This window comes from Macaca mulatta, chromosome 10, assembly GCF_049350105.2.
Source record: "Macaca mulatta isolate MMU2019108-1 chromosome 10, T2T-MMU8v2.0, whole genome shotgun sequence".
NCBI classification, from domain to species: domain Eukaryota; kingdom Metazoa; phylum Chordata; class Mammalia; order Primates; family Cercopithecidae; genus Macaca; species Macaca mulatta.
In genome coordinates, this window is record NC_133415.1 from 115,007,857 (window position 1) to 115,142,908 (window position 135,052).

The 135,052-nt window shown below is 56.7% G+C and overlaps 5 protein-coding genes and 3 long non-coding RNA genes across 21 annotated transcripts in view; 4 read left to right on the plus strand and 4 right to left on the minus strand.

Moving 5' to 3' along the window:
- Positions 1-628: 628 nt before the first annotated feature.
- On the minus strand, positions 629-4,893 carry HRH3 (histamine receptor H3). The gene is made up of 3 exons (NM_001032898.1): positions 4,523-4,893; positions 3,305-3,471; positions 629-1,690 (listed from the first exon to the last, which is right to left on the minus strand). Exons 1-3 carry the CDS (start codon positions 4,770-4,772, stop codon positions 770-772), a joined length of 1,338 nt encoding a protein of 445 aa, NP_001028070.1. The 5' UTR covers positions 4,773-4,893; the 3' UTR covers positions 629-769.
- An 11,833-nt stretch (positions 4,894-16,726) lies between these two features.
- Positions 16,727-18,130, plus strand: LOC100430696 (putative uncharacterized protein FLJ44790). The gene is made up of 3 exons (XR_013398763.1): positions 16,727-16,943; positions 17,128-17,280; positions 17,497-18,130. It is a non-coding gene; the product is annotated as a putative uncharacterized protein FLJ44790 (long non-coding RNA).
- A 1,784-nt stretch (positions 18,131-19,914) lies between these two features.
- LOC114670560 (uncharacterized) lies at positions 19,915-23,282 on the minus strand. Its single transcript, XR_003720244.2, has 3 exons — positions 23,250-23,282; positions 22,442-22,593; positions 19,915-21,309 (listed from the first exon to the last, which is right to left on the minus strand). It is a non-coding gene; the product is annotated as an uncharacterized LOC114670560 (long non-coding RNA).
- Positions 23,283-23,543: 261 nt separating this feature from the next.
- On the plus strand, positions 23,544-82,457 carry OSBPL2 (oxysterol binding protein like 2). Of its 6 annotated transcripts, none has more exons than XM_015148652.3 (14): positions 23,544-24,089; positions 42,508-42,672; positions 46,419-46,563; positions 50,334-50,409; positions 58,632-58,766; positions 59,819-59,916; positions 65,563-65,745; positions 67,384-67,491; positions 68,158-68,247; positions 70,382-70,505; positions 72,989-73,117; positions 75,381-75,504; positions 77,826-77,916; positions 79,963-82,457. In XM_015148652.3, exons 2-14 carry the CDS (start codon positions 42,636-42,638, stop codon positions 80,063-80,065), a joined length of 1,443 nt encoding a protein of 480 aa, XP_015004138.1. In that variant the 5' UTR covers positions 23,544-24,089; positions 42,508-42,635; the 3' UTR covers positions 80,066-82,457. The 6 variants fall into 6 exon arrangements, with proteins under 6 accessions (XP_015004138.1, XP_077808259.1, XP_015004137.1 ...); XM_077952133.1 differs by having other exon boundaries at positions 46,455-46,563; XM_015148651.3 differs by having other exon boundaries at positions 23,544-23,634.
- Positions 59,923-61,738, plus strand: LOC144332217 (uncharacterized). Its single transcript, XM_077952142.1, has one exon. The coding sequence runs from the start codon at positions 61,050-61,052 to the stop codon at positions 61,524-61,526; it is 477 nt and encodes a 158-aa protein (XP_077808268.1). The 5' UTR covers positions 59,923-61,049; the 3' UTR covers positions 61,527-61,738.
- Positions 82,458-89,837: 7,380 nt separating the features above from the next.
- Positions 89,838-95,848, plus strand: ADRM1 (ADRM1 26S proteasome ubiquitin receptor). 8 transcript variants are annotated; one of them, NM_001260529.1, is given in 10 exon segments: positions 89,838-89,925; positions 90,456-90,669; positions 91,279-91,395; positions 93,041-93,164; positions 93,593-93,679; positions 94,360-94,441; positions 94,591-94,823; positions 95,013-95,170; positions 95,360-95,462; positions 95,646-95,809. In NM_001260529.1, coding segments are annotated over 9 exon segments (1,224 nt in total). In that variant the 5' UTR covers positions 89,838-89,925; position 90,456; the 3' UTR covers positions 95,753-95,809.
- On the minus strand, positions 92,224-93,709 carry LOC107000340 (uncharacterized). The gene is made up of 2 exons (XR_003720248.2): positions 93,421-93,709; positions 92,224-93,034 (listed from the first exon to the last, which is right to left on the minus strand). It is a non-coding gene; the product is annotated as an uncharacterized LOC107000340 (long non-coding RNA).
- A 271-nt stretch (positions 95,849-96,119) lies between the features above and the next one.
- Positions 96,120-135,052, minus strand: part of LAMA5 (laminin subunit alpha 5) — a 58,642-nt gene continuing 19,709 nt past the window's right edge. The window contains exons 7-81 of one of the 2 annotated variants that reach the window (XM_077952131.1): positions 133,835-133,950; positions 133,604-133,722; positions 133,428-133,518; positions 133,006-133,140; positions 132,744-132,803; positions 125,477-125,617; positions 125,241-125,378; positions 125,025-125,159; positions 124,813-124,947; positions 124,600-124,737; positions 123,384-123,436; positions 122,985-123,090; positions 122,440-122,492; positions 122,244-122,349; positions 121,753-121,852; positions 121,417-121,573; positions 121,133-121,271; positions 120,766-120,908; positions 120,553-120,659; positions 120,280-120,433; positions 119,752-119,912; positions 119,567-119,675; positions 118,321-118,418; positions 118,044-118,245; positions 117,789-117,915; positions 117,081-117,220; positions 116,442-116,557; positions 116,148-116,359; positions 115,542-115,746; positions 115,167-115,311; positions 114,772-114,912; positions 114,476-114,649; positions 114,113-114,214; positions 113,919-114,002; positions 112,244-112,474; positions 111,356-111,469; positions 110,994-111,118; positions 110,722-110,802; positions 110,395-110,609; positions 109,725-109,825; positions 109,334-109,514; positions 109,084-109,233; positions 107,960-108,111; positions 107,780-107,890; positions 106,916-107,027; positions 106,108-106,278; positions 105,719-105,915; positions 104,227-104,343; positions 103,907-104,061; positions 103,426-103,567; positions 103,215-103,317; positions 102,508-102,618; positions 101,595-101,774; positions 101,359-101,507; positions 101,115-101,285; positions 100,878-101,014; positions 100,588-100,741; positions 100,266-100,399; positions 100,032-100,194; positions 99,832-99,954; positions 99,577-99,725; positions 99,315-99,447; positions 99,088-99,231; positions 98,835-98,965; positions 98,564-98,731; positions 98,352-98,487; positions 98,228-98,258; positions 98,083-98,197; positions 97,823-98,015; positions 97,589-97,753; positions 97,339-97,492; positions 97,099-97,232; positions 96,910-97,003; positions 96,631-96,750; positions 96,120-96,440 (exon numbers count right to left, since the gene is read on the minus strand). In XM_077952131.1, coding sequence (XP_077808257.1) covers positions 96,301-96,440; positions 96,631-96,750; positions 96,910-97,003; positions 97,099-97,232; positions 97,339-97,492; positions 97,589-97,753; positions 97,823-98,015; positions 98,083-98,197; positions 98,228-98,258; positions 98,352-98,487; positions 98,564-98,731; positions 98,835-98,965; positions 99,088-99,231; positions 99,315-99,447; positions 99,577-99,725; positions 99,832-99,954; positions 100,032-100,194; positions 100,266-100,399; positions 100,588-100,741; positions 100,878-101,014; positions 101,115-101,285; positions 101,359-101,507; positions 101,595-101,774; positions 102,508-102,618; positions 103,215-103,317; positions 103,426-103,567; positions 103,907-104,061; positions 104,227-104,343; positions 105,719-105,915; positions 106,108-106,278; positions 106,916-107,027; positions 107,780-107,890; positions 107,960-108,111; positions 109,084-109,233; positions 109,334-109,514; positions 109,725-109,825; positions 110,395-110,609; positions 110,722-110,802; positions 110,994-111,118; positions 111,356-111,469; positions 112,244-112,474; positions 113,919-114,002; positions 114,113-114,214; positions 114,476-114,649; positions 114,772-114,912; positions 115,167-115,311; positions 115,542-115,746; positions 116,148-116,359; positions 116,442-116,557; positions 117,081-117,220; positions 117,789-117,915; positions 118,044-118,245; positions 118,321-118,418; positions 119,567-119,675; positions 119,752-119,912; positions 120,280-120,433; positions 120,553-120,659; positions 120,766-120,908; positions 121,133-121,271; positions 121,417-121,573; positions 121,753-121,852; positions 122,244-122,349; positions 122,440-122,492; positions 122,985-123,090; positions 123,384-123,436; positions 124,600-124,737; positions 124,813-124,947; positions 125,025-125,159; positions 125,241-125,378; positions 125,477-125,617; positions 132,744-132,803; positions 133,006-133,140; positions 133,428-133,518; positions 133,604-133,722; positions 133,835-133,950 — 10,129 coding nt within the window. In that variant the 3' untranslated portion in view covers positions 96,120-96,300. Of the gene's footprint in view, positions 96,441-96,630; positions 96,751-96,909; positions 97,004-97,098; positions 97,233-97,338; positions 97,493-97,588; positions 97,754-97,822; positions 98,016-98,082; positions 98,259-98,351; positions 98,488-98,563; positions 98,732-98,834; positions 98,966-99,087; positions 99,232-99,314; positions 99,448-99,576; positions 99,726-99,831; positions 99,955-100,031; positions 100,195-100,265; positions 100,400-100,587; positions 100,742-100,877; positions 101,015-101,114; positions 101,286-101,358; positions 101,508-101,594; positions 101,775-102,507; positions 102,619-103,214; positions 103,318-103,425; positions 103,568-103,906; positions 104,062-104,226; positions 104,344-105,718; positions 105,916-106,107; positions 106,279-106,915; positions 107,028-107,779; positions 107,891-107,959; positions 108,112-109,083; positions 109,234-109,333; positions 109,515-109,724; positions 109,826-110,394; positions 110,610-110,721; positions 110,803-110,993; positions 111,119-111,355; positions 111,470-112,243; positions 112,475-113,918; positions 114,003-114,112; positions 114,215-114,475; positions 114,650-114,771; positions 114,913-115,166; positions 115,312-115,541; positions 115,747-116,147; positions 116,360-116,441; positions 116,558-117,080; positions 117,221-117,788; positions 117,916-118,043; positions 118,246-118,320; positions 118,419-119,566; positions 119,676-119,751; positions 119,913-120,279; positions 120,434-120,552; positions 120,660-120,765; positions 120,909-121,132; positions 121,272-121,416; positions 121,574-121,752; positions 121,853-122,243; positions 122,350-122,439; positions 122,493-122,984; positions 123,091-123,383; positions 123,437-124,599; positions 124,738-124,812; positions 124,948-125,024; positions 125,160-125,240; positions 125,379-125,476; positions 125,618-132,743; positions 132,804-133,005; positions 133,141-133,427; positions 133,519-133,603; positions 133,723-133,834; positions 133,951-135,052 lie in introns of both variants that reach the window. The other variant, XM_028828680.2, reaches the window with a different exon arrangement.

Below are 135,052 nucleotides of genomic sequence, written 5' to 3' on the forward strand. Positions count from 1 at the left end.
AGCCCAAAGGCGGGGTGGGCAGAAGCAGCTGGCACAGCTCAGCCGGAAGCCTTAGCAGCGGGAGGAGGGCGTGGGAGCCCACACCTGCCAATCCAGCCCTGAGCTCCTCAGCAATTTTGTCTCTCTTGATTAAACATCCCAGGAACATCAAGTTCACAGACATGTTTTCTTCTTCATCTTTCTGAAAACACCCAGAATGGAAAAGCAGAGAACAGCTTCAAGGTTCCTAGGGCCCCTTGACACTTTGGGGGCAGAGAGAGTCGGTGGGAAGACAGGTGAAAGGGCCAGGGCCGAGGCTTATGCAGGAGACAGAAGGCAGCAAAGGCAGTGTCCTGGGCTTGTCTGGGGAGAGGGACGGTGTGCAGGTGTGTGCACGTGCAGAGCGAACTGCTAGGGCAGGAGGCCTGGAGCACACCCAGGCGCTTGCTTCGGGAAGAACACCAGTAACTGCGAAGGGTGGACACCGGCGGGGGGTGGGCAGCATGTCTGAGACCTCCAGACTGTCCCTCCCAGTGGAGCCAGAGTGTTGGGGGCAGGGCCGGCCACCCAGCCTCCAGTCCAGCCAGTGAGGGGCCCTCTGGCCAATCCAGGAAGGTGCCTCCATGGCGGGGCGGGTGGCCCAAGAGAGGCTGCCGTGGCATTAAGAGAGGGCCACAGACACGGCGGGGCCCACCCCTGGGGGAACGAGCCAGGTGGGGGGCAGCGGGGCCAGCTGCCCAGGAGACCTGGGCTGAGAGGGGCGTGGCTGAGGGAGGCTCTGGCAGGCCGCTCACTTCCAGCACTGCTCCAGGGAGCTGTGGGGCTGGATTTTGAGCTTCTGGGGGCAGAGCAGCTTGGTGAAGGCTCGGCGGAAGCTGTGGTGGCACAGCGGGTAGAGGACAGGGTTGACTGCCGAGTTGGCCCACAGGAGCCAGAAGGAGGTTTCGTACCAGTAGTCAGGGACGCAGTGGCCGTGGCAGGCGGCCCGGATGATCATCAGCAGCGTGTACGGGGCCCAGCAGAGCCCAAAGATGCTCACGATGACGGCCAGTGACTTGGCCACTTTCCTGTCTCGAGACAGCCGGAAGCGCTGGGTGAAGCTCTGGGACACCATCTTCATGCGCTTCTCCAGCGAGGCCGAGGATGCCGAAGGCTTGGAGCCCCTCTTGAGTGAGCGCGGCCTCTCAGTGCCCCTCGAGGAGCTGCCGGAGCTGGAGGTGGGTGAGGCCGCGGAGCCACCCCCACCGCCACCCCCGAGGGCTGTCTCCCCAGCCTCAGCGCCCGCGGCCGCCTCACCCACCCCGTACCGATGCAGCGGCATGGCCTCCCCGTGCCCCTTCTGCCAGCAGCCCCAGCAGCCAGGCGGTGGGGGTGGCGAGGGCTGGGCCTCGGGCGGGGGCTCGGGGCCACCTGCCTCTCGAGCCCCATCCAGCCGGAGGCGGGTGCGCCTCTGGATGTTCAGGTAGATGCTGAGATTGAAGAAGGTGACGCTGAGGAAGGGCGTGAAGAACTCCAGGGTGGAGGCCGTGATGAGGAAGTACCAGTTGTAGAAGAACTCAGCGTAGCAGTGGCCCTCGGGGATGGAGCTGCCCCCGGACAGGTACTCCCAGCTCAGGATGGCCGGCCCGTACAGCAGGAAGGCCAGCACCCACACCAGCAGCATCTTCCGCACCGCCCGCCGCGTGTTGCCCTGCTGGGCCCGGTATGAGACCTACAGACAGGCAGGCTGGTCAGGGGCGGGGCGGAAGGAGTATTGGACTGGGTGTGCCCCTGCAGCCTGTGGGACCCTGTGTGGGCCATTCCCTCAGCAGGATGCTCCTCCCTTCCGCTCCTGTCCTCCCTCCCTCCCTCTTTCCCCTCTCTTCCCCTAACCCTCCCCACTGGGGTCCCAGGCTAGTGCCCTGCCACACTCAGTGAGAGTCTCAGAAGCTCCCTGGGACCAACCCAAATCCTCACTCTCTGTAGGCTGCCTGTTTACCACCCCCCTACGAGCTGTGAGCTCCCTGAGGGTCCTGTCCTTGGCCCCTGCACCCCTGGGACCAGACTCAGCATGGGCCCCAGACCACACGCGCACACAGCTGTTTCTGACATGATGCATCCTGATCCTGCAAAGGCCCGAGCCATCTCCAGAGGTTGGGGTGGGAGGTCCAGCCCCACTCCTGCGCAGGTGCTCGCACCCCTGGGAGCTGGAAGTGCAGGAATGAAGCCACAAGCTGGCCCACTGCTGGGAGACATCCCCCGCCCCGCCACAGAACAAAGCATCCCAGATCGACATCAGGGCCTCTGGGACAGAACAGGGAGGGAGGGCAGGGCCCTCCCCAGGGCAGAGAGCAACCAGCTGGTGGGGGCAGGGGGCAGGAGGGCCAAGGGATCCCATTGAGGGGTCCCAGGTAGGACAGCTGGAGGAGGAGGACCTGAGAACCCTGCCACCCTCCCCCACAAGCCTGATGGCATTTACCTTGGTGAGAGCGGGAGCAATGTTTACAGCTATTGCTAATGAGAGGTGGGCAGAGCACCCCCATGCCAGGCTCTCTGCTTGGCCGCTTTACCCTTCGTGGCAGCTCTCCTTGTGCCCCATGCCTGGTGGCTCCAGGAAAGGAGGGAGAGACCACAGGGGGATGGGCTCAAGAGGACCCCAAATGCATGCTCTTTGCACCCTGTCTCTTGGCCTTTCTAGTCTAGAACGAAACAGCCTGCCCTCAGTCCTGCAGAGGCCCCATAAAGCCCTGTGGAGGTGAGCTGCCAAGGAGATGAGAAGGGGAAGGAGTGACTTCAGCAGCGGCTCCATGGGCTGCATGGCCCTGATACAGGAGCCCGGGTGGGGCAGAGTCCCTGACTCAGGTGGCCGCTCCCACAAAGGGAAATCTGTGGAGCCAGGATCTGCCGCCTGCCTTCCCGGGGCCTGTGTGTGTGTGCACGCTTGCACACACACGCATGTGTGAGGGATGTCACCCAGGGCCTCTGGCCCCAGATCCTCCCTTAACTCTGGAGACTGTGGTCACCCAGGGCCTCTGGCCCCAGATCCTCCCGTAACTCTGGGGACTGTGGACCTGCCCCAGGGCGGGGGCTGCAGTGACAGCCCTGCCTTCAGGAACATCTGCATCCAGATTCCCTGCCTCCTGCCTGGGCCAGGACAGTCTGGCTGCAGCCATGGCCCGGAGTGGGCAGCTGGCCATCGAGTGGCCCATGTGTCCGCAGCAAAATCAGTGGGACCAAGCCCACTTCTGCCCACAACTCAGAAGCAGCCGTCCCCACCCTGATGCCTCCCATGGGCGTCCCGACTGTCCCTCAGGAGTGAGCAGGGGCTCCGCAGCCCGGGACTCACGGCTCGGGTGACCGACAGGAAGCGGTCGTAGCTGATGAGCACGATGTTGAAGGCGGAGGAGGTGCACAGCAGGTAGTCCACCACCAGCCACAGCTTGCAGAGGCCCCGGCCGAAGGTCCAGCGGCCGGTCAGCACATAGGGCACATACAGTGGGATGCAGAAGGCGCCTGTGGGGAGTAGGGCCACAGTGGGACCATGCAGCCAGGGGACAGGGGACAGACCCACCTAAGCACAGACACCACGGAACCTGGGCTGCTTTTCTGGGACCAGCCATCCTCATCTTACCGCCCCCTCCACCTGGTGTCAGCCACAAACTCTGCCCTGCCACCAGCCTTCACCCCCACATAGCTCCCAGCACCTCCGGTGTCCCCTGGGCCTGGGAGCAGGAGAGACGATCCGGCATGGGGAACTCTGGCCACCACAAGACCCCAAGAGCCTGGAGTCGGGACTCCCTGGACTTCTGTCCAGCCCTCCCAGCCCTCAAAGGAGGAAAGAAGACAATTTCCTTCTCCCCTCCCCCCGCTGGACTCCAGCCCTACCTTGGCGTTGGGCAGCCCTCCCTCTCAGCTTAGACAGCAGGAAAGGCTTTCCCGGCTGAAAGGGCACTTGGTTGCCGCCGCCAGCAGCCAGCCGCCACTACTACTGCCAAGCGGGCTTGGAGCGTCTGGGAGACGCACCTCACAGCCCCAACAGGTGTCTGGCACTCCAGCCCCCTCCGCGTGCCCCGCCCCCCCAGCCGGCAGCAGAGCCTGGACACGTGAGAGCGCGCTCCTTCCAGCGTCTACCCCAACCCCCACCTTCCCCACGGTCCCCTCCCCCAACACAGCTCTAAAAATCCCCCTTCCATGTCCCCTCCCCCAGACCTTCTCTAAACCTCCCCACTGCGCCCTCCGCGCGCGTCCTAAGTCCGCAGCAGCCTTTGTTTGGCTACAGCGCAGGAACCAGGGCTGCACCCGCTGCCTTTGCGCCTTGCGCCTCGCCCAGTGCCTGTGTCCCTTCCCAGGGACAGCTCTCTCCAGCCCCTGTCCCGAGGCCTGAGTGGCAAGGAACTTCGCCTGTGCCCCCCACACCGTGGGCTCCGGACACCCCCTTCCCAGGCCGGGTCCCCTGGTGGGGCGTGTGCCTGCGGGAGCCACCCAGGTCCGTGCTCCAGTCCCCGCTGGCCCGGCCACGCTGGGCGCCCCTGGGTCCCACGGCGGCCGGGGGCTGGGGATTTACCCACGAGGAAGTCGGAGATGGCAAGGTTGAGCAGGAAGAAGTTGTTCTGAGTGCGGAGGCTCGAGTCGGCCACGAAGGCGAGCATGACCAGCGCGTTGCCCAGCACCGTGGCCACGATGAGCAGCGCCATGAGCGCGGCCAGCACCGCGGTCCAGGCTGCCGAGAAGCCGCGCGCCCCGCCCGCCGCCGCTGCCTCGCCCGCCAGCGCCCCCGAAGCGTTCAGCGGTCCGTCGGGCGGCGCGCGCTCCATGGCCCCGCAGGCTCACGCGGCTCCGGGACGCGGGGCAGGGCGCCAGTCGAGAGGTGGGCGGCCGGAGGGGCCCCGGCCCGGGAGCCTCGTCTTTGCGGGCCCTTGGCCGGGTGGGGTTCCCCGGGAGGCGCCCAGCGCATGGTCCGGGGGGCTGGGGCCAGGGCCAGGGCGGGCGGTGCCGAGGGGGCCGGGGCCAGATCAGAGCCTAGTGGGGCCAGCAGCGCTGCTGCTGCAGCGGGAGAGAAGCCGGAGCCTGAGCCGCTGCCGGCGCGACCGAGCACTCGGAGCGCAACGCGCAGCCGAGTGCGCCCCGCGCCCAGCCCACCGCCCCGCGCGCCCCGCGCAGCGCCCCCGCCATTGGCTGCCGCCCTCGCCCCGCCCCCGCCCCGCCCCCGCCCCGCCCGGCGCCGGCAGCACCACGGACAGCGCCGCGTGCCCGCCAGGCAAGCTGGAACCCAGCCCCTGCGCTCACGGCAGCTGGCTGGGAGCCCGGCCGGGACTTGACCGGGTCTGGGGGCTCGCCTGCGGTCAGCCAGCCCGCGCACTCGGAGCCGGGGTCTGGGTTGCTCGGCCTTTCCCGTGCCCTCGGCCCTGGGGACCCCTACCCAGTCATCATGGGGAGCCCTGGCGCCTGTGGGGACCCGGGGTGGGGGTGGGAGAAACGCCTGCACCCGCGCTCCGGGGAACTTGCCCTGTGGGGCATTTCCTCGGTGCATGTTTTGGGAATGTGGGTCTCCGGCGGAAGGAACGTCTGGAGAAGGGATGGGGAGGAGGGGGTCTTGGAAAGCCGGTGCCCAGACCAGGGGTCCGCTCCACCTCCCGTTTGCACGGACTAGGGGTGCCAGCCTCCCTGTGGACAGGGCCCAGTGCAGGGTCCAGGGTGACCTGCAAGGCGCAGGCAGATGTGGAGTTACATAAGGGAAGATGAGGCGCCGCGCGGACCCAGCCGGAGGGGAGCGCGTCTAGCCCGGGTTCCGGCAGCCTCAGGCTGAGGAGGGAGCAGCAAGCCGCTTGGAGCCCAGCCACGGACCCCCGTGGACAGAGGGGCAGTCGCCACTGCAGCGGACAGACGAGGTCACTGCGCTCAGGGCGCAGGTGGTGGCTGTGTCAGCGCCTGTGGGAAGTGATGGGGGAGGAGAGGAGAGGTGGCAGGAGGGAGCGCCCCCACTACCAGACACATGCGCTCAAATACACCGGGTCAAGGACAGATTCCGCCTGAAACACTCAGGGCAGACAGACAGACAAGCCCACACTCAGATACACAGACACCCACAAGCCAGGGAAGCAGCCACCAGAGCCAGGCTGGAGACCCACCAACAGTAAGACACACATCAGACAGCAGGCAGGGAGGGAGCTGAGCCCCAGGAGAGGGAAGCAGCAACTCTGCTCTGTCGCCAGCCGAAGGCAACCCTGGTGCCTCAAAGATGGCAGAGTGCGCGTGTCTGGGGGAGGGGCTTCAGAGGGGACCCCAGGCACTGACGTGCACCGTCAATCCCCTACTTATAGCAGCTTCCCCATCCTGTGGGGACCTACCCCTTCCCCTCACCCCAAGTGGCGCTTCACAAACTTTGGGGAGAGAGGGGCTGGGATTCCTCTGTTGCCACCTCCGGGCTGACTGCAGAGAGGAACCCCCAGACCAGTGGCCCCAGCCAGCCCACTATTCCATGGCTTCTAGGAGTCTGCTCTGAGGGGAGGGGTTCGGCTTCCCTCTCTGACTACTCGATTGTACTCATCCCACTCCACCTGCAAACCCTCTCCTCATATTGGTTCCCCCAGGTTCCCTGCACCTCACCCTAACTCACCCAGTGAGGAGGGGCTGTGCCTGGACCAGGGAAAAGTTTTCAAAGGGAAAAGTTCATGGAACTGGGCAGCAAGGGGCTGTGGGGCCATCAGAGCTGCCACCCAGCCCTGCTGCAGCCCTTGACTCACTGTCCCCACCCAAACCAGCAACTTCTTGTTGAGTGAACTCCTCCCCAAGCCCTTCTCCTCCCCAAGTACCCACTGAGGCTGCAGGAGATGGCATTGGGTGGGGGTTAAGAGGGGGCCCTGGCTCTCTCCTTCCCTGGCTGGAGCCTCAGTGTCCCCATCTTGGAATGGGGAATATAAATTGGAGCCCCAAACAGAACCAAGGATGAAGGGGTCTGGAGGCCGGCCCAGTCATTCTCCCTCCCCACCCCTCCTCCCCTGTCATCCACAGCTGCCCAGGCTTCCCCGTGAACTGACCAGCCCTGGAGAGCCTGGGCAGTGCCAGCCTGGGCCAGACGACCCAGACAGAAGGGGCTTTCATGGTGTTTTCTCTGCCCCACAGCCTCAGGGGGGACAGCTCAGCCCACACCTGCCCTACAGCTGTTCTGAAACCCCTGCAGAGGCTGCACCAAGACCCAGGGGCCCATGGAATCTGGACCCACAGGCGGGGAATCCCACACAGCATGGCATCGGCCAGGAGACCCATTTCTGCAGCCCATCACCACAGTGGTGACACATATCCATCACATGCCTGTGGGTCACCTCAGGGCACCCTCGTGGGAAGTCAGAAGGAGGCCCCGGGGTTCAACTCCTGGCAGTGGGGACCCAGCTGTGTGACCCCGGGTGAGTTACCAAACTTCTCTGAGCTGCTGTAAATGGAGGCTGCCTGGAGAGGAGAGGGCCTGGCTTGGCCCCGAGGTCTGATCATGACCGTGGCTGGCGGCCGTGGACGCCCCCTATCGACCAGACTCGGTGGGAGTGCTTGGTATCTGACCTCACCAGCCCCTGCAAGGCCATAAAGTTGGGCAGGACTTGCCGCCCTGCAGCGCTGGTGAGCCCCTTGCCCGAGGTCACCCAGGCCCACCCCCTCCCATGGCCACATGTCCAGCCCAACCTGAGGTCAGCAAGCGCACCAGGGTGACCAGCAGCCATACGAGAGGCCCATGTCCTTGCCCAAACAGGAGGGCAGTGTCCTCTGGGCTGGAGCCTGATGCGGCCACAGCAATGCAGAGTGTATGTGCTGGTCCCTGTGTAGCCTGTCTAGCCCTGGGAGGCTCTGTCCCAGGGAGTGGCTATGTTGTGTACCTTGTGATGAAAAAAGAAAGTGGCCAGGGGAGACCATCCCTGGATTCATGGGCAGAGGCCAATGTCCCGTCAGGCTGGTCCCGGCAGGGGAGAAAAAGGACTAGAGATGGAGACAGGAGCTCTGGGTCAGAGCCATGTGGATGGCCAAGTGACTATGGGCCTAGCTTGTTGGTTTCGTATCACAAGCAAACACCCACCAGAAGCCATCCACCCTGAAGACATGACATTAGCAAGCCGCTGTCATTGGCCACCCTCGAACTGGGATGTTCGAGGTGAGTGCAGTGAGGCCCCATTGAGTGCAGTGGCCACCCTGGAGGCTATGTGTGGGCCGAAGGGCACCGACCCCCACCTCCCAAGGCCCATCTGCTGCTGCTGCCTCTGAATGTCTGACCGCCAACAAGTGTTCAACACCCAGCCCCAAGTAGGGGACATTCTCTGAGGACAGCAAATAGCTGCTGGCGAGCTGGCTCCATGGGTCCCCTTCCCCTAGTCCTCATGGGCCACAGACCTGCTCTAGGTGTGGCCTCTCTTGCCTGTTGAGCCTACACTGCAATCCAGGGGCCTATGGACTCCAGATCCACAGGCAGAGACTCCTACAGTGTGGCATCTGGCCAGGGGACCCTCTTCCCATGAAGTCGGAGCCAGCATGGCCCCCTGGCCATGGGCCCACCAGGGTCTGGCCTGCCACACCACCCAGAAGCAGCCTCCGGAGGCACACCAGCCCGGGGCACTCACCTTTGAGGCTGGCGCTGCCCTGCAGACAAGGATGACAGAGCAGAGACCTTTCCATGGTGCCGCGTCTACCAACAAGAAGACTATAGGCCTTCAGGACCAGGGAAGGAGCAGGAGGGGCTCCGTCTGGCATCCATCAGGGGAATCCGTGCTTTCCAGACTCTGGGCTCTGCAGGGCTCAAGCTTCTCCTCTCTGAGGGACACTGGGGATACACTGGGGATGGCTCACTGGGGATGGACCTGCTCACTGGGGATACAGCTGTGGATGGCTCCCAGGCACTTTGAGCTCCTGAGCTCTAGCAGACAAGACAAGGAGCCACCTTTCTGTCAGGGTGAGTGGCCCTGATCAGCAGGAGGAGGTGGGGACGCTGTTTTCAGAAGAGGAGGGTGGGAGGGGCTGAGTGTGAGACTCAGGGCCCTCTTGGGCGCCATGGCACCCCCGGCCCAATTGTTTCTGTGCATGGACAAATGCGGCCACCCCAGCCTGAGAAAGTCCAGTGGCCAGGGCGTAGGGAAGGAGCGTGAGCCTCCAGGACCTGCAGTGGCCACAGCCGAGGTGGGAGAGTGCAGGAGGGAGGGAGGGAACGCATGCCAGGTGGGGCCCCAGCTCAGCTGCCCCTGTGCCCTGACCCCCGATCCTTCACAGGCCTCACCCCAACACATCTCTCTACCTCCCGTGCTGTCTCAGCATCTGCTTCCTGGAGGACCCACCTTGACACGGCCCAGGTTCCAATTTTGAAAGGGTGGCCAGGGAGCTTCCACTGAGGAGACACATGAGCAAAGGGGGAAGAGAGGGAGGTGGATATTGGAGGGAGCAGAGTTCCAGGAAGGGGAACAGCAGGAGTGAAGGGCAAGGGGTGGACCACGTTCGTGTTCCAGGGACAACGAGGAAGCTCATGCGGCTGGAGCTCAGGCGGGGGCATGGGAAGTGCGTTCCAGGGGCAGGTCTTGTAGCCCCTTGAGCTGCTGCAAGGATGCTGGTGTTTTCTTGGACAGGTGCTCCAGGAGGGCCTGGGGAACACTTTTACGGGACCCCCTGACTGCATTGGAGAGTGGTCTCTAGGTGGATGAGGGCAGAGAGACCACAGGGGAGGCGTTGCAAGACTCCAGGTGAGAGGCGATGGTGGCGGTGGCAGTGGGGGCAGGCAGACCTGGGCGGATTGTGACGTGGGTTGGCATGTGAGGTATGAGAGGGCAGAGGAGGCGAGGGGCCCAGCCCAACTCCACAATTTGGGCTCAAACGCCTCAAAGGAGGTGCTGACAATGAACCAGAGGGAGAGGTTTGGGGGACGAAGAGGTGCCCTGTTGAGGGTGTCGAGGTTGAACTGCCACGTGGATGTTCAAGAGATGAGACTGGTCAAATGGGCAGTCAGGGGCTGGGATGAGAGGAGCTCTGGGCTGGTGGCCATGCTGGTGTCATAGCAGCGGACAGCAGGATGCTGTCCCATCACCCTGTGCCGTCGGGAGAGCAGCTCTGCCACCAGCATCTCTGGTGCCCAGAAAAGACCCTTCTTTTTGGAGCTGATGGTGTGCCCAGGTGCTGTCCCTGCAGTGCTCTGTCTCTGCTGCATGGGGACACAGCTGCTGGTGAGTAATATGGGGGTGAGGCGCAGGGCCGCCAGGGCCAGTGCAGGACAATTGTCCTGCTGGTTACAGCCAAGGCACCTGTGGGGGTCTGGGGCCAGCACTGTGCCGCCTCTTCCAAGGAACTCATATTTGCTTTCTCTCTTTCTGCAGGAGCTCATTTGAATTTGGGAATGTAAATTTTTCTTTTTTTGTTCCATGCCTTTTTTTCCCCCGTGACATTCTGAGCCAGCTCCGGGTGCATCCTGACGAGCTCAGGGCCTGGGTGTGACAAGAATGGCGTCTGAGGCCACCGACTTGGAATAAAAAGTTGAGTCTGGTTTACCTGCCTTTGCAGACCAGACAGAATTGGGCTCAAGGCTTCGGTGGTGGGAAGGACAGAGAGAACGGGAGAGCCAGATATTAGTTGCTATAGTTTGGTTGAAAGTGACAGAGCCCAACTCCAACGGGCCTAAGGACAAGGAGCATGTGCTGTTTTCTGTGCCCACGAAGTCCAGGGCAGTGAGTTTCAGGCACAGCTGCATCTGGGCTCAAGTACAGCTGCTCCCTCCATGTCATCTTATCCTGTGTGTGCTTCACCCTCAGGCACGGAGTATCTTCCTGAGGTCTCTCCCTGCGGCTCCAAGTGACCCCCCTGTCCCCTCCTCCATCCCCAGGCAGGAGAGGAGGCTGCCTTTCAGTTAACAGAACCCCAGGATCAGTCGCTCTGGCCTGGCATTGGCCTGACTCAGGCAATTGTGATGCCTGAGCTCACAACAGTGGAGTCAAACCCTGGCTGAGGATGCATGAGAAGTGGAGGGGAGCAGTGGTGGTCATCCCTGCAGCTGCCTTGGGGTCCCTGTGAGGAGCCCCTGCTTAATCTCCTAGCAATGCCTCAGGGGTCCAAGCGCCATCCTGCTGGGACAGGGGGCCTGGGCACAGACAGCCTGGCCGTGGTGGGGGTGGTGGGGAAAGTGTGACTGCAGAGATGACCCTCTGTCAGGGCATCTGTGTCTCTTGCTGCCTGGCTCCTGTGAGAAGTGAGGCTGAGAGAGCAGGCAGAGGGGCAGTGATGGGTGATGGCAGCTTGGCAGGTCTCAAGGGGCCCAGGCAGGATGGCTGTAGAGACAGCCGTGGTCCATCCGTAGGAAGAAAGCCTGCAGGCCCCTCGGGGTCTGCTCCCTGCTCACCCAGGGCTGATACAGCCAGCTTAAGGGACAGGGTCACAGGCTGGGCATGGAGGCTCATGCCTGTACTCCCAACACTTCAGGAGGCCAAGGCAGGAGGATTGCTTGAGGCCAGGAGCCCAAGACCAGCCTGGGCAACATAGAGAGACCCCGTCTCTACAAAAAATAAAGAAAGAGGCAGGGTCACACCCACACCACAGGCCAGGACAGCGGCCCCCAGAAAACCAAGCTCCAATCACACCTCAGCTCTTCCTGCTGAGCCCGGGGGCCTGCTGAGCCCCGGAGCCTGGGTCCGAGGGCAGAGGTTGGGGCAGGGAGAGTGAAGAACTGAATGGAGCCTGACCCAGCACTCTTCCCTCCTAAGGATGGCGCCTGGTGGAGACATCAAGCACGAGAGAAGGGGTGATCCTAGGAGGGCTCCCTGGAGGAGGTGGTGCCTGCAGGAGGTCTTGAGGACCCAGGTCTGATCCGAGGGTCAACAGCCCAGTGAGTGCAGAGGCTGCCGGAGAAACTGGAGGAATGAAAAATCTTTGCCTGAGGAAAGGAGCTCCTACCTCCCCAGAAAGTCCCTCCGTGTGAACCAGACTGTTGCTGGCGCGCAGTGTGCACCTCCCAGGGCTGGCTGAGAAGTATTTGCTGAATGAATGGAACAGATTGCATCTGTGCAGCCTCCCTCCGTGGGCTAAGAATGAAGACGTGATAGAGAAAACAGAAAAGAAGACAGAAAGCAGAACGGTCTCCACTGTGCTTTTCCAGAACCCTCCGAAGGACCGAGAGGGCTCCAGGGCATCTGGGACCTGGCCCCAAACCCAAGTCCAGCTGTGGGGGGCCCAGCCACAGCCCGGGAGCCCTCACCCATCCCTAAGAGCATTTGGTGGGACCTCCTGTGGCTATAATCCAGCAGAGCAGCACTGCCTGGGGGTCTCCGAGCCAAACCCAGGCCATGAGCCCCCATCCCTGCCAGTGCCTGGGGGTGAATCAGGCCCTGAACAGTGGTAAGCGTCAAGCCAGGGGGCCGCTGGGCCAGGCCAGAAGTAGGGACAGGCCCTGGGGGAGGGGGATGTCTGGAACCTCAAACTGGTTGGCATCCAGCTCCTCCTGCTTCCCATGCCAGGGTGCCCTGAAACCCTGCGGTGTCTGCCCGGAACACCTTGCCTACCCCCTCAACCTACGTCCCAGCAGTGGGGACCAGGCTTGGTGACCCTGGTCCATCCTGCAGACCCCCAGCCAGGGCGCAAGGCTAGGCAGGCCAGCCAGGGGCCACGTGCTCCCGACTGCTCCACACACGGGCCGGTGGGGCCCTCCCCTCCAGCAGCTGAGGTCAGCACAGGCAGGTGCCTGGTGGATCTAGTGGAGGGCGACAGACAAGAACGTGGGGCGTGTGGCCAGCACACAGTGCCCAGGGCTGCTGGAGGGCTAGCCCCATCTCTGTCCACCCCCTGCCTCCCGCCTGGGTGGGGCAGTCTGTCTGGGGAGGAAGCAAGGATGGCCACGGGGCGGGCACACTGGAGGCCCAAGGTGAGTACTGGGCAGGCCGGCCCCCGTCCAGCTGCTGCCTGGATCCACTCTCGGTGTAAGGCTCTCGGTGTAAGGCTGAGAGGCCGGCTTTACCCTGGAACCTGAAGCCTGGTGGGGAGGTGGCCCCTCCTCCTCCCTCTGTCCCCGCCTCCTGTACCTCCATGCCCCTCCCCAGACACACGCCCCTCAGGCTCCGCCCCACCTGGCACCTGCCCCCGTAGGTGCCTCCTCCCCGAAGCCTTCAGGGTTACTCCAGGTCTTCCCATTGCCTGTGCTGTTCCCGGAGCTGCTGACCGTTGTCCCAGGTAGTGTATGCTCTCACCCCTAGGGCAAACACAGCCCCGACCCCTCCTGGAGCCCTGGGCCCTCTTCCCCTGCAGAAGGTCGGAAAGAGGCGCCCGGTGGAGGGGCTGAGCGGTGCAGGTGGGCTCAGGGAGCCTAGTCCTGGAGGAGGAGTCTGGGCCCTACGAGGACGAGGACGGAGATGGGGACAGGGACGGGACGGCCCTCTCTATTGACTCCCTGGAGTCCTCCAGATCCAGGGCAGCTCCTGGGGAACTGGTGCCTGCTGGAAAAACTAACCCAGATTTGATCAGTGCTGGGGCTGGGATCCAGTGAATGTGGGCACGCCCCTGTGTCCTGGGTGAGGAAGGATGGGGGCTCCCAAGAAGCAGGCAAGGGATGCATGCGTGTGCGTGCGTGGGTCTATGTGCCTGTCAATGTACACGACTGCGTGCATCCGGGTATGTCTGTGCGTGTCTCTCTGGGCTATGTGTGTGTGCACATGCGTCTGTGAGTCTGTGGGTGTGTCTGAGGGTGTTTGGTGCGAGCTGTGAGAGAGGTATTAGGAGGAAACTGACACTGTCCCCTTCCGCCCTGCAAGGGACAGGTCAGGGTGGGAGAAACAGTCCTTCCCTCCACAAAGCCCTGAGCCAGGGCAGGGGTCGAGAATCGCTCTAGAGGCAGACCCCCTTCCCCTGGGTCTGGGCACGAATCACTGTCACTTGCTGCCCGCACGCCTTTCCATACACACTCACTCACACACCCACACTCGCACTCACACACTCAACACTCATCCCACACCCACACACTCATACCACACACACTCAAATACACGCTCATCCCACACACACACTCATCCCACGCACTCAACACTCACACACACACACTCAACACTCACATACACACTCATCCTATGCACACACACACTCATCACACACAAACACAGGCTCATCCCCCCACACTCACACACATCCCACACACACTCAAATACACGCTCATCCCACACACACACTCATCACACACAAACACAGGCTCATCCCCCCACACTCACACACATCCCACACACTCAACACTCACACACTCATCCCACACATACACTCACACAACACTCATCCCACACACATACTCAACGCACACTCAACACACACACTCATCCCACACACACTCACTCACACACTCATCCCACACACACTCATCCCACAAACAAAGACTCACACTCACATTCATACTTCCCTCCATTCCACACACACACACTCACACTCAAACACATACACACTTCCCTTCAATTCTACACACACACTCAAACACATACTTAGACACTTCCCCCTTCCACACACACACACACTCTTCCCCTCAATTTCACACACACATACACACTTCCCCATTCTACACACACACTCACTCTCACACACACACTTCCCCTCAATTCCACACACAAAACACTTCCCCCATTCCACACTCACACACTCACACATACACACTTCCCCCATTCCACACACACACTCTCACACACACTTCCCCCTCAATTCCATACACACAAACACATACACACTGCCCCATTCCACACTCACACACTCACAAACACGTACACATTTCCCCCATTCCACACACACACACCTCCCCCTCAGTTCCACATACACACACACACTGCCCCATTCCACACTCACACAATCACAAACACGTACACACTTCCCCATTACACACACACACCCCTCCCCCTCAATTCCACAAACACATACACACTCACACTCAAACAGTACACACTTCCCCCATTCCACACACACACTCAAACATGTACACACTTCCCTCATTCCACACACACACTCTCAAACACACTTCCTCCTCAATTCCACACTCTTCCACTCACACACTCACACATACATACAAACTCACTTCCACACTCACACTCTCACACCCATACGCACACACACTCCCAATTCCACACATACTCTTCCACTCACACACTCACACTCATTCACTTCCATACACATGCACACACTCCCCCAATTCCACACACACTCTCACACACATTTCCACTCACACGCACGAACACTTCCACACTTACACTCTCATACACACACTTCCAATTCCACACTCTTCCATTCATACACATATTCATTCACACTTCCACACACACTCCCACAATTCCACACACACACTACACATTCACATTCACACTCTCACCCACACACACTCTGCCATACACACTTCTACTCACACACAAAACCAGAAAACAAGGGAACAAGCTGTCCCGCCTGGGCTGTCCCCTGGGGAGCAGGGGAGAGTGCCTGGGACCGAAAAGCTTTGTAGGGCCTCATGTCACTTTCCTTGGAACCCACCAATGTGGCATGGGTGCCTACCGGCTGCAGCTGGGAATCCGAGGTCCCTGGCCAGACCAAGGGCATGAGCAGGGGGCAGCTGGATGCCCGGGCCAGACCAAGGGCATGAGCAGAGGGCAGCTGGATGCCTGGGCCAGACCAAGGGCATGAGCAGGGGGCAGCAGGGGCCAGACCCGGGCCTTGATGGAGGACGATGGAGGCGCAGCTCCTAGACCCAGGCCAGAGGCTGCCTTTGCAGGACATGGTGGAGCCAGCTGGGCTCTCCCCATGGCCCTGGGGGAAGGGCTGTCCACGTCCCCGGGGCGCTTGTTACCCTGGTGCGTCCCCCTGCCCCCTGCCCTCTGCCCTACACTGGCCAACCTCACCTGGATCTGCCTCTTCCAGGTGTCACATCATCCTCTCACTTTTTCTGAAGTTGCTTAACTGATCCAAGCAGAGATGGGAGTGCCCAAGGGATGTGCGGTGAGGTCACCGGACAACTCCTCCGTCCCCTGGGCTCTGTGTCCCACCTGAGCAGCACTGGACGAGCCAGTGGCACAAAGACCCTGGTGGAAACATCTGGGGCTCCCTGGTGTGCATCTTGAGTGCCCCCCTGTGTGCTCTTCTGAAGGGTGACCCCAGCCCGGAATGCCCTGATGAGGAGAGGAGGGAGTCAGAGGCCGGTTGGGACAGGTGGCCGTCCTCTCCCTGTGCGGCGAGGTGGGCAGAGAGCTCAGGGTGCTTCATTTACCAGGACGGAAACCTTGCCTGCATCTGAGAGTACACTGGTGGTGCCATCTCCTTCAGGCATGGCTGGATCCAGGAGCCCGATGGCTACCATCAGAACTGGTGTCCCCACCCTGGGCTCAGCCTGCCGTCCTCTCAGGCAGCACTTACCCTTGGCATGGCACCTCCAGGCTGACATCCCAGCTCAGACCTGGGGTCCATGAAGGGCCCAAGTATGATCTGACTGATTATGGCCAGGCGATGAGTGATGCCCAGGCGATGAGTGATGCCCAGGTCCCAGTCACATGCCCTATCTGGGGCAAGAGATGGGCTCAGCCTAGTACCAACCTATGGGTAGTTCCCAAAGGAGGATTCAGGGCTGTTCCTAGGATATGTGGTGGATGCTGGGCAGAGCCCTGGCAATGCTCGCACGCCCTCCAAACAGCTTTCCCTTGCTCTGCCTCCTCTGAGCCTCACCAAGCCCCCAGGAAGTTGAGGCTTGAGTGCCTCTGTGGCCTGCTTAGGACCTCCATCAGCACCTAGGACCTCCATCAGCAAAGGCTGGGTATAGACCCCTATGGGCTCCAGGTACCACCCCAACTCCCAGCCATCTGCCCAGACTGACCCACACCCACCTCCTGCAGATGCCCTGGGCATTACTGAACCCCTATTTCCTGAAGCCAGCCAGCAGGTGGGAGCATCGGCCAGCATGGTCCTCCCTGGCCCCAGGGATCTCCCAGCCCTGGAGCATGGGACTCCTGGGCAGACTGCCTTCCCCCAGCTTGTGCAGGCTGGCACCAGGCACAGGAGCCCAGCACAGGGCATCTTATCAGCCCCTCCATCTCTTCCCCAGAACAGGCCCAGCCTGCTCGCCCGGCCTGTCACCATGCCTGGCAGGGATGGCATCACCTGGCTGACTGCATGCAACTGCTGAAACCCCATGGGCCCTGCTTCCAGTGCCGCACCCTCCTCGCCCAGGACGGCTGCAGAATTTACCAGGTACCCCACGGACCCTGCTTCCTGGGCCGCACCCTCCTCGCCCAGGATGGCTGCAGGATTCACCAGGTCCTCCGCACAGTGAAAATGTGAGCTCCTTGCCCCAAGATGATGAAGAATTTCAAGATGGGAATGGTAGAGTGGTAAATTAACCTCAGGTGCCATGGGACAGCACAGGTTGGGTGCTGTGAGCCCTGCATGAAGCTCCCGGTGGGTATAGCTCCACCTCATGGGTCACCCCTCTCTACCATGACCATGAGGACTGGGCTGGGCATGCAGTGCCCTGCTGTGACCCCTGACGCATAGACCGCCAGCCATCTCCTCCACCCACTCCCTGACCTCCTCTCCCAGGGGTGCAACTGGGGGAGTACACCCATCCCCAGAAGAACCCCAAATCTCTGGCTGGCTGTCTCTTACCCAACTCCCATCCCCAGCTCCAGCTGAGGGCAAGCGTGCTGCTGGGCTCTCCCGAGGAAAACCCATGGTGCCGCCCTCAGGCCCCCGGCAGCTCCTCAACCTGGGCCCCATCTCTGCCCCCATCTTGGCTCCCCAGGCATATTTAAACTTTGCCCCTCCCACCCCCATGCCTGGCGGATCCCCTGGCACTGAGGCCCAGCCAGTGGCTCCAGCCAACGCACTTGGCTCCCGCAGCAAGTTAAATCTAACCTAGCCCAGCTGTCTCTCCTCCGGCTCCCACCTGCCCCTCCCATTCCCTGCAGGGATGTGCCCACACCCTGCCCACCCTACACAGGCCCTCAGGAAGGGTGCAGAGGTTCCCTAGGGTCCCCCACTTTCCCACGCTAGGAAAGCCCTTTGCCTAGCAGCCTCTGGGGTGAGTGTCCTGCTTCTGGAGGCACCCCAGCGCCCAGGGTGAGGCCAGCAGAGTGCAGCAGGTTTTCAACAGGTATTTCGAGAAGGAGCAGGAACCCACTTCCCATCAGTCAGGGCGCAGCCAGGAAGAGGGAAACTCCAGGGCCAACACTGAAGTGGCCACTGCAGCACCACGCTGGGGCATGGGGTCGGAGCACAGCGCTCGTGCCACAGGCATGCCAGGGAATGTGTACCAGGTGCTCTGTCTTGCATCCGCGGCTGTCGGTTCTTCTGAGGCAGGGCAGCTATGGGTCACTTCCGGAGATGTCCACATTTCTGGGCCTGGGATGGTCTAGGCCTGGCTGTGAGGCCATCTCTAACCTGCTCCCTGTAGCCCCATGTTTTGTTTAGGCTGGCAATGCACTTAGCTAAAATGCTGCTATCCTACCAAAAGTGGCATAGGATGGAGCTCTGGCCAGTGAGATGTGACACACCCAGAAGTGCTGGGTGTGTCTTCAGGGACAGATCCTCAAAGGGAGCTGACTCATCTAGGGGGCAGCACTTTTGCTCTTCCTCTTTTCCTTCCTCCTTTCTGGTCAGCTGTGCTTGTGATGGCTGGAGCACCAGCAGCTGTTTTGGGCCAGAAGGTGACACTGAGGCTGGAAGCCAGCACTAGGAGAGTAATACAGTAAGGTAGGAGCTGTGTCCCTGAGGATGCATGATACCCTGCCAGCCGGACAGCCTAGGCCTGTGTCACCTGAGAGAAAAGTACATTTCTACCCTGTCAAAGCCTCTGTTATTCTGAGCTTTCTCATGAATGCAGCTCTAACCAGTCCTAAAGGGCAGGCAGCCATGTTGGCTCAAATGCTTCCCCCAGCAAGGCAGGAAGCCACTCCAGTGTCCTGCAAGAAACTTCATAGAGCCGGGCGCGGTGCCTCAAGCCTGTAATCCCAGCACTTTGGGAGGCCGAGACGGGCGGATCACGAGGTCAGGAGATCGAGACCATCCTGGCTAATACGGTGAAACCCCGTCTCTACTAAAAATACAAAAAACTAGCCGGGCGAGGTGGTGGACGCCTGTAGTCCCAGCTACTCGGGAGGCTGAGGCAGGAGAATGGCGTGAACCCGGGAGGCGGAGCTTGCAGTGAGCCGAGATGGCGCCACTGCACTCCAGCCTGGGTGACAGAGCGAGACTCTGTCTCAAAAAAAAAAAAACAACAACAAAAAAAGAAACTTCATAGAAAAAGGGCTTCCATCCTCATATGCCGGGGGTCTGCATCAGGCCCTTCCTGGGCCCTGGAGCCTCCATGTGCCCCTGAGTGGGGCGGGCTCTGGTTCCTGGGCCCTGGAGCCGCCATGTGCTCCTGAGTGGGGCGGGCGCTGGTTCCTGGGCCCTGGAGCCGCCATGTGCTCCTGAGTGGGGCGGGCTCTGGTTCCTGGGCCCTGGAGCCTCCAAGTGCCCCTGAGTGGTGCGAGCGCTGGGAAGCCTAAGGCTGGGGAGGGCCCCTGTTCACTTTGTTTAGTTTTCTCCACTTGACTGAGGAACCCCTTCCTCCAGAAACAAGGAATTACAGCCGGAAAGACCTCTGGGAAGGCCGCCTTCTCCGCCCTTCACTGTGGGGTGGGGCGTGTCCCTGAGCTGCTGCACTCAGAGGAGCTGGGCCTGGCCCTGGGCATGCAGCAAGCACTCAGGAGAGGCTGCGGCTGCTGCCAGCTCTGTGATCGGGAAACTGGGGGCCTTCTCCCCTCTCCCCAGCTCCTCATTCCACCTGCTCTGGAGCTGTGGCCTGAGCCCCACGCTGGCCCTCTGCTCAGGTGGGCCTGTTCCCGGGCAGGTCTCAGTGCCCAGGAGTGGAGAGGGGGGCTGTGGAGACAGGTGGGGTCACCCCAGGAAGAGTGGGTTTGCAAAGCTGCAGCAGCAAGGAAGCTGTGGGGTAAAAAGTTTATAAGAGGAACACTATTTTTTTCTTTTGGCAGAATTTAATGGGTGCAGATTGTTCAGGTCCCAAAGATATGGGGAAAAAAAAAAGAGAAAGAAAAAGCCCTTTGCTGCTGCTATTGATAACTTGTCTCGCTTCACGTGGTGGGTTCAAAACTAAAAATACTTCCTCCCAACGGTAGAGAAGCCAGGGCTGTCACGTTGCAGAGGAGACTGGAGAGCTGCGGTGGGGAGGGGTCAGCTGCGGCCACGTGAGGGCCAGGGCCAGGCCTCAGTGGCCACCCCTCTCTGGCTGCCCAGGCTGCATCCACACAGAAGATTCCATGGCTTTCCATAAAAGAGAGTGGGAGAATGTCCTCTCTAAAGGCCTGGGGAGTGCCTGGGGAGAGGAGACAGCCTCACCCGGGGCTCACCAACCAGCAGCTGCCAGCCAGGCCAGCAATGCCAAGGCACCCGGCGTTCCTGGAAGCCAACCCCTGTTTGATCTAATGGGGCAGCTGTGGGTGCAGACCTAGATAAAGAGATAAACCCAGACCCAGAAACCTGGGGGAGGAGGTAAGAGTGGAGCGGGGGAAAGGGCGGTGGGTCGTGGGCGGGACTGGTGCTGCCAGGCCCTGGGCAAGCTGCTTCTGTGCTCTAAGCCTCAGTTTCCCCATCCAAAAGGTGGGAGCAACAACCTCTCTTCCGCCTCCTTCACAGTGAGGGGAAAGGAAGCGGGATGACATAGATGTGGCTGGGACTGCTGGACCCCGCACGCCAGCCCTGGGAGGCATGTGGGTCATGAAATCCTCCCACTGGTGACCTGCCCCGTGGTGAGGGAGGGAGAGAGCTTCTCCCCTCCTCGGCTAAGAGGACGGAGGGAGGATCCTAGAAATTCTGTCAGGAAGCAGAAATTTGGTCTGAGAGCAGTGCAGGTGGGAGCAGACCCCCCCAAATCACCTGCAGGATGAGCATTTCTCAGGCTCTGGAGAGCATGTGTGGGGGTGCAGCAGCCACAGCCATGGGAACTCCTGGGCCTGTTCATGTGTGGATCCCGGTCCGGGAGCCTGGGTGGAGCTCTGCCTTGTGGACAAGCTCCTGGCCAGGCCTGGTCCACCAGACCTCCCCATGCCTGGAGTGCCTCCTTGTGCCTGGAGCTGTGCTGGGCCCTTTCTCATTGCAGGGCTGGGGGAGTCCCTTAACCTGTCTGGGGCTCAGTCTGCTCATCTGTAAAGTGGGAATGATAGCACCTGGTACCCACTTGATTGGCTGCTGCAAACATTAAACCACATGGGCCTGTAAATCACAGGGCACTCGGCCGCCATCATCATCATCATCGTCTTCATCATCATGGCCCCAGCTCGTCCATCTTTGTTGTCTTCTCCACTCCCATCTTTCATCCTTGCAGAACTGTGCCTCTCGAATTGGCCTCGTGACCTAGCAAATATCATGATGAAGATGCCTAAGTTGGTCTCAAGGAACCCTCCTTATTACCCACCAACCGAGGGAGGATTCTCGCCTAGTCCCAGCAACTGGCCCCAGGGAGGAAGTGCCCTTCCCAGTCGTGGAACGTCTCCAGCGCTGGCTGATGGCAGACTACCCTTGGAACTCAGTTACTGCATCTGTCAAGAGGGGTGAAACCTCTGTTCCAGCCCAGAGGCCATCTGAGATCACATCCCCCACCGCCAAGGCCAGGGTGGATCTCCCTGCTTGGCCCTGGGGTGGTCCCTGGGCAGATGAGAGGGTCCTTCTACCTGAGTCTCTGAGGCTGCCCTCACTGGAGAGCTCATGGTCAAGGGGTGGGCAGGCAGGTTGGAGTCCCTCAAGGGCACAGGGGTTAGAGTCTTATAGACTTAGGGTGAGGGGCATGGAGAGTGGTGGGCTTCTGGGACCCTGCGCTGGCCCTGGCCAGGCCCACAGGGGAAACTGTGCAGTGCGGTCATCTCCGTGGCAACTGGCCTCATCGTCCTTGTCCTGGCTTGGGGGCCGAATGCCTTCCCTTCCCTTTCACCGGCTGGAGTCGCTTTCTTCAGAGGTAACCATGGCAACCCCTTTGTTTCTGAGGCCTGCCCGCCCTCCTCCCCGTTTTCTCTTCAGGAGAGGCTCATCCAGCTCCTTCCTAGTCCTGGCACGTCTCTAGTGGCGCCGGCTGACAGTGGCCCACCAGTGAGTGGGGCCAGTCCCTGGGGTGGGGGAGAATGGCCCTGCTGGGCCCAGAGATGTGGTCTGGACCCCGCCCCTGCCACAGGGGCCGCGTTCATTGGCTCACTCATGCCCTGACATTGATAGAGAGTACCCGCGTCTGCCACGGGGCCACAGATGGGGCAAAGGCCTGTCCCTGCCCCCACGGTCCTGCTAGGGGCAGCCTGGAAGTGGGGGGACAAGGCCTGAGGAGGGGGTGCAGAGGCCCAACGGGGGCTGGCTCTGCTGCAGAACGCGCTGTGGGGTCATGGGTCATTCGCCAGGGCTCTCAAGGCCACAGGGAGCCCAGGACTCTTGGCTCTACCTCAAACGGGCTGAAGCAGAAACAAGCATGTGGTTCACATAACTGAAAAGTCAAGGCAGGCACCTGCTGAGGTGCAGCAGGGTCCACGTGACCTGGCCGTGGTTGCTTCGGCTTTCCTCTGGGCTGGCTTCATTCTCGCGCAGCCCTGTTCTCTGGTGGTGGGATGTGGAAGAGTGGCCCCTTCGCTGTCTCACCTAACCCAGCTCTGGAGAGGTCTGTGGGCAGATGGGAGAGTCATTTGACTTCAGCTTCCCCTCTGGTCTGAACTCCGACCCTACAGCAAAAGTCCCAGGACTGAGCCTCTTTGGCTAGAACTGGGTCACAGGCTGACCCCTAAACCAACTGCTGGGACTCTAGGTAGCCAGCCTGGTTCATGCCACTCCACTCACCTCAAACCAGACCATGACTTAAATGAGATGATGACAGGGGAACCCTGGTTTGCAAATGAAACTCCGGGTGCACACAGACTCAGAGAGGTTAATTAATTTGTCCAAATCCACACAGCTGGTAAAGAATGCAAGCTCCAGGTCTGATTCCAGAACTTCTGGGCTTAACCATGGAGCCACTGTAGGTCAGTGAGAGTCCAAAGGGCTTTAAGTATGGTAGTGAAACGATCAGGGATGCAGCTGGAGGGCTAAATTGGCGCTGGATTTTGGTTGGCGGTAAATGGCATGCAAAGGAGGCGGATATTCAGGATTTGGTAGGAGAGTGGGAGCAGCTACGAGCCAGTTATCACAAGGTCCCCAGCATTTGTGGGAAAAGGCCCCCCGGGCTTTGGGTAGCCGAGAGGTGGGCCTCGCAGGCCCGCATCGCCGCCAGGACGCAATGCACCTGCGGGCGGAGCGCCCACGCCCCGGGCCACCTGACTCACTGTTTGTCAACTCTGCTCTCCGCAGCCACGCCCTTTCCTCCTTCCCTCCCTCCCCTTTTGGCTCAGGGGCTGCATAACCCCGCCTCTCTCCTGCTGTGACTGGCTGTCCTCGCCGTCACTCCGCTACGTGGGCGGGGCACAGGTAGAGGCCCCTCCGCGAAGGGATTAGCATAGTCCCGCCCCCCGGCGCGAGCCTCGGGCCGGGCGCTGATTGGGCGGGCGGCGGCCGACGCGGCGGCGCCGGGCGCAGCCAGTGGCAGGCGCGGGCTGTCAGTCGGCGAGGCGGCGGGCCGCACTTCCGCCTCGGTGTCAGTGGGTCGCGGGCCTGCGGGGCGGGGGCGGGGCGGCAACGAGCTCGGCCGGCAACCGAGGGACCCGCGTCCAGGTGAGTGGCCCCCGCCGCCGCCACGCGAAGGCCCGGGACCCCGGCGAGCTGCGGGACCTGGGCCGCGGGCTGGGGCCGGGGTGGGGAGGGGAGGGCGGGCCGGACAGGACCCGGGTCCGCAGGCCGTCTCCAGCCCCGGCCCCGGCCTCGACCCCCACAGGGAGGCGCGCCCGGCCTAGGCCGCAGCCTGGCGCCCCGGGAAAACTTTGGGAGGAAAGTTGCGACCGGGCCTGGGGCCTGGGCCTGGGTCCCGCGGCCCCCGCACCCCTCCCCCTGCGGTCGCCCGGCAACTGCGGTCCCGGGACCCGCGACCCGGCTCCCCGAGGCCCCCGGCCCCGCTGCTGCCCGGCCGAGCAGGAAGTGGGGACGGACGCACCTGCTGGCCGACTCGCCCTCTCTCACCAGCTCACCGGGAACAGGGAAGGATTTCGTACGCATTTAGGGCGATCCTGTAGGTGAGGAGGGCGAGTTCCGCCGGGAGGAAGGGCAGGGAGACGCAGCCCCACTCCGAGCCTGCTCTTCTTGTCCCGCAGGCCTGTGTCTTCCCAGGGAGGGTGCCCGCGGGCCCTCGTCCATTCCCCTGGGCTCTGTTTTTGGTTTTAATTTATAAACCTTAGCAGACTACACACGGTTGAGAACTTGCTACCTAGCACCTATCTTTGGTAATGTAATTTTAAGAGGTTCCATCTTTCGTCAGTTATATTTTGGTACTCAGAAGAATACGTCTTTAGACTTTCCAAGTTTATAAGCCCAGGCCAAGACTGTTAGGTCGTCACAGCACCTCAGCCTCCCCGCTTCATCGGGGGACCGGCGGCGAGGTGGTGGGTGTCGGGGTGTTGCAGGCTCTCCTGGGGTGAGGGTCACCTCCCAGGGGCGTTTTTATCTGAACCGTCCTCTAGGACAGGCCCTGGCCTGGCTCCGGCAACTTTGGGATGATTGCCCGGGACGCCTGGAGAAGGGGTCCCGTTCGGTTTGGTTGGACAGACGTTTCTCGAATGCCTGCTGCGGGCCTGGCTGGGTGCTGTGCGGCCTTCCCACCCGCTGGATTTGTGGTGAGAACAGCAGAGAGTTGAGCAGCCCGAAACTGGCGCAGGGGCCACATGCTGGGTAGCCATGGCCGTCCCTGCTGCCCTTCCTAACTGGTGCCCAGGGCCCCTTTTCCGGCTGTCAGCCTCAGCTCCTTCGTCGGACACGTAGCACTTTGCTGATAAGAGGAGCAAAGCAGATCATTTTCTTGTTTTATGTTTTGAGATGGAGTCTCGCTCTGTCACCCAGGCTGGTGTGCAGTGGTGCGATCTCAACTCGCTGCAACCTCCGTCTCCCGGCTTGAAGCCATTCTCCTGCCTCAGCCTCCTGAGTAGCTGGGACCACAGGCGCCGGCCACCATGCCTGCCTAATTTTTTTATTTTTAGTAGAGATGGGGTTTCACCAAGTTGGCCAGGCTGTCTCGAACTCCTGATCTCAAGGGATCCACCTGCCTCAGCCTCCCAAAGTGCTGGGATTCCAGGTGTGAGCCTCCGTGCCCTGCCACGAAATCATTTTCTACCTCAGTCCCTGACACCTAGTACATGCCCCGGAATACCAGTTCCCTTCCCCTTGTTGAGGACAGGAACTTCGTCGGAGGCACTTCCTCCCTGCCCAGCCCAGTGCCTGCCACAGTGTTGTCTTTTAGAATGTGGCGAAGAGTGAGGGAGTGACTGAGTCTCCCTCATAGGCTTTACCTTGTTTTCTTCATGTGTCCATCTATTAATGACGGCTCTTACCTGAGCAGACAATAATATTTAATACTGATTGTTCCAGTACTGTTACGAGCATGTTGTATTCTCTTTCTTCGTGTGATCTTCCCACTCGACAGGTGAGCTTCCCACTCGAGTGTGAACAGCCCACTTGACAGGTACTGACATTATCGTTAGGTCATTCATGAGGAAGCTGAGGAACAGAGAGGTTAAGTAACTTGCCCAAACCACACAGCAATAAATTATGAAATACGAATTTGAACCCAGGCTCCAGGGTTCACACTCTTAAACACTACCCTGTACTGCCTTTTAATATCAAGATTTTCATTTAACATTTTTGTTTAGAATATTCTAATCATGCTGCATTACTGTGTGTCAGAATTTTGGTTTTTTGCTACATATAGAACTAACACACTCTCCTTTTTTGTGAAGCTGAGTGTTTACAAAGCCATTTCATTTCTTCTGAAATACGGTAATTTACCGTTTGGCTATTCAGGATTTTGCCAGAATACCTTCCCTGCCACCCACCTCCTTTGTTACTGGCAGATTCAGTGGTGGTCTCTGTGTGAAGAGGGAGGGTTGGGAGGCATGGGTGCTGACAGGTGTGCAGTCCAGAGTCTGAGGTCTCCGTTCTGAGTTCAGTTCCAGTGGACTTCACACACGGCCTTAGAGTACACACGTAGGACATTTTTCTTCCCTGCCTCGAGTGCATTGAGAGGGTCAGACCCTGCTGTGTTCCACATATGAATGAGGGGTCCTGTTTGAATGTGAAAAAATGCCACTTGACTTCCATCCCAGCGTCTCTTCTCCGTGCCCTCCAGGAGGTACCAGCAGATGGGTCTTGGATTTGTCCTTAAAACTTGCTTGGCCGGGCGCAGTGGCTCAAGCCTGTAATCCCAGCACTTTGGGAGGCCAAGGCGGGTGGATCACGAGGTCAGGAGTTCAAGAACAGCTTGGCTAACACGGTGAAACCCTGTCTCTACTAAAAATATAAAAAATTAGCCGGGCGCGGTGGCAGGCGCCTGTGGTCCCAGCTACTCAGGAGGCTGAGGCAGGAGAATGGCCTGGGCCCGGGAGGCGGAGCTTGCAGTGAGCCGAGATTGCGCCACTGCACTCCAGCCTGGGCGACAGAGCGAGACTCCGTCTCAAAAAAAAAAAACTTGCTCGACTTTTAATGGAGTTTTAGTACATTCAACCAATTACAAAAGTGACAATTTGTATAAGAGAACTGTTGACACATTTTAGGTTCTTATGCTGTCTTCACACAGGGAACCTGCCGCCTCCTCAAGGTGATTTCTTTAGTGTCCCCGTGCAAGCCGTGTCTTGTCTGGCCGTGCCTTCCTGAGTCACAGCATCTTTGCGAAGGGTGTGCGCCAGAGCAGGGCTCTGGGGTCCTGTGTGGGTTCCCACTGGCTCCTGCCTTCAGTGTCTTTGCCTGCAAGACGGATTCTTGTGTGGAATCTGTGTGAAAATGTAGCATCGAGTGTCCGATGTGTCGTGGCTGCTTGGGACACCCTTGGTTCCACCACCTGCTGAACCTGGAGCCGCTCAGCAGTGCAGCAGCCACACCCTCAGGTGTCGCAGGGTCTTTTCATAAGTCTGCCCCCCGCTTGAATGGTCACTTCTTCAAGAGCGACTTGTTTCAAACAGAACACAGCTCTGTCAGGCAAGGGTTTTCTCGGCGTCCGTGCTGAGGGGCACCTGTGTGTGTGGTGTCAGTGGCGCCGGGGCCTCTGTGGGCAGTGCGGCTGGGTGTGGGCTGATTTTCTCCTAATCATTGTCATACTTCCTGTTTGGGTGTTGACATTTCGTTTAGTGTTTAGCACTGATTGTCAAGTACAAGGTTTAATTCCAAAATGTAGTACATTTTCAAGTTGATTTATAACCTTATCTACACTGAAAGGAAGTCAGTGTTTGAACATGATTGATTATTAAAAGGGACTTAAGTCCTGAGTTAATATGGTAGGTTCTGGTTTGATGGTTTAAATGTACTTTCCACATATGCTAGTTCATTTGTATCTCTGCTGTCACTTTGCTTTTTCAGAGTGTTCTTGCTGGTAAGTTTCAGGCGTGGTGTCACGGCCTCTCGGGCTGCTGGTTTGGGCTGGGGTCCCACTGTGGAAGTGTGGCAGTGTCCAGGCCCACCCCTGCAGCTCTTGATAAGAAACATCTGTTAAATGGTTCACGGCACTGTTTCCGTGAACTTTTTGGCACTTCTTTCCTTTTCCTTCCAGATTCAGAAAAGAACTTGGGATCATTTAGCAGAATTTCACAGCATCCTCGTTCTTTCAACTGGAGCTTCTGTGGATGCAAATCCCGTGACCTCTGAGTTGAGCTGAGCGGTGGAAGTGAGCTTTTATAAGGGACTGGATCTGAGACTTGTGCCTGATGCGTGTGGCTGTTTCTCTTTGCTTGCCTTCTTTTTTCAGTGAAACACTTGCTTGATTTATTTTGAGAAACAAACTCTGGGGTCAGTCCTGTTGAGCTAGTGGCTGGCTCCATAGTTTGGGGCCTGAAGAGGGTCCTGCACCTCAGGGCCTGTGGCGGTCATCGGGGTCGGGCCTCTCTCCTGGGTGTAAGGTGTGTGCTTCTCACCTGCGCACTGCGGGCCTGGGCGCTGTGGCCCCGACGCTGAGGCAAGTCGGGTGGGAAGGGTCTGAGGGGCTCTTGGCTGAACAGACACTGAGCACATTTCTTTATCAAAGGGGCTGGGACTGTAGCTTTCGGGGTGCGCAGAGAACGCTGTTGTGGGCTGAGACGAGGAGTTCTTGGGCAGCACCAGGCAGGGAGGACTGCAGTGTGTCGGGAGTTGTGTGGAGTTTTGGTTCCAAAAAAGACGGAGGCAACTGTAGAGGAAGGAGGACTGTGGTGTGGAGGTGAGTGCCTGTGCCTTGTACTGAATAAACCTAAGGCTGATCCAAGGCTGAGCATGAGAAAGAGCCTGCTGTAACCTGGGACCTCGTGCCACTGTGCTGGGCCGGACAGCGGCTTCCGTTTTTGCCTTAAAACCAGGGTGACTGTGATTCAGTGACATTTCGGTGACTCCGATAATGATGGCGATAATGATGGCAGGTGTCAGGTGTGTGCGGGGCGTGGGGCTACCCTCTTCTTATGAAAGAGGACATGGGCTGGATTTGTGGTGGTGAGCTCCTGCGAGCGCCCTGGCTCTGGCTTGGCCTCTCTTGATGATATGGCAGAGCCAGGAGTCTCGCTGTAATCATCACCTGTCTTCCAAGTAAGTCTCACCTGTGAGAAATGCTGGAACACCTGAGTGGAAGCAGAGCTGGGGCGGTGCCTGAACTGGGGCCAGGGGAGGGGTCCCAGTGTAGAGGCAGCTGAGGAGCCCCAGCACCTGCCCCACAGCTCCCGTCCGGCAGCTCCGCCTCTGCACTGGTTCAGCCGTCAGGGGAGAAGGCTCCTGGGTTAACATCATGGAGTTTTCACCCCTGCTTCTCATCAGAAAAGCCGGGGGAACTTTTTAAAAGTACGGGTTCGGCCGGGCGCGGTGGCTCACACCTGTAATCCCAGCACTTTGGGAGGCCGAGGCGGGCGGATCACAAGGTCAGGAGATCGAGACCACGGTGAAACCACGTCTCTACTAAAAATACAAAAAATTAGCCGGGCGCGGTGGCGGGCGCCTGTAGTCCCAGCTACTCAGGAGGCTGAGGCAGGAGAATGGCGTAAACCCAGGAGGCGGAGCTTGCAGTGAGCCGAGATCGCGCCACTGCACTCCAGCCTGGGCGACAGAGCGAGACTCCGTCTCAAAAAAAAAAAAAAAAAAAAAGCGCGGGTTCAAGGCCCAGCCCCAGCTTCACTGAGCTTGGGTTTCCCTGGAGGGGCCCAGGAAGACACGTGTTTAACAACCTCAGGGGGTCTGGGGTGGGTCCTCGGCAGGGAGTCCAAGTGCTGGAGGCCCACTGCGGGGTCAGGACCCTTTTTTAGATCAAGGACCCCTTTGAGAACTTCATGAATATGAATAATCTGGGTCATTGTTCTGGGGAAAAAAAATGAACACAAATTTTTTTTCCTGTTTTTTTTTTTTTATTTTTTAATTTTTAAAACATTTTTTATTTTTGCAGAGGTTAGGGGGATTAGAGATTCATGGTTTTCCCTGACCTTGATTTGCAGCCCAGCCTGTAGGTGCTTAGGAAGTATGGTTGGCAGCCGCGTGGGCAGCTCTGATGTTAGGGTGACAGTTTTCTCAGCACAGTGGGACTCGTTAGGGCTGTGCAGAATGAAGATGGGCACGATGGTGAGGAGGGCCTGGAACTGAGGCCACAGAGAAGGAGGCGACCAGCGGGCAAGGAGGCACTCTAGCCAACCAGCCACTCCTTGGCTGGGCAGGTGCTCTGGGGATGGCCAGGAGCCCTGCAGGACAGCATCCTCTCACCCAGCACACTCCCTTCCCTCTGCTGTCTTAATTTTCCTCCCGCTCCCTCACCGAGTCCGCTGCCCGCTGTGGCCCCTGCTGGGATGTGAGATGTGGGTACAAGGCGTCTCCTTCTCCTCTAGCCACAGCCGCAGGCTGAGCTGCTCTCAGGGCCGTTGGTTTTGATCATCAGAGATACACAGTGGTGGCTGGTGGGGAGCTGACCAGCGCTACTGCTGCCCTCGGAGTGCCCGCTCTGCCCTCCAGCGTGGCTTTCTGAGAGCAGGGTATCTGTGAGCTGTGGGGCATGTGCCCTGTCCATTGCCTTCCAGTCTCGTGGAACAGTTTTTTATTGTGTTGCATAAGGAGGAGGTTGATTAAAACAAATGTTTTTGTACAGAAGAGCTTGCATTCATCTTGTGTGTTTGGAAATACGTTGTACTACATTACAAGGTAATGTTCCTCGAGGTGCGTGATGTATTTTCTTTTGTTGATATTCCACAAGAAGCAGTTAAGTCAGCGACAAGACTTGAGGGAGTTGACTGTGGTGAGTGGGGTGCTAGGTGCCACTTCCGGGATGTCGGGCCACATTGGCCACGAGGCCCAGTGGGAAGTATTGCCACTCCCCATCACTGCTTTTTGGGACCAAGCTGGGCTCACCTTTGCCTGCCTCTCAAGGTCGCCCTCTTGGCGTGGAGAATGGTAAACAGTGGGGGTGCTGCTGTCTCACAGTGTGAGAGGTTCACCTACCTTTCCCCAGTGTAGAAACTGTTCCTGCATGAATTGCAGACCGATTCAGAACCTTCAGGTGCGCCTGGCAAGTTTGCCTGGCTGGCACGCTCAGCACAGGGCCTTCCTGAGTCAGCGTTGGGCCATTTGTGTGTACACGCTGGTGTCTTAGGATAAAGGGCTGAAACCTGTTCTTTTTTTTTTTTTTGAGACGGTGTCTTGCTTTGTCACCCAGGCTGGAGTGTAGTGGCACAATCTCGGCTCACTGCAACCTCCGCCTCTCGGGTTCAAGTGATTCTTGTGCCTCAGCCTCCCCGAGTAGCTGGGACTACAGGCGTGTGCCACCTGTAAGTTTTTATATATATATATATATATATATTTTTTTTTTTTTTTTTTTTTTTTTTTGAGACAGAGTCTTGCTCTGTGCCCCAGGCTGGAGTGCAGTGGCGCGATCTCGGCTCACTGCAAGCTCCGCCCCCCAGGTTCACTCCATTCTCCTGCCTCAGCCTCCCGAGTAGCTGGGACTACAGGCGCCCGCCACCTCGCCCGGCTAATTTTCTTGTATTTTTAGTAGAGACGGGGTTTCACCGTGTTAGCCAGGATGGTCTCGATCTCCTGACCTCGTGATCCGCCCATCTCGGCCTCCCAAAGTGCTGGGATTACAGGCTTGAGCCACCGCGCCCGGCTTTTTATATTTTTAGTAGAGATAGGGTTTTGCCGTGTTGCCCAGGCTGGTCTGGAACTCCTGACCTCAAGTGAACCGCCCACCACGGCCTCCCAAAGTGCTGGGACTACAGGTGTGTGCCACCTGTAATTTTTTTGTATTTTTAGTAGAGACAGGGTTTCACCATGTTGCCCAGCTGGTCTCAAACTCCTGACCTCAAGTGATCTACCTGCCTTGGCTTCCCAAAGTGCTAGGATTACAGGCATGACCCACTGCCCCCAGCCTGAAACCTGTTCTTCAGCTAAGAGATGTTACATTCTGTGTGGTGTTAGGTAGCTGATTTTGTGATGAGCCACATATAGCCTGACACTAAGAAAAACCATACAGACCTGAAGAAAGCGGAGAGGTTGTTCAGGTTAAACAGCGCAGACCTAGAGGCAGCTGGTCTGCGCTCAGAACGGCTGTCTCCTGGAGCTTCGGATGCAGTTGGACTTAACCTTATTTGGCTAAAGGATCAAGAACCAGTGTTCAATAAAGGTCACTCTTGATTCCATCCCATTGCCACCAAAACACAGTGCATTTAAGGGCAAAGGCCCGAGCGGCCAGTCGTGTGTGCCTCACTCGTGACGGGCTGCAGATGGTGACGAGGACAGACAGCCATGCACGTCTCCCTTTTTAAGAAAGGTTATTGTTGTGAATGGCATATGACTTGTTTATTTGATTCTAAATTTACACAAAATCTGTAAAAATAACCATTAAGCTTTTACAATGACAGGAATATTAAGACTTGATTTTTTTTCTCAACAATTGGCAGAAAGCGTGTTTCAGTGAGCACAGACGGAGCAATCCAGGGAGGTCTGGGAAGGAGGAATGGGGCCTGGCCTGGCGGCATCCTTGATGGCACTCCATCGTTGTGGGGTTGGTGTTTGAGAGGTAGCTGTGGCACGGGCCGGCTGTCATTCCCGCGTCTCCTCACAGAGGCCTGGACCTGCGCCTGGGACTGGCAAAGCCCCCTGCTCTTGCTGCTGCCGCCGCCTCCATCTTCCTCCACCCTCTGGTGGGGCTGGGCACAGGCAGGGCAGGGTCTCGTGATGGCTGAGCCCCATGGGGCCCCGAGACGTTGTGTCCAGGATGGATGCCACTGCCGTGGGTGGCTGTTGAAGTGAAGTCAATTTAGCTGATTAGCATCGAGCATTCACTTCTCCCTCCCCTCACACCCGCCACATTTCAAGTGTTTGTAGCCACCTGTGGTCTGCGGGGACTACACTGGACAGATGACATTTCCAGTGCCATAGGAGAGTCTGCAACTCAGCTCTGAAGCTGTGAGATGTTGAGTCTTTGTTTTAGTTAAGTTTTGTTTTTTTGCAAAAGAAACGAGATTGTGGCCTGGTGGCCAGCTGGGTGTCAGTGGGCCGAGGGCCTCTAGGCATTCGGGTGGTGTGTGGGCTGAGTTTGCAAAGTGGGTGTGTCAAGGCTGAAATACTAGCTGAGAAGCGTTGCCGACGCAAGGCTTGGACACTCAGGGAGGGATGAGGTGTCAGAGAGGCCCTGATTGGTCGCTCCTGCCCCAGGGCTCAGAAGGCGCTGGGTGAAGAGAGCTGCGCCCCTGCCCCTTAGCCCCTGCCCCTCAGCCCCTGCCCCTCCTCTTCAGTGCCACACGGAGGCGCAGGTGTCTCACACCAGCTTCTCCCTGGGTGTGTTCATGTCACAGCAGGCTTTGTCTTGCCCTCGGTGATTTCATGTTCCCATCCTCCAGCCGTGATCTGGGAGACCTTCTGTTCTTTAATTGCCACAGAGAGCTAATTCTGTCCATTATGTTAAACTTGGTGACTCTGATGCTCGTAGGTGACACTTGTTTCCCTTCCTGGTGCTCTGGCAACCTCGCAGCGTTATGGGAGCATCTTTCCAAGCGTTTGAGTGGCCAGGTTAGGCCCTGCCAGGTCGCCGACTGCTCTGGGGAAGGAGAAGTCCTGCAGGGATGTGACAGTGGCTTTGGTTTGCTCCTTGGCCGATCTCAGCCTGACCTGGTTCTTCTCTGCACTGTAGTTGGGCTCACGTGTCAGCCTTGACCTTGAGCGGATGGCAGGTGCTCTTCAGCACGCGATGCTGCACCGGGAACTTTGCTTGGCCCTGGAAGCTGGTTTGATGTGCACATTGGCTTAAGCGAGTGTCGGGGTGGCCAAGCTTACCTCTTGGCTGAGACACTGAAGATCTTCCTGTGGGTCCTCTGGGGTCGCTTGCTCTGTGGCTGTGCTGGATGTGACCTCTTGTGGGGCAGAACCGGGCCTGTGGAACCCATTCCCTGGGGCTGCCCTGGCACCTTGGCTTATGATTGCTGCCCCCACGCCCCAGCTGCCTCCCTGCGAAGCTCAGCGGGGCCATGGGGACCGAGGGGCTGTAGCTCCCTGGCCGTGCCTGACCACAGTGTGATCCCCACGGGAATGAGTTTGAAAGTTTCTGACACGTGGCTTTGAACTGTGAGGAGGAGGAGCATTCTTTGAAGTGGAAGGTTGGATGGTTTCCTTAGGGTCCTTTCTTTATTTATTTTCTTTGTTTTCTTTCTTTATTGAGCTGGAGTCTCACTCTGTTGCCCAGGCTGGAGTGCAGTGGCGTGATCTCGGCTCACTGCAACCTCCTCCTCCCAGGTTCAAGCTGTTCTCCTGCCTCAGCCTCCCAAGTAGCTGGGACTACAGGCACCTGCCACCACGCCCGGCTAATTTTTTTTTTTTTTTTTTTTTTTTTTGAGACGGAGTCTCGCTGTGTTACCCAGGCTGGACTGCAGTGGCCGGATCTCAGCTCACTGCAACCTCCGCCTCCCGGGTTCACGCCATTCTCCTGCCTCAGCCTCCTGAGTAGCTGGGACTACAGGCGCTCGCCACCTCGCCCGGCTAGATTTTTGTATTTTTTAGTAGAGACGGGGTTTCACCGTGTTAGCCAGGATGGTCTCGATCTCCTGACCTCGTGATCCGCCCGTCTCGGCCTCCCAAAGTGCTGGGATTACAGGCTTGAGCCACCGCGCCCGGCCCCGGCTAATTTTTTGTATTTTTAGTAGAGACGGGGTTTCACTGTGGTCTCGATCTCCTGACCTTGTGATCCGCCCGCCTCGGCCTCCCAAAGTGCTGGGATTACAGGCTTGAGCCACCACGCCCGGCTGATTTTTTTTTTTTTTTTTTTTTTTTTGAGACGGAGTCTCGCTCTGTTACCCAGGCTGGACTGCAGTGGCCGGATCTCAGCTCACTGCAACCTCCGCCTCCCGGGTTCACGCCATTCTCCTGCCTCAGCCTCCTGAGTAGCTGGGACTACAGGCGCTCGCCACCTCGCCCGGCTAGATTTTTGTATTTTTTAGTAGAGACGGGGTTTCACCGTGTTAGCCAGGATGGTCTCGATCTCCTGACCTCGTGATCCGCCCGTCTCGGCCTCCCAAAGTGCTGGGATTACAGGCTTGAGCCACCGCGCCCGGCCCCGGCTAATTTTTTGTATTTTTAGTAGAGACGGGGTTTCACTGTGGTCTCGATCTCCTGACCTTGTGATCCGCCCGCCTCGGCCTCCCAAAGTGCTGGGATTACAGGCTTGAGCCACCACGCCCGGCCTTCTTTTCTTTCTTTCTTTCTTTTTCTTTTTCTTTTTTTTTTTTTTTTGAGACAGGGTCTTGCTCTGTTGCCCAGGCTGGAGTGCAGTGGCTAAATCTTGGCTCATTGCAACCTCTGCCTCCCATGTACAAGTGATTCTCCCGCCTCAGCCTCCTGGGTAGCTGAGATCAAAACGCGTGCCACCATGCCTGGCTACTTTTTGTATTTTTTGGTAGAGACAGGGTTTCACCATGTTGGCCAGGCTGATCTCGAACTCCTGACTTCAGGTGATCTGCCTACCTCGGCCTCCCAAACTGCTGAGATTATAGGCGTGAGCCATCGTGCCCGGGCAGAACTTATATTATTTTCAATAATTTAGAGTTGATATTTAACCTCAGAAGTGATTTTAGAATCTTCATGTGATCAGTGCACTCTGTGTGTCCAGCATATCCGGGGTGCCCTGCCTATTTCTGATGGGCGGAGTAACAACGTGTAATTGAACTTTCAGCAGGTCGCCCGTGGTAGTCAACACCGGATCCCCAGTCTCATTCACCGACTTCCTGAACCTTCAGATCTGCTTTGTTTATTTATTTTTTAAGAGACAGGGTCTTGTTCTGTTGCCCTGCCTGGAGTGCAGTGGTGCAATTGTAGCTCACTGCAGCCTCCAACCCCTGCGGTCAAGTAGTCCTTCTGCCTTAGTCTCCCAAGTAGCTAGAACTACAGGCACGTGCCACTGTGCCCAGCTAATTTACTTTATTTTGTTTTTTGTACAGACAGTATCTCACTGTGTTGCTCAGGCTGGTCTCAAACTCCTAGGCTCAAGCCATCTGCCACCTCGGCTTCCCAAGGTGTTGGGATTATAGTTGTGAGCCACCGCGCAGAGCCCAGATCTGAGAAAAACATAGAGATGGGTTTGTAAGTCTTGAGTCCAAGTCTTCATACCAGTGTTAGGATATTTTGAGATCCTGGTGGGATGGGGACGGCACCTTAAAGAAAGTGTGCTGGGGTCCTTTTCAAGGGACTGGTGGGTCCCCTGGGTTAGGGGAACTGAGACTCGCTGGGGCCTGCAGGGGTGGTGCCCTTGGGGCCGAGGAAGTGCCCCCTCTCCCCGCAAAAAAAAAAAAAAAACTCTTACTGGAGAAGGAGAAAGGGCAAGAGGCCAGCAAAGATGCTCAGCATAGACTCAGGCCCCGAGGTTTTCTCTAGAAGTAAAAAAGGGAGAAGTTGACCAGAAAAGAGCCCATTGAAACAGACAGAAAACCCCAGCAAAGTTTGTTCTTGAAATACTCTCTCTGGGGATTGTTTTCTGAGTGCGAAGTGAGATCTGCGCGTGGAAGAGCATATTCAGGAAATAAACTCTGCCTTCCTAATGCTTTTTTTGTTTTGTTTTGTTTTGTTTTGTTTTAGAGACGGAGTCTCGCTCTGTCACCCAGGCTGGAGTGCGGTGGTGCAATCTTGGCTCACTGCAAGCTCCACCTCCCGGGTTCACGCCATTCTCCTGCCTCAGCCTCCTGAGTAGCTGGGACTACAGCCGCCCGCCACCACGCCTGGCTAATTTTTTGTATTTTTAGTAGAGATGGGATTTCACCGTGTTAGCCAGGATGGTCTCGATCTCCTGATCTCATGATCCACCTGCCTCAGCCTCCCAAAGTGCTGGGATTACAGGCATGAGCTACCGTGCCCAGTCGCTAAACATTTAACTTTCTGTATATTCCTCAACTTTTATAGAGTACTCAATTATGAAGCCTAACTTTTGCTTTTTAGAATTATTTTATTTTACTTTTTAAATTTTTATTTATTTATTAACAAAATAAACAGCCTCTGTTGCCCAGGCTGGAGTTCACTGGAGCGATCTCAGCTCACTGTAACCTCTGCCTCCCGGGTTCAAGCAATTCTCCTGCCTCAGCCTCCCCAGTAGCTGGGATTATGAGCATGGGCCACCACGTCCGGCTAATTTTGTATTTTTAGTAGAGAAGGGGTTTCTCCATGTTGATCAGGCTGGTCTGAACTCCCAACCTCAGGCAATCCACCCGCCTCAGCCTCCCAAAGTGCTGGGATTACAGGCCTGAGCCAGTGTGCCCGGCCCTACCCAGGCCTCTGAGAAGTCCAGAGGTGGGCAGATGGGAGGAGGGACTGAGGTCCTGGCTGGGGCAGGCACTCCTTGACCCCATGGGGCCATCTGTGCTTTCCAGCACGCCCTGGTCCTCCTGTCTTTTCTCCCTGCCCCCAAGGCTCACTCTGAGCTCAGCCCCAGGGTTGCCCCCTTAGAGACTTGCCCAGGAAGGGCTCTCCTGGGAGCACCTTCGTGACTGGCTTCATGAGGGCAGGACCACCACAGTTTCCACTTCAAGGCCTGGCGCCAGGTCAGCTCTCTGTGAATGTGTGTTGAATGAATGAAGAGGATCATCGTTGTCCTGCACTGATCGCCTCTATAGTTGGGTGGTTGTATGGGCTCTGGATAAGGCCTCTTCATTTTTCTGGGCCTTGGTAAATATAGAAGGAGACGCAGGGCATGGTGCCTGTTACCGCAGCTCCTTCAGGAGTGACCTGGAGGCTGTGTTGGAATTCACTGTCGCACGTGCAGATGTGGGGGTCAAGGGCCCTGTGACCTCTGGGTGCTTCTTCGGAGGTTGATGGAAAAGGCCTCCCCAAGGGGGTCTTCGGTCTTGGTTGGGCCACGCAGCGCACACACAGAAACAGGCGATGTTGGTGTCTCGGTTGTCCAGCCAAGCTTGTGTCTGACATCTTGATCCTCATTTTAAAGATTTTCCATAAGCTGTGATTGATTTACCTTTGACATTAGGACTTTTGTTATAGGCAGGGAAGCATTTCAAAAAAGGCAAGCGGGCCGGGTGCGGTGTCTCACACCTGGAGTCCAAGCACCTTGGGAGGCTGATTTGGGAGGATTGCTTGAGTCCAGGAGTTCAGCACTAGTCTGGGCGAAATAGAGAGACCCTGTCCCTACAAGCGGTTTTTTAAACAATCAGCCGGGTGTGATGGTGCGTGTCGTGCGTGCCTGTGGTCCCAGCTACTCGGGAGGTGGGGGTGGAAGGATGGCTTGGGCCCTGGAGGTCGTGGCTGCAGTGAGCTGTGATTGTACCACTGCACACCAGCCTAGATGACAGAGCAAGACCCTGTCTCAAAAAAAAAAAAAAAAAAAAAAAAAGCAAGCAAAAGGGAGAACAAAATGGTTTCTAATTCTAACTTGCTTTCTATTCCGGGAGGCTTTTCACATAGTGCAGAGCAGTGGATTTTTTTTTAGGGTTCTCTCAAAAAGATATTCATACTATCGTGCCTTTTTTTTTTTTTTTTAAAGACAGATTTTCGTTCTTGTTGCCCAGGCTGGAGTGCAATGGTGCAATCTCGGCTCACTGCAACCTCCTCCTCCTGGGTTCGAGCGATTCTCCTGCCTCGGCCTCCCGAAGTGCTGGGATTACAGGCGTGAACCACCACGGCCGGCCTATTGTGACATCTTAAAAATGAGCAGGAATCCTCCTACCATCAGATACTTACTCTATTCAGATTTCCACTGTCTTATAAATGTCTCCATCAAATCTTATCTGCCTATGTGTAGGCCTTGTTTGAATCCTGCTTCAAACATCATTTTAATTGGTCTGCCTTTTTTTTTTTCTGGAGACAGGGTCTCACTCTGTCGCTCAGGCTAGAGTGTAGTGGTGTGACCATGGCTCACTGCAACCTTGATGTCCCAGGCTCAAGTGATCCTTCCACTTCAGCCTCCCATGTAGCTGGGACCATAGGTGGGCGCACCACCACACCCGACTAATTTTTGTGTGTTTTGTGGAGATGGGGTTTTGCCATGTTGCTCAGGCTGATACCCGACCTCTGGGCTCAAGCGATCCACCTGCCTAAGCCTCCCAAAGTGCTGAGATTACGGGCGGGAACCACCGCACCTGGCTGGTATGTCTTTTTTTTAAAGATAGCTTTTTTGAGGTATAATTGGCATATGATAAATTGCTCACGTGTAACATGTATGATAGGTTTTGATACGCATGTGCACCCTTGAAAACATCACCATAATCAAGATGGTGAGAAGCCTTCCCTCTCCCTCTCCCTCTGTCCTTGTAATTGATTTGTTGGAGACTCTGGGCTTGCTCGTGCGTGGGTTTTGCTGATTGCATCCCCACGTTGGCATGTAGTCGAACATGGTGTGCCCACGCCCATGAAGTAGCCACTCGGTCAAGGTCACGAGGTTTCCTTTCTCCTCCTGGACGCCTGCTTTTTCAGTGTGGTTGATTTCCTGCGGAGGCCGGGTCTGCTGGGCGAGGCACCCGCGGTCCAGGTGCTGCTGCCGTGTCCCCGTGGCCTCTGGTCGCTGTGCTTCCCTAAGTTGGGAGGTGTGTTAGGCTGTTCCTGTGTTGCTATAAGGAAATACCTGAGACTGGGAAATTGATAAGGAAAAGTAGTTTAATTAGGTCATGGTTCTGCCATACGGGAAACATGGCGCCGGCATCTGCTCAGCTTCTGGGGAGGCCTCAGGGAGCTTTTACTCATGGTGGAAGGCGAAGTGGGTGCAGGCGCCTCACGTGGCGCGAGGAGGAGTGAGAGAGGGTGTGGGAGGTGCCAGACGTCTTTAAACAAGCAGATCTCATGGGAACTCATCCTTGCCCAGGACCAGGAGGACGGCACCAAGCCGTGAGGGATCCACTCCCGTGACCCAAACACTCCTGTCAGACCCACGTCCAGCACCGGGATCACATCTCAACAGGAGGTTTGGTGGTGGGAACACATCCAGACCACGTTAGTAGATAAAGCTAGAAGCTGGGCAAACCTGGGCTTAGTGTTCCTGGCAAGACTGTTTCAGCAGTGGCAATGTGATCTCTCCCCGGGAGGCACCCGAGGCCGTCTCTTGGGGGTCAATGCCTGGATACATGAATTTCCCAGTGTCATCTAATGATGATGGTCACGAACCTGTGTGCCTTGTTCATCTGTTTGCTGGGGTGCTTCCATAAAGCGCAATTTCCTCACCTGTTAGCTGGCGACAGTGGCACAGCAGTGTGTGTAGGGAAGGCAGGATGCTGTCCCCTTGTTTGCCAGTTTCAAAATAACTTGTGGACTTACTGGCATCATCCAACATGACCAGTTAATCTCCTTTTTAGTATCTTAGGAACTCTGGACTTGAATGTATTCACTGTGTTTCAGCCTCTTCTCGTATACTGGTGCTCAGATTGTCTCCTCTTTCTTGTGGGAGCTTCCGTAGGTTCATCCTGCGTCATTCAACGAGAGCCCCTGGCATAGGCTGTGTTGTGCTGCTACAGCAATGCCACAGGCTGGGCAGTTTAGAATGAGCAGCATTGTGCAGGCGCCTCGTTCTGGAGTCTGGAAGTCCAGTTCAAGGTGCTGGTGTCTGCTGAGGGCTTTCTTGCTGTCATCCCATGGCAGAAGGTGGAAGGGCAAGAGAGGAGGGAAGAGAGGGAGGGAGGGAGAGAGAGAAGAGAAGGAAAGGGAGGGAGAAGGAGGGGGAGGCAGAGGGAGGGAGGAGAGAGCACACAAAAGGGGGCAAAACTCACCCTTTTATTTATTATTTATTTATTTATTTATTTATTTATTTATTTTTGAGATGGAGTTTCGCTCTTGTTGCCCAGGCTGGAGTGCAGTGGTGTGATCTCGGCTCACTGCAACCTCTGCCTCCTGGGTTCAAGCGATTCACCTGCCTCAGCCTCCCAAGTAACTGGGATTACACACGCTTACCACCATGCCCGGCTAATTTTTTTGTATTTTTTTTAGTAGAGACAGGGTTTCATCATGTTGGCCAGGCTGGTCTGGAACTCTTGACCTCAAGTGATCCGCTCACCTTGGCCTCCTGAAGTGCTGGGATTACAGGCGTGAGCCACCACGCACGGCTGACTCACCCTTTTATAACAGACCCTTTTATAAAACAGCATTAAGCCATTCCTGAGGGCAGAGCCCTCACAGTCCCACCACCTCTCAAAGGCCCCACTTCCTAGCCTTGTCACATGGGCAGTCAGATTTCAGCGTGTGTTTGCAGGGATGCACATTCCAACTCTACACCCCAGTCTTCCTGGGCAGCTTCCTTGCTACCATGGCAAGAGGAGCCCAGTCCTGGATTCAGCCACGTCTCCTCAGGGAGCCCTGGCTCCTCCGTGGCTCTGAAGAGGGAAGCACATCGCTGCAGTTGTGAGGGGGACCTGAGTGAGAGACAGCGACTTCTCCTGCCTGCAAAGGCAAGCACACCTTGGCCGTGAGCAGGGCTGTCTGCGCCGGCCTTCAGGGGCTGCCTCAGGCTGGCTGGGAGGGAGAGACGAACTGGGAGACACCGGAGAGTCTCAGGGGAGGTGGTGGCCGTCCTGTTGTCTGGAGAGAAGCAGCTGCTGCTGCCCCGTGCGGCTATGGCAGGGCTGCAGGATGAGCCGCTTGGGGGGTTGCCCAGCACTGGGAGTCGTTCTCGCCCCTGGCACCCTCACCCTCAGAACTGTGCAGAGAGCTCTGGGCTGGTTTTTGTATTTCTGACACAAGTAAGGATGCTGATTTTGGCCTCCTTCTCTTGTCGTTCATCCAACGCTGCTTTTCCCGATGGGAGACACTAATAGGCATGAGTTCTGGAATATTGAGCTAAGGTAGTTGTGAGAAAATGTAAGTTTACTTCAGTTTATCCTGGTAGCAGCTAACTTACATAGCAGTCTCAATTCTCTAGAATTGATGTTGGTTTCAGGTAGATGTGAAATTTTCGACATAATTTTCCGTTTACTTATACAGCCATTTGTTCCAGCCTCTGGTGAATGTTTGCAATGATTTTCAGCAAAACTTCCTGCGCTGTGTTTGAACCTCGGATGCTGAACGCCTCGCTGAAGCTAACCTGCGTTCTGGCTGCCCCCGTGACTTTTTTTTTTTTTTTTTTTTTTGAGATGGAATCTCGCTCTGTTGCCCAGGCTGGAGTACAGTGGCGTGATCTTGGCTCACTGCAAGCTCCGCCTCCCGGGTTCAAGCGTGTCTTCTGCCTCAGCCTCCCGAGTAGCTGGGATTACAGGTGCCTGCCACCATGCCTGGCTGATTTTTGTATTTATAGTAGAGACGGGGTTGCACCATGTTGTCCAGGCTGGTCTCTGAACCCCTGACCTCAAGTGATCCGTCTGCTTTGGCCTCCCAAAATGCTGGGATTACAGGCATGAGCCACCACACCCTGCCTGCTCCCATGACTTTTCCCAAATTAATGTTTTATTGTTTTCTTACGTAACTGTAGATAATGCTTTTAATGTTATTTTTATTTATTTTAATTATTTATTTGTTTATTTTGAGGCAAAGTCTCACTTTGTCACCCAGGCTGGAGTGCAGTGACACAGTCTCAGCTCACTGCAGTCTCCACCTCCTGAGTTGAAGAGAGTCTCCTGCCTTAGCCTCCCAAGTAGCTGGGACCACAGGCGTGCGCCACCACGCTTGGATAATTTTTATATTTTTAGTAGAGACAGGGTTTCACCATATTGGCCAGGTTGGTCCCAAGCTCCTGGCTTCAAGTGATCTGCCCACCTCGGCCTCCCAAAGTGCTGGGAGTACAGGCGTGAGCCACCATGCCCAGCTGATAATGCTTTTTAGAAACAACTCTTCTTATAGGAGTGACTTATTGGTCTGTTATTCATTGATTGATCTTATGTTATAAATGCTTCCTTTCATTTACTTTTTGAAGTCATGTTTGTGATGTGATAATTTATTTTACTAATTTGCTTACATGTAATTTAGATTGAGTTTAGGATGGTGAATGGGTATTTTTAAAATGTTTTTAAACCACGAAACTTCTGGAAGCTAAGTATGCCCACATTTTGTTCCCTTTAGAGCTTCAGTGTCCGTTGGATTTTTCCAAGAGAAAGTTCGTGGAGTTCCTTACACTGTAGATGTGGATCAGATATGATGATTCAGTAGAAGAGCACATGTCAGGGGCAGTGGAGGCTGGCTGCTGAAGGATGAACGGAGAGGAAGAATTCTTTGATGCCGTCACAGGTGAGTTGAAAGAGAACCAACTAGGGACGTACTGGAAGGGTGAGCATCCCTGGATTCAGATGTTGGGCCTGGCATTTGGGGTGTAAAGATGCTCAGTAAAGCAGTGCGTGGAGCATTCAGGATCCCAAATGCGGACTCTTCAACAAAATCTAACGTCCATCCCAGAGGTGGGAAAAGCCTTGCCTTCGGCTGACGGGATTTAAGTCTTCCCAAGAGTGTCCTGGGGTGCAGATAGTTTCATTGGTTTCCTGAGATGGCCATCTTTTTCTCTTATTCCTGCATCATGATGAGAACGTTCTGGATATGATGGCCCTGTCTTGCCTGGCACTGCTTGACGCTCCCATCAGACAGCAAACCCTGGCTCCCTAGCCACACTCATAGCCGCAGAGCACAGTTATTGTTCTCTTTCGCACGATGGTTTAAAGTGGCGGCCTGCAGCCTGTGGTCTGAATGAAATCCTGTGGCTTGATTGAAAAGAATGTATTTTGGCGTCCAGTCACTCTCATGGGCATGTGACAGGCCGGCTAGAGGGAAGGGCGGGCAGGGCTGGCAGCTTGGCCTCCCAGAGCCGCCCCTTCTCCTGGCTCTTCTCCAGGAAGAGCCTGAAACCCTTTGAGCTTGTGTCTGTCAGGTTCTCACGTTCATTCTCCACTCTTCTGTGCCTCAGAGTCGGCATCTGGAATTCCGCTTGTTTTTTCTGGAAAGGACCATTGCGGGTGGGCAGGGGCATCAGGAGATTCCCTTGGATGTTCCCTTGTCCTTAGGTGTCAGGATCAGAAAGGGGAGTGGCTTTAGAAATGCGGCCACAGGCCGGGAATTAGTGACCATCTTTAGAAGCACTTCTGTAGTTACTGCCGCGCAAGGATCTGTCAGGGTCTCTGTGGCCACGCCCCAAGGACAGGTCGATGGCTCCGTTGGCACCTCCAGTCTGTGGCCCTGCTGGAGTGGGTGTGTCAGGAGGGTCTCTGTGGCCACGCCCCAAGGACACGTCGATGGCTCCGTTGGCACCTCCAGTCTGTGGCCCTGCTGGAGTGGGTGTGTCAGGAGGGTCTCTGTGGCCGTGCCCTGAGGACACGTTAATGGCTCTGGTGGCACCTCCGGTCTGGGGCCCTGCTGGAGCGGGCTGAGTGTTCCAAGGCTGTGCTGCTCCCATACCTGCGCTGGCAGCCCAAGATAGTTGACTTACTCTTATTCAAAACCCCAGGAGAAGGGGATGCTGCACTCCTTACCGGCTTCAAAGTCTCAATTTCTAAGTCATTTTCCATGATTTCGTAGCCGGATTATCTGCATCGTGTTTTCCTCAGATGCACTCTCAGAGGAGGGTCTGTGGAGCTTGCACCTCATCCGTGGTCGTTCTGTGTTCTCTGCTGAACCCCACACAGTGGAGGGGTTGTCAGGCACTCACATCCTCAGGTTGCCCTTGAGTGGGGTGCCACGTCTGTCACTGAGAGCGCAGCTTTGAGGTCCCTCCTCTCCTGGGAGTCTCATAGGATGTCCTTTTTGTCTGGGGTCTTGGTGTGACTGATACTTTCGCAAATACCTCTGAACTGTTTTTTTTTTGAGCCAGAGTCTTGCTCTGTCGCCCAGGCTGGAGTGCAGTGGCATGATCTCAGCTCACTGCAACCTCCTCCTCACGGGTTCAAGCAGTTCTCCTGCCTCAGCCTCCCGAGTAGCTGGGATTGCAGGTGCCCACCACCACGCCCGGCTAATTTTTGTATTTTTAGTAGAGACGGGGTTTCACCACGTTGACCAGGCTGGTCTTGAACTCCTGACCTCAGGTGATCCGCCCACCTCGGCCTCCCAAAGTGCTAGGATTACAGGCATTAGCCACCGTTCCTGGTCACCTCTGAGCTTTTTGAGTCAGTTTGCTGTGACTTCCCAGAGGCCCCAGCAGTGTGTGATGTGGTGCTCAGACGGACTGCACTGTTCTCGGAGCCACAGGGCGTACAGGGCTGTGGGGCACTGCTCCTGCACGGCAGGGCCTCTCCATGTGTCCCCAAGCGTGAGATGGAGGGGACAGATATCTAGGTGACAAGAATTTCTCCCCTCAATTCTTGACCTTCAAAACAAATAATGGAAGGAAAAAGCCACTTCATCTCTTAATGCAATGGAATACCTGTGTTAGAGGCAGACTCTTGACTCCTTCACCGCCTATAATATACATCTGACTTTGTAACTCTGATTTCAAAAGTATGTAAACTAAGCAGTTATTAAATGAATGGTCTCGTTAGGCATTTAATTTGTCTTAAGAATCAGTGCCATTCAAAGGAAAGGTTTGGAGGACATGAACAGTGTGTATGGGATTAAGGGCTATGAACGCAGAGGGACTAAAAAAAGCGGGGTTTCCGAGGGAGCCGATGATAGGAGATCTCAGCTTCCTCCTTTGCTCGTCTGTATTTTCTGTTTTTCTACAATAAATGCATGCGGTGTCTTAGAATGTTATTAGGCCATCCGTGTAGTGTTGGCTGAGTCAGAGGCTGCAGTGGCTGCCAGGGATGTGCTGCTTTATTCTTCTGGACAGGGGCAGGTCCCACCCCCCGGAATTCCCTTAAGTAGGGAATGTTTTCAAGATAACTTCAGAGTGAGGAGTTAGAGATGTTGCTTTTGGGACAGAGCGCAGAACATGAGAGGTGGCAGGCTATTTCAGACACCGTGGGCCATTTCAGGATTCCTTTTTAACCCGTTCTCTCAAAATCACGATGTCATCCACCCCAGCACTGCCTTTATGGATGAACTCTGCCGTGTGGAGGGATAGGACACAGCAGCTTTGCTTTGTTCTCGTGGAGCCTGTAGCAGGCTTGTTCGCATGTGGGGTCCGACCGCAGTTGTCTGCCTGACCCTCCTGGGCCTGTGCCCCTTACGTGGAGCCCTCAGCCCCTGGAAGCATTGGGTGGTCGCCGGCTCCTGCAGGCCCAGAGCCCCCACGGAATTGACTCATCGCGGGGCCCCAGCCCCCACTCCACCCGGCTCTGGTGCAGAACTTGGCCCTTCCAGCGACTCAGACTGACAGGGGTTGAAGGGAGACGTTTGTTCCTGTTCCCTAGTCGCCCGTTCTGTCCTGGGGAGGGGCCCACCCCGCCAGGGCAGCGGCCGGCCATTCTTCTCCAGGACTTTTGCTCCAGGAGCACGTGCATGGCTGGATCTCACGCAGATTCTAAAGAGCTCCTTCTCCAGAGTCCCCTTCATCCGGAGTCCACTCCGAGTCCAGCCACGTGTGGCGCTTCCATGACTGTTCCCTGGCTGGGTACGGGTTAGTGGTGCCTTTGCCTGCCACGACGGTCTCCCTCGAAACATTGTCAGCAGGCGTGTTTCAGACCAAGGTGCAGAGCTTGGTCACAAGCCCTGAGCCACAACGGGCACGTTGCAGCCTTGGGGTGGGTTTGAATCCGATAGAAGTGGCCCACCCAGAGCATGTAAGTCACAGATAAAAATGACGAAAGGTTCCTGTGGGAGATGAAACTCGTGGCCTGGAACTGGACCTCAAGTCACAAGTGTGGGAGGAGCCTGGGCGCTGGAGCTCGCTGGGAGTGGCCTTTAGGTGGGAAGCTCCCTGGTGTGCCCTTGTTCTCTCTGCACCCTGTCTACTTCTGTCTACTTCTGGGGAACCAGAGTTAATTCTTCCACATGTGTCCATTCAAACAACTTAGAGCTTTAGTCATCTGCTTGCATAGTCAGAATTCTTGGAGGCAGTCTTTTAAAAAATCTTCCAGGTCCAGCGAAAATTACCATTTTCTTGTCTCGCACAGGCTTTGATTCTGATAACTCTTCTGGGGAATTTTCAGAGGCACATCAGAAAGTCACGGGAATGATTGACTTGGACACCAGCAAAAATAATAGGATTGGGAAAATTGGGGAGAGGCCCTCTCAAGAGAATGGAATTCAGAAACACAGGTATGTTCTCTCACATCTATTGTTTCTAAAATGCGTCTGTAATCACCCCAAAAACACTCTTCAGGGTACCCTCAGCCCTCACGAGCATTGAGCTGGAGCGGCATCCCCACGGCTGCCTGGCCTTCCCGTCCGGACAGCCTCCTGTGTCCGGCCAGCCTCCTGTGTCCGGCCAGCAAGCGTTCTGAGAGACTCCATGCCTCTCTTGGCTCCGGGAATCAGCAGATGGCAATTTTATGAGCAGTACTTTTCCCCATCTAAGAAATGCCGCAAACAGTACATGGCGTTTTGATCATCAGACCCCTTGCTGATTTCCTACAGATACTCCTGTTCTTCCATGGGCAGCCAAATTCATCCTCTGTCTCATCGGAGTTCTATTGCAGTGTGTTCAGCTCTGACCCCTACAGGACGAGAAGGGTTTCATTTGCTTGATGTAGCAAGACCCCATTCCCTTTCCTCCTCCTCCACGTTCGTTTTCATGTAGGTAGAGTCCGATGACAGTGGCCATCATGAGAAGTCTTCAGTCCTTGGCTGGGCGTGGTGGCTCATGCCTGTAATCCCAGCACTTTGGGAGGCTGAGACAGGTGGATCACTCGAGCCCAGGAGTTGGAGACCAGCCTGGGCAGCATGGCAAGACCCCACCACTACAAAAAAATTAAAATAATTAGCTGGGCGTGGTGGTGCACGCCTGTGGTCCCAGCTACTTGGGAGGCTAAGTCAGGAGTATCCCTTGAGCCCAGGAGTTTGAGGCTATGGTGAGCTGAGATGGCGCCACTGCACTCTAGTGTGGGCAACAGAGCAAGACCCTGTCTCAAAGTCTCAAAAAAAAAAAAGCAAAAAACAGGAAGAAGTCTTCAGTCTTTGTTGATAGAAGCACGAGCCGGGCGCGGTGGCTCATGCCTGTAATCCCAGCCCTTTGGGAGGCCGAGGCGGCCGGATCATGAGGTCAGGAGATCGAGACCATCCTGGCTAACATGGAGAAACCCTGTCTCTACTAAAATACAAAAAATTAGCCCGGTGTAGTTGTGCACATCTGTAGTCCTGGCTACTTGGGAAGCTGAGGCAGGGGAATCACTTGAACCCGGGAGGCGGAGGTTGCAGTGAGCTGAGATCACGCCACTGCACTCCAGCCTGGGTGACAGAGTGAGACTCCATCTCAAAAACAAAAAAAAAAGGCCGGGCCCGGTGGCTCAAGCCTGTAATCCCAGCACTTTGGGAGGCCGAGACGGGCGGATCACGAGGTCAGGAGATCGAGACCATCCTGGCTAAAACGGTGAAACCCCGTCTCTACTAAAAAATACAAAAAACTAGCCAGGCGAGGCGGCAGGCACCTGTAGTCCCAGCTACTCGGGAGGCTGAGGCAGGAGAATGGCCTGAACCCGGGAGGCGGAGCTTGCAGTGAGCTGAGATCCGGCCACTGCACTCCAGCCTGGGCAACAGAGCGAGACTCCGTCTCAAAAAAAAAAAAAAAAAAAAAAAACACGAAGTCAGGACAAGTGTCAGGTGGGGCAGGCAGTGGCCCTGGAGCTGGTGGCATTGCGTTGCGGGCTCCAGCCACAGCTGCTGATGTGTGTCTCAGCTCCAGGGAGCTGCTCCAGCCTGGCCTCAGGCTCTCCTTCGAGCTGCAGGCCCACACCCCTGCTTGGTGGGTCCACTCGGGCGCCCACATTTGCTTCTCATCTGTTGTTTGTTCATTCTCTCACCCCACAGATATGGGAGCCCCCACCCCTGCTCCTTCTGCGTCCCTGTTTTCTAGCCCTGACTCTGTGGCCATTTTCAGTGCTGTTGGGTCCTTCAGTTCTTCTGTCTTCTCTGCCACATGCCTGTCTACCCAGCCACCTGTTTCCAGAGTGACCTCTACATCCCTGCCTTTTATTCCAGCTGTTGTGCAGAGGCATTTGTGTATATATGTATTTATTGTTTTTGAGACGGAGTCTCACTCTGTCACCCAGGCTGGAGCAGCTCCAGTGGTGCGACCTCAGCTCACTACAACCTCTGTCTCCCAGATTCAGGTGATTCTCTTGCCTCAGCCTCCCAAGTTGCTGGGATTACAGGCATACATCACCATGCCTGGCTAATTTTTGTATTTTTAGTAGAGACAGTGTTTTGCCATGTTGGCCAGGCTAGTCTCGAGCTCCTCCAGTGATCCACCTGCCTTGGCCTCCCAAAGTATTGTGATTACAGGTGAGAGCCACCATGCCCAGCCCAGAGGCGTTTTTCAAAAGACAGATCTGAACCCCCTACTCCGTCACCCTCTGCCTAAAACTCAGGCAGGATGGCCACATGGCCGGCCTCACACTCCTGGTCCTACAGAGCTGTGAATGGTGCCCTGTTCTACTGGAAGAAATGACCCAGCTTGGACAGTGCACCATGTGGTCACTCACCTCTTAGGGTGAAGGCCAGCACCCTCACCTAGGCCCTCGGGCCCAGGCCTGAGCCCTGTTACCTCCTGCCCCAGCTGCAGGGGCCTCTTTCAGGTCCTCTGGTGCATCAGCTCCCTCTGCTCCCTTGGCCTGGGGCCTCTCTTCTCCTCCTTCATGTCTGTAGCTCCTGTGCATCCCATCTCCATGCAGGGTTATATCCTTGGGGGATGTGACCTGGCCCTCTGCAGAGCCACATTCCCCTCCTGGTAGCACCCCCGAATCACAGAGTATTCCCTGAATGAGTGCATGGATGATGGCAGAGCAGAGCTGGGTGCTGGCTTCCAGCAGCCCAGGCCTGGCACTCAGCAGATGTTCATTTTATTTTCCACCCTGCCTCATAGCTGCCGTGTCCTCTCCCTCCTGCCCCCTGACACCAGTAGTGTGTCCTGACCCAGCTGCCCTGATGTGGCATTCCCGGGGCATAGCTCAGGAGCAGAGCAGGCAAAAGCATGTGCTTTCATCACTCCAGAGGTCAGAGTGTCGGTGTCAAGGTTTTGCTGGGTGCGAGGCAAAACACCCCTCAAAGCAGCTTCCATGAAATGGGAGTTCAGCAGGAGAGCCCTGGGGTGTCCCTGGAGGGCTGTGAGCAGCAGGGAGCCCTGGGCCCCCACTCTGCAGCACCTTCTTTGCACCCTCCTCTGTGGTGTCCTGTGTGGGTTTGGCACGCCTCTCCCCAAATCCAAGTTTATGTCTCCATTCAGGCACTCCCCTCCTAGATGGAGACAGTGTCTCATTCCAGCTCCACGTTCCTGGCGGGGAGTCCAGGGCCCCGGGTCAGTGGTCCCCAGGTCGATCAGCAGTGAGCAGTGGTGGGGGTGAGGGTCTCCTGGTGCAAGCGTGATGGCGTGGGCTCCCCCTTGCAGCCGACTGGAAGATTACCTAGAAAGAAATGCTCCTCAGGAAGGCAAACACGAATCTAAAGGACTGAAAAGCTTTTAGTTCAGGTCACTCTTGGTGCCCTCGTGGCCTGACCTCTGCCTATGGTCTGGCTGCTGCCCCAAGGACCCACCAGGAGCCCCCAGAAGGCTGTGAACTGTGCAGGCAGAGGGACTCCCTGCTGCTGCCCTGTCTCCCAGCTCTGGGAGGAAACAACAGCACGGCCACTGTGGGGCCAAGACTGCAGAGCCAGCCATCTTTGTTGTCATGACCATTCCTGGGAGGTCCTGGGAACATGGGTGTGGAAGGCCTCTCGCAGCAGCCATATCCGTGTGTCCCTAGGCATGCCAGAATGCAGAAATGCCAATGTTTAAGTGTCAGAATTAAAGAGAAATGGTCATTGAGTGCAGCCACCTTGAGTGGTCGGGGTCCTGTGTTGAATTCACCCACACACACCCCTTTCATGCCCCACAGGACGTCACTGCCGGCTCCCATGTTCAGCAGAAGTGATTTCAGCGTGTGGACCATCCTAAAGAAGTGTGTCGGCCTGGTGAGTCCGGGGGCCCATGCTCATGCGTGGGGCTGCACCACTGACTCCTGGGAAGGTATTGCAGTGCTAGTGATTTAAGAAAATGCGCTCTTGCCGGGCACATGCCTGTAATCCCAGCACTTTGGGAAGCTGAGGTGGGTGGATCACCTGAGGTCGGGAGTTTAAGACTGGCCTGGCCAACATGGAGAAACCCCGTCTCTACCAAAAATACAAAATTAGCCGGGCATGGTGGCGCACGCCTGTAATCCCATTTACTTGGGGGGCTGAGGCAGGAGAATTGCTTGAACCTGAGAGACGGAGGTTACAGTGAGCCGAGATTGCGCCATTGTACTCCAGGCTGAGTGACAAGAGTGAGATTCCGTCTCAAAAAAAAAAAAAGAAAAAATGCACTCTCATGTTTATAAACAGTGTGAGATTAAGACAGTAAAACAGGCAGAGAACAAGCACGTCAGGGGAAGAGGCGTTCTGTAGGTGAAACGGGACATGAGAACCATCCTGCAGGTACCCGTCCAGCTCTGTGTCCTGTGTGAGGTGGGTGGGGCTTCCGTGGCACCCCCCACGGCCACATGCTGAGCTGCAGGAGGGGCGTCAGCCTTTGTCAGGGGCTCAGGGTTTGGGACAGAAAAACTAGCTGGGTAATGAGGGCCCAGAAGTTACAGACTTTCCCTTTCATGATCCTTCCTGACTGTGAGAACAAGCGGTGCCTCACGGGGGCGGGGAGTGTCCTGTGCCTTCTGTACCTTACTGGGTCCTGGGCCAGTGCTCAGTGACTGAAAACTCAGATGGCCTGGGGATACACGACGTCACTCTTGCTCAGACCATGTCTTCTAGTGCCGATGATTTTTTGCCCTTATGTTTTAGTCCTTTTTTTTCCAGAGGGAACTTCATTTTTTCTCAACTTTTTATTTTGAAATAATTTTAGACTTAAGGAAAATCACAAGATAGCACAGAGCATTCCTGTAAACCCACCACCCAGCTCCCCTGATGCTGGCATCTCTCGGAGTAACCATAGGTCAGTGACCGAAGCGAGAAATGCATCTTAGCTCCACATGTCACTTGTATTTCCTCAGTGTCCCCAACGTCCTTTCCTGTCCCAGGACCCTCATGGCATTTGGGCTTCTCCACTTGGTGACAGCTGCTCTGGTCTATTACTTAGTGGACTTTTCCTTAATTTGAGTTTGTCTGATGTTTTCTTCTTAGAATGAGGTTCTGTGTTTTTGGCACACACAGAAGTGAGGTACCCTTGCCAGGGCCTGGTCTGAGGGGCTCTGTGATATCCACGTGTCTTGTTAGGGGGACTGTTAACCTGATCACTTGGTTAACCTGATCAAGTGTCTCCACTGCAGAGTTGCTGCATTTCTCTTTGTAATCAGTGTTTTGGGGGAGACACTCGGATTCCGCTTGCTAATTGTGGCATCCATTGGTGGGTTTTATTGAAATCATTCTAATGGGGATTTTCTATTCTCATTCTGTCTTCTACCTTTATTAATTGGTATTGTTCTGTAAAGGAGAGCTGTCCCTTCTCCCCTAATTATATATTTATTCAGTTATTTATTTGTATTAGTATGGACTCATGAGCATGTATTTTCTGTGAGTTGAATTCCAGTATAGTCCTTATTTACGTAATTGCTCAAATTGTTCTACCTTTGGCATTGAGAGTTCTTCCAGGTTGGTTTTCCCGCTTCTGCTGAACCCCCATCCTTTTCTGAACACTTATTTCAGGCACTAAAGGATACTCTAGTTCAGCTTATATTTTCCCTGCCTTAACCCTGGAATCAGCCACTTCCCCAGGGAGCCCATTCACTGGGTAATGGTGTTTAGAAACCACGACCCAGTGCTGGGTGAGCTCATTGCTACTGAGGTATCATTGCCTGCAGACCCTCTCAGCAGATGGCGCTGGAAAATACGAGTGTGCTAATGCTCATGCATACACATCTGTATTTCTGTATATATCTGTATGTTTCTTTTAAAATAAACCATTTGAGATTTTTTTTCTCCTTCAGCAGTGTTTTTTGTACATTTTTGACTATGTGGCTAATTCAGGTCTTGACAAAAATATCTGTCTTGGTATAGATGATGAAAGTCTTTTTGTGAACTTGACAAACCACCTAATTTTGACTCTTTTAAATTCTAAGACAGGCTGGGTGTGGTAGTAGCTCATGCCTGTAATCCTAGTGCTTTGGAAAGCTGAGGGAAGAGAATCGCTTGAGGCCAGGAGTTTGAGACCAGAGCCTGGGCAACACAGTGAGACCCCATCTCTACAAAAAAATTTTTAAAATTAGCCAGGTGTGTTGGCACATGTCTGTAGTCCCAGTTACTCAGGAGGCTGAGACAGGAGGATGGCTTGAGTCTGGGAGTTTGAGGCTGCAGTGAACTGTGATTTCACCACTGTACTCGAGCCTACATAACAGAGGGAAACCTTGTCTCTTAAAAAAAATAAAGATTCTAGGACCAAAAGCATCTTTTCAACAACATGAAATGATGTAAATTGCATTCCCTAGGTGAGGGTTGTGGAGGGATTGAGGTGAAAGTTGCATGTGAGCGTGTAGGACTGGCAGGCGTAGTGGAAAGGTGCTGGGAGGGGCCTTGCGGGGTGGCTCCACCCCTCACACTTCACTTTGAAACACTCCCCTCTGGAGGTTTTGGTGGCATTCCTCTCTTTTTACTACTTCTCAGCTTGTATTGAAAAAACACAAGCACACTTGGCAGCATGGACAGTCCCAACACAGACAGACGTGGACAGATAGTGGCGAGCCCATGTCCCCATAGCTGGATCCTCAGTGATTGGCTGTGGCTCTTTCTGGATCTGTACTGATTGGCTGTGGCTCATTCTGGATCTGCAGTGATTGGCTGTGGCTCGTTCTGGATCCACAGTTATTGGCTGTGGCTCATTGTGTTTGGTCCACACCCCCCTGCTTCTCTCCTCCCTCATATTTTAATTCCAGACATCTTTTTGTTTGTAAATATTTCTTACATATATTTAAAGGATAAGTCACATTTTTAATGTGACTATGATATTATTATACTTTAGAAAATAACTTTAGAAAGTTATTTAATATCATCAGATACTCGCTCTGTATTCAAATGTCCAGTGGTCTCACGTGTTGCTGTCTGCTGTTTGCAGTCCTGTGTGGACCTTGTTTGTGTCCCTCTGTCAGGAAGCCTTTTTGTTGCTCTTTCTCTGAATTTAAAAGCTGTGGGCAGGTCAGGCGTGCGGCGGCTCATGCCTATAATCCCTGTCAGAGGCTGAGGCAAGAGGATCGCTCCAGGCTAGGGGTTCAGAACCAGCTCGGGCAACAAAGTGAGATCCCATCTCTACAAAAAATAATTAGCCGGGCATGGTGGTCCATGCCCAGGCTCCCAGCTACTCGAGTGGCTGATACAGGAGGATCGCTAGAGCCTGAGAGGTTGAGGCTGCAGTGACCAGTGATCACATTACTGTGCCCCAGCCCGGGTGGCAGAGCAAGACCCTGTCTCTAACAAAAACAGCTGTGGCACTCAGAGCCTGGGTCCATTAACTCAGGAGGACATGCTGGTTGGAGCTGTGCCAACGTGATCACCCTTTATTGATTGCCAGGGATATTTCTGTGGTGAGAGGCTCCACTTCCTTTGCTGTAAATGCAGTTTATGTAGGAAAGTCAGGACCAGTGAGCGATTCTTCCTCTTTATTGAAGTTTTCACATAATGTGTTCTTTCACTGGCGTCATCCAGTGTGACTCATGTAACCAGCTAGTTTGTCTTTTGTTTACCTCCTAGCATTTAACTTATTGATGTCTTCCAGTCCACAGATTGTTCCATCTTTGGTCAGTGAGAGTCTATTCAAGGTGGCCTGGAGTCCTTTACAAAAGGAGCTTCAGGCCTCTCCTGTGCATTTACTGTCTGGGGTGTGGAATCAGCTACTTGTCCAGGGAGAGAAGGAGAATTCAGGACCACAGCCAGGCTCTGAGGAGGCCACTGGGGTGGTCTTATTTCGAGGGCTGTTCCTACAGCTAGGAACTGTGTTTTTGTTTGTTTCAGTGATGCTTCCAATTTGGGCCAGCAGGCTCCACCTAACCTCTGCGGCCTCGTGTCTGCATCTCTTTTCTCCCTCACTGACAGTCCCAGTTTTCGGCAGCCCTGGCGAGGATAGATTTAGACCAGCACGTAGTTGTGACTCACTCACTTTGCCCCACATACCTGCGGGACCAGCTCTGCTGCTGACAGTGTCTTTGCTGAGATAGCGCATGTCTGTGGCTCCTGCAGTTGCCAGTTGTCTTTGTCCTCAGGGCGTATCTCAAATGCCCGCTTTTTTTTTTTTTTTTTTTGAGAAAGAGTCTTGCTCTGTCACCTAGGCTGCAGTGCAGTGGTGTGATCTCAGCTCACTGCAACCTCTGCCTCCTGGGTTCAAGTGATTCTCCTGCCTCAGCCTCCCGAGTAGCTGGGACTACAGGCGCCCGCCACCATGGCTGGCTAATTTTTTTTTTTTGTATTTTTAGTAGAGATGGGGTTTCACCTTATTGGCCAGGCTGGTCTCAAACTCCTGACCTTGTGATCCACCCACCTTGGCCTCCCAAAGTGTTGGGATTACAAGCGTGAGCCAACTGCGCCCGGCCAAATGCCTGCATTTCCAAACCACCTGGGTGCTTCTTCTCTGGGTGATTGTGCCACCAAGGGAATGATGTAAGTTCATTCGTTTCATTTTTGATATTGAGAGATGACTTTTTTTTTTTTTTGAGACGGTGTCTTGCTCTGTTGCCCAGGCTGGAGTGCAGTGGCACAATCTCGCCTCACTGCAAGCTCCGCCTCCCGGGTTCATGCCATTCTCCTGCCTCAGCCTCCCGAGTAGCTGGGACTACAGGTGCCCGCCACCACGCCCAGCTAATTTTTATATTTTTGGTAGAGTCGGGGTTTCACTGTGTTAGCCAGGATGGTCTCGAACTTCTGACCTGGTGATCTACCCGCCTCGGCCTCCCAAAGTGCTGGGATTACAGGCATGAGCCACCGCACCAGCCCGAGAGATGACTTTTTCAAATTTAATTTTTTTTTTTTTTTTTTTTGAGACGGAGTCTCGCTCTGTCACCCAGGCTGGAGTGCAGTGGCCAGATCTCAGCTCACTTCAAGCTCCGCCTCCCGGGTTCACGCCATTCTCCTGCCTCAGCCTCCCGAGTAGCTGGGACTACAGGCGCCCGCCACCTCGCCCGGCTAGTTTTTTGTATTTTTTAGTAGAGACAGGGTTTCACCGTGTTAGCCAGGATGGTCTCGATCTCCTGACCTCGTGATCCGCCCGTCTCGGCCTCCCAAAGTGCTGGGATTACAGGCTTGAGCCACCGCGCCCGGCTTAATTTTCTTTTTAAATTATGGGTCCTGCGTCAAATTTATCACGTAAGGTGTATTCCAGGAGGGTTGGGTTCCTGTCCCTGTGCCCTCCTGGTGCTCTCTGCTTTCCCCACAGGTGACCAGGAGCCACGTTTAGGGCACATCTTTCATGCATCACACAGCTGATTCTGTGTGTATCTTCTCCCCACTTCTTTATGTAAATGAGAGACTTTCTCCACCTTTTCAAATTTGGTGGTATATCTATAGCAATACGCAGTGACTTCTTAATTAATTAATTAATTATTTCTTTTTGGAGACTGAGTCTTGCTTTGTCACCCAGGCTGGAGTGCAGTGGGAGGATCATGGCTCACTGTAACTTCAATCTCCTGGGCTTAAGTGAACCTCCTACATGAGCCTCTGGAGTAGCTGGGACTACAGGCACCCAACACTATGCCCAGCTACTTTTAAAAAAATTTTTGGCAGTGGCTCACGCCTGTAATCCCAGCACTTCGGGAGGCCGAGGCAGGCGGATCATGAAGTCAGGAGTTCGAGACCAGCCTGGCCAACATAGTAAAACCCCGTCTCTACTAAAAATGCAAAAAATTAGCTGGGTATAGCACTGCATGCCTGTAATCCCAGCTACTCGGGAGGCTGAGGCAGGAGAGTCTCTTGAACCCAGGAGGCAGAGAGGTTGCAGTGAACTGAGATCGCGCCATTGCACTGCTGCCCAGGTGACAGTGCGAGACTCCAACTCAAAAAAAATTTTTTTTTTTTTTTTGTAGAGACAGGGTCTCACTTTGTTGCCCAGGCTGGTCTTAAACTCCTGGCCTCAAGTGGTCCTCCCCGCTTTGGCCTCCAAAAGTGTTGGGATTACAGGCATGAGCCATCTCGCTTAGCTGACTTCTTAATCTTTTAATGGCATGGCGCTCCCTCACATGGCTGCCCCCTAGCTCATTGGACTGGTGCTCTGTTGTTGGACATACGGGTCATTTTTGGTCTTTCATGGATCCAGTCGTGCTGCAGCAGAGAGCCCTGCGTGTGTGTTTGGCCGAGGCTCTGGGGGGTAAAGAGCCCTGCGTGTGTGTTTGGCCGAGGCTCTGGGGGGGTAAAGAGCCCTGCGTGTAGGTTCCTAGAAGTGGGGCTGCTCGGTCAGGGGCAGATACCCGTAGAGTTTGCTGGAAGCGGCCCGGTCTTCTCTGTGGGGCTGCATCACTGTGCATTTCCACAACAGCCAGGGGGCTTTCTCCAGGTGGGAGCTGCACGCAGTTGCAATACCATCTCTCCTGCCTGAGCAAGGCAGCGTCTCCCCAGTGCTCAGGGCCGCCAGCCGCACTTCCTTCCTGGCCTCCCTGGCCCCATCTCTGCCCGCTGTGGACTGTGGCTTCTTCTAGTTCACCAGGTGTTTAGAGCATGGGAGGGCTGTTGACCCTGGTCTGGAATGTAAATTGCAAATGCTCCTCCATCTGTCTGCTTTTCTGCTCATTCTTTCGGGGCTTCTCTCTTTCTCTCCCACGTGCTCCTGCAGTGCTGAGCTCTGATCATGAGGGTCACATCTCTTCCTGCTTTCCTCAGCAGCCACATTCCCTTGTGCAGTCTTGGCCACACCCACGTGCTGGGGCTGCCTCAGTTGGAATCCAGTTCTAGCCCCTCCTAAGCCCACAGTCCCTGTGTGTCCGGTGCCACCTGGGGCCTGCTCGCCCCTGCAGCAGCCTGAGCTGCAGGCTCTGTGTGTCTGCCCTGTACTCTCAGCCTCGGTCCCTGCACTTGTCTTTGACCCAGCGTCTGAGCAGAGCCCCCTCCCAGCACAGACGCTGAGTTTTGGGAACTTGGGTCCTCTCCTTATCCCTCTCCCTCTGCCTCTGCTTTGGCCACCCCAGACCCTGCTCCTTCCTGAAGAGCCTGCCCTGAGGTACACAGTTATGCTTTCCTGGAATGCGTGCTGCCCAGCTGTTGGGATCCCTTTCCTAGAAGCCCAGCAGGAAGAGTGGCCCCTGTGGGCACTTGTCCCCTTGGCACCTTCCCAGCTTCCACCACTAAGCCATGCACCTGCTCTGCGCTGCCCGGGGCCTGGGAGCAGACACCTGAGGCACCTTTGCCAACTTGGAAGGCCTTAGGGGAAAGCTGCATGGAGCCATGTTATAGGAGACCTCATTTGCCAGGTTCAGGCATGTCCGTGGCATCCTGGAGGGGATGGGAAGCCAGGGACTATTTTTAATGGCGTGGGTGGCTCTACTTTGGGACCACTACTTTGTTTTTTGTTTGTTTGTTTGTTTTTGAGACAGAGTCTGGCTCTGTCTCCCAGGCTGGAGTGTAATAGCACAATCTCGGCTCACTGCAACCTTCACCTCCTGGGTTCAAGCGATTTTCCTGCCTCAGCCTCCCGAGTAGCTGGGATTACAGGTGTGCGCCATCATGCATGGCTAATTTTTGTAATTTTAGTATAAACGGGGTTTCACCATGTTGGCCAGGCTGGTGTTGAACTCCTGACCTCAAGGGATCTGCCCACCTCGGCCTCCCAGGATGCTCATATTATAGGCCTGAGCCACCGTGCCCAGCCTGGGCCACTACTCTGGAAGTGGGGTGGAGAAGATGTGGAGTGGGGGAGGGGGCGTGGGTGGGCCCAGGAGCCCCTGTGGCAGTCTGTGTGTTGGGAATGGGGCAGTGGGCTGGGGAGGCAGAGAGGATTCAGGGTGTCACGCCAGAGACCTCTGCAGGCTCAGCGCAGATTGTGAGTTAGGTCTGATGGCAGCGAGGCTCACAGGGCAGGGCTGATGGGGCAGGGAGTGGCTCACCCATGGGGGGTTTGAAGATCCGGTTCAACCCCAGAGTCTGCGGCTCCATAAAGGAATGCTCAGAGTAGGGGCCTGGAGCAGCCCCGCGGTGTCAGGAAGGCAGCAGTAACCAGCGGGTCTTCCCCATCTTTTCAGGAGCTGTCCAAGATCACGATGCCAATCGCCTTCAACGAGCCTCTGAGCTTCCTGCAGCGGATCACAGAGTACATGGAGCACGTGTACCTCATCCACAGGGCCTCCTGCCAGCCCCAGCCCCTGGAGAGGATGCAGGTGGGCCTTAGGAGTGCCAGGCGGGAGTTTGTCACGAAAGTGACACCCCTTGAATGTCTGGCCACACAGTCTTGGGGCCCCGGGCATCTGTGAGAAGGGCTCGCACAGCTCCCCCCAGTGTTCAGTGCCATCCTGCCTGGCAGCCATGGCATTTGTCCAGGTATGTGATGACAGAACTTGCAGGAAATGCCATTGAGCTCTCAGTGGCCCCAGGAGCTCCCTGCTGCCGCCTCCCTCCGGGAGTCTCCGCCTCTTGGAACGGAAGGTGGTGGCGGGCTTTGCCCTCGGGCTCCTCTGGGGTCCTGTTGTACCACCGCGCCCCGTGTGTGTGTATGTGTGTGACTGTGGGCTGGGCACGCACGGTGGCTCACGCCTGTAATCTCAATACTTTGGGAGGCTGAGTGGATGAATCGCTCCTGGAGGTTGAGACCAGACTAGGCAACACAGTGAGACCACATCTCTACAAAATTTTTTTTTAAATTTAGGCAGGTGCAGTGGTGCATGCCTGCAATGCCAGCTACTTGGGAGGCTGATGAGAGAGGATCACTTGTGCCCAGGAGCTAGAGGCTACAGTGAGCTATGATGACGCCACTGCACTCCAGCCTGGGTGATGGAGTGAGACCCTGTGTTTAAAAAATAACAAAATACAAGTGTGTGACTGTGGGCGCACATAGTGCGTGTCCCTGTGCGCGTGTGTGCGCATGCCTCTGTGAATGCGTGCTTGGGGGGTGCGTGTTGAGTGTGTGGCCTTGTGTGTGCATGTGAGACAGAGTGACTGACATTGTTGCAGCGTCTGCCAGGAAGGGCGCGGCCCCGGGGGTGGAAGGCAGCACCCAGTTCCTTCTTTCTGTGCTGTCGACGGAGTGGCGGGTGATGAAGGGCGTTCCCTGGAAGTCCTATAATCTCAGACACACTGCTTGGAGAAAATTGAAAAATCACACGGAACAAATAGTGACAGAAACCAGGTGCCCACCGCCCTCCACGAGAGGCCGTCTTCTCCGGCGCATTTCGTAACTGAAGCTGTTCCTGCCCGTCCTGTGGATTATTTACAGTCTGTGGCTGCTTTTGCTGTTTCGGCCGTGGCTTCCCAGTGGGAGAGGACCGGCAAACCATTTAATCCACTCTTGGGAGAAACGTATGAATTAATCAGGTAAGGGAAAAAGGCCCATCATAAATATCTTGTAAATGGAATTCCTTGGATGACAGATGAGTTTGATTCTTTCACTAGCATTGATTCCACTGCTCTGAGAATAAACTGTTTGAATTAAGAGCTCACTAAAGCGTTTGGATGCTGTAGGCGAGATGTTTCACACACATGGGGTGTTGTGCTAACAGTGCCACGGTGTCTGAGTGAGTGTAAAGCATTGGCAATGAGATATTTTAGTGTGTTCGACTCAAGCGTGGAGACAGCGTGTACCGTAGACGCTTCCGTGTGTGTGCAACGTCTGTGAAATGTGTAGGATTGTTGTGAGCTTCACCGAAAATGGAAATAGGTACTAATGAGCAAAACTAGGCTGTTTTACCAAAGTATTCAGTGAATGCTATTGAAAAAGCAGGTAAATCCGGAGACAGGAATGATTGCAAAGAGGAGTTTCACTCCCAAGGCCACGTTTGCCACCACACAGCCTCCCCAGAGTTTTAGCAATGGTCAGACGGCCCTGGCCAAGGGAGAGTTAACCAGACCATGCCTCATCTCCAGACATCCCTGAAACTTCTTCCTATGGAACTTTCTTCTAGGCAGCGTTGCTGTCCCTTCCTAGAGTCCCCTCAGCTTCCCTCCTGTCTCTGGTGGCCCTCACCTTACAGACCTGAGACTGACTCCAAGTCCCTGAACTCTGACCCCAGAGGTCCAGCCAGGCCCCATATCACGTTGTCTGCGGCTGGGCCTCTGGAAGGACTGGTTGGGGTTCTCTTCACCCACCTGGTTGCCCCGGGGACTGCTGTGGTTATTCACAGAATCATCCTGAGATTCTGCCCCGGTGACAGTGCCTACCCAAACCAACAAAGGAAGTCAGAAGCAGGCCAGACCGCAGCATGAGTGTGGCAGTGTGGTAATTCCTCAGCCATCGAGCAGCCTGGCTGGGGCTCCGGGTGGCTGTGGATGAGAGAATAGATGTGTGTGGCTTCCTTCAGGGCCGTTTGGTGATGTCTAAAATGATTTTTATTCCACTGCCCGTGGACCCCCTCATTCTCTTGTAGATGCATGCGGGTGCCCACGGACAGATGTGTAGGGAGAGTCAGCGGAGCACAGTTGAGCCCCTGTCTCTGTGACAGGGCTAAGCTATGGTACTGAAGGAGGGAGGGGCAGGGCACTCTCAGCTGCACCCTTCACTCCTCCGACTGTCTGGTAGCCCAGCACACAGCTCGCTCCGCCTGCCCGGGGAGAAGGAGCTTGCTGGTGGGACGCCCTTCACTCCTCCGACTGTCGAGGTAGCCCAGCACACAGAGCTCGCTCCGCCTGCCCGGGGAGAAGGAGCTTGCTGGAGGGGCGTGGGTGGTTATCTAGACAAGCCTGCTGTGCAGAATGCAAGCTGTTTGCTACAGGCTGCTGGGCTGCACGCCTCCCTGCCCAGGAACAGAGTGCAGACGGGAGGGAAGGCAGGCTCCTTTATCATCTTGTTTTATTATTTTTCTATGAAAAAGGGAGTTGAGCCAAAACAATTAGCCTCTTATTTGGATTCTGGTTTAGTTGATATTCTGTTGGGTTATTTTATTATGAAGTCTGTTTGTTTTTTAATTATAAGAATGTGCTCTTTATAGAAAATGTGTAACATTGAGAAAGGTAGAAAAGATAAATCAGGCATAATCCCATAAAAGACAATAGCTGACTAGGCTCATGCCTATAATCCCAGCAACCTGGGAGGCCGAGGCAGGAGCATCACTCGAGCCCAGGAGTTCAAAGTTACAGTGATCGTGCCACTGCACTCTAAGCTGGACTACAGAGCCAGACCCTGTCTCTTTAAAAAAATAAAGATAGCTGTCAGCATTTTGTTACTTTCTTTTGTGTGTGTTTCAAAATATGATGTTAATTTGTATCCCTTTTTATTTAACAGTATGTCATAATTTTCCTGTGATATTAAAACTTTTTCTAAATTACAGTGTTTCATGGATTCTAAGACACATTTTTCATGTTGCAGCACTTCAACATGTCAGTTTCGTACTCCTTTTTTTTTTGAGATGGGGTCTTGCTCTGTCCCCCAGGCTGAAGTGCAGTGACATGATCACGGCTCACTGTAGCCTCAACCTCCTGGGCTAAAGTTATCTGCCCACCTCAGCCTCCCAAGTAGCTGGAACTACAGGCATGTGCCACCATGCCCAGCTAATTTTGGTATTTTCTTTTTTTTTTTTTTTGAGATGGAGTCTCGCTCTGTTGCCCAGGCTGGAGTGCAGTGGCAGGATCTCAGCTCACTGCAAGCTCCGCCTCCCGGGTTCATGCCGTTCTCCTGCCTCAGCCTCCCGAGCAGCTGGGACTACAGGCGCCCACCACCTCGCCTGGCTAGTTTTTTTGTATTTTTGTAGTAGAGATGGGGTTTCACCGTGTTAGCCAGAATGGTCTCGATCTCCTGACCTCGTGATCCGCCCATCTCGGCCTCCCAAAGTGCTGGGATTACAGGCTTGAGCCACTGCGCCCGGCCAATTTTGGTATTTTCAATAGAGATAGTGTTTTGCTATGTTGCCCAGGCTAGTCTTGAACTCCTGAGCTCAAGTGATCTGCCTACCTCCGCCTCCCAAAGTGCTAGGATTACAGGTGTGAGCCTCTGCGCCCAGCCCAAGTCATAGTTTCATTTGTAGCATTTTTTTTTTCTTTCATAAAATAATGGTGTGCAGTGCAATTAGTGACATCTTTGGTTCAAAGAAGTGCAGTTCCTTTGAAACTTCAGGTCACTGTATGGGACCCTTTATTGTATTTTATGTGTTATTAATTGAGAATTTTTTTTTTTGAGACGGAGTCTCCATTGGTTGCCCAGGCTGGAAGGCAGTGGCATGATCTCGGCTCGCTGCAGCCTCCGCCTGTGGGTTTAAGCAATTCTCCCTGTTCTCCGCCTCAGCTTCCCGAGTATTTGGGATTACAGGCGTGTGCCCCCATGCCCGGCTAATTCTCTTGTTTTCAGTAGAGACAGGGTTTCACCTTGTTGGCCAGGCTGGTGTTGAACTCCCAACCTCGGGTGATTCGCCCACCTTGGCCTCCCGAAGTGCTGGGATTACAGGCGTGAGCCACCATGCCCGGCCATGGTTGAGATTTTTATCAATAGTGAGCAAGTGGTTGTGGGATTTGGTTTGCTTCAAATGGGCTTTCTTCTGGTGTGTAAAGAGTTTAAAAGTGTGGCCAGGCGCGGTGGCTCAAGCCTGTAATCCCAGCACTTTCGGAGGCCAAGATGGGTGGATCACGAGGTCAGGAGATCGAGACCATCCTGGCTAACCTGGTGAAACCCCATCTCTACTAAAAAAAAATACAAAAATCTAGCTGGGTGAGATGGCAGGCACCTGTAGTCCCAGCTACTCAGGAGGCTGAGGCAGGAGAATGGCGTAAACCCAGGAGGTGGAGCTTGCAGTGAGCTGAGATCCGGCCACTGCACTCCAGCCTGGGCAACAGAGCGAGACTCTGTCTCAAAAAAAAAAAAAAAAGTTTAAAAGTGTGTGCCCATGTTTGTCCTAGAAAGTGTGAGTGTCAGCACTGGCTGTCAGACCATTTGGGGAGGAGCTGTTGTTAGTAATACAGGCTTTCCTGTACTTCTGTATATAAATCACTATGCAGTTTGGAGAAGCAACATAAATGTCACAGCTTCAAATTCTAGTGTTCCTGGCTCATGCTGGCTGGGTCAGCTGCTGGTCCTTACCCACACGCTGCCCATGCGTGAATGCCAACTTTGTGTTTTTCGTCTGATTTAGAAGTTGGCTGGCGCTGGGCAGCCGAGCACCTGTTCTCTAGATGTCATTGCCTTTGAGCAAGCAGGATAGTTTGGACAGAGTGTGGCGTGGTGACAGCAGGGTCCAGCAGGCGACGGTGGGTCTTGGCACACGCTGCAGGGAGCAGTGGGTCTTGGCACACGCTGCAGGGAGCAGTGGGTCTTGGCACACGCTGCAGGGAGCAGTGGGTCTTGGCACACGCTGCAGGGAGCAGCCCTGCTTCTGCTTCTGGGAAAGGGGAGGCTGAGGCCTGGACAAGGGAAAGACTGGCCACGAGAATCACTTGTGCGGGAGTCTTCTGTTCTGAATTCACGCAGAGTGTGCTTCCTTTTCTCGATATTTCTCTTGAGCCTGTTGCTGCTGCCAGCCTTCCCGTCCTCTGGTCAGCGTGCTGTGCCACCGTCGGAGGCATTCACGAGATTGGCTCTTAGAAAATGATTAAAATGTCTTGAAGAAGATAAATCCGGCTGGGCGCGGTGGCTCACGCCTGTAATCCCAGCACTTTGAGAGGCTGAGGTGGGCAGATCGCCTGAGGTTAGGAGTTCGAGACTAGCCTGGCCAACATGGTGACACCTTGTCTCTACTAAAAAATACAAAAAATTAGCCGGGCGTGGTGGCATGCACCTGTCCCATCTACTCAGGAGGCTGAGGCTGGAGAATCGCTTGAACCTGGAGGCAGAGGTTGCCGTGAGCCGAGATTGCGCCACTGTACTCCAGCCTGGGTGGCAGAGATTTTGAGATTCCATCTCAAAAAAAAGAAAAAGATAAATCAGAATAGGAAAGAAGTTCTAGATGATAGAGAAGAAGCCTTGTGAGTGAAAGGAATGCAAGCCGCCTGGGCTGGGTGGAGCGGGGCGTGCCACCAGCAGCCTTCCCCAGGGGCTGCACCCGGGGCTGGAGCTCTTGCTGCACAGCCGGAAGCAAGCTACGCACCTTCTTCACGCCGACACCCCGACACACGTCGTCTGTCACGCATTCACTTCCAGATCGTCCTTGCCAGTGTCTGCCATGTGCTGTGCGTCTGTGAGACCTTGGCAGTCTGTCAGGTTAGGGGCCATGGACGTGAACCAAGTCCTTTCCCAATACCCTGGATCCCTACAGATTCCTTGTTACAGCTAAAAATACACATTCCTTTCTTAGACAAGTATTCATTTTGTAAATTACATACCTTGGTAGTCAACCTTTTAAAATCTAATTTTTCAACTTTCCTTCCTCTGTAATGATTGGAAATTCTGATTCCAGTTAAGTTGGTAATTATGTGGTTTAGCTTTTCTAATTTTTAATGACTACACCTGTAGGTGTATTCACAGTTCCGGAACAATTAAAAGCTGACATTTTGATTGAAAAAGAGAGTATACTAAAAATCCTGTTTCCTGGACAGGAATATTTTGGGGTATAAGCCATTCCATCTCGGAAATTTCAGGGGCCTGGTAGAAAGGTGAGGAAGGGGCACCCTCTTCAGAGAGGGTTTAGTGTCCTGAGTTCCTAGGCAGTGGGGGTCCCTCGGGGTTGAGGGTTTGGAGTCAGGGGTCTGTAAGGGTCACTTATCCACATCTCTGGGCACCTCTGGCGAGACACCGCTGTGGCTCGGGTGGTCCCATGGAGAGCAAGCGGGGCGTTGGGGTGGAGGCCCCCTCCTGCACCATTGCCCTCTCTGGGTGGGTCAGATGTGCTCTGGAAGCCATGTTTATGTGTGTGTCTGTTGCCAATGTTAGGCCGAGTGCGATGTTGGAGAGGCGGTGTTGGGTGTTTCTGCCACATCTTGTGGCACGGAGGGCCCCTGCTTCCCAGCGTCCCGTGAGGGGCTCTGCACGATGTCTGAGCTGCCCTTTCTTTTATTTTGCTGCCATTAATGTGTCTGTTTCTCTTTTTCTTTTCTTGGACCTAGGGAAGATTTAGGATTCAGATTTATATCGGAACAGGTCAGTCACCATCCCCCCATCAGTGCGTTCCACTCAGAAGGCCTCAACCATGACTTCCTGTTCCACGGCTCCATCTACCCCAAGCTCAAGTTCTGGGGCAAAAGCGTGGAGGCGGAGCCCCGAGGCACCATCACACTGGAGCTGCTCAAGTGAGTATTGGTGCGTCCTGCCGAGAGCCGCCTCCTGCAGAAACTGAAATGGGTGCTGGTGATGTGGAGGGAAGCCTTCCTTCCGGAGGAAACCCTGTGATTTTTCTCCTGAGGTGGTGACCTCCCCACAGCAGAAACGTCTTCAGATGAGCTTCCTGACCAGGGTCCCGTGTTGCTGGGGGGCGCCCTCACCTCTGCAGTTGGAATTCGCACCCCTTTCAGTCATCATTCATTGTATTCCTTGTCTTTTACTGCCTAACAGCCCCAAATGTAGCAGCTTCCACACCAGTCTGGCAGGGTTTCTGAGGGCTAGGGACCGTGAGGTTGCGGTGGGGATGAGGGTTGGGTTTCCCATGGTGCCTGTGTCCCGGCTCCCCTTCTTGCCTGCTGGCAGGGCCCCTTCAGGGCTGCTTGCTGCAGGGTCCTGCCTCCCACGGGGGAGAGAGCTGAGAAGGAAGCCAGGGAAGTGGCCCTTTGCACACTCCCCCACCCGTGGCAGGGGTGACTTAGGGTTGGAATTTGAAACAGCATTGGAGGGGGCCCTCCGAGAGGCCGCTCACTGCCGCTCTTCACTCTCAGCCTGAATGCTTCCCAAGCCAGTGTCCACCAAAGACTCCTCAGAGCAAAACACAAGTCTCCAACAAACGCCGGCCCCTAAGACCTGGCAGACACAGACCGGATGCTGGCGTCCTCCTGGGCCACCAGTCCGGAGATGCGAGTCTTGCCAAGCCACTGCCTACAGTCTTGTTGTAGGCACCAGGTCCTAACAATACATACAGAAATAAGTAATAAACAACACCTTGCCTGGTGAAGCATTTGATGTGGGTTTTGCTTCACATTGGCCCTGCCTGGATGGTGGCTAGAAGGTTCCACAAGGACCTGGAGAAGCACCTGAGAGTGTGTCCCGGGGCTGGTGCAGCCTTGTGCCTGTTGTGCAGTGGCCTTGCTTTCTTAGGAAGAGGCGTGCAGAAATGAAAAGTTGCACACGTTGCTGATAAAGTCGCACACCTTGCTGATGAACGCATTTGGGTTCCACCCCCAGGAAGTTCAGAGAATTCCACACGTGTCACACACTGCCCTGCTCTGAGTGGATTTCTGCCTTCACTGTGGCTCCTCCACATAGCCCCTTAGAACATGGGGCTGCTGATGGGCTGCCTCACATTTGTGGGGTGTTTTCTTCTTGGGCGGGGCCATTTGGGAGGATGAGGAATAAAAGAAACAAGTGTGTGGAGTGCGGTGAAAACCCTGCACCCCTCCACAGCCACGTGCCGGCTCCTCAGATAGCCAGGGCCGCGTGCCCAGGACCCTGCGTTACTGCCATGTGTGTTTGGGGAGGTCGCTTTTCTTTTGACGACTTCACAGGAAAGCCATTTCTCTTTGTTCAGTCTTCTTTGATTGCTTATTAACATGTCTTGACATTTAAGTAGAAAGCTTTGTAGATGCTACAAAGGAAAGAAGAAGTACATTTCAAACGCATGCTAAATACACGGCCTCCGTCGCAGGGGCTTCAAAGCAGCATGCTGCTGTCCTGCGGGCGCCAGCTGCTGTGACCCAGCACTGCCTGGTCGTTGCGTCTTAGGTCACGTCGTGTCTTGCCTTTTCTACGCTCTGACCGCTTGTTTTCTGGTGTCTTCACAGACATAACGAAGCCTACACCTGGACCAACCCCACCTGCTGTGTCCACAACGTCATCATCGGGAAGCTGTGGATAGAGCAGTATGGGACAGTGGAGATTTTAAACCACAGGTGACAGCACCCCACTGTTGGGTGAGAGTGCGAGGCTCCGGGTGGGGATGGTGAGCCAGGGAGCGTGAGCGTCCGTGCTCCTGGTGGGCTTTAGCTCAGCCTCAACGAGCTGCTGCCGTGTCCCCACCAGCCCAGGCATAGCAGCTGCCTGGACTTGACTCTGACCGGTGTTGGCCATGGGTACTCCTCGTTCACGGCCTCATTTGTAGTCACGGGGTCGTTACTTGAAGGCTTTGAGCTATGCCGAAGAGCTGTGTCATTGCCAGGTGCAGCGCGGTGGCCGTCCGCAGCCATTGGCCACTGTCCAGGCTCGAATGCCCTGTTCCTGGAAGCTTATGACTGGTGGGCTTTGCCTTTTCACCACTTTAGTGAGGTATAATTGATGCATCATACGATTCACCTGTTCTGAGTGGACACTTAAGTGATTTTTAATAAATTGACCGAATCATGGAGCTATCCCCACAGCCCGTTTCAAACACTTCCATCGCTCCAATTTCCAACATTTCCAGTTTCAAACACTTCCATCGCCCCAAAGGCCCACCGCACCCATTTGCAGTCAGCCCCCGCCTGCTCCAGGGTCCTCCATCGCACTTCTCCCGTTACAGAGTTGCCCTTTCTGCCTGTTTGCTGTCTTGCAGCAGAAACCTGTGTTTGTTTTCCCCACAGAACTGGACATAAGTGTGTGCTTCACTTTAAACCGTGTGGATTATTCGGAAAAGAACTTCACAAGGTGGAAGGACACATCCAAGACAAAAAGTAGGTCCTTGCCAGGTGGTTCATGGGGCACCACTGCAGCCTGTGCGTCCACGTTAGAGGGCTCAGGTGCTCCTGGGCCTGCATGTGCCGACGTGCACGAGACGCGGGTACACCGTGCCATCTGTTCATGGTCCAGAAGTATGACTCCTTTTTGTTTTGGAAAGACATTTTGTTATTGAGCATACAAGGAAATGAAGGGTATTTTTGAATGTAGTTTCTAGGTGGCTTGTTACTGGGGCCATCTTTTGATAACATTGTCTCGAGAAGTCAGCCGTTTTCACTGGGAGATGAGACGAGACTGCGTTTTGCAGCAGAGCTGAGGTGGGAAGTGTGGCCTTACGCTTTCCCTCCCCTGGCAGGGCACCCCGTGCATACTGTCAGGCGAGACTCAAATGTGTTAGCTGGTGGGGTGTCCGTGTCACGTGACCGGTTCACTCCAGTCTGAATCAGGGACTTTCACAAGTTTTTGTGAGCAGAGAAATGGTCAGTACTGTTTTAGCAAATTTTTCAGTTTTTTTTCTCTCCATTTGGGTTAATTACTTTGTAATCTGGGTCTCAATTTTTTTTTTTCCAGTAAGGAATTTGAGCCATAGAATGTCATGAAGTTCCTTCTCGTTCCTAAAATTTAGACATTTCCCGTTAGAAACTAGCCCCCAATGTAAAACAGGGCCAGGTGCAGTGGCTCACGCCTATAATCCCATCACTTTGGGAAGCCATGGTGGGCAGATCACCTGAGGTCAGGAGTTCGAGACCAGCCTGGCCAGCATGGCTGTCTTTACTAAAAATACGTCTCTACTAAAACCTGTCTCTACTAAAAATATGAAAATTAGCCAGGTGTGATGGCGCACATCTGTAATCCCAGCTACTCGGGAGGCTGAGGCACAAGAATTGCTTGAGCCCAGGAGGTGGAGGTTGCAGTGAGCCAAGATCATGCCAGTGCACTCCAGCTTGGGTGGCAGAGCAAGAGGCTGTCTCAAAAAAAAATAAGACAGTTGGTGTTTCTGCTCTGTCCACCCTCTAATATATACCAGAAATGTACCTGTTTCAACAGCCTTTAAATAAAATGGCCAGGCTTATGACTGACCATTTCTCCCATAAAACATGTGAGAATCAACGTGTGGACCTAGAAGGGACAGCAGTCTTACAGTGCCTTGACGCCTCTGCCCCTTGGAACTCAGCCCAGGGAGCAGCTGGCTGTCTGTTTCCAGAAATGGGTGGGCGCGCCAAGGCCAATACTCGCTGACCCTCAGTGAGTGCATGTAGAGCGTGTTTTTCCAGGACTGGGTGGGGGCCCTGAGGCCAGACTCGCTGACCCTCAGTGAGTGCATGTAAAGTGTGTTTTGGTTTTCCGGTTTTCCATCCTAAATTTAAGGGTGCTCTGTCCTTGGAGACAGAGAGTTGTCCCCAGGTTGTCTGCTAGGTGAGGCCTGGCCCAGTTCCCCGTGTCTGTGTGCCGACTCTGCAAGGGCAGAGAGACGCCCTCCCCTCCTGGGTCCTGAGCCTGTCAGAGCTGCACTTCCAGGGGGTCTGTGGTCGCGGTTGACTCTTCCCAGCAAGAGGCGAAAAGAGAAAGAAAATGGAGCCTGGCACTATTTGGCGTCATCCCTTTTGGAATCGAGAGCTCTAGTGGCCACTCTGCGAAGGTCTCTGGGTTGTTATTGATGAAAACAGGCAGGTGGGGAACCAAAGATCAAGCAACATTGACTGCACCGATGGATAGAAAAGGGCTGAAGGACACACACAGCACTTTCAGCATGTTGAAAATGATCAGTGGGTGCCTGCAGCTTTACATTTTAAAACGCTCGCTCTTTTTTTGCCCCTTCCCATCTCCTGTAGCCCCGAGCGCCGGCTCTCCTTTGGGTTTCCATCCCTTCCCGTCTCCTGCAGCCCCGTGGGCTGTCCATCCTTTAGGTTTCTGGCCCTTCATTTTCCTTTCCATGGTGTGTATCAGGGCTCGGAATGGTCCCAGAATGCAGATTTTCATCTTTGCATTTATGTCCAGAGATGTCCCAAAATGCGTAAGAAAGCATGCCTGAGGAGGATTTATTCCAGGGTCAAAATTAAGGTGCTACGTGTTTAGACAAATGGTTTGTAATGACTAAAACTTGGCTTTAAAAATCCCATTTAATTACAGCAAAAAGAAGCTCTTTGTGATCTATGGCAAATGGACGGAATGTTTGTGGGGCATAGATCCCGTTTCATATGAATCCTTCAAGAAGCAGGAGAGGAGAGGTGACCACCTGAGAAAGGCCAAGCTGGTAAGGGCCGGGGCATCCCCGGGCAGAGCTGAGCCCTGGGCGCTGAGGGTTGTCAGGCTGCTGCTGCCTTTAACTCACCTGCCAGGGGCGCAGGGAGCCTTTGGGCCCCAGCAGGAGAGATGAATGTGCAGAATTTGTCCAGTTGAACCACGTGTTGTGGGGTCCAGTATCAGTGGGGGGGGGTTATCTGTATTTCTTTCCGTTTTTTTTTTTTTTTTTTCCCCAAGTCAGGGTCTTCCTCTGTCACCCAGGTTGGAGTGCAGTGGTGTAGTCATAGCTCACTGCAGCCTCCAGTTACCAGGCTCAAGTGGTCCTCCCTCCTTAGCCTCCCAAGTGGCTAGGGCTATAGGCATGCACCACCATGCCTGACTAATTTTTATTTTTTTGTAGAGATGGGGGTCTTGCTATGTTGCTCTTGAACTCCTGGGCTCAAGCAGTCCTCGCACCTCGGCCTCCCAAAGTGCTGGGATTACTAATAGGCATGAACCACAACACCCAGCCGATTTATCTATATTTTGGTTGCACAGAGGCTGCTGCTATAAACTCTGGGCCCCAGTGCCCTAGAGTCATACATAGTCACTGGCCCCCATGGCTGGAAGTATCTGAGGGAACCTCAGGCAAGGCCATTTCTTTTTTTTTTTGAGACGGAGTCTCGCTCTGTCTCCCAGGCTGGAGTGCAGTGGCCGGATCTCAGCTCACTGCAAGCTCCGCCTCCCGGGTCCACGCCATTCTCCTGCCTCAGCCTCCCGAGTAGCTGGGACTACAGGCGCCCGCCACCTCACCCGGCTAGTTTTTTTTGTATTTTTTAGTAGAGACGGGGTTTCACCGTGTTAGCCAGGATGGTCTCGATCTCCTGACCTCATGATCCACCCGTCTCGGCCTCCCAAAGTGCTGGGATTACAGGCTTGAGCCACTGCGCCCGGCCAAGGCCATTTCTTTTCTGGAAACTCCAGGTTCTGGGTCCTTCTTAATAAATCTTCTCGCTTTCTTTGAGTTAGCCTAGACATATTTTTTAGAATCAAGTGAATTTCAATTTTTTGTTTTTAGTTGTGAGTACCAGATAATATATTCAACAGCCAGAAAGTATTGGCAAGGCTTTTCCCCCTAGAGCTTTGGAATACTTATTACCTTAAAACTAGTTGTTCTTGAACTTAAAAATAAAAGCGATAGTTCAAAAGAGGTGTCATATTTTCTACATAATGAATTGGAATGTACCAAGCCTGAAATGTTCGATATTTATTAAACGGAAACGTTCAGCCTCCTCCGGATCCCAAGTATTTTTTATGTTGTAGTATTCATGTACTGTTAGACACCTTTTCTAATCACCCTCTTTTATTTAAAAAGGAAACTTCTGCTTACACACTAGACAGACCTAGAAGGGTAAATCCATTTAGTGATGTTTTTTGATGCTTTCCTACTCCTTGAGGTGACCTAGAAACAGGAGAGTTTTCTGTGAAGGCTTGTCCTTGAGCCGCGGCTCCCCCTCGCCCAGCCTCAGGCCACGGGGCCTACAGCCAGTGTGAATACAGCCCTGCTGGTGCAGGAAGCCCTGGGCTTGGACTCGCTTGTTTTCAGTCATCTCGTTGCACAGCTGCATCTGGAATCATTCTCTCCGTTTTCTAGGACCCATTGATTTTGAGAAGCAATGTGGCAGGTGTTTTCTTTTCATCAGGATGTAGAGAGTCTGAAATCCCCACACAGGAGTCATTTCTTGATGGAGGGCAAAGCTGCGCCATCTAGAAAGCTCTCAGCCCCAGAACCTGCCTTCTGGAGAGGTGCCATGCGTGAGAACGAACATACTGCTTGGAAGCACCGCGGCGTAGTCGCGCTCAGACTCCGTGAAGTGCCGTGTCACGTGTACCGCGTCTCCCGAAGGGGGACACGCCTGGCCACTGACCTCCTGTTGTCTCTGCTTTTGGTATCAGTTAGAACACACAGCACAGCCCCACGAAGGGAGAGTGAGCTGCTTTAGGGACTGGGGTCCAGCTCCTCTCCATACAGTGATGGACAGACAGTGTCATAGACTGGAGAGGAAATTCGATTTTGTCCTTAGTTTAGGAAAAAAAAAAGGCCGGGCGTGGTGGCTCACGCCTGTAATCTCAGTACTTTGGGAGGCCAAGGCAGGTGGATTGCCTGAGGTTAGGAGTTCGAGACCAGCCTGGCCAACATAGTGAAACCCAGTCTGTACTAAAAGTACAAAAAATTAGCTGGGTGTGGTAGTGGGTGCCTGTAATCCCAGCTACTCAGGAGGCTGAGGCAGGAGAATCTCTTGAACTCGGGAGGCGGAGCTTGCAGTAAGCCGAGATCGCACCACTACACTCCAGCCCGGGCAACAGAGTGAGACTCCGTCTAAAAAAAAAAAAAGGCCGCCTGGCTCTGCTCAGGCATGGTGACTGGTCTGAAAGGTGCTCTGAGAATAGCTGTCCTCCTGGCCAAGAGCGGCCTGGCCGTGGGCAGCCACCCAGCAGGGTTCTGTGTTTCAGGATGACAGCTCTGGGAAGGCTGACAGCGATGTGGCTGACGACGTGCCTGTGGCCCAGGAGACCGTGCAGGTCATTCCCGGCAGCAAGCTGCTCTGGAGGATCAACACCCGGCCCCCCAACTCTGCCCAGGTCTGTGTCCTTCTGTTGCCTGACGCCCCTGCTGTGAGGCCAGGCCTTACTGCCTGCCCACATCAGACCTGCCCCTGAGCCCAGCACCTCGGCTCTTCCCTGTCCTTGGGCCCTTGTGTGCCACCTTGCCTCAGCCTGTTGTCCCAGAGCAGACGGAGGGGCCTCTGCCCGTGTTGAATTGGCTTCTGTTGTCCCTGGAGCTGTGTCCCGGCCCTGTGCTTGCCTGCCTTGGGGCCCGCTGTTGGGGCCGGGCACCGCTGCTCCAGGCATACATGCTTGTGCTTCCCCTGGGAACATCAGACAGACGCAGCCATTGCCAGCCAAGGCCCACACCGAGTGCATCTTATCAAAAGAGCCTTCCAGACTTGTTCGGGAGATTGCTTTTCTAACTTGTCAATTTAGATGCTTAAATGCATTGTGATATTTATTTTTGAAAATTTCACTTATAATTTTTATTAAATATAGATAAACTACATGTCTTATGACAAAATGTGATATATGGTTATATGATAAATATCACATGTAATATTTTAGTATCTTTTATAAATTCTTATTTATATATAAAATATATGCAACTTATGCAATTTTTTATGTCCCATAAACAGAGCAGAACGTGTAAAATACAGAAAAGGAAGCAAAACCTTCACTCTAAACACGTTATCTCAACAGTCGCTGTTATCATTTGATTAGAGCATGAACTGCTTTAACAATGCTGTTTTCTTTTTTGATAGAGGCAGAGTCTCGCTCTGTCACCCAGGCTGCAGTGCAGTGGTGTGATCTTGGCTCACTGCAGTCTCCAAGTTCTGGGCTCAAGTGATCCTCCCACCTCAGCCTCCTAAGTAGCAAGGACCACAGGCGTGTGCCACCATGCCAGACTAATTTTCTATTTTTTGTAGAGAGGAGGTCTTGCTATGTTGCCCAGGCTGGTCTCAAACTCCTGGCCTCAAGCAATCTTCCTGCCTTGGCCTCCTGAGTTGCTGGGACCACAGGCATGAGACACTGTGGCCTGCCAATGATACTATTGGTATTTTAAATTTATTATTAGGAAAATTGCTTATGTATTTTTTCAGGGAAGTCTCTTTAACGATAACTTGTGCTTCCAGCTTTTGGCTCAGCATATGTGTTGAGTCCTTCTGCCTGCCAGGCCCTGTGGGCCTGGGCTCTGGGACCAGGCGGATGAGGTCCCAGCAGGGAGGTGGGGCAGGTGGTTGACTCATACCTGAGAGCCAGGTGGTGCCTTGGGTGCTAGGGAGGGCATCTGAGTGCTGTGGCTTCAGTCATGGGGTAGGGGTGGGGGTGTCTAGGGATTGCATTTGGGCGGAGGGGACAGCCAGGGCAGAGCCCCCTGGAGTAGACTAGTGTATGAGGGCTAGAAGGCCCAGGGGGCCATGAGGATGAGGGTGGGGGGAGTGCAGGGGTCTCCAGATGACTTCAGTATTTGTTATGAGTGACATGGGGCACCATGAATCATTTGAACAGGGAATGACGGGTGCGGTTGATGTTTCCTGTGGCCTTTCTGGCTGCTTGTTGATATGCTGTGAGGGCAGCAACAGAAGAGGAGGACACGGGTGGCGGCTGGAGGGCCTGGCTGTGGCAGGAGGACCTGAGTGGAGCCGGGGCCCTGAGGGCTGCAGAGGCCGGGAGGCTGTGGTGCAGAGGCCGGGAGGCTGTGGGTGCAGGGTGCTGCTACAGGCCCGCTCGGGTGTGCTGTCCACGAGACACTGAGCAGACAGCTGCAAGCCAGAAGTCAGGCAGAGCAAGGCTCTGGTTGTCCTAGGCACGGGGGGACTGTCATGCCCTAAGCATTCCGGTTTTTAATGTGACAGATTAACTTGCTCCCAGGGCTGAGGCTTTGGCAGCTGCAGGGGTAAATAGGAGGAATCTGTGGGCAGGTGTGGCTGAGGGCAGGGAAGGAGCAGGTACAAGCTGAGGGTTTAGGAGCGGGAGACAGGTAGCGTGGCCGAAGTGTTTCCAGCAAGCTGGTGACAAATCTGTCAATGAAATTGTGAAGATAGAAAAAGAAATGTGTGTGAGTTTTGCTGTTACACCTCAAAGTGCAAACGTTACAGCCACAGTGCATGATACGCACTTAGTGAAGATGGCAGAGGCATGGAATTTGCGGGTGGAAGACGTGAGTGGAAGTAGGTTCCCATGGTGGCAGTCAGGTAGCACCTGTGGGTTTCAGAGGCCCACTGGGGGTCTTGGAGCATCGTCCATGGTTCAGAGGCCCTGCTGAGGTCGCATCTCTGTGCCTGCTCCACAGATGTATAATTTCACCAGTTTCACTGTGAGCCTCAACGAGCTGGAGACAGGCATGGAGAAGACCCTGCCGCCTACGGACTGCCGCCTGCGCCCTGACATCCGCGGCATGGAGAATGGCAACATGGGTGCGTCCCTGCAGTCAGAGGAGGGAGCTGGGGCCAAGGGCGCCCTGGCTAGGGTGGGAGAGCACAAAGCACTCGGTGGCGGAAGCCAGGCTCTCCCCTAAAAGGGGAGCCTGGTCCCTCTCCCTAAACAAACAGGCAGGCTGCAGGCCTTCCAGCTAGGCTTCTCAGACCATCTGCGGTGATGAGCTTTAAAGATCTCTTGCCTGCCTCAGACCAAACCTTTTGTAAATAAATTAAAATTACATTACTAGAAAATGAAATGAAAAAGAATACATACAAAGTACAAGTCCTAGGCCAGGCGTGGTGGCTCACGCCTGTAATCCCAGCACTTTGGGAGGCCAAGGCTGGTGGATCACCTGAGGTCAGGAGTTCGAAACCAGCCTGGCCAACATGGCGAAACCCTCTCTCTACTAAAAATACAAAAAATTAGGCAGGCACGGTGGTGTCCAACTGTAATCCCAGCTTCTTGGGAGGCTGAGGCACAAGAATCACTTGAACCCAGGAGGTGGAGGTGACAGTGAGCCGAGATTGTGCCACTGCGCTCCAGCCAGGACGACAGAGCGAGACCCTGTCTCATAAACAACAACAAAAAACACAGTAAAAACGAAGTGCAAGTTCCTCATTTTTTATTATTAAACAAAAGTTAAGATTACATTTTGAAAACTGCAGGTGTTCCACCGTGAGGATCCGTGTAGCCCTCAGTGCAGTCACTGGCCCGTGTGTGGCGTATCCTGCAGCCTCACACTCTCCCGGTGGGCTCTGCATGCAGCATTCGTCTGTAACGTGGCTGATGAACAACTGTCTCTCTCACTCATCTCGATGGAATCTGCAGGGAACCTCCTGGCTGAGGAGGCATATCTAAAGTGTCCTGGGTTTTGAGTTAGTGATGTTTCATTTATTTATTTTTAGAGTCGGGATCTCACTCTGTCGCCCAGGCTGGAGTAAGGTGGTGCGATATCGGCTCACTGCAGCCTCAACCTCCCAGGTTCAAGCGATCCTCCTGCCTCAGCCTCCCAAGTAGCTGGGGCTACAAGTGCATGCCACCACACCTGGCTAATTTTTGCAGGTTGTTTTTTAGACAGAGTCTTGCTGTGTCCCCCAGGCTGGAGTGCAGTGGCACGATTTCGGCTCACTGCAAGCTCCGCCTTCTGGGTTCAGGCTGTTCTCCTGCCTAAGCCTCCCGAGTAGCTGGGACTACAGGCACCCACCACCACGCCTGACTGATGTTTTATATATTTTAATAGAGATGGGGTTTCACCGTGTTAGCCAGGATGGTCTCAATCTCCTGACCTCACAATCCACCCGCCTCGGCCTCCCAAAGTGCTGGGATTATAGATGTGAGCCACTTCGCCCGGCCAGGGTTTTTTTTTTTTGTTTTTTTTTTGCTCAGGCTGGAGTGCAATGGTGTGATCTCGGCTCACTGCAACGTCCGCCTCACAGGTTCAAGAGATTCTCCTGCCTCAGCCTCCCGAGTAGCTGGGTTTACAGGTACCTGCTACTACGCCCAGCTAATTTTCGTATTTTTAGTAGAGGCAGGGTTTCACCATGTTGGCCAGCCTGGTTTCAAACTCCTGACCTCAGGTGATCTACCCGCCTTGGCCTCCCAAGGTGCTGGGATTACACTGCACCTGGCCTAATTTTTGTATTTTTTATAGAGATGGAGTTTTGCCATGTTGCCCAGGCTGGACTCCAGCTCTTGGGTTCGAGCGATCCGCCTACCTCAGCCCTTGGAAGTGCTGGGACGCAGGCATGAGCCACCGCACCTGGCTTGAATTAGTGATGTGTTCGGAGAGAAACCCAGCTCACGAGGAGTGTGACTTGGGAAGGGATGTAACTTCTCATGCTTTGTATTCAGAATATATGCCCAGTCCTTCACAGAAGCCACATGGCAGTTACCCTGGAAGGTTAAGGCTAAATGGAGCTCGTCTTTGGTTGAAAGATGGGCTCTGATTTGCACAGCCCATGGTGGGGCTGGCTTCCCGTCCTGAGCGCCTGCTTACACACTAGGGCATCAGGTGGTGCTCAGGCCCTGCCTGTCCTTCAGACTCCTGCACCCGCAGACTTTGAGTCGCGCTGTCGTAGAACGTGCAGCACACGCAGCCCCCCCACTGTGCTCAGCTCCATTTGGGAAGGGCCCCGTTGGCGCACTGGCAGCTGGCCTCGGCAGTTGTGATTGTGTTTGGTTTCCCAATCAGAAAAGCTGTTGTCTGTGGCATTCCAGCCACAGTGAGACATGCCATCTAGAGATCTAGGTGCACGGGGGGTGGCAGGGTACGGTTCTGAGGTCTCTGTCTAACCTAAACTGTTTGTTTCTATCCTAGATCTGGCCAGCCAGGAGAAGGAGCGGCTGGAGGAGAAACAGAGAGAAGCGCGGAGGGAGCGGGCCAGGGAGGAGGCGGAGTGGCAGACGAGGTGAGTAGGTGGTAGCCACGCAGGCTGGGGCAGCAAGGAGTGAGGAGGCCCCACACACACCTGGGGACAGCCAAGAGGCCCCACACACATCTGGGGATGGTGGGGAGCACCTTCTCTCACCCCCACACCCCTGTGGCTGGACAGTTGCTGTTCCATGGCTCCATTAAGGTAGTGACACCAGTGGTTGCCCCTGACCCATGTGGTTCCCACTGCCCAGGTGAGAGCCCATCCCAACTTAGTGCACACTTTGCCGAGACCATCCGGCTGGGGGTGGCCTGTGCAGAGCGCCTGTCACCTCAGACCTGGGCCTACTGCCGGGCCTCATGGTGTGTTGGCCCAAAGCTTTCTTCTCAACTGTGGCAAAGTTAAAGAGAAAATGTTGCCTGAATGTGGCTGCTCTCTTTAGGAAAACACAGCTGGTGAGTGTTGAGGTCCCCCAGGGCCACAGCCCTTGTGGGTCGGGAGGTGGCACCGTGTGGAGGCCGCGCCTGTCACACCAATACCACATCTTCCTGTCAGCGCCACTCAGGCTGATCTTCACACTGTGACCTGGAAAGGTTTTGTGAAAATTAAATCCCGTGTGCTGTGCCGTGGCATCTGTGCACACAGAGGCTGGGACGATGGCGTGGGCCCGCGTGGGTCTCACAGAAGCATCAGCTGCCAGGACATGATTCCTGTTTCTGTAACTGTCCTAAGCTGGCTGTAGTTTATTCTATAATAGTCATAAGAGAAAAGAACCATCGAATAAGGATTCAATCAGTAATGTACTGTAATAAGTATAATTTTAAATGTATTTATAAGTAAAAGGTTTTAGTTCGTTAGAACAATCTTTGGGTATTTGTGAAGCATCTTAATTCTGTTAGGCCACCTACTTGGTAGGATTCATTTTCAAGGCCCAATAACAATGGTATCCAGCGATTTACTTGTGGCTGGCATTTTGAAACCAATTCTCACTGTTTGGGCTTCCAATTTAATTTAATACTAGGCTTTGAATGGTTTGATATTTGGAATTTGCCCTTAATCCAGAGAAAAATCAGCTTTAAAATAGTTAACCTTTCCTCATTGTTTTGTTTTGTTTTGTTTTGTTTTGTTTTTGAGACGGAGTCTCACTCTGTCGCCCAGGTTGGAGTGCAGTGGCGCAGTCTTGGCTCACTGCAAGCTCCGCCTCCTGGGTTCATGCCTTTCTCCTGCCTCAGCCTCCCGAATAGCTGGTATTACAGGCATGAGCCACCACGCCCAGCTAATTTTTTGTATTTTTAGTAGAGACGGGGTTTCACTGTGGTCTCGATCTCCTGACCTCATGATCCGCCCGCCTCGGCCTCCCAAAGTGCTGGGATTACAGGCGTGAGCCACTGTGCCCGGCCTCTTCATTGTTTTTTTAAAGTGTTAAAAAATATAATGTGAAAATAATGATCTTTTATCCTTTGAAGAAAATGTCTTCTTCTTTGTGAGTGCCGCCCCCCCACGCCACCCCCAACACTAAGGACACCCCTTGGGCCCTGAGTGCCAGTTGGGCACTGTGGATGGCAGCTGAACCAGCCCCAAGGACTCCCCTTGGGCCCTGAGTGCCAACTGGGCGCTGCGGATGGCGGCTGAGCCAGCCCCAACACCCGGGCCCTGTGCTACCTTCTCTTTGCCTATAATGTCTTCCTTTGTCCTCAATTAAAAAATCAAATACTTGGTTTGCTTCAAATGAAAGCAAATATGAACAGTGTAACTGCTTTTGCCTTGAAAAGGGAGAGGCATTATTTAGGCTCCAGCAACTTCTCTGATAAGCGCCCAGTGTGAGGATTTTGTGTTGAGTTAAACCCTCCAGATTTTGTTGGGAAGTGAAATGGACATGGGTGGCTGCATATCTTTAGGTTCCAGCATTCACGTGACCACAGGATCAGTAATCCTCCATTGAGGTTGTTACCCTGGGCTGCATTTTAAAACCCATGGTACTGTGATGGTGCTGAATTGGGGGAACACACTCCTGCCCCCAGAGCAGGGCTGCGTTTTCCTTTTGGGCTGAGCATCTTCTGACCCCTCCCTTGTGTCCGGCAGGTGGTTCTACCCAGGCAATAACCCCTACACTGGGACCCCCGACTGGTTGTATGCAGGGGATTACTTTGAGCGGAATTTCTCCGACTGCCCAGATATCTACTGAGGGCCTGGAGGGGCCTGGGGCCCGGGACCGGAGGCTGACGAGGCTGGACTTCCTCGAGTGGCCACTCTGAGCCTCGTCACAGCAGAAACCAACTTTTCTAACGACTGTGTTCGCGGCGACAGCACCGTCCCTGATCAAGGATGTAATTCTAATTCACTGTTGATTGCCAAACATTTCACTCTGCTGTGCCGTCTCTTCATAAAGCTTCACTTGGGATCATCGTCTTCATTAAGGTTTCAACAGGGAAATTCTTCACAGCGCCCTTGTATGTGGCAGAAATCAGCTGGGGCTTGTTTAGCTTCCAGCTCACTCTCAGTCATAGAATGTGTAGCTAAAGGAAGTAGTGGGAAGGGGTTCATGTTCTCCTTACAATGCAGTGGCAAAAGGTTCCGAAAGTCTTTTAAACTCGAACCAGTGGGGGAAAGATGGATCTTGAAAATAACCCTGCAGAGAGCTTGATAAAGGCCAGGGGTTGCCTTCTAAATTATGGTAATACAGAAGTGAAGAGTTTCAGAGCATCAGATTGAGTGAACAGTTGTCAGATTCTGTATTTTTTAACAATCTTCAATAATGTAAAGATTACTTTTAAAATATTTAAGTTAAAACTACTTGAATAGTATTTTGCTGAAGAGCAAGATATGCATTAATCACCGGTTTTATACTGTCCAAAATGAAGCATCACCGTGACAACCCAGAGTGGGCAGAAGCATCAAGAGCATGACAGGAAATCCTAAGACTGCTCCCGCCTCAGAGGCGTCCTGGCTCCAACTTGCGTGCCCTGTCGTCAGTGAGGCCTGGCTGTCACCGCACACCATGTCCATGTCTTCAAGGGGTTCATTTCTTTTTACACGTCGCGTGTACCCATAGCACTCTTGTGTTTCTGTTTTCCCAGTATGCATGTTTAAAATAGAAGTGACAAGAATCACATCCGGTTGTGTGCTGTGGGACGGTCAGAGGCAGAATCTACTTACAGTGGTGTAATTAAAGTTATTTAACCAAAAATAGGTATGTGTCCATCTCAGCATTCACCTTTATCAAGTGACTGATTTTCTTTCTTTTTTTTTTTCTTTTTTTTGAGATGGAGTTTCGTTCTTGTTGCCCAGGCTGGAGTGCAATGGCACGATCTCGGCTCACCGCAACCTCCGCCTCCTGGGTTCAAGCGATTCTCCTGCCTCAGCCTCCTGAGTAGCTGGGATTACAGGCATGCGCCACCACGCCTGGCTAATTTTGTATTTTTAGTAGACATGGGGTTTCACCATGTTAGGCTGGTCTCGAACTCCCAACCTCAAGTAATCTGCCTCAACCTCCCAAAGTGCTAGGATTACAGGCATGAGCCACTGCGCCTGGCCGTGACTGATTTTCTTTATGTAGAATTGTCAACACGAGAGATCACAGTGGAGCACTTTGAATGAAGGACTGTCGGTTGTGTGCATGCACACACACTCAACGCACAGCTGCTTGGAGTCCAGGTTACTAAGGCCGGCACTTCTGAATGACAGGTGCCACCTGCGTGTGTCTTGGTTTCCACACCACACCTGTGATGGAAGCACTTCTAGAAGTGAACATGTGTTTTGAAAGCTTGATTTTGTAGCTTTGGAAGCTGGAAGCGATGGTGTTTGGTGCCAAGTCCTGTGTGGCTTTGGAAGCTGGAAGCGATGGTGTTTGGTGCTGAGTCCTGTGTGGCTTTGGAAGTTGGAAGCAGTGGTGTTCGGTGCCGAGTCCTGTGTCATCCTTGGGACCTGCGAGCTCCGTACCAGCCACTCAGAAGTGTCTGAACAGAAGCACTTGGTGACTTGTAACTGGGTCTGAGGATTTAGGATTGTGGCATTTTTCAAAGAGGAGACTTGGAAATCCCCAATGGCTGGAAGGTGGAGCCCATGTGCCTCTGGTGGAGGGCTACCTGCTTTTCCACACTGCGGCTGTGAACCAGCTCATTCTCCAAGAAAGATTAAAAGCTGAGAACATCCAAAGGTGAGACTCAGACACATTGAAAGTTACTGCATTTAGGGAAGTTTAACGACTTCTTACTGATCATTCCAATTCTTCCTGGTTAAGATAATTTGCCAACAGGTTTGTTTCCAAGTCCTCTCCCAGCACCAGGCTCCTGGTATTTCAGGGGCTCGTTGGCTGCATAGATGGCCCCTCTTCTGCTGCCCCTGAGCACAGACACCAAACCAGAGGTGGAGGAAGAACGGTAGGAAGGCTGATTGCAAAGGCAGCTGTGTGTCAAAGGTTATTTTAACTTTTTATTATTTGTTATTGTTTCTGCAAATGCTAACACGTAAACTATGACCTAACTTTTGTCACCTTTGATATCTATTGAATGTTAAACATCTCTATTTAATAAAGATGGCCAGCACTTAATGTGTGCAAAGTGATGGCCTTCTCGTGGGCCACGTGTTTGAGTGTGAGTATGGCCTTGACCAAGGGTCTTGGTGCTTGATTCACTTTTAGAGATAGGGTCAGTTGCCCAGGCTTGAGTGCAGTGGTGCAATCATAGCTCATTGCAGCCTCGGCTTCCTGGGCTCAAGCGGTCCTCTAGCCTCAGCCTCCCAAGTAGCTAGGACCATAGTCGCATGCCACCAAACCCAGCTATTTAAAAAAAAATTTGTAGAGACAGGATCTCACTGTGTTGCCCAAGCTGGCCTTGAACTCCTGGGCTCAAGCAGTCTTCCTGCCTCAGCCTCCCAAAGTGCTAGGATTACAGGTGTGAGCTACTGTACCAGGACCTTGGTTCTTTTAAAATTAATCTTGTCATGTAGGATGTCCTTACAGAATGAAAAACCTAGCAAGTTTATTCCCCAACAGAACCTAATACCTTGATTGGATTCTATTGCTAATTGAAATTAGAATTCATTTCCATGGTCATTGGTTCAGGGTATATGTATTGTGAGCTGCTGGAGACAGAATGGTGAACAGGCGTGCCTCCCGGAGAGCTGTATGTGAAGCACACGTTGGCATCGCTGCTCACCAGGCTCACCCGGGATGATGGTGTGGATCTGAGTCGCTAGCCACCTGCGACGTCTGCCCTGCCCTAGTGTCCGAGGCCGGTGAGGGGTCAGGTGTCACCAGCACCTGTAGCCTTCTCACTGGGCGAGGCTGGGGTTGTGGGAAGTGGGGGCAGCCGGCTCTGGTCCCGGGCCCTGATGGGCATCCAGCGTTTTGCTGATGCAGGCTTCCCTGAGGCCAGACCCTCCAGAGACTGCTGTCTGGGCGGAGATTGAGCCAGCGTCCCAGAGGCCTCGATCGTGGGGAGGCGCCTGTGTGCGCCATGTGTTTCCCAGCCTCCATTGGCAAGTGGGAAAGCTGGCACAGAAGAGCGGTGCCTGCAGGTGCCCCCGGTCACCACCACCGCTCCCAGACACCATCTCCAGAACTCACGGCATGTGTGCTGGTTGGAGGGTCAGGGCTACAACTCTGCCCACAAGCAGTCTGCTGCAGGGGACGCCAATGTCAGACCCAGCAGGGCCCAGCACTTGAAGTGCCACATGCCACCCTGGTGGCCTCCGGGCACCCCACTGTCCACGTGTCTGAGCATGGAGCTGTCCATCTGGGGCACTGGCCTTAAACACCAAGGACCTGCCACGGTTTGCCAGACACATCCGAACACAAGGTCAGGAGGTTCGAACAGGACGAGAGAAATTCCTGGAGGCCTCCTCACAAGGCGTCCTGCGTCCTGCTCTTTGGGGAAAATTTCTCCCCAGCAGAAATGGGGATTTACAAGTTTTAAAGGTTCTTGTCATTTCCGTGAAGGAAAACAAAGCAAAGACAGTTACAAGTTCCGATGAGCTTCCCACTGTGCTGGGCGACAGAGTTCACAGGGCGTGGGCAAGGGGCACAGCTGGACCCAGAGGAGAGTTCGATCCATCCGAGGGAAGTCATGATGGTCCCAGTTTTCTCTGATGGGCACGTCTGGACTTCCCTGTGTGTAAAGTGGGCACAAAAGACGGGGCCCCTGCGGTGGCCGAGAACTTGGCTGTGGCTCCTGCTGCTCGCCAGGCAGCGTGGGAGCTGGGTCTCCCTCAGGACCCCTCAAAAGATGTCCCTCACCGTCCTCTACAGGCTGATGTAAAATTTCTGGGAGGCAAAAGCCACGTTTGCCAATTCTGGGTACGAAGTTCACTTTGCAGTCGGTCCTTCGCTTGGTGAGCTTTGGGAGCCAGGCTGCTGTGGCCAGACGTTTAGAAGCGCGATGGTGGCTCTGCAGAGGGCGATGGCATGCAGCCGGGCGCTCCTGTTGCCCACGCCTCCCAGGCCCTCACCCCTCACCATGCCTGCGCCCAGCTGCTCCTCCAGCGCCATTCATCCCAGCAGGCAGCATGGACACGGCAGCTGAGAAAAGATGCCAGCAGAACGCGCTTATTTTATAATATTTAATAATTCAGTGCCAATCTGCATTAACACAGTCATCCTCAGGTTTTTCAGAGGGCTGTGTACACATCTGTGAGAATAAATGTTAGCCTCTAAGTTTTGAATGAAGATTCTCTGAAGACGGGCAGCCGGTGACCTTTGTTTTACATTGAGCAATTTTTCACCATCTCAGCCGCTCTGGCCATTTTGAAAAGGGCTACAAATCTGCTATGCATGAGTCCTCATGCCCAGTTATCAGATGTTTGGACCGTGTGTTCCTGAGGATTGGCCAAGCAAATGCTCATTTTCAAAAACTGCCCTGTGGGGAGGAGACTGGGGAACACTCGTGAGACCTGTTGGGTGGCACATGCAAGGGGTGGAGCGCCCAGGTTCTCCAAGCAGCAGGAGGCTCTGATGGACTCCCCTCCGCTGGCAGGGGGAGGCTACTGCTAGAAGCAGCGAAGTGCCTGGTGCCACAGGTTTCAGCTGCCTGCCTTCTGCCGTAAGTGGCTCCAGCACCTCCGTGCTTTTCAGGAGTGTGAGCTGAGCAGACACGGTCATCCCAGTGGTCACTGTGGCTGGGGCAGAGGGACACACGGTCCATGAGACGTCCATGCTCTCGGAATGCTCCAGGTGTGTGGCTGTGGGGCTCCACCATCATTGCCTGAGCCTGGAGCCAGAGGCTCATCCCACACTGCCTGGTCTGCCCCACAGAGCATCAGCGCCATGTCAGATGGGGAGAGCAGCTCTTACCAGAAACCAAGCCTGCCACCCCACTGACGCTGACTTCCTGCCCTGCAGAACTGTGCGAAATTAGTTTCTGTTCTTTGTAAACTGCCTGGTCAGTGGTGGTGGTGTGGCAGCACAGATGGACCGATGGTGGACCTCGATGCAAATGGCGGACTCTGGGTGCTGACCTGGTGTCGGTGCAGCTCACCGAACACCCAGGGGAACCAGAACTGTTCGCCCTCTGCTCAGTGGTGACTTGTCTTAGACATTTTTAAAATGTTAAAAAAAACAAAAAACAAAAAACAAAAAACGCAAGGCGTGGTGGCTCACACCTGTAATTCCAGCACTTTGGGAGGTCGAGGTGGGTGGATCGCTCAAGCTCAGGAGTTCGAGACCAGCTTGGCCAACATGGTGAAACCCCATCTCTAATAAAAATACAAAAATTAGCTGGGCCTGGTGGCGTGCACCTGTAATCCCAGCTACTCAGGAGGCTGAGGTGGGAGAACTGCTTGAACCCGGGAGGCGGGGGCTGCAGTGAGCTGAGATCAAGCCACTGCACTCCAGCCTAGGGGATAGAGTAAGACTCCATCTCAAAAAAAAAAAAAAAAAGGCCGGGCGCGGTGGCTCAAGCCTGTAATCCCAGCACTTTGGGAGGCCGAGACGGGCGGATCACGAGGTCAGGAGATCGAGACCATCCTGGCGAACACGGTGAAACCCTGTCTCTACTAAAAAAAAATACAAAAAACTAGCCGGGCGAGGTGGCAGGCGCCTGTAGTCCCAGCTACACAGGAGGCTGAGGCAGGAGAATGGCGTAAACCCGGAAGGCGGAGCTTGCAGTGAGCTGAGATCCGGCCACTGCGCTCCAGCCCCGGCGACAGAGCGAGACTCCGTCTCAAAAAAAAAAAAAAAAAAAAGTTTAAAAAACCCTACCCCTGCCTAACGCTTTTCCCAAGTAGCCGTGCCATTGGCGTTCCCAACTTTGCCTGGCACCTTCTGTCGTTTGCTTTTAGCCCCAGCAGGTGTATTTCATTGGCATTTCTCTCATGAATAATGGTGTGGAGCAGCTTGCCACGGTGCCTTTGCTGCCTGTGACCTCTTGGGTGAAACATCCGGCGGTGTCTTCTGCTGACATGGAGGCGCGGCCCAGGCTTTCACCCGAGGAGCCTACAGCACATGGACAGCGTCAGGGTGTGCTTTCTTCACAGTTTGGGGCTTTCACCCCAGGAGCCTGCAGCACGTGGAGCGCGTCAGGGTGTGCTTTCTTCACAGTTTGGGGCTTTCTTGGGACAGGGTCTCGCTCTGTCACCCAGGCTGGAGTGCAGTGGTGCCATCACGGCTCACATCACGGCTCACTGCGGCCTTGACCTTCACGTCAGCCTCCCAAGTAGCTGAGACTACAGGCGTGCACCGCCACGCCTGGCTCTTGTTTCATTTGTCTTTTTGTAAAGACGGGGTCTCACTGTCTTGGTTAAGCTGGTCTTGAACTCCTGGGCTTCGAGGGACCCTCTCACCTTGGCCTCCCAAAGTGCTGGGATTACAGGTGTGAGCCATTGTGCAAGTCCAGGGCTGCTTGTTGTTGTTTTTTTTTTTTTTGCTAAACAGGATGAATAGAAATCTCCTTTAGGGGATCTCTTAATCCAAATCCTTGACTTGAATGCGTGTGTCCCGGTGAGGCTGCTGCTCTAGATGCTGCAGGCATTTTGCAGACATCCTACCAACTGCCATCAGCGACCAATTAGATAGCGACAGCTGTGCCTGTCACACGGCCCTTCCAACCTTGCGTGTGCTTCAAGTCCGAGATCCCAACCTTGCGTGTGCTTCAAGTCCGAGATCCCAACCTTGCGTGTGCTTCAAGTCCGAGATCCCAACCTTGCGTGTGCTTCAAGTCCGAGATTCCAACCTTGCGTGTGCTTCAAGTCCGAGATTCCAACCTTGCGTGTGCTTCAAGTCCAAGATCCCAACCTTGCGTGTGCTTCAAGTCCGAGATTCCAACCTTGCGTGTGCTTCAAGTCCGAGATTCCAACCTTGCGTGTGCTTCAAGTCCGAGATTCCAACCTTGCGTGTGCTTCAAGTCCGAGATTCCAACCTTGCGTGTGCTTCAAGTCCGAGATTCCAACCTTGCGTGTGCTTCAAGTCCGAGATTCCAACCTTGCGTGTGCTTCAAGTCCGAGATTCCAACCTTGCGTGTGCTTCAAGTCCGAGATCCCAACCTTGCGTGTGCTTCAAGTCCGAGATTCCTGACAGAAAGCAGCGTGTGCCCCCACCCGCTCCGTGGCCACAGCTGGAGTCCTGGGCTGCTGGGTGCTCCAGGTGCCACACCCCACACAGGCATAGAGCCCGTGCGCTGGCAGCGGGCACCCACAGTGGCCTCTGCAATGCCTGTCTGGCTGCGGCTTGTTTCCTCACTGCAGCGTGCTCATAGGAATGTGCGAATTTCACTTGAAGTGTAGGTAAAGAGTTCTGGGGTTTTTTGTTTGTTTTGAGCCGTCCCAGGCCACAGGGCCACCAGGAACTGGAGGAAATGGTAAATCCAGGGCCCTCTTGGCCACTTCGTTGGCCTCTGCACATTTGGCCCCTGCGGACCCTGGAGCTGCTGCTTCACTGTCTGTGACGTCAATAAGTGACACTTGCCTGCCACCCTCTTGCCGGGAAAGCCGGGTTGGGTTTTCTCATTTCCACCTTTTCCCTGTTTTACATGAGGGCACGAGGACGGGGCTGCAGTATCAGTGGCGCACCTATCACCAGCGGGCCCCAGAGCTTTGTGTTAGCCCCTCTCAAACCCTTTAGCCTCTGGACCGCTTAAATTCTTAAAAATTATACAGGCCCCCAAGAGCTTTTGTTTATGTGAGCTTTATTGACATTTACCATACTAGGAATTAAAAGGACATTTAAAATTATTTAACTACATAAAAATAACAAACTCACTACCTGTTAACACACATTTTAAAATGAAAAATAGCTACATTTTCCAAAACAACATGAATGGGAACATTATGACAGTCAAAAGCTGGCAACTAAACATAACTGGCACATGCTCTGCCACTGAGACAATGGAGGGCTGAGCAGTAGGCTCCCTGCAGAATGAAAGGACTGGAGCTGCCAGCATCAACACCAACGCATCTCCCAACAAGGGTGAATGAAAACATACACCTAAAGACCTCAGAGAGCTGTGCATCCACTCGGAGCGTGAGCCACCAAGCACACCCTGACCCCGGGGAACGCCCGAAGTGAGCAGAGTATCTGAAGGAAAGAAGGAAGTGAGCGGTGGGCAAAGGAGAACCCGAGGACCCTGGCAGGGTCTCAGCTGCAGACATCTAGTCCTCCTGCTTAACGGGTGCCGAGGCCACTGCACCTCGGGGTTCTCACGAAGCTCCTGACCTATTTTTATTACTATTATTATTTATTTATTTTATTTTTTATTTTTGAGGAGTCTCCCTTTGTTGCCCAGGCTGGAGTGCAGTGGCACAATCTCAGCTCACTGCAACCTCCACCTCCCGGGTTCAGGCGATTCTCGTGCCTCAGCCTCCTGAGTAGCTGGAATTACAGGCATGTGCCAGCACACCTTGCTAATTTTTGCATTAGTAGAGTCGGGGTTTCATCATGTTGCCCAGGCTGGTCTTGAACTCTTGGCCTCAAGTGATCCGCCCACCTCGGCCTCCCAAAGTGCTGGAATTACAGGCGTGAGCCACCGCGCCCGACCCCTCTAAGAGCCCCCGCCTGGCGTCGCTGTAGGCAAATCCCAAAGAACGTGTCCCTCTTCAGCAGCCGGCTGGGGCGCCACAAGCACTCTCTGTTGTCTTCGCTTTAGTTTGTGTCAAAAGTGACTCAAAGTTACACAACACTGGAGGGCGACTGCAGCCTTTTTACCCTGTGGCCTTTCCCATCCAGGCGCCCAGAGGATAAGCCCCTGCCCTCCGGGACCCCTGCCCTCCCGGACCCCACCCCTCTGGGACTCAGGCCTTCCCTGACTCCTCCCCTCCCGGACTCACCCCTCCCAGATCCCTTCCCTCCGGGACCCTCTTCCCTCCCGGGCCCCCTCCCCTCCGGGAACCTCTCCCCTCCCGGACTCACCCCTCCCAAATCCCTCCCCTCGGAGACCCCCTCCCCTCCCGGGACCCCTCTCCTCCGGGACCCATCCCTCCCTGACCTCTGCCCTCCCCGACCCCTGCGGGACTAGATGTATGCAGCTGAGACCATGTCACGGTTCTCACCCCTGCTCTCCCGGACGCGTGGACTGCAGCTCCTGCCCGGGTGCCCGAAGCGCTGAACCATGGTCACTTCTGTGCGTAGCCCTGGTGCCTGCCGCCCAGAGCCGGACCGCACTCCTCGGCTTCCTCCTATCCCCTGGCACAGTCACACGAGTGACAGCTCTTCCCGCCCGGGCTGGCGACGCCGAGGGGTGGGCTTGGCCCGACCTCAGCAGGTCCCCAGCGCGCTTCTGAAACCCGCCTGCGGTCCTTGGCGCCGCCTCTAGGGGCCGCCGCCGCTCCCCTATGACACAGCAACAATAGGGGCCGCTCTGGCCCACGCGCCTCCCGGCCCGCGCTTCCGCCGGAAAAGAGGCGCCGGCGCGGGGGCGGACCGGGGAGGAGCGAGTGCGATGGACGGTCGCCCTCGCCAATCGGTGGCAGATTAGGGCCGGCCTCGGGGCCTCCGGGGCCCAATCGGTGGCGAGAGCGGCAGGCGGGGCGGGCCGAACGCGGGCTTCCGGCGGGGCCCGGCAGGCGCCGAGGAGGAAGAGCCCGGACGGCGCCTCTCGTACGAGTGTGGGCGCGAGGCAGGTGCGGGGGTCGCAGGTCCTGGGGCGGCCGGGGGCGACCGGAGGCGGGGGCAGGGGCTGCTGGTCCGGGGATGGGGCGGGGTCAGCCAGGACGAGAAGGTGGCCGGCGCGGCGGGCGGGGCCTGCGGGGGCCGGGCCGGGTGGGGGCTCTGGGGTTCGGGCGCCGCCCCGGTTCCGCCTGCTGCCCTGAGCGTGGGGCTCGGCGGGAGCTCGGGCGGATCTGCCCCGCGGAGCGGGTCGCCGGGGCGGCGCGTCGAGGCTGGTTCCCCGCGGAGACGGCGTCACGCCTGGGGCCGGCCCCATTAGGCTCGGCGGGGCTGCCCCGGCCCAGCGCCGACTGCGAGCGGTGCGTTCGGCGGGCGCGGGGGAAACGCGGAAAGCAGCCCGGCGTGTCAGTGTGGACGGGGCCTGCGCGGCCTTAGGCAGCTCTGGGCGCCGGCCCCCTGCTCCCAAACACCCCAGGGGGCGGGAGCTTGCCGGACCGCAGGCGACCGTGACCGCCGCGTCTCAGCGTCGTCTCCGCGCTTTCAGGATGACGACCTCAGGCGCGCTCTTCCCAAGCCTGGTGCCAGGCTCTCGGGGCGCCTCCAACAAGTACCTGGTGGAGTTTCGGGCGGGAAAGATGTCCCTGAAGGGGACCACCGTGACCCCGGATAAGCGGAAAGGGCTGGTGTACATTCAGCAGACGGACGACTCGCTTATTCACTTCTGCTGGAAGGACAGGACGTCCGGGAACGTGGAAGACGTGAGTGTCCCAGAGCCGCGACAGCGGGACAGGCGACTTCTCGGGCCCTCGGAGTCCTCGCTTTGGAGTTCGCGGTGGGGGCTTGGCCGCATCTGGGGAACGCTCGTGAGGCCGTCATCGGCTGTCGTGCTGATGAGTCGTCCTGGTTTCCGCGATGACAGGGGCGTCTCGGCCACTGTGTGTCTTGAACTTTCCGTGTGAGGTGCCTGGGGTTGGAGGTGTGGCCCTGGAGAGCCTGGAGCTCTCTGCCTGGCCGCTTCACTCAGTCGTCTTTGTTCTTCAAACTTTAAGTTGTTTTTTGTTACATTGGAGAGTAGTTCAGAGTTGACCTTTTAACTACTCTAGGAATGTTGTTCCCAACACGTCTCAGAAACCCTGTTGCTATCTGAAAGGCCCATTTCCTGCTCTCTCCCCCGCGCCTTGCCTTTCATGGGCTGTCTCTGACCCTGGCTTCTCCACCTGGGGGAGACCCTGCCAGCGAGGGATCTGGCGGCTTAGCTGCCTCTTGTGCACCCCACCCCGTTAGACCCAGGGCCTGGCATGCTCTCCTGAGACTGGGCACAGTGGTGCCATCTGCACCGCTGACTCTCTCTTCCTGTGGCTTGCCAGGACTTGATCATCTTCCCTGACGACTGTGAGTTCAAGCGGGTGCCGCAGTGCCCCAGCGGGAGGGTCTACGTGCTGAAGTTCAAGGCAGGGTCCAAGCGGCTTTTCTTCTGGATGCAGGTACGGGGCAGCTCTTGGGGTTTTGCCTTTTTGTTGCCCTGTGATTCAGTTAGGAACTTGCTTGCAGTGTGGTGCAATTGGCTGTTACAAACCAGCGGGCACCGGCCACACGGCCTGAGATGCCACCCCGGGACTGTGGTGCGTGTTCCCTGGGGCCGAGGTCCTCTCCCAGAGTACGGCGGCTCCAGGCTGGGCTCCGGGTACCCAATTGCGGTGTGGAATTTCCAGCCAGACAGGCATGCTGACCCTGGTTCCAGCGATGCCCAGTGCCCTCTCTGCCCCTTGCTGTGGGTCACTGAGGCCCCCGCAGCAGAGGCAGGGGCTCCTGTGTGGCTCACAGAAACGAAGCATTCTCCTCTCCCTCTCCACAGCCCTGCCCCTTCCCTGGCAGTGTGTCCTGGAGGCCAGGGGTATCAGCGCCCAGGGTTTCTCTTACCCACAGCTGCAGAGCGTCCGTTGGGTCCAGAGGCCATTGCTCATTCTGCCCTCTGTCAGTGACCATTGAGCTTGTTGCTGTTTTTTGTGCTGTTACAGGCAGTGTTGCAAAGAATTGCCTGGTACACAGATTATTTTCCATAAGCCAGTATAATCTGGAGGTGAAAACTGGTGGCGGGCCTGTGGTCAGAAAGCGTGTGCGTGCGTTTGCAATGTGGAGAGAGAATGCCATGCCCTCTGCCAGAGGTGGAGCTGCTGTCCCCACCCCCAACCTTGGCCCTTTCGAGAGCAAGGGTGGCCCTGTCTGAGAGGCCTCTGGGGGGCAGATGGTCCGTGTTGCCGCTCACCTCTGCAGGCACTGTGCACGTGGCCTGGGAAATGAACAGGCATAGCCGAGTTCCAATTAAACTTTATTTGCAAACACAGATGGGGAGCACAGTTTGCCACCTGCTGGTGTAGAACGTGTTTTTCCACGGTTTTGCCAAGAAGTAGTGTCCAACTGTTACCACCCTCTCCCCTTTTTTTCCCGATTTTCCTGTTGATGACTTTTAAGTCCCTGTCCCCGCTTTGCCATGAGGGCAGGGACTCCCAGTGTCCCTGGCGCCCTGCCGTTCGGGGTGTGCCCATGAGGGCAGGGACTCCCAGTGTCCCTGGCGCCCTGCAGCCTCCATAGCTGTTGGAGGTGTGCGTGGGTGCTCTGCTCCCAGCTCTGTGTGCTCGCAGGTTGATGCTTCTGACCCTGGTCTGTGCACGTGTGGGGACACACACGTGTGCTCGATTGTGAGGGCCTGCCGTGGCTCTGGGCTGTGGTGTGCTGAGCGGGCCAGTTCGCTGCCTTCCACTGGTTGAAGGAAGGAGACAGGTGTATAAAGAACCACACCCCAGAGAGCAAGAGGGTGAGAGGACTTGGCTTGGCAGCAGCCAAGTGCCTTCGGAGCCCTAGGCTCCCCATCTGTGAAATGGGTGGAGGGGGACAGGGCACAGCCAGCATTGCGGCAGACTGGGGCAGGGCGCGGAGCATTGTGCTCAGCAGGCACCACTGCCATCCCCTCACCTGCTGAGCTGAGTCCTGTCTCCTCAGCACTGTGTAGCCAGGTACACGCGCCTGTGCCTCTCAGGTCCCTCACCTGTAAGCCAGCTCAGGATGGCTGTGGTGGCCCTCAGAGTGAGCTGGCACCGGCTCCTGCTCTTACGTGTCCTTTCTCTGCAGGAACCCAAGACAGACCAGGATGAGGAGCACTGCCGGAAAGTCAACGAGTATCTGAACAACCCCCCAATGCCTGGGGCTCTGGGGGCGAGCGGGAGCAGCGGCCACGAGCTCTCTGCACTAGGCGGTAACTGTCAGCTCTGTCACATGAGCTCAGGGTTTCCTGGGAGGCCAGAGTCTACTGTGGATGACTCGCTCCCTCCGCACAGGTTGTTTGGAAGTGGAAATAGAAGATTCTAAGTTAGACACCCTGTTAGCTCCTCGCTCCCTCCGCACAGGTTGTTTGGAAGTGGAAATAGAAGATTCTAAGTTAGACACCCTGTTAGCTCCCTGGGTCACTCCCCAGTCCCATCTTCATGGGGTAGGACGGGTCTGTGGCCCACCGTTGCGTCACTTCAAGTGGTGCCGCCTGTAGAGTTCAGAGGCAGCCGAGTGGGGTGCTCAGCAGAGGCCCAGGCAGCACTGTGGGGCCGGAGTGGGGCTGGCCGGGGCGGTGCTGTGGGGCTGGCGTGGATCTGGCTAGGGCAGGCCCCCCTGAGCTGCAGTGTTTTCCAGGTGAGGGCGGCCTGCAGAGCCTGCTGGGGAACATGAGCCACAGTCAGCTCATGCAGCTCATCGGACCAGCCGGCCTCGGAGGACTGGGTAACATGCGCCTCCCGGGCTCTCAGGCAGCTTCTGCTGGGAATGCTTTGAGGCCCTGTCTTTGTTTCCTTTAAACTTTTGCTAGCTGTCTGCGTGGTGTCGGGGAGCCTGTGTGTCCGCAAGCTGGTTCCCCTTTGGGAATGCGCTTGTTTGCCTGTGGCTAGAGCTGGGTGAGCACAGGCTTCCGGGCCCCTGGTGAGGACCCCGGCTGGGTACTTCAGAGGAGGATGGCTGGCTGAGCGGCGGGGCTGGGGGACTGGAGGGAGCTGGGGTTCCTGCCCTGGGTCCCTTGGCCCCATATGGCCGCCTGCCTGCCGCTAGTTCATGGAGTACAGACCCGTGTGCTTGGCCCTTCAGAAATACTTGTCCCTTTGGGTGGGATCTGGACTGAATCTGCTTTTAATCTAAGTACATGAATTGTGTCATGGGATGGAACAGAAGTGACCTTGCTTCCGGAACACGGCTGCACATGTCTGCCCGCCCCCCCACCCCGCGGCTCCTCCAGGCCTGTGGTCCCCACCGCCCCGCGGCTCCTCCAGGCCTGTGGTCCCCACTGCCCCGCTTCACCCCGCGGCTCCTGGCTTTGGTGTTGGGAATTCCTGCTCCTCTGGCCTGGGGAGGGGCAGGCTCTTCCTGGTGGGCTAGAGGGCATAAGAGCTCGCATTTCCTTGCCCCCGCAGGTGGGCTGGGGGCCTTGACTGGACCCGGCCTGGCCAGCTTACTGGGGAGCAGCGGGCCTCCAGGGAGCAGCTCCTCCTCCAGGTGAGCGCCATGGCTCCAGCTCCGCCATGCGGGCGCCACGGTGTTATGGGAGGGACAGCGGGGAATCCTGGCCTGGCACCTTGGACCCTGCGAGTAGGCCCTGCTGTGTGGGGGCGTGTCCGCTCCAGCGGTGCCCTCTGTCTTCGCAGCTCCCGGAGCCAGTCGGCAGCAGTCACCCCGTCATCCACCACCTCTTCCACCCGTGCCACCCCAGCCCCTTCTGCTCCAGCAGCTGCCTCAGCAACTAGCCCGAGCCCTGCGCCCAGTTCCGGGAACGGAGCCAGCACAGCAGCCAGCCCGACCCAGCCCATCCAGCTGAGCGACCTCCAGAGCATCCTGGCCACGATGAATGTACCGGCTGGGCCAGCGGGTGGCCAGCAAGGTAACGTGTGCTGTCGCCCGGAGCTGGGGGGGCATGGAGCCTGCTGTCCCTGGCAAGCTGACCTCCCAAGGCGTGTGCCTCTTGTGCGCGCCTGGGGTGCTGGGGCCATGGGCTGAGCCCCTGCTTGCATACCCTCCATGTGGGCACTTAGGCTGGCATCGAGCTGATGGCCGTGTTCTTGTGTCCCAGTGGACCTGGCCAGTGTGTTGACGCCAGAGATCATGGCTCCCATCCTCGCCAACGCGGACGTCCAGGAGCGCCTGCTTCCCTACTTGCCATCTGGGGAGTCACTGCCGCAGACCGCGGAAGAGATCCAGAACACCCTGACCTCGCCCCAGTTCCAGCAGGTAGAGGCCGGGCCCGGGGTGCCCTCCGCTGTGTGCTCAGGGAGTGGGCAGGAGGGAGGAAGAGGCCCTGCCCCACCTTCACCGTGGCCGTGCCTCGTGTGCCCGACCCCCAGAGCTGGCAGCTCAGCAGTGCGGCTCTGGGCCGCAGCCCAGGGTGGAGCTCAGCCCTCGCCTGGCTCTTCCTTGCAGGCCCTGGGCATGTTCAGCGCAGCCTTGGCCTCGGGGCAGCTGGGCCCCCTCATGTGCCAGTTCGGTCTGCCTGCGGAGGCCGTGGAGGCCGCCAACAAGGGCGGTAAGTGGCTGTGCCTGCACCTCCGGGCCCGAGCCAGAGGCAGGGTCCATTCCTGTCCCCCTGGATTTGCGAAGTGGGGCTGAGGGGGCGAAGGTCACAGCCCTTCTGCCCTTGATCCCACTGCTTTGATCCCCAGTTCTGGGCAAGGGTTAGATGCCACCTTGTGTCTTTAACATGTTCTAGATGTGGAAGCGTTTGCCAAAGCCATGCAGAACAACGCCAAGCCCGAGCAGAAAGAGGGCGACACAAAGGACAAGAAGGACGAAGAGGAGGACATGAGCCTGGACTGAGCCACGCGCCATCCTCCGAGGGACTGACGGCGCTTGCAGTGCGTTGCACAGCCTCACCTCCCACCCACTGATAATAAAGTCTTTTCTTTTACCCGCCAACGCCTCCTTTCTTTGCCCAAAGGAGTTTTGGCTGGACAGATGCTAGCGTGAGGAGCTGCTGTAGGATCCCAGAGAAACTTACTTGACCTAACGATGGAAAATGGTCACCCCAGAAGTCTGGTGCTTCTGTCCAGGCCAGTTCCAGACCTGTTTTGAGACTCTGTATTTAAGTCAACATTCAGCTACACAGAAGTTACTTTTTAATTTTTAAGGAGGAACCAGTGATTACAAATCTCTCACAATTAAAAATAGGTGGAAGGGCCAAGTATAAAAACATTTTGCAGTATTTTATTCTTTCATTTAAAAAGATATAATTTAAACCATCTCCAGAAACAAGATCTGTCACCCATAGAGCCTAGAATCCCAATAAACACCTATGAGGTGAGCACAAAGGGCAGTGAGAGGAGTCACCTGCAAGGGCCTAACCAGAGGCCAGGGTTGGCAGTGCCCTAGGCGGCTGGGCAGCCACTGGCCCCCACTGCCCCGTGGACCTCTGCAGAGCGAGTCATGGTGACGGGGGCCCGGTTCACTGTCAGCCTCCTCATGCAGCCACGGTAGGCGGGGGGCCAGGGCTGCATGGCCGTGGGCTCTGGGGGCGCAGGGAAGATGGAAGAAGGGTGGTTGGAGGGCAGCTTGGGACCCACAGCCCTTTCCCAGACATATGTCCCCCACCCAGCTTCTGTCTTGTTCCACACCACAGGAGGGTGGGAGGGGGGTGGGTTACCCAGCCTCTAGTCCTGAGGGGCAGCTCCACCACGCTTGATCAAGGCTGCACTCACCAGGCAGGCCCCCGAGGTGCAGAGGGGCTGGGGCACCAGCCGCAGCCGCCAGCGAGGGGCCCACGGTGTGGTTGCTCTGTGCGTCCACCTCTAGCCGGAGCACGTTTCCGCCTTTCATCACTGTGGGAGAAGGTGGACTCCTGAGGCCAGGTAGTCCCCAGCCAGGCCTCTCTCCAGTCCTGAAAGAAGCTGCCCCACCCAGAGCCCCGCTTGACTCCCTCTCTGCAGAAGGGTTGGGGTGGGAGTGGCAGAGTGCCCTGGCCACAGGAGGGGCCTCACCTGCCAGCCGGTGCCACTGGCCGTCACACAGCACTGAGGGGCGGGTCACTGATGTGGAGAACTCCCCTGCTCCATCGTCCGCCCGCAGCAGGACCTGGCGGGGTAGGAGGGAGGGTCAGGGCATGCCCCCAAGGTCACCAGAATGGAGAGGCAAACCCAGCCCTGGTGTGCCACCCCTGCCAGGCTTACTTGCTTCTCAGTCACCTGCAGCTGCAAATAGGGGGGTGTCCGGGCCTGGCCCAAGTGGAAGATCAGGCCGGTGACTGCCAGGGGCCGCACCTCCAGTTCCAGGCCCACGTCAGGCAGTGCAGCTCCTGGGAGGTCTGCAGGGAGAGGCTGTGATAGAGAAGGAAGGGGGGCCCCTCCCCAGAACCTCCCGGAGCCCGCTGCCCTGCCCTGCTAGGGCCTGGGATGCCAGCACCCACAGACCTAAAGTGATAAGTCCCCCGCTGCCTGGGAAGAACAGGCCCGCCTCCAGGGGGCCCGAGATGCAGGGTGTGACCCCTGCCATCCGTGTGGGGGCCCCCAGGGGCCTTCCGTGCAGCCTCAGTCTCTTCACACAGCCGCTGAACCCGACGGTCACCTATAGGGAGCAGACGGGGCAGGGATCAGGGCCCAGGGCAGCTGACAGGGGTGAACAGTGGGTGGGGAGTGAGGGCCGGGGCAAGATGGTTCTCACCGGAAGTTTGGAGCTGTGGCTGCTGGCCGGGAGGCCCCCCACAAAGAGGGTGTGGGGCTGGGGGTGCTCTGCCCCCTGGTGCTGCCAGCGTGGCCCCTCCTGGCTCCAGGCCCGGGCCCCGTCCGTCACCAGCAGGATCCGGTTCTTCTCCCAGCGCACGGAGACCTGGGAGCAGGAGGCGGGTCAGGGTAGGGCCGCCAGGCCCTGCCCACCTTCCTTCTTCTTGGCCCATACCTTGTGCCAGTGGCCAGGCCAGGAGCGCTGGCGGCTCTGGGCGCGGAGCCGAGTCCCAAGGCCTTCCATCTGTGCGATGAAGTGTCCATTGCTCAGGAAGAGTGCCAGGGAGGGGCTGCTGGGCCTCAGGCTCGCAGCGAAGAGCAGGAGGCCTCGGGGGCTTCGCGGGAGGACGCGCATGGAGAGGCTGGGCCTGCAAGCGGAGCTGGCGTCAGCCTGCGCGGCCCCTCTCAGCCCACCCCAGCTGTGTCTGGCCTTACCAGTTCCTATGTGGGGCCAGGATGCCCACAAACTCCAGGTGACTGGACAGGGAACCCCCAAACTGGTAGGTGTCTTGGGTGGTCCTGAGGTATGGGGGCAGCATGCAGGCGGGATCCACAGTGCCCAGCCGCTTGAGGTCCACAGCCTGGGTGGGCTGACGACTGCGGCGGGAAGCCTGGGGGCATGGATGGTGAATGCAGGGGCTGCCCGCACGGGGGCCACCCTTCCAGCCACACCAGCTCTGCCCGCTCACCCCTGGGGCGCCCACCTTCCGGGTGGCAGTCCGCAGTCCTCTAGGCCCCAGGTCCAGGGTCTGGGCTTGCAGAGTGGGTGCACAGCCCGTGCTCACGTTCACGCTGCCCAGGTTCTGCTGCAGGTCGAATACGCGCTGTGGGCCCAGGAGCCTGTGCGGGGCGGACAGGCGGTCAGCACTGCAGAAGGCCAGCTGGGGCCTTGCCCCCCAGTGCCCACCGGGCTCACCGCCGCACAAAGATGTTGCTTATGCAGCCACTGAAGTGAAAGGTGTCAGGCTCAGGCAGGCCTCCCAGGAGGAGACTCGGGGGCCCCTCAGGCTGCGGCTGGGGCTCTGGGCGTGGTCCCCGGTGGGGCTTCATCTGCTGGAGCTGGTCGTCGACATAGAGCCAGACCCTGGGGGGCGGGAGGCCGGAGGCTCAGAGGAGACAGAGGTCTGGGCAAGTGCAGGCGGGTGTCCCTCCAGACCTTCATATGAGGGCCCAGCGGCCAGGCTCACCCTGTGGCATTGCTGTAGAAGGCGACGTAATGGGGGGCGCCATCGGCGAAGGCCCCCTCAGCTATCACTTCAGTTCTCAGGAGCTGTAGGGTCACGTGGCCCTGCCGCAGGGACACCTGGCATGGCCCATCCTGGGGACAGCAGCCAGGTCAGCTGGCCAGTCTGGGGACCCAGACTCATTCCAGCCACCCCAGTCCCGACTGCCCCGACGGCCGCTGCAGGTTGGGGAGTGGGCACGGGTGTGAGGTCTCACCGGGGATGCCCGGTAGTAGAGCAGGGCACTGTCCTGGGCACTGTGGAAGCCAAAGCCGGAGTAGACGTCGCCAGTGAGGGGTGCCACGTTCGAGAGCGCCAGGTGAAGGAAGCCGTGGCCGTGGAAAGTCATGGCGCGCCCCACCTGCGGGGAGGCCGTCCCTGAGTGCCCGCAGGTACCCCTGCATGTCCACAGATGCCACCCCCAGCCCGGGAAGGGCTGCTCACCAGCAGGTCAGCGGTGCAGCCGGCGCTCACGCCTGTTGTGTTCAGCCGCTTGAGGTCCACATACTTGCCCAGGGCCTTGATCCCTTTGACGCAGCCACGGACTGAGCCTCCCATGGGGAAGAGCCGTCGCAGGCTGCGGGGATGCGGGGATGCGGGGACACGGGGACACGGGGACACAGGGATGTGGGTCAGGGCGTCGCCTCTAAGCCCAGCCTCCCGCCCCGACAGCCTGGCCTCGGAGCCCCAGCGGCAGAGTGCTCACCTCGGGGGCAGCTGGTCGGGCGGCGCGCCCCCCAGGTAGTAGGCGTCGGCCAGTTCCAGAACATTGTCCTGCTCCACGCTGAACACCGTGGCCCGCTCCACACGCACCAGCACACGCTTGCGGCTGCCCCCCAGCAGGAACACCTGGATCTGCAGGACCAGTGCGGGCTCCAGGGCCAGCTGTGTCCCTGTGGCCTGCCCCGCCCCCATCGTCCCACCTCCTCTCCCTGCCACCCCGGCCCCACCCTGGCCCTACCGCCTTGCTGGCCGAGGTCAGGGGCGGTGGGGTCTGCAGCGGGACAGCCTCTCTCAGGCCAGCGCCAAAGTCATACAGCAGCACGAGGCTGCCTTCTCGCACGGCCAAGCACAGGAACTGGCTCTGCAGAAACAGGGCAGGGTTAGTGTGGGGCAGGATCAGTGCAAGGGGGGACGGTGGGACAGGTGTGCCTGGCATACCTGCTGCTTCAGGAAGAAGAGGACCCCACTGTAGGATACGAGGCGCAGCTCCTGTTCAAAGCGCTTGGTGGTGCTGATCTGACCATCGAAGCTGATGCGGGCAAAACCGGTGCCATCCAGGTAGGAGCCGTCTGTGAGCCACGGGTCCCCGGTCGACTTGGAGCTGCAGGTCAGAAGTTCTGGGGTCAGCGGAGGGTGGGGTGGGTGGAGACGGGGAGGGCAGGCCACACGCACCGGGCACAAGGCCTGTCCACAGCCGTGTCCAGCTGGAAGGTCCTCTCGAAGTTGTAGAGGCTGACCACCTCCTCATTCAGCGTGTCCATCTCGATGCAGCCCCGGTAGCCAGGGAAGCGAAGCAGGGGAGGGGGCTGTGGGCACAAGGCTGGGTCAGGGCACCTGGCCTGAGGCATCTCCCCTCCAGGATGGACCAAGGGGACTTCAGACTACAGCAGGACGGACTGAGGCGAGATACCAAGAGAACCCATGGCTCTCCAGGACACAAGTGACTCGGGGCTGTGGAGCCCTTCCCAGGCTGCCCCCAGCCAGGCGGGCTCACCGTGAAGGTACTGGGGTAACCCCCGACGTAGAAGACAAAGTCGTCTGGCCGCAGGTTGAGCAGCCCCTCTGCCCCAGGGGCCACCGTGTCACCCTTGGTTTCCTGGATCATCTGTCTCTCCACTGTGACAGACATGTGGCCAAACTGGAGAGTCCTGAGGGCAGAGGCGAGGGGTGGCGAGTGGGCATTGAGAGGCGAGGGGTGGCGGGTGGGCACGGAGAAGTGAGGGATGGCGAACGGGCATGGGCCCCACAGTTGGAGGCATCCGGACTCTCTCCAGGGCCTCCCACCTGTCCAGGCTGACAGCTGCAAACTGCTCCCCAATGTCCTCGTCGATGCTCAGGACTGCAGGGCCCGCCTCGCCCAGCCGATACACCCAGTGCACCTTCTTGTCACGCAGAGACACACCCATGTAGTCCCCAGTGGCCTGCAGCAGTGACAGACACACAGTCGGGACGGGGACCAGGTACCACCCATTTCCAAACAGATGCTGAGCTCGGGCCCCATCCACCCAGCCAGCCCGGTACCTGGCGGCTGCCCATGTACATCACAAAGTGATCCTCGGTACCCTGCCCAGGCTCAGGCTCTGGGCCCTGCAGGTAGAACTTGAGGGCAGTGTAGGCAGCAAGGTCGGCAAGATCCCGTGGGGTGCGCAGCTGCACCCCTGAGCGCCCATTGAACTTCATGGGCACCTTGACCTGCGGGGCACAGTCCATCAGCATTCATCACCACCCTCCCTGATGTGCACCTTCCCCTGGGACTCTCACCCACCTTGCTGGCAGCGCCCCGGGCCTGGGCAATAAGCTGCCGCACACGGCCGATGCTGGCGGACAGGACCAGGCTGGCGTTGTGCGCCCCACGGTTCTCCAGGACACTCAGCTTGGCCAGCAGCTGGGGCAGCGTCTTCTCCAGGCTGGACACTGCACAGAGGGAGTGGTGGCCCTGAGACTTTTACCCCCCACCCTGCCCCGCCTCCCTCAGGGGCACCTCGAGGGCCATGGGCACACCTGAGCGGCCTGCGTCGAGCACCGCCTGGCCCAGGTCCTGGCCCCGCAGGCCCTCATACTGGCCCTGCCACCGCTCCACGCTCTCCTGCACGGCCTGCAGCTGCGTCTCCACACGGGCGGCCACGTCCTGGGCTTCAGCGGCCACAGCCTTGGCGTGTGCGATCTTCTTGCTCGTCTCGTCTGTGGTGGGCAGAGGGCAGGCTCAGCAGAGGCCAGCAGGGACCATTCTGGCTTCATGTCCCCAAGTCCTTTTGTCGGGCCAGCAACAGGGACATCCAACCCCCTACGGATCGTGTGAGACCCTGACACCCCGAAATGCAGTGCAATCCAAACCCATCCCACCAGACGCCCCCTCCATGCCAGGACAGGCACCCAGCCTCCCAGGCCATAGCTGGTCCCTGGACATGTGCCCTGTGTCACCTCCCACCTCCTGGCCCCACCCTCTCTCCTGGGCTTGCTGGGAACAGCCAGCAGCCTCAGGGGTCCCTCAGAAACCGGGTGAGGCCACATCATCCTCTGCTCCAAGCCTCGCAGGGTGGGAGCCCTGGTCCTCACCGCCCAAGGTCTTGCCAGCCCCTTGGTTCCAGCCACGCTGACCACTGTGCCCTCCTGGGCGCTCTTCCTGCAGGGTGCGCCCCAATACCCCCGCCCCAGGCCTACAGCCTCCCACCTACACCTCCACTTCTACCCAAAGCATTTCCAAGCCTGCCAGCCTCCCGACGGCTGGGGCTGTTGTGTGCTATCTGCAGCCCTGGCACCTCCCTGGCAGGCGTTCTGTGTCTGGCCCCAGCTGCCCACTGTGGGGGTCTCTTCAACAGCACAGTGAGCAGTCAGCAGCCATGTGTGGCCAACGCCAGTGTCACTGAGCCTCGTGGTCAGCCGGCTGCGGGAGCCGTGCCCAGGCTCCGAGTACCTGTGTCCATGGCAAGCATGGCCTGCGCCGCCTGGATGCGCGCCTCCAGTTGGTCCTTCTTGGCCCGGACATCTCGGAGCTGGGTCCCGGCACCCTGGAGGGCAGCCCACACTGCGGGGGAGGCAGCTTCAGCTCCCAGGCAGCTTCACCCCCAATATACAAGTGCAGCCCACCTCCACCTTTCTGACCCCAGGAGGACCCAGGCTGACACACAGGCAGACAGACGGACAGGGACACTCAGACATGGAGTCCCTTGGCCTGTGGGGAGGTGTTGAGTCTCAGCGCAGCCTCCGTTCCCACTGCAGGCAGAGCTGTCCCCATCGCACAGATGAAACAATAGAGGCTCAGAAGAGACACCCCTCTGGTTCTGGCAGCTCACACCGTTCTCATTGCGCAGCTTGGCACACATGTGGCCCTCAAGTCAGCAGAGCAGAGGCCACGTACCATCTTGCCCTGTACCCTGTGCCTCAGCTGGTGCCTCAGTGGCAGCCAGTGCCTTGCAGGAGGCTGCTCCTCCCTGGGCTCCCCTGCAGGGCTCCCTGGGGCTGACACACAAGCAGCTGGGGAGCCACCTCCAAAGCCCTCCCACCCCGAGCCACGCTGCGGCGACCCACAACCCCACGCGTGCATGTGGCTGGGGGCTGAGGGTCCCTGAGAGCTTAGATGCCCAGCAGGCCCAAGGGCCCCCATCGGAGCCCAGCACTCACCGAGGCCCAGCCTCCGCTGTTCCCGGAGCACAGCCTCCTCCAGTGCACTGCTGTTTGCCAGGAGCTGCCGGGCTCGGTCCACCAGGCCCTGCCGCACCACTGTCTGTGGATGCAAGGACAGACCGCGGCTCAGACGCGTGGGCCGGGGCTGCGGGAGGTGCAGGCAGTGGGGGCGCTCCTGCTGGGGCTGAGAGGAAGGTAGGGGCCTCACCGCCCACGTGTGGTCTGCCTGCTGCAGGGCCTGGCCAGCAGCATCCTCGGCAGCCTGCACGGCCTGCAGGATGCGGCTGTAAGCGCTGGAGGCCTCGATGGCCCTCTGGGTAAGGCGGTCCTGGTTGATGTCCAGGATGATGCTGTAGTGGAAGGGAAGGTCGAAGGAGCAGGTAAGCACGGGCGAGCAGACACCCTCGGCCTGGCTCTCCAGCCTCCTGCGCTCACGGTCAGCCGCACCCACGCCCGCCCGCCAAGTTCTGCCTCCAGGCCTTTGCCCATGCCTGTCGTCTGCTGGGTGTACTGCTCCTGCCTGCTCCTGTCACTCTGGGCCCCAGCTTGCCATGAAGCTGAGGAAGGCCTGGCTTCTTTGAGGACAACGGCCTCAGCCCCTAGGAGCGTTCCCAAGGCCCTGGGCCCTCCCAAGGCCCAGGCTGCATCCCCAGGGTGGGCGCAGGGCCCCTCCTCTCCTGGCCACACACCTGGACAGGTTGAGCGCCAGCTGGTCCAGCTGCTGTGCGTGGGCCTCGGCGGCCTCCACCAGACGCAGCTTGCTGCCCGCTGGGGAGAAGTTCTGCATCCTCTGCAGCAGTGGGGTCCGAGCCCCGTCCAGGCTGGCGGCGAGGCGCTCCAGCTCCTGGAAATTGAGTGGACTTAGCAGCCCCTCATCCTGCTCACAGCCACCTGATCCACGACCCTGAGGGTGGGCTCTGCACGCAAGTGTGCACACAAAGCTGCCCACGGGCCTGGGAGGGAGTTGGCCATGGATGGGGTGGTGACAGGGGTCAGGGGCTGCACTCACCTCCTTGGCCTGGTCCAGGCTGTGCAGCAATCTGAAGACGCTGGCCAGGGTGTCACTAGCTGCATGTAGAGTGGCCTTCAGGGTGGCATTGTCCTGGGACAGCTCCTGCTTCCTTTGCTGAAGGCAATGCAGGGGAGTTGGGGACAATGAAAGGTAAAAAAAGATTAAAGGATATGATGGGGTGGACAGTGGGGCAGGGAAGGGAGAAGAAAAGAGAGTGAGTATGGGGGGTGAGGAGGGGGGAGGAGGGGAGGGGCAGGACGTGTGAGTGTGAGGGAAGGAGGAGGGGGGAGGGGAAAGTGGAAAGAGAGGGGGAAAGGATGGGAGGGGGTGGGGAGGGACAAGGAGGAGAAGGGGGAGAAGAGAATAGGGGAGGCCAGGGGAGGGATCAGGAGTGGGGAGGGACAAGGAGGGCGAGGGGGAGGAGGAAACAAAAGGGGAAGGATGAGCGGATGGAGATGGGGGAGGCAGAGGACAGGAGAAGAGGGAGGAGGAGGGGGAAGCGGAGAGAGGGAAGAGGGAGAGAATAGGGAGGGGGAGGAGGGAGAGAATAGGGAGGGAGAGGAGGGAGTGGAGAGGAGGGGGAGAGGAGGGGGGAGAGGAGGGGGAGGGGAAAGAAGGGGGGAGAGGAGGGGGAGGGGAGAGGAGGGGAGATGGAGGAGGGGGAAAGGGGGAGGAGGGGGGAAAGGGGGAGAGGGAAGAGGGGGAGGAGGGGGAGAGGGAAGAGGGGGAGGAGGGGGGAAAGGGGGAGAGGGAAGGGGGGAAAGGGGGAGAGGGAAGGGGGGAAAGGGGGAGAGGGAAGGGGGGAAAGGGGGAGAGGGAAGGGGGGAAAGGGGGAGAGGGAAGAGGGGGAGGAGGGGGAAAGGGGGAGGGGGAGGAGGGGGAAAGGGGAGAGGAAGAGGGAAGAGGGGAAGGAGGGGGGAAGGGGGAGGGGGAGGAGGGGGGAAGGGGGAGAGGGAAGAGGGAAGAGGGGAAGGAGGGGGAAGGGGGAGAGGGAAGAGGGGGAGGAGGGGGGAAAGGGGGAGAGGGAAGAGGGGGAGGAGGGGAGGAGGGGAAGGGGGAGAGGGAAGAGGAGGAGGAAGGGGAAAGGGGGAGAGGGAAGAGGGAAGAGGGGGAGGAGGGGGAGAGGGAAGAGGGGGAGGAGGGGGGAAAGGGGGAGAGGGAGGAGAGGGAAGAGGGGGAGGAGGGGGGAGAGTGAAGAGGGGGAGGAGGGGGGAAAGGGGGAGAGGGAAGAGGGGGAGGAGGGGGAGGAGGGGGAAGGGGGAGAGGGAAGAGGGGGAGGAGGGGGGAAAGGGGGAGAGGGAAGAGGGGGAGGGGGAGATGGAAAGAGGGAGGGGGAGATGGAAAGAGGGAGGGGGAGATGGAAGGAGGGGGAGGGGGAGGGGGAGGAGAAGGGGAGGGGGAGGGGGAAGGGGAGGAGTGGGAAGGGAGAAGAATGGCAGGGAGGAGACAGGAAGAGGAGCAGGAGCAAGGGCAAGTCCGGGGTCCTCACCAGGGCTTCCTCCAGGCGCTCCTGGTTGCGGCTGTTGAGCTCCTGGGCCTCCCGCGTGACGTCCACTGCCCGGTTCAAGGCCTCTCGAAGGTCCATGAGACTGGCCTCATGCTGGGCCAGCCGGTCGCGGGTGTGTGTGGCCAGTGCCTGGTTCTCCTCCCAGAGGTTGCTCAGCTGCTCCTGCACTCGGGCCAGCACTAGCCGAGACCAGGGTGAGGGTGGTCACTCTGGAAGCCAGGCTCCTTTGTGACCCCCGGTCTCCACTTGGTGACCACCAGTCCCCTCTGCCCTGTGATACCCACCTGATGCCACTCCACGCTGACCTCCCCCTTGGAGCTCCCAGGTCCCTGCCTCTCCCCACCCCGCCTGCCAGGGCCAGCACCACTCACGTCTCTGCGCTGCAGCCAACTCAGCCTCAGCAGCTGCCCGCGGGGCCCCCAGGTCCCGGGCCCGCATCTCCCAGAGCAGCCGCTCCACCTCGGCCAGCGTCCGGCGCAGCTGCTCGCCTGACAGAGCCGAGGCATTGGCCAGCCCCAGGTGGCCGGTCTGGGACATGAGCTCTGTGGGGCAGGGGGTCATCAGAGCCTGGGGCCACCCGTACTAGTGCACCTGCCTGCTGGCTTCCAAGCCTAAGACCCCGGCCCCGCCACCCTTGGCAGGCCCGCGGCCCAGAACCTAAGTGCACCTGGGTGGCCCCTAGAGCCCCTGGGCCAAAGGCCACGGCTGCCCCAACACCCTGACACCACTCTGCTCAGCTGGCTTCCGAGGCCTTCTCGTCCTTCCCCTCGCCGCCTGGCCCACCCTGCCCCCTGGTCATCTCTCTGAAATGGCACCCCCTGCCAACCCTCAGTCTGGGCCAGCAGGTCCTGTTAGGCAGGCTCAGGGAACCAAGTCTCTCCTAAGTCCTGTGTCTCAGCGTGTACTACGGCACATCTGTGAGCGTGAACATCTAACCAGCACGTTTCCTGGGGAGGCTGTCGAGGGGTCTGATGTCTCCTGGGGCCACCTGTTTGGCCACACGGCTGTGTCGCCGACCTCCCGACCCTGCCCTACTACTGTTCACTCGAGGCGCCGTCTCCCATCTAAGCAGACAGACCCTGCCTGTTCTTCCAGGCCGAGCTTGGCCAGGCACCCCCGCCCCTGCCCCAGGCAGCCCTCCTGGCTCTGAGCCCTGAGCCTGGCTGGGCCGGCCCCTACCGCTCAGGGTGCGGTCCACAGCCCGGATAGCCGCCAACAGCGTCTTCGCCTGGCCCAGCGTGGCCTCGGTGCCGGCCAGCAATCGGCTCGCCTGCTCTCGGGTCCCTGCGGCCTGTGGAGGCAGAACCCACTAGCCCACGCCGCTGGTAGGCGAGGGTCAGGGTGGCAAGGGAGGGCCTGGGGTCTGGGGGCGCTGAGGGTCCCAGGGAAGAGGGACTTCTTATCTATTTAATTCTCTGTCTGATGACTTGTTATTTATCATTTGTTACTTACCTAAAATAATTAGTTATTACTTGCCATTTATTACTTCTTGTCAATTTAATGAAACAGTTACTCATTAAGACATTTGAGGCCAGCCACGGTGGCTCATGTCTGTAACCCCAGCACTTTGGGAGGCCGAGATGGGCAGATCACCTGAGGTCAGGAGTTCGAGACCAGCCTGACCAAAATGGAGAAACCCCATCTGTACTAAAATACAAAATTAGCCGGGCGTGGTGGTGCATGCCTGTAATCCCAGCTACTCAGGAGGCTGAGGCAGAAGAATCGCTTGAACCCAGGAGGCAGAGGTTAGTGGACTGAGATTGCGCCATTGCACTCCAGCCTGGGCAACAAGAGCGAAACTCTGTCTAAAAAGAAAAAAAACAAAAAAGACATTTAAGTGATATTATACACTGTAAACAACTGTATTAAGTAGTTTAGATAGTAATTCAGTGACCTGGTCAAGCCCTAAGATTCTCGAGCTCCTATCCCCTGCACTGACACATGTGCAAGGCATGAAGGAACATCTGCTGAATGAGGACAAGCGAACCACGGGAAACACAGGGGAAAGCCTCCCAGGGCCCTGGGGGGTCTTGGGGCTCCTGCCTGGCTGTCCAGCTGCTGTGCATCCTGCCCAAGGCTTGTGCTTTGCTGCTCCAGCACCTCCAGCTGCTGTGCCGTCTCGTGGCGGGGGCCCAGGGGGCTCCGGAGCTGGCTCTGCGGAGAGTGGAAGGTGAGGGCATACACTGGCCCAGGTTGGGGAGGGAAGGCCGGGACGCTCAGTACCTGTAGGTCAGTGATGGAGGCGTTCAGCCTGTGCAGACGGGCCCAGGCCACAGAGCTGGCATTGATGCCACGCAGTTGCTCGCGGATGGCGGGGAGGAGGGTGCCGGCCCGTTCCAGGTCGTCCAGGAGCAGGACCACACAGTGGTCACACACTGCAGGCAATGTGGGTTCACAGGTCAGTGTCATGGGGTCAGGTCAGGGGAGAATGATCAGCTGGGGCCCTGGGGTCATCCGGGTGGGGAGGGCTCAGCCAGAGGGTCATGAGGTCAGCTTAGGGACACAGGACCCATGGGGAGGTCCCAGGGTTCTGGCAGAGTCATGGGGTCAAGGTAGGAGTCTGATAGGGGTGAAGGGCATGGGGTCACCCAGGGAGAAGGTAGGACCAGCACAAGGGGTTGGGGCCGGCACCAGGGTCATGGGGGAAGCCGGAGGAATGGGTCAGGGTGGGGTCATGAGGTCATCATGGGGTTGGCACAGGCGACTGGGCTGGGATGAAAATGACAAGGTTAGTGGAGGTCAAAGAACAGCATGGGGCTTCCTGAAAGGTCATTATAGGAGTTAGGTCAGCAGGGAACTGAGTGGGTACCAGGAATCCACAAAAGGATGGGGAGAATATACAGTGGGGTGGGGGTGAGGCGGTGGGGCCAGTGGAGGGGGTGGGGCCAGTGGAGGGGCCGTGGCCAGTGAAGGGGTGGGACCAATGGAGGTGAGGCCAGTGAGGGGGCAGGGCCAGTGGAGGGGCGGGGCCAGTGGGGGGGCGGGGCCAGTGGAGGAAGTGCAGCCAGTGGAGGGGCAGGGCCAGTAAAAGAGGTGGGGCCAGTGGAGGGGCAGGGCCAGAGGGTGAGGCGGGGCCAGTGGAGGGGTGGGGTCAGTGGGGGAGGCAGGGCCAGCAGATGGGGTGGGGCCAGGGCACACAGGAAGGCTAAGGACAGTAGAGGGGTACAGCCAGCATTGGAGCCACAGCGCTCCTCAGCATGGAGTTGGACAGGCATGGGTCTCTTGGGAAATGGAAGGCAGCTGGGACCACTCTGGGAGGTTGAAGTTAACACAGGGGTCACCAGGCAGTGTAGGACTTGGATTCCCACTCCACCCAGGTGTGGGGAAGTGGGGTGTTGAGGACGCACCTTCACAGTGGACGCTGTGGTCCCCAGGCCCACCTGGAACAGGCACCTGATGCTGCTGGCTGCAGGTGTCGCAGCGCTCCCCACTGAGCCCTGGGGGGCAGGTGCAGCGGCCCGTGTGAGGGTCACAGCGGCCCCCAGGGCACTGGCAGCCTGTGGTGGGGGGCTTGGGTGAGCATGGCCGGCCTGGGACCTTGGGGTGTCCCTCATTCAGAAGTCCCCATCCACCCTCCTGTGACCTGCCAGCACTCACGCCTGCAGCCCTGCTCAGGGAGCCCCCAGTAGCCAGGGGCACACTCGCGGCACTGGGGTCCCATGGTCCCTGGTCGGCAGTGGCACTGTCCGCTCTGGGGGTGGCACTCGGAGCCCTCGGCGGCTGGTCCACAAGCACACGGGCGGCAGCCCCCGCAGCCTTCGAAGCCAAAATGTCCCTCCTGTGGCACAGGCTGTAGTCACTGCCCTGCTCAGCCCTCAAGACTGTCCCAGACCAACCAGGAGGCCAGGGGTCCTGCCCATCTGGCCCTGCCCCCTGAGGCTCCGCCCATCAAACACCGCCCCTCAGCCCCACCTATCAGCCTCTCCCCAGGCCCCAACTCCAGTCCCCAGGCCCCACCCACCCAGCCCTGCTTACCGCACAGCCTCACCTGACAGCGGTCACAGCGCCGCCCAGTCACACCCGCCTTGCACAGGCATTGCCCGCTATGGGGGTTGCAGGCCTCTGTCCCACATGGGGCACAGTCGCACCCTGCAGAAGGGGGTCCACGGCTGCAGCCCGGGGCCTCTCACCCCCTAGGTAGCCCCTATGCACCCCACTAAGCCCTCACTTCAGTGCCTCCTGCTCTGCCGGTTCCAGGCCGCCGGACCACCCAGCTACCCACTCCTGTCCCAGCCTGGCCCCACTCCCCAGCTGCCTCCGCTGGGCCCGAGGGACCTGCAGACTCCCCACCACGGCCTGCCCTGCTCTGATGGCTGATGGCTGGAGTCCGCTGCCAGTGGCAGGGCATTGCTGGTGGTGTCTAACCGTGAGGGGGCCCTGATTGTGGGGGGAGAGGGGATGTGATCGTGAAATGGGGGGGGGCCTGATCATGGGTTAGGGGGAGGGTCTGATGGTGAAGGGGCCTGATCGTTGGGGCGGGAGAGCCTGATCATAGCGGGGGAGAAAGGCTTGACCATGAGCACAGAAGGCTGACTCCATCTTGTCCTGGCTGGGCCCCAGCATCAGGCACACAGCCTACTTCTGGGGTATGCCCAGCAGGCCTCCCTCCTCCCTGCGCAACCCTCCCCAGGGTGCATCCCTCCCAGCCCGACGCCTACGGGTGCAGTTGCCGGGCAGCAGCGCGTTGCCATAGAAGCCGGGGGCACAGATCTCGCAGCGTGGCCCAGTGGTGTGGCGCAGGCAGCCACGGCAGGCACCCGTCAGGGGGTCGCAGTCGCTGAAGAGCAGGTTGGGGTCACCATTGCCGCTGCAGTCACAAGGCTGGCAGGAGCTGCCCAGCACCAGTGGGTTCCCGAAGAAACCGGGCGCACACCTGGGAGCAGGGTGGGGAGGGGCCATCAGTGGTCAGTGGCCCGTGGCCCCCACCCTCGTGTATCCTGGGGTCAGCACTCAGGCCCTGCCCCGCTGCCCTGGCCCCAGCTCACCGCTCACAGGAGGCGCCTGCATAACCAGGTTTGCAGAGGCACTGGGTGCGGCCACCTCGCAGGACACAGCCCTCGGCAAAGCTGCAAAGACCAGCAGCATCAGTCACCAGGCCCCTGGCAGTGCCCAGGCCCGGGTGAACACACTGTGCTTAGGCTGGAACACACGCCAGGCGTCTGGGGTCCAGGCCTCTGCAGAGGGCAGTGGGAACCCATCCCGCTGCGGGGTGAAGGGAGCGTGGCACCGTCAGGGCCTCATCCCTGGAGGAGCTTACTTGTTGGAAGGCACTGAGAGGGGGCAGGGGCAGCTGACACAGGGGGCACTGGGGTCCTCCCTGCTGCTCACAAAGCCAGCCTGGCAGCGCTCACATTGAGCTCCTTCGGTGTTGTGCTGGCAGTCCTGGGGCAGAATGGACAGTCAGTGCTATGGTAGACACACACATCCTACTGCCGAGTCTGTGCAGCTCCCACCACCCCTGCCTTGGACTCTGTGCCCAAGGCCAGATGGTCCTCCGCTGGGCAACACCCTTCCCCAGACCTCAGTTGACCTGGAAGTGCAGTCCCTAGTCTTCCCTGGCACGCCTGATTGTGCCTTCAGTGAATGTGCCCCCCGCCGGCCCCGCCAGCCCCCACTCACCACACAGATGCCAGAGCCAGGGAGGCAGCGGTCTGAGTGTCCGTGGCACTGACAAGGGACACATCGGCCCAGGAAGAGACCTTTGACGTCCCGATAGAAGCCAGGGGCACATTCCTGAGGGCATAAGGGGGCAGGTGGCATCAGCGATTGAGAGGATGAGGGGCCCCACCCTGCAGGCTCACAGGTCAGACCCTCAGGGATCCTGCAGGCACAAGGCACTGGGAACCCATGGAGTGTGGTCACCGGTGGGTCAGACGCTGGTCAGGAACTCCTGGCCTCGGCTGGCTGGAGGTAGGCCAGCACCTGGCTGCTGTTTGAGGACATGGCTCTCAAAGTCACACAGATGTCCTGTCTCAGGAATGACCAAGCCTTGGGGCTGGTGACCACCCCCTCCACGTGGACCAGGATCTGCTTTTTCCACTCTTTCTAGGAGATGTCCAACCACAAACCTCCTCATACAGAAGGAGCAAAGTTACAGCAGACAGATTAGCAACTGGACAGACGCACAGTGGGCAAGGGACAGACAGAATGACAGGCAGACGCCAGGATGACAGGCAATGAATGACAGGCAGATGCCAGGATGGTCAGTGGGGGATGTCCAGGTGACCCAGTGGGTGGGGACTGGAGTAGGTGGGGAAGGGGTATGGAGGGTGTGTGCATGGAGGGGCAGGCGGATGAGCGGCAGGCAGACAAGGGGCAGGCAGACGGGCAGCAGGGGATGGGCAGGCCCATGAGTTGGCCAGCAGCCTGCAAAGGGCAGGGGCAGGAAGAGAGGCGAGTAGGGAGACAGGAAGTAGAGGCAGCAAGGAAGGGAACACAGGGAAGACGCTGGAGGGAAGGGCGTGCACAGGTGAGCCGCCTCACAGTCTGGTGTTGTCCTGACCTCACCTGGCATGAGTCCCCCCGGTAGCTAGCGGGGCACAGGCACAGCTCCACATTGCTGGCCAGGGTACCCTGGCCTGCTGGGCTGGCCACCTCCAGTGCCACCCTGCGCAGGGAGACAGCCGAGGAGATCTGCGAGAAGAGGGCACGGATCTGCAGCTGCTCCAGGCTGGCAAGCACCATCATGAGCTCCTCACGGGACACAGTGTTGCGAGTCTCCGTGTGCCGGAAGTTCCCCTGTGGGTCCAGGATGGCACCTCAGTGGGGCCACACTCAATGGGACAGAACAGGAAGCCTAGAACAGACCCCCCAACCCTGTAGGGGATGGAGGGGCACAAAGACCACGGGGCAGGAGGAGGTACACACAGGTAGAAAAATCAGTCTCCCATGTGGTCAGCCAGCACCTAGATCCCTGCCTCACACCACACAACAAACCAGCTCCTGATGCCTTAAGAATTGAAATACGGCCGGGCGCAGTGGCTCAAGCCTGTAATCCCAGCACTTTGGAAGGCTGAGACGGGTGGATCACGAGGTCAGGAGATGGAGACCATCCTGGCTAACACGGTGAAACCCTGTCTCTACTAAAAAATACAAAAAACTAGCCAGGCGAGGTGGCGGGTACCTGTAGTCCCAGCTACTAGGGAAGTTGAGGCAGGAGAATGGCGTAAACCTGGGAGGCGGAGCTTGCAGTGAGCTGAGATCCAGCCACTGCACTCCAGCCTGGGTGATAGAGCAAGACTCTGCTTAAAAAAAAAAAAAAAAAAAAAAAGAATTGAAATACACAAAGAGAACAGTCAAACTTCTAGAAGAAAATACAGGCGGGTCCTTTCTGATCAAGTAGTGACAGATACTTTCTCAAACAAGATGCAAAAACGCTTGCTGCCAAGGAAAAAAGGATAAATTCAAGTACATTAACTATAAGACTTCATCAAAAGACAGCTCAGGCTGGGCATGGTGGCTCACGCCTGTAATCCCAGCACTTTGGGAGGCTGAGGCGGGAGGATCACCTGAAGTCAGGAGTTCAAGACCAGCCTGGCCAACACGGCAAATCCCCGTCTCTACTAAAAATACAAAATTATCCGGGTGTGGTGGTGGGTGCCTAGAGTCCCAGCTACTTGGGAAGCTGAGGCAGAAGAATCACTTGAACCTGGGAGGTGGAGGCTGCAGTGAGCCGAGATTGCACCACTGCACTCCAGCCTGGACGACAGAGCCAGACTCCATCTCAAAAAAAAAAAAACAAAAAAGCAAAGAAAAACCAGATGAGCTGTGACATGGGAGAAGACGGTTGTTACTCTGAAGTCTGACAGAGGGTAAGCACCAAGAATAACAAAGAACTCCTCTAAAAGGACGGAAAAAGACCCACAAGTCAAAGAGAAATGGGCAAAAGATGCTAACGAGCAGTGCACGGAGGAGGAAGCCAACAGCGGCTGAGCAGCTGTTCACCCCTCAGGGATCAGGGACTCGCAAAGCAGGTGGGAAGACGGCATCACACCCCAGGGTGACTCCAGCGCGGAAGATGTCTGACAACGGGTGTGTGCACTCCCCCAGCCCCCGCCCGCTTCTGCTCCTGGGTTGTTTTCCACCACAGAGAATGGGCACAGCAGTACTGGGACCCCTTCCGGCCTTCTCGGGTGTGCTGAGGTCTGGGAGGGACCCGGGTGCCCAAGCCAGCTCCCCTCACCTCCACCAGCTGCAGCTGCCCACGGTGAATGTGGCCGGGCATGGGGTATGCCGGCTCCAGGAATGTGATGCTCATCTGGTTGCCCTGGGGAGGCACATGGGTAGGTGAGGGTCGGCCCGGGCCCGGACCACGGAGCCACTGGGCCACGCCCACCACACCCACCCAACCACGTGGCTGAGCTGCAGCTCCCTCACCTGCAGCACCACATCCGGCCTGCTCTCCGTGGGGACAAAGACGTCGCCCCGCTGGGTCTCCGAGTGCAGTTCATAACGGAGGGTCCCACCGTAGGATGACACCTGGAGCCGGGACAGACAGAGGTGATCTGGCCAGACCCTGGCCACAGGCTCAGAGCCCATCAGCAGTGGTCTGGGCACCCCAGGCACAGGGCCCCCGAGCTGGGCCTGGATGCTCATCCTACCTGGGACAGGGCCTGGGCACCCTCGTGGACCCTCATGGAGCTCCCCCTCCCTGGACAGAGCCCCACTCCTGGCTCCCAACCCTCTCAGGCGTCCTGGCCATCCTCAAAGTGCCTCCCCCAGACCGGATGCCCTGCTTACCCGGTCCCCCAGGTAGGAGGGTGGGGCCTGCCAGTACAGCTCGGGGAAGGCCTCAGGCACCGCCTCGGGCACGTGCCGCAGGTCTGCACGGAGCATCTCCGTCCCTGGCCGCCGCTCGTGGGGCACCACCTGCCGGTCAGTGCTCAGCAGCACCCAGCCCTCCATGTCCACGAACTGTGGGCACATACATGTGGGTGCACACGGGTGGATGCCCACACATCACAGGGCCCCATCTTGCGTCCAGTCCCACATACACCCTCCCCGAGAAGGCGCTGCCCTCAGTCCTACAGGCGCACCTCCTGGCGGGTGTAGGACGAGCTCCGGCAGCGCTCTGTGGCCCCAAAACAGAAGCAGCGGGTGCAACCTTTGGGGTTGGCAGCATCCAGGGAGAAGGTCCCAAGGCTGCACTGGTCACATCTGGGGCCCTGCACATTCTCCTAGGGATGAGAGGACAGTGAAGGTGGTTGGCAGGTGCCAGGTACCTGACCCCAGGTTCCTGGTAACCACTTGCCCGTGAAGGTGGTTGGCAGGTGCCAGGTACCTGACCCCAGGTTCCTGGTAACCACTTGCCCGTGGGGATGACTCTCCCAAAAGCTTCCGGGAAGCCCCAGCTGCCCAGAAAGGCCCATAAGGACACTGTTTCAGCTGAGGCCGGAGCGAGAGGCCAGATCCGGGCCCAGCCCTCACTCACCTTACAGTAGCACTGTCCTGTGAGGGGGTCACACACACCAGGCGCAGTGCCCGCCTCGTGACAGTCACAGGGGCGGCAGTGGGGGTAGCCATGGAAGCCCGGAGAGCAGGTATCACAGCGACGCCCGGTCACGTTGGGTCTGCACCTGCGGCAGGGACAGGAGCTGAGCCCCCTCCACTCCCGGTCACTCACACCAAAGTGAGACTTTGTAGGCACCCCCCACCCAGGCAGCATCCTCCCGGAAGTGGAGGAGAGGGCACTGCTGCACCCAGGGAGCACGAATGGGAGCAGGGCGGGGGCCAGGACCTGCTGGCGCAAGGAAATGCTGTCCTTAAGGCTGCCAGGGGCCACGGTGATCCCGCTCTGGGCTCTCACTTGCACTGGCCGCTGTCTGTGTCACAGGTAGGGTCTGTGAGCTCCTGGACACCGGGCCCTGAGCAGTTACACTCCTCACAGCCGACCAGGGGGTGGCAGCCAAAGGTCTGGGGCTGGCACAGCAGGCACTCAGGCGGGACGGTGCGTGGTGGGCAGATGCACTGGCCCGTGAGCTCGTCACAGAGGCGGGCGCCGCAGTCACAGGCTGTGGGACGGGCACAGGGTTTGCTGACCCCTCTTCCCAGTCCCGACCCTCTCAGAGGCTCTGAATGCAGCCCTAGGGGATGTGGCGGTGTGGCAGGGGCGGGGGACAAGAACAGGGACCCCTGCCCTGGGAGCTGAGCCTTGGACAGCTCCTGACGTGGGGGCAGCTGCTCAGAATCAATGTCGTCAGGGACTGTGGACCACCTGCTAGTCCCTGAAACCTTCTGCACAGCCCACAAGCTGGAGTCCTGGGCCCAGGCCTGCAGACGGGGCAGCAATGCTGCCCTGCCAGGCTCTAGAACATTCTCCTGACCTCTGTGCCTTGCTTTCTGGTCGACCCATCCCCCTTGGGCTCTAGCACCAACTCCTCGCCACTGGGCACCCAAGGACTGGGGTACTCACGCCTGCAGTTGGGGAAGCCCCAGTATCCGGTGGCGCAGCGGGAGCAGTCACGGCCAATGACGTGGGCACGGCAGGGACACTGGCCCCCGAAGGGCTCACACGTGGGGCCTGTAGCACCTACTTCGTGGCAGCCACATGGCCGGGCTCCGTTGTTATAGAAGAGGGAGAGGGAGGCAGCAGCATTTCGGCAGAACAGGGATGAGCTGCCGGGGCTACATGGAGGGGCGAGCGGTGAGGCTGGCTGCCGGCCCAGACCCCCACCCTGGACCCCTGACCTGCCAGAGCCCAGCTCACCTGATGTGGTAGCCCTGGGCTGCACAGTGGCTGATGAAGTCATAGGATTTGTCCAGGGGCTCCTCCCGGAGGTAGCCAAAGCTGTAGACATTCTCAGGGACCACGAGGACATAATCCTAGGGGGTGAGGCCTGGTCACTCTCCCGTGGGCCCAAAGCCTGCAGCGGGGAGGCCCCCAGAGGCTGGCTAGGACCAGGGTCCTGCAGGCAGCTCAGAGTCCCGGCAGCAGCAGCACAACCCAGCCCCAGGCCCTGGCTGCTCAGGGGAGGCCACTCCAAGCCAAACAGCAGCTTTGGGGGTGTGAGGAGGCAGCAGCATTGATGAGACCTCCTGGTCTCTGCTGGTCACGCCTTCCTCCTCCCACATCTCTGCTGGTCACGCCTTCCTCCTCCCTCTCCCTCCTGGAGGCCCCACCTCCTCCAGGAAGGCCACCCTGACCAGCAGGTTGCAGGGTGCAGGGTCCAGGGCCCCTCTGGAGCCTCACAAGGTGGATCAGGAGGTCCCCAAAGGCAGGAGCTGCTTTGCTGGGCACAAGGCTGGGCCTCAGCAGGCCCAGGACGGACCCAGCCCAAGTGTACCAGAGTGGTATGACAAGTATAAGAACAGCTGGTGCCTGAGCAGGACACCAGCTGGGACTCACCAGCCAGAGCCAGCGGCCCTCGGGCACACGCACAGTCACAGTGAGCTCGCTGTGGGTCACGTCCAGCAGGGCCTGGCCCTCACACACCACCAGGGTGCGGCAGCCGTAGCCATGTGGACAGAAGCTGGCGTTGGCATGGCCTGGGTGGGGGAGAAAGACAGGGTCAGGCGCCCATCTCCAGTGCCTCCAACACACCCAGAGGGTTGAAGACGGCAGCGTCTGGGCAGCCAAGGAGTGCCCGCTAGCCAACGGCCACAGGCATGGGACGTGCCCAAGAGGTCTGCAAGGCCAGCTCCTCATGTCAGGGGGGTTGGCCGCGTCATGACCTACAGATGTCACGCAGGACACCTCTAGGTGCCGGTCAACTCCATGTGTGGGACCCCAGGCTTGGCCAAGCCAGGAACCAGACAGACACAGGGCCGCACGTGCTGCCAGCGACATCCTGGGGCAAGTCCTCAATTCGCCACGTGCCATGGAGCACAACGGGGCTTCCCAGCGCACGAGACAGAGGCGAGACCCAGGCTTTTCCGGGAATGTGGGGGACGGGTGGGGGCTGCAGCCTGCAAGGGCAGCTAGTTTGAGAACTGACAGCAGGATAGGATCATGTTGCCTGTCGCTCAAAGCAGGCAGCACAGGTCACGCTGTGGCGCAGGCGTTCCAGCCTCATGGTGTGTGGTAGCCCCTCCAGCCCACACCCCAGACACTCACCCTGCCACACGCGGCCGGCGTTGATGAGGACTTCCACGGGGAAGGTGGGGTGGGCTGGCTGGTAGCCGTGCAGCAGGAAGGCGTAGCGGCCCAGCGTGGGCACATGGGTGGTGAAGACCACGGTGGCCTGCAGGGATGGGCCCCAGTGAGCAGGCTGAGCTGTGAGCCCCGGCTGCCCCCTGGACCACCTGCCCTGGGTTGGGGCCCAGAGTCCTGCCCTGACACCCCCGTCCCTCTAGAGACCGTGGCCCTCACCTGGGGCTCACGCAGCAAAGTGGGCTCCACATCAGGGTCCACGGCGGTGGGGGGCCGAGGCTGGGGTCCGGTTGGGGACGTGGCTGGCATGAGGTCCTGTGCCTGGGTCAGCGGGAGACCGGGCGGCAGCGGGATCACCTGGCAGTCCCTGAGGATGATGGGCTGGGGCGGCTTTGGGAAGCGCGAGGGCAGACAGGCGGCACTGGTGAGAGCAGTGGGTGAGTCAGAGCCAGCCCTGCCACTGGGCCCTTGGCCACACCCCTCCCAGCCCCACTACCTGCTGGGACCAAAGGCTCCGTGGCTGCTGATGCAGCGGACCCGGGGCTCCACGAACTCCGGGCTGAACTCCTCCATGGGCACCAGAGTGACCCCGTGCTACAGGCAGAGGAACGAAATGCTGCAATGCCCGTGGGGCGGGGAGGATGGGGAGTGCAGGCGGTACAACGCGGGGGCCGGTCACACAACTCAGACCCAGGAAACTGCAAACCCAGGTACCTGACCGAGCCCTGCTCTTTGCAAGAAGCCCTTGCCCCTGTTCCGGCTGCACAAACCCCAGCCCTGAACCAGCGTGTGGGCCAGTTCCTGGGCAAACAGGCCTATGTGGCTCCTCCCACGGCCCTCTTCCTCCCCCTCGTCCTCCCATCCACCACTGTTCCCCCACCCTTATCTCAAGTGCTGCTCGGTGCCACCAGGCCGGGACAGGCCTAGCTCTCCCAGGACCCAGCCCAGGCCGGCGCTCAGTAGGCACAAGCCGCGAATGGGTGCTCCCTCCCCGTGCGGCCACGCAAGGTTGGTGTCTCGGAACACAGCAACTTATCCGCAGACACAACAGTGGGAGACGCGGCTGCACAGAACATGTTGTGTGGCATTTATAGAGAGCTCCAGGCCAGGTGCTGTGGCTCCTGACTGTAATCTCAGTATTCTGGGAAGCCCAAGTGAGCAGATCACCTGAGGTCGGGAGCTCGAGACCAGCCTAGCCAATATGGTGAAACCCCATCTCTCCTAAAAATACAAAAATTAGCTGGGTGTGGTGGTGAGTGCCTATAGCCCCAGGTACTTGGGAGACTGAGGCACGAGAATTGCTTGAACCCAGGAGGCGGAGGTTGCAGTGAGCCAAGATCTTGCCATTGCACTCCAGCCTGGGCGACAGAGCAAGACTCCATCTCAAAAAACAAAAAACAAAAAAGAAAGTTCCAGAACAGGCAACCAACCAACACCGTCTGTGCCAGGAGGTGGCTGCCCTGGGACCTGGGGGCATCTAGAGTGGGGCCACGTTGTTCCTGGGCCTGGGAGCTGTGACTGCAGGTTCTTTCCTGAGCACATGGAACAGCTCGGGGGGACATCAAAAGGGACTGAATCCACAAAGCACTTGCAGGAGGGGTTCCAGAAGAAACATGCTGGGCACGAGTGGGTGCAGCTGCCATGGGGACCTGGGACCCCAACTGTCCTCTCCCCTCTCATGCATGTTTCAAATCTTCTGAAAGCAGCTGACCCCTCGGGGTGGGGGTCTGAGGGGTCTTTACCAGGTAGAAGTGCGCCTGCTCAGCTGTGAGCCTCACGTTGGCCTCTGAGTCCAGGTGGAAGACGGCCAGGCGGTCCTGGGTATCCCGGGCAGTGCCCCGGCACAGGGTGCTGTGGGGGGAGGGTGGTCAGCAGGTGGGGCAGCCCCGGGCGTGCCCTTACTCCAGCCCCACCGGCTCCTACTCACCTGTACAGGCAGGGGTGCAGGGAGAGCAGCCCCTGCTGGGGCGCCCGCTGTGGGGTGTGCACGGCCACACCCACCTCCTGGCGGGCATCCTCATTGGCATACTCCACCACCAGGGCATAGCGGCCCGGCTGTGGCACTGCCACCTGAAGCTGGACATCCACCTGCAGGGAGGGCAGGGTGACGGGCGGCCCACAACCCTTCACCCTTCCCACCTCCCTCCCCTCCTACTCCAGCACCTCCCTGACCTCAGGGCCTGCCCCTCAGCCGAGTCCTGCCCTGGCGATGGGACAGCTCCAGGCAAGTGGTGGGGGCTGGGCTGTATGTAGAGGCCACAGCCGACCCCATGTACAGACAAGCACCGAGGTCACACACGCAGGAGGCAGGAGGAAGGGGCGCCCTGCCTGGGTGCTGGGCTCCATTGCCTTAGGCAGTGCCCTGCTCCTATAACCTGCCACCGCCACAGGACCCCCAGCCCCTGGGCCAAGGTCCTACAACACCCATTGCTCCGTGGGGTCCCAGGACACTCACATCACTGCCTGTGCAGGTGACCAGTGGTGGGTGCGATGGGCTGAGCTGCTCCGTGGGGCAGGGCCGGGGCAGGCTGTTGTCCTGGCGACACAGGGCCTCCAACCCCGCGGCCGAGGGGAAGCCATCCAGGGGGAGGTGTGTGTAGAGGAGGCAGCTGGGGGGACACAGGCTGTGGTCAGCCCCAGGTCCCCAGAGAGCCTGAGTAGGGGAAGCCAGGCACAGTGGGGGTCCAGGCAGCCCTGACCCCGGTCCCACCGCACGCGTGAACCTCACTTGTCGCCAGACTGCTGGGTAGAGGGGCGGTACGTGCAGGCCTCGGTCACCCGCAGCTGCAGGAGTGCCGCCTCGTAGTATGCGCTAGGCAGCAGAACCACGTAGTCCTGCAGGGTAGAGGTAGCTCTAAGAGTGGTGGGCCCCACCCCCTGCCCCTGCCCCTGCCCCTGCCCCTGCCCCTGCTCCCAGCCCTCACTCCAGCCCCTGCCTCACCAGGAGCACCCCCTCAGCCTCCACAAGCAAGGCCCAGGTGCCAGGGTTCAGCACGAAGGGCTCTCCGAAGCCCCTCTGGGGCACGGTGACGAAGGCAGGTTCTGTGCTGGGCGGGAAGGCCACGGGCTGGCTCTGCGCTGTGCCTGGGGGAGGTAGGAGTGAGACTCCTGAGCCCAGCCCTTGGGGCCACCCCAGGCTACACCCCTACAGGGTGGGGGATAGGCTGGTCCTACCACCTACATGAGCCAGAGGAAGGTGGCGGGGCTTGGGAGTGGGCTGGGCTGGGTAGGGCAGGGTAGAGCAGGGCAGGGTGGGGCAGGGTGGGGCAGGGCGGGGCAGGGGCTGCGGCCCAGGGACCCCCACTCACAGTTGGCGCAGGCGGCCAACCTGCCCTCCTCTCTCACAGAGACTCGCCCGCTCACACTCACGGCCCCCCGGTTGACGTATCGGAAGATAAGCCAGAAAAGGTCGGGGGAGGTCAGGTTCAGCCTGGCCACGATCCTGGGCTGGGTGGGCGTGGAGTGTCAGGTCACTCTCCCTGACCACCACCAGCCTGAGGTCCGGGCCTTCAAGGGGCCTGCCCACCCCTCCCTGCCAGCCACGCCTGGCTCCACGTCTATGCTGAGCCTGGGAGGGGGGCACAGCGCCCACCTGGACAGGTGCCATTTGCGCGTAGCCCCTCCAGCTGAAGTTCTCGAACTCAAGGGGGTTGAAGCCAAAGCGCACAGCGTGACCCTCAGGTGTGGCGGCCTCCTCCAGCTCCAGGCGCAGGTGGTGCAGGTCCGGGAGGTAGTGGTCCCTCACAGGCCTGGCCACAGCAGGGGCTGGTTAGGTGCAGCCTGGCTATCCCATCTGGCCCTGCACAGCGGCCCCGAATCTCCAGAAGGGGCAAGGCCTCACGTGGGCCTATGGTGAGGGACACAGAGGGGCCTGGAGGATAAGCTGCCTGCCCCGCTCCCCGCCATCCAGTGCGGAAGGGGTACCCACCGGCTGCAGGTGGGGCCCTGGGTGTTGGGGCGGCACCGGCAGGCACCCGTCCTCGGTTCACAGCTCTGCCCCAGGGCACCGCCAGCGTCACACCGGCAGCCTGCGGGGAGAAGGTGGGAGGTGAGAGGCTGCCCAGCCCCCACCAGCCTCAGGGGCCCCTCACAGCCAGACTGAGAAGCCTGCCTGGGGCTCTCCGGACGATGGAGAGTCCAGAGGGCCAGGGTGAGGGCGAGGGCAAGGGCGAGGGTGGGGGCGCTGGGATCTGTTAGTGTCATCTGCCCGGGTGCAGGACAGGGGAGAGGAAGCCACGCATCTGGGTGGGAGCTGCGCCCCCTCTCCCGCACCCTGGCACAGGCTGGCACCAAGGGGCAGCCATTCATCACCCAGGCCTCATGCTGCCCAGGCTGCACTCGCCCCTCCAGGCCTCGGGTTCCCCAGCATGAACTGAGGGAGGCAGGGCCGTGGTCCGGGATGAGCGAGGAGGCACTCACTGCGGCAGCCGAAATAGTCAGCCTGATCCAGTCCAAAGAAGCCGTCCTTGCAGGCTGCGCAGGCCTGGCCACACACGTGGGGCTTGCAGAAGCATTGGCCGGTGCCCTGGGGGCCAAAGGAGGTGGTGAAGTGGGGCAGGGGAGGGTCCTGATCCGCGTGCCCCCAAATCCCCCACACCTTGGTCCTCAGACTCACTGGCTGGCACTCAGCAACTCCACCCAGCGTGCCCCTGGGGTCGCAGCTGCAGCCTGGGGAGAGCAGAGCGGGACTCAGACGCTTGGTGGGGCAGGAGAGCCTGGCTCCAGCCCCCCGAGGAACCCCCATGCACTAACACCCCTCCAGAGCACACTCATGGGCTGCAGCCCCCCAAAGAAACCCCATACCCCAACACTCCCTCTAGGGTACACTCATGGGTGCAGCCCCCCTGAGGAACCCCCATACCCCAATACTCCCTTTTAGGGCACACTCATAGGCTCTAGCCCAAGGAACCCCCGAACCCCAATACTCCCTCAGGGCACACTTGCACTCCCCTGAGGAACCCCACACACTTCCCTTCAGGGCACACTCATGGGTACAATCCCCCGAGGAACCCCATACCCCACCACTGCCTCTAGAGCATACTCAGGGACTCTAGCCTCCCCAGGAACCCCTGTACCCCAACACTCCCTCCAGGATACACTCACGGGTACAGTCCCCCAAGGAACCCCTATACCCCAATACTCCCTCCAGGACACACTCACGGGTGCAGCCCTCGGGGTTGCTGGGGCTTAGTCCCCAGAACCCAGGTTTGCAGCGGTCACAGCTCGGCCCCTCCACGTTAGCCCGGCACACACAGGGAGCCTGTGCCTGGGAGAGGACAAGACGGCAGGTCAGAGTGGCTCCCTGCTCTCCCACCCACAAACCTCAGCCATAGAGCCCAGAGAAGGGGTAGTAAGGGCTGAGAGCCCTCACCTGCCCCCGCCCCACTCACAGGAGTCACCTGCAGTGGGGGCAGAGGACCAGCCTAAGCAGCAGACAGGCCCTGGGGTTGCCATGGCAACTGAGCAGCAGGCAGGAAGCCCTGGTCTCACCCGGCTGGGGACTTTTAGCTTGACCTGTGTCCCCACCCACCTCCCACACACGAGCAGATTTGGGCTCACCTCAGGAAGGGCAGGATCCACCAGAGCCAGACCAGCAGGATGGCAAGAGCCAGCTGTGAAGAGAGGACCAGGCCTTGGTCATTCCCTGGTGACCGACCCTGAAGGCCAAGGGCGTCCCAGGCCCAGCCAGAACCCACAGTCCCACGGGAGCTGAGGACCAGCACAGGTGCCCCTCATCCACATGGACAGCCTGAAAACACACATCTCCCTGCTCCCTCTGCAGCAACAGACGTGCCACCCCACCACACAGCACCTGCTCATGGACACGCATGCAAACGTGGATACCCGTGGACATTCCACACACAGTGTGTGACACACATCTGAACAAGCACACAAACGCACGTGAAAACGTGCCTACTACACGTGTACCAACACATGCACACACCTGTGAAAGGATATGAACATGCACACCCACACTTACGAGAAACGTGACACGTGCACCCACTTACACGACACACAAACCCACTTAGGCAACACGTGACACGTGCACCCACACTTACATGACACGCAACACGCACACCCACTTATGCGACACACAAACCCACTTAGGCAACACATGACATGTGCACCCACACTTATGCAACACACAAACCCACTTACGCAACACACACTCACACTTACGCAACACATGCACCCACACTTATGCGACATGCAACACATGCACCCACACTTACATGACACACACACCCACTTATGCGACACACACCCACACGACACACACCACGCACACCCACTTAAGCGACACACACACCCAGACTTACGCGCCTCACGACACATGCCCCCACTTATGCAACACACAACACATGCACCCACACTTACGCGACACACAAACCCACTTACGCGACACGCACACCCACTTATGCGACACACAACACATGCACCCACTTACGCGACACGCACCCACACTTACGAGACACGTGACACGCACACCCTTACGTGACACATGACACACGTACCCACACTTACAAAACACAACACACGCACCCACACTCACAAGACACGAGAGGAGATGCACAGCACGCAGACACGGGCAGTACACAGACACTCCCGCACAGCATCTGAACAAGGCACGAACACAGCATGGGGACGTAGTCGCAGTACACGCAGCACATAGATGCATGTGAACAGCATCACAGGAAGGCAGGCAGCATGTGAACAGCACATAGACCCACAAACAGGCCCGGCACCTGGTGCACACAGCCACCTGCCCACTCACCTTCGCAGTAAGGGAAGTTGTAGGCACCTGGCACACATGTGTCACACCGCAGCCCCGTCACGCGGGGCCGGCAGCTGCATTGCCCACTCCGGGGGTCGCAGGCTGCGTGCAGGGAGCCTTCGGCAGAGCAGTGGCAGGCTGCGGACAAGGATAGTTGTGGGCATGCAGTGGAGACCGCACCCGCCTCCCCCTGCTTCCTCCCTAGGCACTCACGGACACAGCTGGGGAAGCCATGGAAGCCGGGGCTGCATTCCTGGCAGGCGGTGCCTGTGTAGCCGGGGCGGCAGCGGCACAAACCTCCTGCCCCGCAGAGCTGGTCCAGGGCTCCCCGGGGATCGCAGGTGCACGCTGCGGGGGAACAATGGGGTCAGGCCCTGGCGTCATGTGGGTGGCAGAGCCCCTTCCTGCCCTGGCCCTCTGCTCACGTTGGCAGTTGGGGAAACCGTGGTAGCCAGGGTGGCACTGGTCACAATGAGGTCCAGCAAACCCAGGCTGGCATGGGCAGCGGCCGGCCTCGTCGCAGCCCTCGGGCAGGGTTCCTGCAGGGCTGCAGCCGCACACTGCAGAGTGGAGCAGGTGTCATGGTAGGCCAGGCCCACGGGCCTCCCCTACCCGTGCCCACAGGGAGAGGTGCCACTCACACTGGCAGAGAGGGAAGCGGAAGTAGCCAGGGGCACAGCGATCACATGTGGCCCCCTCGAAGCCCTCTCGGCACCTGCACCGGCCTGTGTCAGGGTCACAGCGGTCATCGGCCACTCCAGGGCTGGAACACTGGCAGGCTGCAGGGAAGGGCGGCCCACATGCTTGGTTAGAGTCACCAGGCCCCTCGTGTCCGCCTCGAGAGCAGGTGGAGGTTCAGCGGGGACAGGGGACTCACGCTGGCAGCCGGGGCCATAGAACCCTGGCACGCAGAGCTCACAATGGGTGCCTTGGAAGTTGGGTTTGCACACACAGCGTCCCACTCTCGGGTCCTTCCGGCAGGCGTTGCCCTGGGTCCCTGCCGCACTGCAGTCACAATCTGGAGGGTGGGGACAGGCAGGGGAGTCTCAGATGCCCTGCAGACCCCAGTACGCCCCTCCTGGCAAACCTTTCCTCTCCACAAACTCATTTTCTTACACTTTTACACGACAGTAACTAGAAAATAAAAGAATAAAAATCCCAATAAGGGAGAGGCGTGTTTGGGAAAACAGTGGCATGCAACAAAGTCAGGCCAACAATCAAAACGCTTAATGAGTTATTTGTTATGTAGATTCCAAGTTAGCTGCAAGCATTAACACAAAGAGAAAATACAAACAAATCAAACCAAGCTGCAAAGCAAATTATAGTTTCTTTAGAAACAATATCGGGCGTTGAGAAGAAGATAGAAAGAATGCATCAAATGTCTTAAGCATGAAAGGAGAGTTGTGAACATGCTTCGGTTTTTGTGCTGATACAAAAATAAAGGTTCAATACTTGTCAGAAGTGTAAGAGTAACCATTGGTCAGACCAGAACACAGAGAGCTTGCAAACTCTCCCCAGAGAGGAAACAGTAGCAAAAACAAACAAACGCACCAAAATCAAAGCACATTTTCTTGCTCTAACTTGTGAGAGTCAGGAAAAGAAACATTTCAGCAGAAAAGGAGAAATGAATGATAAGAGGGCAGGCGCAAGCCCGAACTGACAGCGGCAAGGAGGATCGTGGGGCTGGGCTGTCTCCTTCAGAAGATAAAAACCGAAGACGTCAGCGTGACCAAGAGGAAACTCCAGTCATAGGCTCTTGAAAGAGAGTACCTTAAACCAACGCCTCAGGTGGTAAACCGAGAGCTCTGTGCAGGGAGCTGGGGCGGACGCAGACACGGAGGTGAGTGAGGATGGAAGGCACGGTGGTAATGAGACAGAGGGAAGCTCGGGCACGCCACCCAGTGGGGCAGCAGAAATGAACCTCTAGGAGCAGGTAACGTGCCGGTGTCCCGGGGGTGAGGGAAGCTAAAACTATAAAACGGCAAGGAGAATTTGGCAAAACCGAGTCAGAGAGAGACAAAGACTGATGGAGATACATAGTTAGAACGGGACCGCTCAGAGGGACAGAAATTAAGCATGGCTACTGTGGGTTTGAAGAGCATAATGAACAAGCCTGCTTTGTTTTTTTGAGATGGAGTTTTGCTCTTGTTGCCTAGGCTAGAGTGTAATGGTGCCATCTTGGCTCCACCTCAAACTCTACCTCCCAGGTTCAAGCCATTCTCCTGCCTCAGCCTCCTGAGTAGCTGGTATTACAGTCATGCGCCACTGTGCACGGCTAATTTTGTATTTTTAGTAGAGACGGGGTTTCTCCATGTTGGTCAGGCTCGTCTCAAACTCCTGACCTCAGGTGATCTTCCCACGTCAGCCTCCCAAAGTGCTGGGATTACAGGCGTGAGCCACTGTGCCTGGCCACAAGCCTGCTTTAACATGCCAAATCGGTACTTCATAGAGAACACACGTTCCTGTCCAGTGTTCCTGGAACAATCGAAAAGTGGTCACGCTCTAGATTAGAAACAAAGAAAATCTCAAATTCCAAAGACAAAAGGCAGAAACTGCCAGGTGCAGTGGCTCACGCCTGTAATCCCAGCACTTTGGGAGGCTGTGGTGGGTGGATCACCTGAGGTCAGGAGTTCGAGACCAGCCTGGCCAACACAGTAAAACCCCATCTCTACTAAAAATACAAAATCTACCCAGGTGTGGTGGCGGGCGCCTGTAATCAATCCCAGCTACTCAGGAGGCTGAGGCAGGAGAATCGCTTGAACCTAGGAGGCAGAGGTTGCAGTGAGCCAAGATTGCGCAACTGAACGCCAGCCTAGGCAACAGAGACTCTGTGTCAAAATAAATGAATAAATAAATAAAAATTTAAAAAGTCATCACATTCTAGGTTAGAAACGAAGAAAATCTCAAATTCCAAAGACACAGGCAGAAACTGCCAGTGTGCCAAGTCTAACCACAAGGCAGCAAAACCAGAACTGAACGCCACGCAAAGGACAGGAGGGAAACCTCAGCACCTTCAACAGTGACAGGGCGAAAGAAAATAAAACCCCAAATGATAGACTATTTAAAAAAAAAAAAAACCAGCAATGAGGACACCCCACATCTCGAACTACAAGAAACCTAGCCAAAGCTATACTCTGAGAGAAATTTATAGCTTTAAACTTAAGTTTCCCAGCCTCAGGACTGTGGACATTCTGGGCTGGATAACTCTTCGTTCTGTGTGCAGGAGTGGTCCCGGGTTGTAGGATGCTCGCAGCATCCCTCGCCTCTACCCACTGGATCAGTTACATCCATCAATCATCACAACCAAAAACGTCTCCCGACATCATCAAATGCTTCCTGTGGATCAAAGTCACCACTGGCTGAGAACCACCGCTTTAAGTCTTTTTGTTGGGAATGAAGACAGACTAAAAATAACAACTCAAGAAGCTATTAAAAAAAAAAAAAAGGAATAAATCAAAGAAAGTGGATTAAAGAGACTGAATATTAGAAAGGAAAATCTCTCCTCCCAACTAAAGAAAGAAAAACCTCAGCAGGTCTTAGCAAGAGAACTGCAGCTGTACTTCGAACAGACCAATAAACTCAACGAACCTCTGTTAGGTCTGTTCGATCAAAAAAAAAAAAAAAAAAAAAAAAAAGAAAGAAAAGAAAGAAAATAAAAATAAAAATAGACAAGAACAGAAATGAACAGAAATTTTAACTTTACAACAGGCCACTGTGCGTAACTTTGTGTCAATACATTTAAAAATCAAAACAAAATACACAATTTGCTAATACAAATAATCAAACCTGACTTAAGATGAGGTAGAAAAATGGCTGGGCATGGTGGCACACGCTTGTATTGCCAGTACTTTGGGAGGCTGAGGCAGGTGGATCACTTGTGGTCAGAGTTTGAGACCAGCCTGGCCAACATGGTGAAATCCCGTCTCTACTAAAAATACAAAAAATTGGCCAGGCGTGGTGGCGGGCACCTGTAATCCCAGCTACTCGGGAGGCTGAGGCGGGAGAATCACTTGAACCCGGGAGGCGGAGGTTGCAGTGAGCCAAGACTGCGCAACTGCACTCCAGCCTGGTGACAGAGTGAGACTCTGTCTCCAAAAAAAAAAAAAAAAAAGATGAGGTAGAAAACTGAATACAATAGCCACAGAATACATTAAAACCTTAATCTAAGATCTCTGTTGAAAAACAGGTATCAGGACCAAAGGGTTTTGTAAGTTTGACCAGACTTTTAACAAGTAGGTAATTTCTGTGATTTTTAAACTGATCGGGAACATAAAAAAGTGTGGATCATTTCCCAAGTATTTTTCAAAACCAAAACAATCTCACTTGTGAATTTAGACAAAATAAAATATTTATGTTCAACACTGTGTCCCCGTTAGGAAAGACAATACAGTTCATTGTAATGAACACATTGAAAGTGAATACTATACAGTCACAGGTAATTACTTACAGTCACAGGTGCTTACCATGGCCCAGTAGCGAAAAGATACATTGTCAGTAGTTTACACCAGGGATTAGCAAACTAGTCTATGGACTCCTCGCTCGCTCGCTTTTGTAAATAAAGTTGTATTGGAACCCCACCAAGCCCACTGGTGAATACATGTTCTATGGCTGCTTGCAAGCTACAGCTGGCAATGGTAGAGCTGAGGAGTTTCCCCACAGGGATCACACAGCCCTGAGTCTATGACATTTACCGTCTGGACCTTTTCAGACAGTTTGTTGACCCCTGGTTTACACAACTGATGAAAAACTAAACATTTTCACGTAAAAAAGAAAACCATCACAGAACCAGCAGACAAGACAATTCCTGGGTAAGGGAGCAGAATCTAAATCTGACCCAACCAGAGATTCAGTAGAACAACATGGGCAGATTCACCTAAAAATTTACAAAATCAGAACACAGAAAAAAGCTCCCCAAAAAATAAGGAGCAAATGACCCATCAGGAGAAAAACACAAATCTTATAAGAAATAGGTGATACAAGGCCGGGCGCGGTGGCTCAAGCCTGTAATCCCAGCACTTTGGGAGGCCGAGACGGGCGGATCACGAGGTCAGGAGATCGAGACCATCCTGGCTAACACGGTGAAACCCCGTCTCTACTAAAAAATACAAAAAACTAGCCGGGCGAGGCGGCGGACGCCTGTAGTCCCAGCTACTCGGGAGGTGGAGGCAGGAGAATGGCGTGAACCCGGGAGGCGGAGCTCGCAGTGAGCTGAGATCCGGCCACTGCACTCCAGCCTGGGTGACAGCGCGAGACTCCGTCTCAAAAAAAAAAAAAAAAAAAAAAGAAATAGGTGATACAGGCCAGGCGCAGAGGCTCACGCCTGTAATCCCAACACTTTGGGAGGCCGAGGTGGGCAGATCTCTTGATGTCAGGAGTTCCAAACCAGCCTGACCAACATGGAGAAAACCTGTATCCACTAAAAATACAAAAATTAGCCAGGCATGGTGGCGCATGCCTGTAATCCCAGCTACTTGGGAAGCTGAGGCAGGAGAATCACTTGAACTCGGGGGCAGAGGTTGCAGTGAGCTGAGATTGCAGCATTGCACTCCAGCCTGGGCAACAAGAGCGAAACTCCATCAAAAAAACCCAAAAAAACAAAAACCAAAGCAGTAGAAAAGTCAAGAAGATTCAAGCTTACAGAGTAGTCAAAGTGCAGCTAAAAACGACGCAATATCGTGCCAGGCGCGGTGGCTCATGCCTGTAATCCCAGCACTTTGGGATGCCAAGGTGGGCGGATAATCTGAAGTCAGTTCGAGACCAGCCTGACCAACATGGAGAAACCCTGTCTCTACTAAAAATACAAAATTAGCCGGGCGTAGTGGTGCATGCCTGTAACCCCAGATACTCGGGAGGCTGAGGCAGAAGAATTGCTTGAACCTGGGAAGCAGAGGTTGTAGTGAGCCAAGATCACGCCATTGCATTCCAGCCTAGGCAAAAAGAGCGAAACTCCATCTCAAAAAAAAAAAAAAAAGACGTAATATCAAATACAATCTAAGACCCCAGTCGCTGGGAAAGATGCCATGCTTTTACGTCCTGTCATGAAAGGGAAAAACCCTACCAACTAGACTGTGATATGCCATCAAGCAAAAGACGGGTCCCAATTCCAGAAACACTAAAAAGCGAGGGAATGTGGCTCTAACTTGAGAATATTTTTTGTTTATCAAGCTGACAGTGATAGACTCTGCTATGCGGTAATGGCAGTGATTTGGTCAGCAGGTGCCGTGCTGCTCTGTGACTGTGACTGTATGCTGGGAGACTTTTTTTTTTTTTTAATTTTTTGAGACAGACTTTTGCTCTTGTTGCCCAGGCTGGAGTGTAGTGGTGCGATCTCAGCTCACTGCAACCTCTGCTTTCCGGGTTCAAGCGATTCTTCTGTCTCAGTCCCCGAGTAGCTGGGATTGCAGGCATGTGCCACCACGTCCGGCTAATTTTTGTATTTTTAGTAGAGACATGGTTTTGCCATGTTGGCCAGGCTGGTCTCGAACTCCTGACTTCGTGATCTGCCCGCCTCGGCCTCCAAAAGTACTGGGATTACACGAGCCACTGCACCCAGCTGACTTTTTTTGATTTGGTTTTTTTTGTTTGTTTGTTTTTGTGTCAGAGTCGCCCAGGCTGGAGTGTAGTGGTGAGATCTCGGCTCACTGCAAGCTCTGCCTCCCGGGTTCATGTCATTCTCCTGCCTCAGCCTCCCGAGTAGCTGGGACTACAGGCACCCGCCACCATGCCCGGCTAATTTTTTTTCATATTTTTAGTAGAGACGGGGTTTCACTGTGTTAGCCAGGATGGTCTCGATCTCCTGACCTCGTGATCTGCCCGCCTCGGCCTCCCAAAGTGCTGGAATTACAGGCATGAGCCGCCACACCCAGCCTTTTTTTAAAATTTATTTTTTGAGATGGAGTCTTGCTCTGTCACCCAGGCTGGAGTGCAACGGTGGATCTCAGCTCACTGCAACCAGGTTCAAGCAATTCTCCTGCCTCAGCCCCCCAAGTAGCTGGGATTACAGGTGCACGCACCACCACGCCTGGCTAATTTTTTTATTTTTAGTAGAGACAGGGTTTCACCATGTTGGTCAGGTTGGTGTTGAACTCCTGACCTCAGGTGATCCATCCGCCTCGGCCTCCCATAGCGCTGGGATTACAGGTGTGAGCCACTGTGCCCGGCTAGTTTTCTACCTCATATTAATAATGCTTTATCACAGCATTATTTTTTATAAAAAGAACCTCGATTTCCAACCACTGGGGGTTGTTTAAATACTTAATTAGTCCCTATGAAACGGACCATAAGACAATGTGTTTACAGGACTGTGGCTGGGACGTAATCATAGGACAGGGTGCAGAGCATGACGACGCTTGTGAAAGAGAAGTGCTTGTGAAAGAGAAGTGCTTGTGAAAGAGAAGTGCTTGTGTACAGAGAGCATTCAGGCGCTGTGTAGAGGTGGTGGAATTGTGGATAACTTTTTTTTTTTTTTTGAGATGGAGTTTTGCTCTGTTGCCCAGGCTGGGGTGCAGTGGTGCAATCTTGGCTCACTGCAACCTCCGCCTCCTGGGTTCAAGCAATTTTCCTGCCTCAGCCTCCCAAGTAGCTGGGATTACAGGTGCCCGCCACCATGCCCAGCTAGTAGAGACAGGGTTTCACCATGTTGGCCAGGCTGGCCTTGAACTCCTGACCTCAGGTGATCCACCTGCCTTGGCCTCCCAAAGTGCTGGGATTACAGGTGTGAGCCACCGCACCCGGCCACCACTTTTCTTTTTTGAGACAACGTCTCACTCTGTCGCCCAGGCCAGAGTGCTGTGGTGTGATCATGGCTCACTGCAGCCTCAGCCTTCCAGGCTCAAGCAATCCTCCCACCTCAGTCTCCAGAGGAGCTCAAACTACAGACACACACTACCACGCCCAGCTAATTTTTGTATTTTCTGTAGAGACAGGGTTTCACCATGTTGCCCAGGCTAACCTTTTTCTTTGGCTTTATGCCTACCTATATTTCTGAAAGTTTTCCAGTGTGAATATGCATAATTTGCATAAGAAGAAATAAACCAAAAATAAAGTGACCAAATGAAAATTCTCCTTTTCTCCACGAACTTCCTGTGAGGCTGCCCCATGGCTCCAGAGCAGGTCAGGGACCTGGGGGCCTCAAGGACACTTACTCACAATCTGGCCGGCTGGCAGCACCTGCTCCCTGGTGTCATTGGAGGATGAGGGTGTCGCTGAGGGGAAGAGACACGCATGTTGGCCAGGTCTGCTTAGAACCCCAGCACCCCACACCCCCTGCCACCCTCGGTCTCTCAGCACAATCGGAGATGCAGGCAGGACAACAGGGTCCATCCCAGGGAATGCCCCACCCCCCACAGGGCTCCTGGAGTCCAGCAGGCAGTGGTGTCTGTTCAGACGCCCCTGGCAGGTGCTCACGGTAGCAACTTGGGAAGCCCGTGAAGCCCTCGGCACACACGTCGCACCGCTCCCCGGAGAAGTTGGGCCGGCAGTAGCAGCGACCCGTCAGGTCCTCGCAGGTGCCATCCGTGAAGTTGGACTCGCAGTTGCAGCCTGGGCAGGGGCAGGAGCCGGGTAAGCCTGGAGCTACCAGGACCCAAGGGGTGGGCTCCAAGATGGGGCAGTCTACCTCCCCGCCAGGGCCGTGGGGACGAGGGCTACAGCCAGGCCCCCTGGGGGGACATGAGGGCTGGGGACCTGCCCCGTGGCCTGGGAGGTTCCTTCCTGGGCTGGCCTGGAAGCTCAGGACATCCCCTCCAAAGCAGCCCCAAAGGCCCAAGAATGCCTCTTTCCGGGCAGACCCTGAGACCCAGGACACTCGCCCAGCTGAGCCCACTCACGGCAGCAGACGTGGGGCGAGTCAAGCGGGTGGTCAGGAGAGCGGTAGAAGCCTGGCAGGCAGCGCTCACAGTTGACGCCAGTGGTGTGGTGCTGGGGGTGCAAGGGCCATTGAGTCCGGGGAGGTCCCTGCCTCGCCTCAGGGCCAGCCCATCCCCAGCCCTCTAGCCCAGCCCACCTGGCAGTCGATACAGACACCCCCGCCCTGATAGGTGCCATCCAGGCTCTGGCTGGCACGGCGCCGGTCCACCTCAGGGTCGTAGTAACAGTCGGTGGCGTGGCCGTGGCAGTTACAGGCTAGAGAAAGGGGAGACCAGCTGTCAGCATGCCCTCCATGGGCCCAGGCACCGGGGCACTCTCATGGGTCAGGGTGTGGGCAGGACACGCAGGTGCGGGAGGAGGTACTCACACTGGCACTCATTGGCACTGTTGGCAGTCGCAGGCTTCCACGGCTGCTGGTTGAAGCCGGGGCAGCAGCGGTCACAGGTGCCCCCGCAGGTGTTGTGCTGGCAGGTGCACTGCAGCCTGTGGGGTACACAGGAGGGGGGCTCAGGCCCATCCTGGAGGCAGGTGGCAGGTACTTAGTCCCTTCCCCAAAGGGGCCTGGGATCCCCTCGACGGCTTGGCTTGCCGAAGGGACACGGCCCCCCGCTGCTCTGTTTCTCCAGCTGTCAGGCAGCAAGCGCTGGCCCAGACTCGGCATCCCCCAGCCAGTGGCTCTGGCGCAGCTCTCCCAGGCTGGGGTAATGCACACAGGGAAAGAGGCGGTGGAGGACAGGGTCTCACAGTGGCAGGAGCTGTGCAGGGCCCAATCCCAGGGCATACCAGAAGCACAGAGATAAACCCTGCTAAAGATCTTGCAGAGAAACAATGTGGCAGGTCAGCAAAAAGAGCCCTGAGAACCTCACAAAACAGAGTAATCTAGTAGAAGCCAGAGAAAAATGTTAAAAATGGTCATAAAGAAATCTAAAACATAGGCCGGGCACGGTGGCTCACGCCTGTAATCCCAGCACTTTGGGAGGCCGAGGTGGGCAGATCACAAGGTCAGGAGATCAAGACCATCTGGCTAACAAAGTGAAACCCCGTCTCTACCAAACAAAAAACAAAAAACAAAAAACAAAAAACAAAACTAGCCAGGCATGGTGGCAGGCGAATGTAGTCCCAGCTACTCGGGAGGCTGAGGCAGGAGAATGGCATGAACCCGGGAAGCGGAGCTTGCAGTGAGCCAAGATCAGGCCACTGCAGTCCAGCCTGGGCGACAGAGCAAGACTCCATCTCAAAAAAAAAAAAAAAAAAAAAAAGTGAGTCCTGAGCAAGAAAAAAAATCCAAATCCTCGACACAACACAACAAATCTGCAGAACGCCAATGGCAAAAAGACCATAAAAAAATCCTGGAGAGGCCGGGCGCGGTGGCTCAAGCCTGTAATCCCAGCACTTTGGGAGGCCGAGACGGGCGGATCACGAGGTCAGGAGATCGAGACCATCCTGGCGAACACAGTGAAACCCCATCTCTACTAAAAAAATACTAAAAACTAGCCGGGCGAGGTGGCGGGAGCCTGTAGTCCCAGCTACTCGGGAGGCTAAGGCAGGAGAATGGCGTGAACCCGGGAGGCGGAGCTTGCAGTGA

What these genes read in the sequence shown, in the direction of transcription:
- LOC144332217 (XM_077952142.1), top strand. Translation starts at nt 61,050, where the DNA reads ATGGTACTGAAGGAGGGAGGGGCAGGGCACTCTCAGCTGCACCCTTCA.
- OSBPL2 (XM_015148652.3), top strand. Translation starts at nt 42,636, where the DNA reads ATGAACGGAGAGGAAGAATTCTTTGATGCCGTCACAG. An exon ending in GTGGAGATTTTAAACCACAG is followed by an intron (nt 67,492 to 68,157) that starts GTGACAGCACCC and finishes TTTTCCCCACAG; the next exon opens with AACTGGACATAAGTGTGTGC. An exon ending in ACCTGAGAAAGGCCAAGCTG is followed by an intron (nt 70,506 to 72,988) that starts GTAAGGGCCGGG and finishes TCTGTGTTTCAG; the next exon opens with GATGACAGCTCTGGGAAGGC.
- HRH3 (NM_001032898.1), bottom strand. Translation starts at nt 4,772, where the DNA reads ATGGAGCGCGCGCCGCCCGACGGACCGCTGAACGCTTCGGGGGCGCTG. An exon ending in CATCTCCGACTTCCTCGTGG is followed by an intron (nt 3,472 to 4,522) that starts GTAAATCCCCAG and finishes TACTCCCCACAG; the next exon opens with GCGCCTTCTGCATCCCACTG. An exon ending in TCCTGTCGGTCACCCGAGCC is followed by an intron (nt 1,691 to 3,304) that starts GTGAGTCCCGGG and finishes GCCTGTCTGTAG; the next exon opens with GTCTCATACCGGGCCCAGCA.
- ADRM1 (XM_077948231.1), top strand. Translation starts at nt 89,996, where the DNA reads ATGGGGCGGGGTCAGCCAGGACGAGAAGGTGGCCGGCGCGGCGGGCGG. An exon ending in GGGAGCAGCTCCTCCTCCAG is followed by an intron (nt 94,442 to 94,569) that starts GTGAGCGCCATG and finishes TGTCCGCTCCAG; the next exon opens with CGGTGCCCTCTGTCTTCGCA. An exon ending in GCCAGCGGGTGGCCAGCAAG is followed by an intron (nt 94,824 to 95,012) that starts GTAACGTGTGCT and finishes CTTGTGTCCCAG; the next exon opens with TGGACCTGGCCAGTGTGTTG.